This window comes from Silene latifolia, chromosome 7 (assembly GCF_048544455.1).
Source record: "Silene latifolia isolate original U9 population chromosome 7, ASM4854445v1, whole genome shotgun sequence".
NCBI classification, from domain to species: domain Eukaryota; kingdom Viridiplantae; phylum Streptophyta; class Magnoliopsida; order Caryophyllales; family Caryophyllaceae; genus Silene; species Silene latifolia.
Genome location: NC_133532.1, coordinates 118,091,247 through 118,212,861, shown reverse-complemented (window position 1 = coordinate 118,212,861; position 121,615 = coordinate 118,091,247). Strand labels below are relative to the sequence as shown.

Sequence of the window (121,615 nt, the reverse complement as noted above, 5' to 3'; positions counted from 1 at the left end):
CATATTGCGATCCCTCATTTGTAACAACCCTAGAAAGCTATGACAAGTTGCTCAGTAGAAATCCGAATTTCTTAATTGGGGAGGAGTTCATGGAAAGGGTGATGATCAATCGTCAGAAATTTATTGATCTTGCAGGCGCTAGGTTGGGTTTTTTACCTGGTTGTGACACTTACCCAGTCGTTCCTAGGCCAAGAAGGCCTCTTACAAGGAAAATGACATCTAAATTGTCTACTGGCCGTATCCAACTTACTTCGAAGCGGAATTGTCGTACTTGACATTCAAGCTATTCTTGATTATTATGAGATTGATGATCGCGACGTAGAAGGTGAATGGAGGAACTATTGGGAGATGGAGAGGGATTATATCATTAGAACTGGCGTAATTCCAAGTCACCTATGGTGCTTTCTTGTGTAAAATGTGTAATTGAATCAAATATTATTCAAGAATTGTTATGGTTACTAGCGTTTGTTTTAGTTAATTTAAATTCAATTTATCGTACTTGAACAATTTAGATTAAATATATCTTACATACATGTAACGGGATAATTTACGTAAGATAAAAAATCGATAATTCCTATTTACGTAAAATAAAAAAATCGATAATTTCTATTTACATAAAATAAAAAAATCGATTAAAGAATTTTAAAGGACACAATTTCATTGTATTGGAATATTGAAGGACAAAATGTCATTTCCTAAACATATTTATTTAAAAAATTCTCCCAACTCCTTCAACAAAATTTATTAATTTTAATTTATTAAGTAAAATAAAATCCGTGGCAGTTGAAAGGCCACATGTTGTTTCATTATCTCATCTATAAATACACTTTCACTAAATGCAAACCCTAGTTTCTCAACCAACAATTTACCATTCTTCATTTCTGTTTTCCTCTTCTCCTTCTCTTAAAACCCTAAGCTCAACAACCCTAAATCTTTAAACACCAAACTTCTTCTTTCATATAATGGATAAGAACATTCGCCTAACATTGATACACATGGAGAGGAACAAATACTATATCCGCCGCTTAGACGATTTAGAGACGAAGATCCACGACTACCTTGATAAGATTCGGGAGATGGGTATTAGCCATGACGTCTTGTCGGAGATGGAGCAGATGAGGTTGCATGCAGATTATGAATCTGCTATACAAGACCTCCAAAAAATAAAGGAGAATAGGAGCATTCTCATGGAAGAGAATGACTCCCTTGAAAAAGTTATTGCTAAATTTTTTTCAAATTAATTTAGTATGTATGTATGTATGTTTGGATGTTGTACCCAAATCCACAATTTTTCCTCCTATTTGGGTATTCATCTCGGTTTGTTAGTTTTTTAATTTGTAAAATATTTAAATTATTATATAAAATGTGGACTTCTAGTATTTTCCATTGATGTACTTTATTCAATTCCATCTCTTTTACTTGTTTAGTTGAACAGTTAAAATTGATTTGACAAAACACAACACAAAAAGAATAATGAACTGAACAATTGGGAGATTTGACATAATACCAACCAAAAAGAGTAATAAAAAATGAACAATTCAAATTTGATTTGACATAACACAACTTGAAATGACTATTGTAACTTGAAATGACTATTGTTGTTGCGTGTGTAAGAAAATCCGGCATGCATAAAGTCTTCAATTTCGAGAAACGATTTGACTTCCAAATCAAATCAAGTCACAACTTTTAATAAAAAAAAAAAAAAAAAAAAGGATTTTAAAACCCTAACTACTACCTTTTCCCATTATAAAAGGCAAAACACATTCATCTCAAAATTATCTTTCAAAGACACAAACCCTAATCTTTTTTTATCCATACTCCTCCATTATCAATCAAGGTATTTGTTCTTTTATCTTCAATTATTGTTTGGGTTTTTTGTTTTTGTCAGAATTGATTTTATTGAATAAATCCCAAACCCAAATCGATTTTTTTAACTATCTATTTAACTGATTGTGCGGTTGTTGCTTCTTAATTTAATTTAATTGTTTCAGATGGATAGACAGTTTGTTGCTTTCTTATTTCAATACACAATGGATCGCAAAACGTTCTCACGGGCTGCGAGAGATTGACGTTCATTGGAAACCCTAATCACTGTGAGAGCGTCTCATGTACGAGACATGGCCATAACAAGAGGGATGCATGACGTACAAGCAAATATGGATAATATGATAAGCATATTAAGGGCAAATCGCGAACCAAATAATAGAAATTAGCAAAATTGAAAGGGAGATTGTTCAACTTGAATCTCTTGGATTTTAATTAATTTTAGTTAATATTTCGTATTTTGTAAGGATTATTGTAAGTATGGTTTGTATTATATTTTATGAATCTATGAAGATCCTTTTTATTTACCCAGATGCAAGTGTCTTTAGTTGCAAAATTAACAATGAAATTTATACAAAAAAAAAAAAAAAAAAAAAGAGAGAATTAAACGACAAAATGTAAACGAAAATAGATTATTATTAACATAAACTTTAAAAAAAAAAGTACAATATTAAGCCTAGTCCTTATTAATCAAGGACTTTAAAATGTTAATATCATCCTCTAATTCTTTCCTAAGTTTGCAACATTTTTCATGTGTACCCAACACGGATTTGACGAAATCATCCGCTTCCTTCTCCATTTCCTTCATGCCTTTTGCATAACAATCGCTGCGAATTTTAATCGCCCCGACCACCATCTTCATCACTCTGAACTCCTGTTCATGGAGCATGGCAACCTGTTCTTCTAAACCAGTTACAGATTCAATAGCAATATTGTGAAGTCCTTCCATTTGAAATTTCTGAGGTTTTAGAGAGAAGATAAAGAGAGATAAAGTGAATGAGTAAGGAAAGGTTAGGTAGAAATGGATACTTCTTTTAACTCACCCGTATTTATAACAAGGATGGTGACCTTTGGTTCATGAATTAAATTAAATAAATTAAATTAGATTAAATTAAGTGGTTCATGAATAAATTCAATTAAACTATGAATAATACGCCCCGATTGGAAACCCTAATCACTGGAGCGTCTCATGTACGAGACGGATCCTTTGGTTTGTATTATATTTTATAAAACTATGAAGATCCTTTTTCATTACCCACATGCATGTCTCTTCAGTTGCAAAATTAACAATCAAATTTATACTAAAAAAACAAATAGTAGAGAATTAAACGACAAAATGTAAGAACGAAAATAGATTATTATTATTAAGATAAACTTAAAAAAAGTACAATATTAAGCCTAATCCTTATTAAGTAAGGATCGTAAAATCTTAATGTCATCTTCAAATTCTTCCCTAAGTTTGCAACATTTTTCATAAGTACCCAACACGGATTTGATGAAACCATCCGTTTCCTTCTCCATTTCCTTTATGCCATTTGCATAACAATCGTTGCGAATTTTAATCGCCCCGACCACCATCTTCATCGCCCTCAACTCCTGTTCACGGAGACAGGAAACTTGTTCTTCCAAAAAACTCATAGATCCAATCATAAGATCGTTAAGGCCTGCAATTTCGACTGCCATTTCAAAAAATCTGAGTTTTTAGAGAGAAAATAAAGAGAGATAAAGTGAATGAGTAAGAAAAGGTTAGGGAGAAAGGTGATTCTTCTTTTAACTCCCCTCGTATTTATAACAAGGATGGTGACCTTTGGTGAACCATAACATGAATAAATTAAATTAAATTAAACTAAATAAAATTAAATTAATAAAATGTGGTGGTTCATTAATAAATGCAATGAAAATTAAAGAAACACATCGGAATACTAAAAGACAAAATTTTCTAAGATTATAATTACAATATTAAGGAAAATAAAGATTACAATATTAAGGAAAACTAAATTAATAAAAACTAAAACTAAAACTAAATTAAAGGTTACAATATTAAGGAAAAAAAATAAAACTAATTTCTAAGATAAAGAAGGCAAAATAGCCTCTAAGGCTCCGATCTCCCTCTCCAAGTCCTTCCTGAAATCGTATGTCCTCTGATAGTCACGTAAGAAGGATTGTATGAGGGACTCGAGTGATTTGTCGAAATCTTTGATACCTCTTTCATGCCAACGGTTGCGGCGTTCCATAAGGGATTTCATCCTCGAAACATGCTCCAACTCCGTCACACAGAGCTCATCCACCAAAGCTTGTTTACCTCTAATTGATCTATTAACAACATCAACGGCCGCGTTTTCCATCTTGACGTATACAAATATAAGGATTAAATTAGAATTAAGAATATTAAAGGTATTATTGAGAGAAGAGAGAGAGAAGTTGAACAAATAGAGAAAGAGATGAAAATAAGTACTATTGAGAGAAGTTAGAGAGAGATTTTGATTATGTTTTAGTTGATATGATAACAAAAAAAAAATGCTTATAAAGGTTGTAATATTTACCAATCCGTGGCTTTATTTGTGATTGGTCACTTATAGGATCAACGGCCACGATTTAATGTGGAATATCATCAAATATTTTAATTACAACTGAACGGTCACGATTAACTATTAAGTACCATCACTTTTTAAGTTGTTTTAACACTAGATTGTCCTTTTCCCGCCAAAATATTCGTACAATCCTATTGATCATACGTTGCAACGATTAGTCGATAGCAACGTACGATCTCATCTTAAGTCTTGGAAACTTGTTAAAATTAGTCCTACACCGTTGATCGGAATAATTAACTAATTATAGCAACATACGATTGATAACAACTTAACTTAGGTCTTACGTCCCGAGACATAGGTATCTACACCCGTATTGATCGTACATTGCTATGATTAGTGAATAGCAACATACGATTGATAACAACTTAACTTAGGTCTTACGTCCCGAGACATAGGTATCTACAACCGTATTGATCGTACATTGCTATGATTAGTCAATAGCAACGTACGATCTATAACATTTTAAACATAGGCATCTAAACCCGTATTGATCGTACATTGATATAATTAGTCAATAGCAATGTACGATGTATAACATCTTAAACCACAAGACATAGGTATCTAAACTCGTATTGATTGTATATTGCTATGATTAGTCAATAGCAACGTTCGATCGATAACATCTTCAACCATAATACATAGGACCATAATACATTGGGATCTAAACTCGTATTGATCGTATATTGCTATGATTACTCAATAGCAATGCACGATCGATAACATCTTAAACCATAAGACATAGGTATCTTAATCAATTATCCCGTTCTAATCATATATAAACTCATATTGATCAAACGTTAAGTCTTAACCTTAGGTCTTAAATTTACATCTTAACCTTACGTATTACACATACATCGTACATATGGCTAAAAACCCTAAAACCACAAATAAACCCTATAAACCCTATACACCCAAAACTCCTAAAAAACCTAGAAACCCTAAACCCCAAATAAACCCTAAACCCTAAACCCCAAATAAACCCTAAACCCCAAATAAACCCTAAAATTTTATTTTAACCAAACCATGATGGACTAAAATTTGGATGATCATCAACGCGACAAGCTATGTAGAACATTTGTATTATATTTCTATTTTAATATTTTAACTTAATAAACAAAATAAATTAAGTAACAAGAAAACCATTCATTTTTTAACATTGTTTTTTAAACACAACAAAAATAAAAACTTATATTTTAATATAAATTTAACTGTTGTTTTTTATTTCATAACAAATAAAAACTTATATTTTAATATCAATTTAACGATTGTTTTAATATTTTAATATTTTAAAACTTGTTTTTTATATTCATTTATTATATTAATATGTTACTTTATCAATGTAATCGTATATTTATATTATGTTTTCAATAATAAAATTTATATTTTAATATTTTAACTTAATAAAACTAACATTTAAAAATATGTTTCGGCATTAATATGTTACTTTAGTCTACGAATTACATAAAATATTTACTTTCAATTATTTAAAAACATGTAAATAAATTAAGATATATATTATTTACTATTATTTTTAATAATATAATTGGTCATTAATAATTTTAATCTACTTGCCTTTTCGAAATCTAGAAAATAAATTAAGATGCATAGGGAAGACAAACGTTAATAATTCAATTTTATGGAGAATAGTAAGAGTTACACTATTTTTTTTTTTAATTCCATTTTATCGAGTATGATAACAAATCGCCCTTTTTGGTTTATATTTTTTAATTTTAATTTATAAGGACAATTAAATTAAAAGAAAGGTAATATGAAAAGAAAATTACTTTCATTAATATTAAAAACGACGTACAAAGGGAAAAAAAAAAAAAACAACAAAATTTTTAAAAACTAAACCTAATGACTACAACCAACACAAGAATCAAATCTAAGTTTCTTAGAATTGAGCCTTCTTGGACGAGTCCTCCCGAACCTCTTCTTGGACATCTTTGAAGGGAGGATGTCGGGGGTTTTTGTGCATGGCGAGTTCCCCATAGCTTTTCCGGAGTTCTTCGGCTTAGGAGGGGTTGCTATAACATCAATCACCTCCACTACTTCGTCCTCCTCTACCTCCTCCACCCTAACAATGGAGGAATCAACTTTAGGGGTAGCTAACATCTCTATCCCATCGTCAATTTTCTTCCAATACATTTTGTCGAGTTCAAATTTACCCCAATTAAGCATATTAAATTCCTCCTCAAATAAATCGACAAGGAAAGTATTTCCATGGTAACCTGGACTAGCTCTCGTTAAAGCATTTTGGACATTTGTAGGACCAACTTGTTTGATTATTTCTCTCATGAACAATCTCGTGCACACAATGTCTCTTGCATGGGCTTTCCTCTCTTCCGACATTTTTGTTATTTCACTTTAGGATAGTTAAATTAATTTAGTAGGGAAGATGTAGTTTGGATGAATTAAAATTTGGAGGGAATGACTATATTTATAATACAATATTTCCCTCCAAAAAAAAAACAATCAATGCATGGTTTACCGCCAAATGCAAGTTAGGTGGGGAAAACCCTAACGACCTTTCATCTTCTTAATCATTACAAAATAAAAATAACAACGTATAGATTATCAGCAAATAATTCGTGTAGCACAGTTGGTAAGATACATCATTTTCTAACCAGACGTCTAAGGTTCGAACCTTGTTGCGGTATGTTTTTTATTAACAAGTTTTTTCTGTGTACTTTATGTAAAAAAAAAAGTATTTAAATAAAAATAGTTGTACCATAAATAATTATGTCAAACAAATTTATATTATTAACATTTTTTTAAGAATTTTTTATTAAATAATTATGTCCAATAGTTTTTTTTAAAGAAAATTAAAAAATAATTTTTTTTTTTTTTTTATTTAACTCACTAATTTCATACTTAATATTTTGAAAATAAACAAAGAAAATTTAATGTAAAAACAGTGCCTTATAAAATGCAAAAACAATTTATCAATAATAATAATAAAAAAATAAAACCTTGAAATACAGAACGCAAATATATTCAATAATAAATTAAAACGAAAAATACATATAAAAAATAATCAGCGAAAATAATTATACAAAATATATTGTATAAATATAACGTATTAATATCGTATATGCAAAACGTACAAATATAACGTATTAATTAATGTATCCGCCTCAGTATAAATATACGGTATACAAATGCATACATAAATATTGAAATACACAAAAATATTAATAATATAAATAACAGTTAAATATAAATTAGGAGAGAAGTTTTATTTAATTAATAAAATATATGGCAAAACCGAGGACATTAATTAGGGAGGGTAATTAATGAAGGAATCAAGGGATTAATTAGATAAAATCAGATTCTTTGAGTTGGACAAGTGGCGCGTTTTCATTGGTGGTGTATGAGAGCCCTCATACACCTGGTGTAACTCTACCCTTTTCGAATGTTCATCTAGTTTGGTAATTCTTGAAAACTGGTAACAGTAAGAGCATGTTTGGCCTCAATTCTCAAAAATGATTTTTTGTTTTTCAAGCTTAATTTTTCAGAAGTGTTTTTCAAAAGCAGAAACAACAAATAGTTGCTTCTATTTCTATGGGCAAAAATATGGATTTTTAGTTTTTGAAAAATTTTGTTTAACTTTTAGAAAACTATGTGTTTGGCCAAAAAGTGTTTTTGAGTCCAAAAACACTTTTACAAACTAGGCCAAACACACACTAAATAAGGTAAAAAGATACGACCAAGTGAAGTGGTTTTTGACTGCATTAACAACAGATATCTACTTTTTCGTAAACGTGATCACATTTGTATACATATTATCAAAATTTAATCACAAATTTTAATATATGATGCTGTCACACAGTGAGACGGTCCATTTTTGTGGCGATAAATTGAATACATGAGTCACACATACGTTATATACCAAAGTTGGCTGGTGTGAGTGGTAAAAGCTCTCTGTTAATGTGTAATCCCCTAATTAGGGTGATTAGCTTAGATTGATATATATACTCAATAATTACATTATCGTATCCATAACTAACATATACGTAACCTAAATACAAGGCAAATTACAAGGCTAAAGATACGGTATAAAATATTTACATATTTACCCTAATACGACATATTTACACTAATACGCCCCCGCGGTTGGAGTGGGAGGCGGCTGATGAGTAGTATTTTAGTCGTTTTTTACCCCGCGTTTATACCTTATTCCGACTTGATTTTGTGTGCTTAATTGTCTAATAAGCTCATTTATTTACTAATTTATAATAATTATTAGTCGTATTAGTTTATAATTAATAATTAATTGTATTTATGTATAATATTAGTATAATTATTAGTATATTAATTTAATGTGCAGGCAAGACGGAAAAGTGAGGCGGAAGAGCAAGACGGGATTATGAGAAGAAATGGCGGAGGTGAAAATAAGCCAAATCATGGAAAAATAAACTAAGTAAAGGAGCAGCTGCTAATTTCAGACGGTTTTTGCTGAGCTTTTACTACCACCTCCGGCCACCATGGCAGCCACCACTCACCACCAATGACCACCCTCCACTTCCAACATCGCATTCCACCCACCTATGACCACCGTATGCCACCACACCAGCCGCCACGTCACCACCTTTCCCCCTAGCCACAAACATATAATTACAACCATTTTATGCGACCATCTTTCAACCACCACCAAAGCCACCTCCAGCCACCTTGGCAGCCACCCATCACCACCACTAACATCCTCCCACTTCCAACTTCACAACCCAACCTCCCATGGCCGCCACAACCACCCAAAACAGCTACCATGAACTCTCCTTCCACCCCCGTCCGTAAACAATACAAACAACAATCATAAATCAAACCATCTTTTACACCACTTTCAACCACTTCGAACCACCATAGTTGAAGCCCAATCGAGCCACCATGGCTCGAGCAGCGACAACTCAGACCACCATGGTCACCTCATTCGAGCATCCAAGCGAGCCTCATCAGTCCTATACGGATTGACTGGTTAATTGTTTTAACTTTTGAAAAGGAGAAAAGAAGTTATGAAATGACAATTAGTGCCCTTGTTTTCATTGCTTTTATTTAGTTTAAGTGGGGTTAGTTTGGTCTTTCCATACTTAGAATTGTGGGGTTATAAAACCCATTTTGTCGCAGGAAACAAAGAAGGGAGACACAATTTTAGACGCAGGCAGGGAGGAAATTAGACGGCAGTAGTTAGAAAATTAGTAGGTCTCAAAATAAAACCTCCTCTTATTTAGACCTGGCAAAATCAACCCGACCCGATTGACCCGACCCGAAAAGGATGACCCGAGACCCGAAATCGACCCGAATTGCTGAACCCGAATGACACCCGAAGCCCGAAGTGACCCGACCCGACCCGAAAATGACCCGAGCTTTCATGGACCCGTAACAGACCCGACCCGAAATGACCAATCCGAAACCACTCAACTTGAAAATGACCCGACAAAATATAACTTTAATTGACTCTAATAGACTTGAAATGTCTCTCTTCTCTTAATCTTTGACCCGAAAATGGCCTGACCCGAATTAACCCGACCCGCTTGACCCGAAACACACCCGACCAACAAACCCGAAATAGACCCGTAACCCGAAATGAACTGACCTGATCCGAACTAACCCGAAATTTTGAGAAACCCGAAATGACCCGACCCAAACTGACCCGACCCGAACCCGACCCGGTTGACCCGTTTGCCAGGTCTACTCTTATTTCTCCTCCTTATTAGTTTAATTAGATATTAATTTAGTTCATCAATTCGGTTCAAGATTTAATCTTTTTGTATTCAAGTTATAGATCTATCCCATTTATGCAATCTCCTTTCATATGGTACAATTTTCTCATCTCTTTTTTATTGTTCTTATCATTTTCATTTCATTATTTATGTTAGTCTTACTTGTTAATTCAATCCAAGTTTGTTACTTTATTAGTTTAATTATGTTTATTACATATTTATTATTAGTGGGTAGCTTAATTATTGTGTCCTTAATTATGTTAGAGTAGAATAATTAGTTAGGGGGAAGGGATTAGTGTATTAAATTAGGATTTCATTTAATGGGTAGTCATTATTATCTTTAATCGTTAAGTCATTTGTGTTAATTTGTCACTTAATTGGTACTTTAATGTGTTGTGTAGCCCTAATGACGATTAGTGTTATTTGACCTTGTTATCGAGTCGATGTGGGAGACCCGGGACTTGATTAGGCGCATTTAGGATGAGACCGTTTCTTATTATTGTCACGAGAGTGAGTAATAGGGTGGTTGGGTACTTAGTGACTCGAGAGAGTATTAAAACCTCATTTTAACACTTATACTTTGTCGATTAATGAATCTTTAAACCCCATTGAGAATTCAATTAGATACATGAACCCCTTTAATCCCCCTAACTCCCTTAACTAGTCATTTTATATCTACTTTCATTGTTTACTTGTTAGTTATTCATTCATTTCTTGTTTTAGATACTTTTAGAACATTTTCAACATCAATCTCATCGACCGACTAAACTAAAACTAAACAATAGACTTGTAGCCTAACCCCACCATCCTTGTGGTTCGACCTCGACTTACCAAACTTTACTAGTTAGGTATCGAGTTTTATAAATTTGTTTTTGATAAGGGTGTGACGACTTTATCCTACTATCAGCGGCCGAACGCTCAAGCTGGAACGAAAGCGATTAAATAAAAATCGAGGAAGTCCTTTTGTAAATATATCGGCATATTGATATGCGGCAGGAACATGTAGAACACGAACAAAACCAACATGAACTTTCTCACGCACAAAATGAATGTCTAACTCAATATGTTTAGTGCGTTGATGTTGAACGGGGTTGCCAGCCAGATAAACAGCGGAAATATTATCACAGTAAACCAGTGTAGCACGCAGGATAGGAACATGAAGTTCAAATAATAAATTTCGGAGCCAACTGGTTTCAGCAACGGCATTAGCAACACCACGATATTCGGCCTCAGCACTAGACCGGGAGATGGTCGGTTGTCGTTTAGAAGACCAGGACACAAGGTTATCTCCCAGAAAAACACAGTAGCCCGACGTCGATCGACGTAAATCAGGACACCCACCCTAATCAGCATCGGAATAGGCGGTAATAGCAATCGACTTGGACTTAGAAATAGTAAGACCATAAGCAAGTGTACCTTTAACATAGCGGAGCAGACGTTTGAGGAAATGAAGATGCGGCTCACGCGGGGCATGCATAAATAGACAAACTTGCTGGACAGCATAAGCAATATCAGGTCGGGTGATGGTCAACATCGGAGGGCCCCAAACAAATCATGCGGTAAAGAGAGGGATCAGAGATAAGTGGACCTGCAGTGGCACTTAGTTTGGACCCAACATCAACAGGAGTAGTGGTAGGGTTGCAAGAGGACATAGAGGCACGACTGAGAATACTTTCAGCATATTTCTGCTGAGATAAGAATAAACCTGTGCCAGCCCTAGTAACAGTGATGCCCAAAAAATGATTAAGAGCGCCCAAATCTGTCATAGCAAATTCCTGTGACAAAGAAGTTATAATACGTTGCAAAAGGACGGAACTAGATACAGTGAGAATGATATCATCCACGTATAATAAAATATAAGCCGTGTCAGTACCGGAATGATAGATGAATAAAGATGTGTCGCACACACTGCTATGAAAACCCTGTGACAAAAAAAATGTTGCAAAACGTTGAAACCAAGCACGAGGGGCTTGCTTAAGGCCGTATAAAGACTTACGCAAGCGGCATACATGAGACGGGGTAGACTTGTCAACAAAACCAGGGGGTTGATGCATATAAACAGTCTCAGCCAAATCACCATGAAGAAAAGCGTTCTTAACATCGAGCTGGTGGATTGGCCAGGAGCGAGAGATGGCAAGGCTAAGAATAGTACGGATCGTTGTGGGCTTAACAACAGGGCTAAACGTTTCGTCACAATCAACACCAACCTGTTGTGATTTACCGTTGACCACAAGACGAGCCTTATACCGCTGTAATGAACCATCACTATTAAATTTATGACGATATAACTATAAACATCGAATGACATTAACATCATTTGGCCGAGGGACTAAATCCCAGGTGTGATTTTCCTTAAGTGCACGAAACTCGTCCTGGATAGCAATAGTCCAGTTTGGGTCTCGGAGAGCCTCGTGGGGTGACTTTGGGAGGGCTGGTTGGAGGGCTGTCGTGGGTGGGGGAGTGAGGAGGAGTCTGGGGTTCAGGTGTGGGCTGGTTAAGTGCGGTTGAGGGTGTGGTGAAGGCGTCAAATAGGAGGGGGTTGATGGGAGTCCCAAGAAACGCGTATGAGTCTGGTTTTTCGTGAGAAGTCTCCGCAAACGGGAAATAAGATTCATCGAAGGTGACATGACGAGAGATGTATAGTTTACCAGTGGACAAATCAAGACACCTATACCCACGATGTTGAGGCGGGTAGCCTAGAAAGACACATTTAATGGAGCGAGTAGCTAATTTGTGAGGTCGTTGGGCCGATAAATTTGGATAACAAGCGCAGCCAAAAACACGTAAGTGATCATAGGAGGGGTCTTTATTGAAGAGAGCGGAAGTGAAGAGTTTTTGTGGGAAGAATATTATTGAGGTGGACAGCAGCGTGAAGGGCATCAACCCAATAAGAGGGGGGGGGGGCGTGGTAGAGGAGATCTAAAACAATTTTATTGAGACGACGGATCATGCGCTCGGCCTTACCGTTTTGTGGGGAAGTTTGAGGACAAGAAAACCGAAATACCAGGCCCTTTTGGTTGGCAAATGAGTTGAAAGAATTATTGTCAAATTCACGACCTAAATCGCATTGAAAAGTTTTAGTGGGACAATTGAATTGTGTGTGTATGTAGGACATAAATTGAAGGAATTTTTGATATACCTCAGATTTAGCAGTTAAAGGGTAAACCCAAACAAATTGCGTAAAATTATCAATAAGAACGAGATAATACTTGTGACTACTTTTACTCAAAACAGGACTAGTCCATAAATCGGCATGTATACTATCAAACGGAGCTAAAGTAGCAGAAGTAGAATCATGAAAAGGCAAGCGTTTGTGTTTACTAATTTGGCACGAATGACACAGATTATCGTGCGACCCTTTATTATAACTTATGAAAGACTGACTCCGAAGAAACTGAAGAATGTTTGGTCCTGGATGACCAAGACGACTATGCCAAACATCACTGGAAAAGTGAGAAGGCTGTGACCAGGGGCAGTTGATGATGACGAAGACTCAGAAGACACGGGGTAAAGCTTGCCATTACTATCGCTCCTCAGGATCGTAGTCCCATTCTGAAGGTCCTTCACAGAAAAATCAAACGTGTCAAACTCAACTGAGACATTATTATCTTTTGTAAACTGACGGACATAAATGAGGTTCTTTATAATATGAGGAGTGTAAAGGACATTGGTAAGATATAAAGTGCGGTCTTTGGCAGGTAAGGTTGTGGTTCCCGAGCCTCGTACTGGAATACTATTACCATTGCCAACTAAAATAGAACGAATATTACTTGCACTAGAAGGAGAAATCAGCGTACCTGCATCAGATGTGAGGTGAGACGATGCACCAGTGTCCATAAACCACGGACCATTAACTGGTTGTTGTAATCCCAAAGCCTGGAAGGCTTGCCTAAGGTCGGTTGGTTTCGGTTTCAGCAATGTGGGCTTGGCCATAAGAGCCACGGCCAGCAGAACTGTTAGAACGCGGGGCACCCCATAGCTGCCATGGTTGAACCCACCCCGGATATGTGGGATAGGGACATGGAGGTGGAGTCCACGGGTACGGCCAGGGGCCAGGAGACGGCCAAGAGGGAGCAGAAACAGAGGAGGTATTGTCGGGTGCAGAGGAGTCAGTGCGCGGCTTATTGTTGTTGCTGCCACGATTATCACGACGGCGATTGTTATTATTATTATTATGGAAATTAGGATTATAGTTATTACCTCGATAATTAGACGAGCGAGGTGGTTGTTGAGGCGGCTTGGATTTTTCACTCCATCCCGACGAATTAGAGGAAGGAGGATTAGAGACAACCAACGCTTCTGAAGATTCATCCCGAGGAGTTTGACGGTGCAATTCCACTTCAAGCATACTCCGAGTCGTCTCAAAATTTGGCAGCGTCTGATTAATATAGGATGCGACGGTGTCGTATGACGATGGAAGACCACGAACAAGCTGTAACACGAGACGCTGATCGTTTACAGTAGCACCGACGTCCTTTAATTGACCAGCGAGATCCCGCAAACGCTGGCAATAGGCATCCAGGGATGGCATATTGACGAGTTTAAGGTTGTTAAAACTCATTCTCTAAGGCGGCAGCTCGTGCCCCTTTATTGCTAAGGAAAATATTCTGAACTCGCAGCCATGCCTCATACGCCGTGGACTCGTCTTCAAGGACCCGGGAAGAAGGTCATCGCTCAGTGTCCCGTAAATCCATTGAAGGACATGAGCATCGATCTTACACCATTCGTCATAGTTGTCGGCATCAGGAGCAGGTGGCTTGGTACCGTCAATATGAGCAAGAACTTTGTAACCCTTGGCGTGAAGCGTAAATAGGCGAACCCATGACGCCTATGTGACCTTTGTCGTTCCGTCGAGAACACGTATTTTGTGTTGTATGTTGGAGACGGTGAAAACGGGGTGGAGGGGAGGCTTTTGTGTTGGCGGTGGTTCAGGTTTGTCGCCCATCGAAATGGGGTGATCGGACTGTGGGGATAGCAGTCAGTGAGGATGAGAGCCGAGGCAAGGAGGCGGAACAAACTAGGGTTTCTATCGTAACCTAGCTGATACCATGTTAATGTGTAATCCCCTAATTAGGGTGATTAGCTTAGATTGATATATATACTCAATAATTACAATATCGTATCCATAACTAACATATACGTAACCTAAATACAAGGCAAATTACAAGGCTAAAGATACGGTATAAGATATTTACATATTTACACTAATACTCTCATCTCTTAAACAAGTGGTCAAGGTTCGACTCTGGACTCTTGCGAATGAAAAAGCCAATTCAACCTATTAAATTGTCTTCATTATCGGAGGAGATTTTCTCAACTGTCGGTAGGGGATACTCGTGATCAACAAAAAAAAAACGCGCTATATAAACTTGCGAAAATACGGAATACCCTATATGGCTATATCCAACTTTGTAACCTTCTTAACGGCCCCTGGTTCAAAACCCAGTTGAGGTTTTCTTCACTAATTTACCTTATTACCATGCTGAAAAGAGAGTATATCTGTTGTTAATTACTGCTATATATATGTTAACAAAGTCGGTACATCAGCTAGTAGCGACTTGGTTCGCTTTTTTACGTTAATTTGACAAATAGTTAATTAAAACGCATTAGAAAAAAGTTTCTGAATACTTCTATCTGGAGTACATTTAATCAGGTTTTAGTACTAGAGACGATGATAAGAAACACTAACTGAACAGAATAACAAAATAAGGACCTGGTACAGCTACTGGAAGCACAACTAGGTTTCAGCAATGATGGCGGCTATCTGATGAATGAAAGCCTCGTCAATTTCAAAATTATTAGGATATTCAAAATCAGGATTAGTTGCGGTTGGATAGTTATAGTCCTCAGTCGAATCACATGGACACCGTAAATCCTTGATCTGTTATGATAATCTCTTCCCTAAATCTCCCGCAAGATCCAAACGGAAGCAAGCACGCAGGTCAAGGGATTGAAGATGACAACAACTATCAAGGATTGCCGTTAGACCAGTATTTGTCATGTTATTGCCAATCAGCTGTAGGTGGCACAATTGAGGCATGCTTGCTGCAATTGCCAATGTGTGACGATCCGCACACTTGAACCCTTAGATTTATTTATGCTTATGTAATTTCATTTCTCTTGTACATTTGTAGTAAGTATTTTCTTAGTAGTTTTAGAATAGGTTTCCATAAATAGGTATATCGCTATTCTGAACTAAACTTGTAAAATCAATGTTTCCTGCTACCAGGATGTAAATATCAAATTTCCCTCTTTAGGGAGTACTAGTGAATGAAAATCTACTTCCTACCTTGTGCCTTCGTATTGCTTGTTGTTGCTTTGTTGTGAACGACTTTTTGCCTTCACTTTACTAACAAGCCGTGTTTGTGGGATCGACACTAGGATCCCGACTCAAACCCCGAGACCCGAGTATCGTGCTAGTGGGCGATCCCTCACTAGTACGAAGACCCTTGTCGCTTGCATCTTGCCTTGAGACGGGCAAGGGTGCGCGCACGGTCCCAAAAAGTAGCGGACCGTGACATTTGGTATCGAGCCCGGTCTTGGACGGGCGTCTGCAAGCCGCATTTGTTTATCGAGATCGAGAAAATGGGCGAAACAATCGAGGACCGAGTGGATGCCTTAGAGGACGCAATCGACGTCAAGCTTCCCAAACTCGAGGACATCGTGATGCGGATGGCCGCGAGCCTCGAGGAGTTGCAGAAGACGGTTTGTGACCTTGAGACGAAGGTAGACGGGATGGACATTCGCATCCAAGCGATCAGTGGTGCGATCCCCGACGATCGGGAGGAAGAGATCAATCATCTGCACCGAAAGGTCGAGATGTTAGAGAACACTTGTGCCACGCTCGTGAAAGCGGTGGGCAATGACGGGAAATCTATGGGGAGCCATAAGGTGAAGGCACCCCCACCTCGTGCCTACGATGGGGCGAGGGATTCGAAAGCGGTGGATAACTTTATCTTCGATATGGAGCAGTACTTCCGAGTAAGTGGGCTCGACGAAGACGCGGAAGTTGTCACGGCAAGCATGTATCTAGCCGACGATGCCAAGATGTGGTGGAGGGCTAGGTACAAGGAAATTGATGCGGGCACGATTACGGTGACATCGTGGGCCGACTTCAAGAGGATCTTGAAGGATCACTTCTACTCCGAGAACACGGAGTTTGTTGCTCGGAAGAAGTTGAAGGAAATCAAGCACACCAAATCAATCCGGGAATATGTGAGGGAATTCTCAGCGTGCATGCTCGAGATTAGCGAAATGTCCGAGACGGATAGGACATTCGAGTTCATTGACGGGTTGAAGAGGTGGGCACAACAAGAGGTCATGAGGCAGAATCCCAAAACTCTGTCTTCGGCCATATCGGCTGCGGAGCGCCTACTCGACTTTCATGGAGAGCGAGAGGCACCAAGAGTGGTGGCACCAACGGGGAATACTCAAAAGCGTCACAGAGTGGGTACAATGGACAAAGGCCACAAAACAGCGCCATTTCATTGGGAACATCGGTTCCGCCACAAGGAAGTCAAGCCCAATCGGCGAGCACTACGAACTCGCCCTCAAGCTCGTCTTCGAAGGGGGGAAACTCTACTGCTTCCACAACGAAGAGACCGTTCGCGTGTTTTGTGTGCAAGGGTCCTCACAAGATGGACGATTGTCCGAACCAAGCGGAGTTCAATGCCATGTTCAAGAAGATGCCGAAAGGGGCTCAAGAACGTCTTGATGGGGCGTTGGCCGACTATCACCAAGAGTGTAACGAAGACTCGAGTGATGGTGAAGACCAACCACGGATGGGCTCACTTCAGAGGATCAGCGCGATGGGGAAGTACGAAGCTTCCTCCGCCAAGAAATCCGACGGGCTCATGTACGTGGACATGATGGTGAATGGGAAGCACGCACGAGCTTTGATCGACTCGGTGCCTCCCACAACTTTGTTACGAAAGAAGAAGCGATCGGTTGGGGCTTGTTTTGCGGGATGCTAACAAATTTTGCCTGCCGTCAATGGGAAAATGAGACGCGTCCAAGGAGTGGCTAAGAAGGTCGCGGTCCAAGTGGGTGAGTGGGCAGGGGAGCTCGACTTCACCACCGTTCCGCTGAATGACTTCAAGTTAGTACTCGGGATGCAGTTCTTTCAGAAAGCATTGGTGGTATTGAAACCGAGTGACGGATCGATGCTACTAATGGGGTCTATCGTAGTGAAGACGGTAGACAGCGACGAAGACAAGGGGCAGCATCGAATTTCGGCTATGAGGGTGATACCGACGCCGAAACAAGGGATGCAACCTTGGAGAATGCCTAAAGGTTCGGTGGAGCCGAGGGCGAACAAGACCCAGGCTAACTACAATGCTAAGTGGCCTGGGGGACGAAAGAAGAGTCTACCCTCTCACCGAGGAGTAGACAATGAGGGCCGAGATGCCCAAAGAAGTAGGCCTCGTACCATCAGGGGGCCGCGTCGATGTGCTGAATCGACGTCCTGGTTTGCGGGTCAGTCGACCCAAGAGATAAGGCCTCGTACCATCAGGGGGCCGCGTCGATGTGTTGAATCGACGTCTGGTTTGCATGGTCGATCGACCCAAGAGAGAAGGCCTCGTACCATCAGGGGGCCGCGCCGAAATGCCGATTCGGCGTCCCGGAGATCTCACATTCCCTTGAATGCGCAGTCTGAAGTGACGAGAGACAAGACGAAGGTCCGTTGGGGCCAGATTGAAGGAATCTCGAGAGAGGACTTTCTGCCAGCGCAAAGTGGACTTTCCCGAGAGACAAGGAGCACGTGGTGGACGTGGAGAACATGATGTTCGGCAGCTTCTATGTCAAGGAACTCCAACCTATCCTTGAAGGGACGAAGAGGCCAGTCATTGTGTGGGACGAAGCGCACATTCAAGCCGAGTTGTACAAGCCAATCCCCAACACCGCATGGACAAAATGAGCTCACCGAGGATGACTCACCAAGCACCGTTCAAGATTTTTGTGTTGCCGAGGGCGGCAACAGATTAGGTGGGGGAGAGTGTGACGATCCGCACACTTGAACCCTTAGATTTATTTATGCTTATGTAATTTCATTTCCCTTGTACATTTGTAGTAAGTATTTTCTTAGTAGTTTTAGAATAGGTTTCCATAAATAGGTATATCGCTATTCTGAACTAAACTTGTAAAATCAATGTTTCCTGCTACCAGGATGTAAATATCAAATTTCCCTCTTTAGGGAGTACTAGTGAATGAAAATCTACTTCCTACCTTGTGCCTTCGTATTGCTTGTTGTTGCTTTGTTGTGAACGACTTTTTTCCTTCACTTTACTAACAAGCCGTGTTTGTGGGATCGACACTAGGATCCTGACTCACACCCCGAGACCCGAGTATCGTGCTAGTGGGCGATCCCTCACTAGTACGAAGACCCTTGTCGCTTGCATCTTGCCTTGAGACGGGCAAGGGTGCGCGCCACGGTCCGGCAAAAGTAGCGGACCGTGACACAATGCCACCTCATCATTTTCCAAAAACAGACTTTTGGAACCTAGATTGTTGAATCGGAATGTAGTGAGGGAGGGACAAGACTTAATGATAGAAATAGCTTCTCTGTTTTCAAAGTCGCAGAGAGTAAGTTCAAGTTCTTCCAGGGAAGATAGCTTTTCAAGTGCTTCTACCAATGCCTTTTCAGATATACCGTCACATTTTGCAAGCCGGAGGCGTTTTAGTTGGCTCAACCTGCAGCAAGAATAGAGTTATAGTTAAGTGCATCTAAATAAATATTTTTTCCGTCTCATTTATTTGTTTACCTTTTTATTCTTTGTCAAGATGTATTTTAATCAAAGGTAAACTACTGATTGTGACGGAGGGCGTATAAGACTACAAGGTAATTTCACTAATTTATTATTATCCCAACAGCACAAGTGCAAAAAAAAAATGATACGAGGTATTGGAGATCAGATGCACACAGCCTTACCCTGTGTAAGGCGAAGTTAAATGCAGGGGCGGAACTGGGCCTAGGCTACTCGGGCTGTAGCCGGAGATGACTTTTTCGATAGAAGAAAAATATATATATAGCTGTGTATATATTTTATCTGTATAGCACTTTGGTCCAGTGGCTGGCAACTTAGCTATCACTCCCAAGATCGCGGTTCAATTCTTGCTGGAGATTTTTTTTGGCTCCCCATTCTACATTCACCCACTTTTTGTCAGATGGTGCTACTTGGGAATTGGGGTTCATTATTTATGGGGCTCATTGCCAAGTGTTTTTATTTTCTCGCCAAATGTTTTTATTTTTTGAACCACTTGTCACTACCTACCAGTCATTCAGTCCTGATTTAGAAGTGGGAGAGTTTTTTATTCTTTACCTTCATTCAAATTTCATAAATCTTTCAAGATAGGGTAGGGTTTTTTGTCAAAAACTATCTTATATTTAGGTGTATTTGTAAAAATATTACCTTATATTATTTTTTTTGTTTTCAACTAACTTTATTTTCTTTATTTTTGGTCAATAACTACCTACGCTAAGAATCTAGACATATTTGGTCTATTTTCCGGCTTTAACATATCTTACATGACTCTTTTATATTTTAATCTTACTAAGGCTCGATTTTGGGAAGTCATAAAGTACTTACGCTAAACTTTAGTAGATGTTTGTAGTTATTATTGAAATGTGAAATTTATTAATTTAGCTTATTTAAAGTTAAATTTTGGTTTGGACGCAGTTGATCATTGTTGTTTGATGTTAAGAAAATCATGTGAGATAGGTTAATGTCACTAAATCGACCAAATCTCGTCATATTTTCAGCGTAGGTAGTTTTTGACCAAAAAATGAGAAAACAAAGGTAGTTTAAAACAAGAAAAATAATATAAGGTAGTTTTTTTAAAAATACCCCTAAATATAAGGTAGTTTTTGACAAAAAAACTCTTCAAGATATTAGAATACAAATATTCTCATTTAACATGATAATATCCGTTTTAAATTTAAGACAGGTTAAATATCATAACACTTGTGTATAAGACGGGTTAAATATCAAAACTCTTGTTTACCATGTTTTGGTTATAATATTAAAAACAAGTGATACATATACATTATAATCGTATTAGTTTATCAACCTGTTGATTGTATTTCGAATCTCAAAATGAAAAAAAAATATTTTAATATAGCCTAGGTATAATAAATTCCTGGTTCCGCCCCTGTTTAAATGACTTTAACACGCATGCAGATACTAAGCAAAAATAATTCAGAGAAGAAAAAGAAACAACATACTGAGATGCAACATGGGAGAAAAGCCCATCAGATCCAAAACCTTCGATACTGAGATCAATTAAACCACCAGCACTACGATCGACAACATTGACCATCATCCTCTTGTACTGATGCATCCTTTCTGGTTCGTCGAGGGTCTGAATATGGATAGTGCGCCACAAAGCGGGTTTCTTGCAGAAATTGTGCCACAATTTGCAAACAAACTGAGCATACTCAAGGATATCAAATGGCCCTACTTTCATCAGAATCACCAGCATCAAGTCGCACGGTAATTTTAACCAATTTCCGACTTCTTCAAACGGTGAATCAGGATTCTCCATGGGTGTTATTTCATTATTATTGCTTAAATTTGAGGACATAATTTGTTTTAGTAGACTAGTAGTATGAAAATTTGATGACAGTCTCCTTATTTATAGGAACAATTTGTATATCTGCATTCCAAACAACTATTGTTTGCTTTGGAAATGCATGCAGTAAACTACTGCACCAAAAAATATTGGGACAGATCGTCAAATGGGAAAGTTTTGATTCCTCCGCTTTTCATGCATAAAGAAAGGAAGCTAAAAGTATTTTATATTGGATAATTCGGTGGAACGAAATAGCTTAGTGTCACTACGATACAAAAGATAAGTATTTGAAGTTTACAAATTCTTAGGAGAAACAGTCTTTCATTAATGTTACTGAGAGGCAGACCCGTCTAAGTCTAGACGCTCTATGTGCAATGACACTGGGCCTCAAAATTTTGGGGGCCCAATTCGTTTGCTTGTTTAGAAACATATACTCCCTCCAATTCGCTATAATGTTCCCTATTTCCCAAAACGGATTATTCAGGTAATGTTTCCCTTTCCTTTTTTGGTAACTTTTTCTCTTATTTTATTCATTTATTTATCTCTCCAATAATCAAACCCCACACAACTCTTTTACTCCTATTTTATTACTTTTCTTAATGTTTTGGCCTCACAACTCCTTATTTAACTCCTATTAATTCATCTCTCTCTCCTAACACCAACCCCACCTTTGTCCTTTATTATTTTATAATCATCTTTCTTAAGTATTGTGTCATATTGATATGGGAACATTATGATGAATTGGAGGGAGTAATTGTTAATACAATTGTTAACATAATATCAACTCCTACTTTGAGCATTTTTGTTTTTTTAAAGTCGTAGGGCCCACATTCTACTAATATATGTAATCACTTTTTTTAGTGTAGTTTTCTTAGATACATCATTTATTTTTTCAATAATTCATAGGGAGGGGCTTTAATTGTATTCTATTTTTTTTCCTTTCTTATTATCTTTGGTAAAATTTGTGGCTCCAAATTAGTTTAGCACAAATTCTTAAGAGAGACGGTCTCTTAAAAGACTTACTGTTATTTTAGTATGTAAACTTCATTTCAATATTTTTAGTTGACTTTTACAATTTGAGACTACTACCCTTAAATCCCTATTACATTTGTACTATCTTTATATGATCTCGACAATAAATAAACTATTGATTTCTAAAAAAATATGCAGAACTAAAATAAAAACAATTTTTGATATTTATTTATATGAAACAGATATTTGTGTCTATGGTAAGAATAATATTTATTGTATACTATATTAAAATTTGTGGGTAAATGTCGATTGTCTTTAACTAAAGTTACAATAATACGGGCCTCATATTAAACTTTTGAACCGGGCCACCGAAATCTCGAGGACGGCCCTGCTGAGAGGTCTCTCTCATGAGATTTGAAGTTTGGCACATTGTTCAGAGTACATTCATCTTAGATACGAGTACTGGGTTAACTTCAAAAAAACAGTGTTACTCACATATTCTGATACAAAAGAAAAGGATTTGAGGTACGACATATTCTTCACCGACCACCGTAAATGGGAGGTTCGGGAAAAAAAATAGACAGAATAATAAAATGAGATCGGAGATGCGTGGGAGCTTTTTATATCAACAATTAACATACAAATAATTAGTCTGATTCTTTGTGAACAGTTCTGAAATGCGAACACACACTGTAAAAATTCTGAAATACGACGATAAAACACTGATCAATCAGTATGCAGAACAATAACCAACAATTTGAATCAATAACAAATGAAACATCAAAATAATAAGTTCGGAGACCGTTAAGCAACCTGCTACACGACATTCTCTCACTCTTCACACGCCCAGTTCAGGGCCGTCTTGGGGTTTTGGGGGCCCTTGTGCGAACTCTAAATATGAGGCCCTATATAACATTTTAAGAAACAAAATCTTAAAAAAATAGGCAAAAAAAGTCCATAAATGTTGACACTATCATTCATTGAACCTTTAATGTACTCCATTTATTTATTCTTTCCTTTAGTTTGATTTCTGGCCTAAAAAATTGGGGGCCCTGTGCAGCCGCACGGGCTCAAAGACGGCCCTGGCCCAGTTACCGAACTTTCCCTTCATCACGGAACAAAACACTAAATAAAAAATACAGTCAGTAACACAGCAAAGTAAAGTACGATAACTTCACCCAAAGGTTGTTTCCGGAAACTCAGACTATTAATCAAAACAGCCAAATTCATATTCACCATCAGACATATAGGCCATGTTGTCAAATTCATATTCATAATCCTCACCATCAGAGTCATCCTTGATTTGTTCTAATAGTCTCTTCCCTAAAATTGCCCACCAATCGATGTGGGATCATCATCTGACATATCGGTCATGTAGTCAGGGTCATATCGATAAACCTCGTCATCAGAGTCACTAATCTCAGATGTAATGACCGGATAGTTATAGTCATCGGTGGAGTCATATGGACGCCTAACGTCCTTAATTTGTTCTAATAATCTTTTCCCTAAATTTCCGACCAGTTTGACGTGTAAACATGCACGCAGGTCAAGAGATTGAAGATGTGGACACCCTTCAAGGACAGCCGTTAGACCATCATCTGTCAAGCTATTTCCAATAAGCTGAAGGTGGCGTAGTTTAGGCATGCTTCCTACAATTGCCACTGCCTCAGAATCACACGCGCTATCACGACTTTTTGAACATACATTGTTCAATTTAAACACTGTCAGGGAAGGACAAGCTTTAATAATTGGAACTGCTTTTTCATGTGGAAAGAAGCAACGAGTAAGTTCAAGTTCCTCCAAAGAAGATAGGCTTTCAAGTAATCCTATTAAAGCCTCTTCAGATATGTCATAACATTCTGCAAGCCGAAGGCGTTTAAGTTGAGTCGATCTGCAGTAGGAATGAAGTTAATTTTATCAAGCTCATTGATCTAGATTCAAGTTCAGAAGGAAAAAAAAAGGAATCAGCGGTCTCACCCAGGGAAAGCCAACAATCAGTAACAACGATTAAACAACCCAAGTCGGGTCATTTCGAGCTTGAAAATTCGGTCAGATCGCGCAAGGTCGGATATTTCAAGATTGGACCATTTTCGGTGTGTTGTTATCAAGACTTTGGATCAAGTCAAATTTGGATGGAGGTCAGGTATGGGTTGGATTATTTGAACTGGTTATTCAGGTCGGGTCGGCAAGTCATATACTCATATTAGCTTATAGCTGTTCATGGGTCATCCCGCCCATTAGGCCCGTCCGTTCAGCCCGCTTATTACGTGGGCTTGGACAAGTATTTTTTACTCGAAAAATTAAGAGGGCGGGCCAAGCACAGCCCACCAAGTTAAATGGGCAGTTATGGATAACAAGAAAATCTCTTGGGCCGGCCTATTAGGTCCGTTTACTATTTAAATCCTTTACTTTTCCTCTTAACATTCTCAAAGAAAACTCTATCAATTTTATATGGATATGGAACACTAAAATAATACGTAAATTATAAAGGTTAAAATATAACGAAAATATTTATATATCGGGTACCCTTATATATTTTAATTAATAAAACATCTCCATTGAAGTTTCGTGTTATGGCCCATTAGCCCATGGGCTGCCCGACTTTTGACTAAAGGGCGGGCAAGGGCAATGATAATTGACCCATATTTAAGGCCCGGCCCGTCCACTAAGATCTTAAAGGGCAACTTTTTCCTTCACAGCCCGGCTCATGTCCGGCCCAAGCTCGCATTTGAACAGCTCTATAATTAGAGCAATCCAATTTATACAAGATTTCAAGCCCCGAACCGCAGACGTTGCCGAATTTGACCAATTTTCAATACAGGAAAATAAGTCCGAATATAACCACAAACAGTCCGTCTCATTATAGACGATTACTATCCGTCTAACCGTCTATAATGAGACGGACGGTTTGGTTCACAAATTCTCATTATAGACGGACACTATCCGTCTACACAAATTCTTATTTCAGACGGGCTGTTTTCCCGTCTGAAATAAGACCGATAAAATGTTGCCATTTTTTAAGAAAATGTAACCATTTAATCCCAAAATGTTATGACTAGAGGTGTCATTTTTTACCCTGAAAATGATGTCGAAAAATAATAGTAACATGTTATCAGAAAATAACAACATTTTATTGTAAAATGATGACATGTTACCCGTCTTATTTCAGACGAGAAACAGCCATCTGAAGAAAAACGGACTGATCCGTCTATAATGAGAATTTGTGAGCCAAACATAATGAAATGTCGTAGCAGCAGACACTGAATTTTGGTACCAGTTATTCTATAATTTGTAAACTAAAACAGGCAATTACTAACTCAAACAAAACCATTTAAGAACAAACCCTCCGTCCCAAATCATTTGTTTACCTTTTATATTCTCTGAGACGGAGGGAGTAAGAAACAACATACCGATTCGCAAGGTGGGAAACAAACAAATCAGTAGCAAAACCCACGATATTGAGATCAATTAAACCACCAGCGCTGCGATCAACGGCATCGTTCATCATCTCGAGCAGCTCGTCATCCCAACGCGGTTCGTCGAAGGTGTTGATATGGATAGTCTGCCACATGTAGGGTTCTTTGCACAAATTGTGCCACAGTTTGCACACAAATTGAACCCTCTTATAAATTTCCAAAGGCGTTAATTTCATAAGAATCATCAGAGTTACTTCGCGCGGTAATTCTAACCAATTTCTGTAATTTTCCGCGGGTGAATTGGAAATCGCCATGGATTTAAGAACTTGAATTACTTCATTAGGGTTTTGAGTTGTCGACAGTCTATTTCTTTGTATGTAATTCCCAAACACAAATTCTCATTACAGACCATTAGACGGGGATATCCATCTATAGGTGTATACGGCTAAATATTTCTTACTTCAGTTCAGTTCAGTTTTATTAAGTTCAGTTCAATCCAGTTAAGGTCCATTAAATTCAGTTCGGTTCAATTCAATTCAGACAATTTTAATCCAAAAGAACGGAGCTTAATAAATGTCCTTTTAACTTAATTGATAGATATTTTTTTTTGGTACATATGAGGGGCACAGCCCCGATAATTAACTAGTTGCTACTACACGGGGGGTAGCGACCCCAAAAATGTCTTCTCGAAGTAGAGGACGCAGCTCATTAGTAGGAACTTCCAAGTGTGTCGGGATGGTACTCGAATTGACTCCCATATTCGCTAGATAGTCAGCAACTCGATTAGCTTCCCTGTAAGTGTGTTCTAGCTTCACCACCCATCCCGGTTCGTGTATAAGATCCTTGCAACTCTTAACAATGTACTTTAAGCTGTTGCTAACTAGCTGTTCTTCAAGGACGAGCTTAATGCATGGATTATTGTCCATGTGAATCAGAACCTTTCTTAGACCCAAAACTCTAGCTCGTCTCAGGCCGGTGAGGAGAGCCAAGAGCTCCGCTTTCATAGACGTACAGAAGCCGCATGAAAAATAGTAAGCTGTGACAAAGTTACCTGTCTCGTCTCTAAAGATTCCACCTCCACCAGCTGGCCCTGGATTACCCTTCGATGCGCCGTCCGTGTTGAGTAACATCCACTCGTGGGGTGGAGGATTCCAACGGACGAAAATTTCAGTATTGGAACTTCGTGACTCCGGTATAAATATGTCATATCTATCCAAAGCTTTCTTCGTGACTTCAAATTGTTGGTAGAGGAATGTTCTCGGGTTTAAAGGATTCTCGCTACTCCGACCAAAAACAATATTATTCCTCCATTTCCAGAGCCACCAACATGTTAGGGCGAAGTACATAGGCCAATCGTGCACTGAGGTAAAGACTTCATTACTTGCATTTGTTGTCAGCCAATCAACGAAAGGTGTATCATAGAACGAACTGCAATTAACATCGATCCCTACCTCGTCCCAAATTTGTTTTGACACCGGACATGACCTCAGCATATGCTCGGTTGTTTCCTCCTCTTCTCCGCATCTAGGACACAACGGGTCATCACCCATGTTCCTTATGACGCGATTTACATTGACCATTAGACGACCATGGGCCGCGAGCCAAAGGAACATACGGACTCTCTGCTGGACTGGAAGACGCCAAATTGTGCGCCATATCATTGGATCATTTTCATCCGTGATAGGCTCTTCCCGTAGGTAACCTAAAGCCGATTTAAGAGAGAATTTACCTGAAGACGATCCTTGCCAATACAGTGTATCATAAGCCTCGGTGTCATTTGTAAGCGATATGGACGCTATTTTTTGAAGTAAGCTTTGTGGTAAAAAGTTCGAGAAAAGGTCCCATTTCCAACCTGATTCCTCGCACCACATATCACTCACTGTGGCGCCAAGTATATCATCTGGAATAGTAGAGTTCGTGTGATCGCTCAAACAATCCCCATCAACCCACGCATGATCCCAAAAGAGAGTCCTCCTTCCGTTACCAACAGCCGTAGCAGCCCCTCTGACAATGGTGCGTGATTGAGAGACTATCCCCGCCCAAACATTCGACATATTATTCCTAGGCTGGAATATATCGATATCACATCGTCTGTCGCAATACTTAGCTCTCAAGACCCTCGACCAAAGACTTGTTGGTTCAGTTAACACCCGTCATCCGAGCTTAGTAAGGAAGGCTGCGTTGGCCTGGCGAGCAGATGTAATACCCAATCCACCTTTCGACTTCGGTTTCTGCACGTTTTCCCATGAAATGAGGTGGATAGATTTTTTATTTTCATCACCACCCCATAGAAATCGTCTTGATTTTCGGTCAATGGAATCGCAAATAGACCTAGGAATTTTTGCCGATTGCATACTGTAATTAGCTAAGGTGCTCAAAGTCGATTGGACAAGTGTGGTTCTTCCCGCTAAAGATAGTCTCTTCGAGGACCAACCCGTAAGCCTCTTATTAACTTTTTTCTTCGAGGTGAGCAAAAGTGTGCTTAGTTACCCGTCCATTAATCGTTGGCATATCTAGATAAGTACCCAGGTCTTCCGTTTCATCAAAACCGAGAGCACTGCATACCTTGGACCTCACGGCTGTCTCTGTATTAGAGGAAAAGAATACCCGTGATTTCGCTTCACTGACTTTTTCCCCCGATGCATTGCAAAAAATTTCAAGAACGTAACGCATCACGATGGCTTGTTCCTCCGTAGCTTCCCCAAAAAGGACCATGTCATCCGCGAAGAATAAGTTAGTTATACACGGCCCATATCGACAAAGAGCGACGGGATTCCAATTTTTGTTTCGACAATCAATCAGTCACCATAGCATATTTCTCCCATTCGCCATCAGAGAGGGCTTTGGACAATCGTGCAGATATCAAACCCATTGCGGAGAGAGTCCCGCATAGTTTGATCCCTCTACGCTTGCACCCCGACCTGCAACCAAATTATCATCAGAGTTACAATATTTTGTTAACATTAGAATAAGGTACTTTCTATTTTCCAATTGGTCTACAAACATATGATTTTTGTATCAGTTGCCGCAAAATCTATCAAAGTAGTCATTTTTTTAACAGGTCCTACATTAATCACTAGAGTAAGCATCTCACCACATCCCAAATCCAAACAGCTGACTAAACCCTAAAAAATCACCACACCAATCAATTAGCCGCGTCTTATAGTTTGCAAGAGGTACAATCAGAATGGGGCATTCATTAATCAGAGCAAAAACCCATCTAAAAAATGGTCGATTCGTTGTACTGACCTAACAAATAACAACCCTTACTTATAATCTCATAAATCATTCAATTAAATTATTGCGAGTAAAAATGGTGTTTAATTAAACATAACTAACATAGATTGTAGGATCAGTATTATGTTATTTTTAAACATGATTCAAGTGAAACTCAATATAAACGATTAAAAAGGGAAAAAAAAGACATACATCAATACAATGGTGGCTTTAACTCGTCGCTGTCGGAGTAAAAATGGTGGTGCAGTGCGAGAATGAGGGTAGAGCGCATCAACGTAACAACTTATGTAGGGCGCGAGATATAAGGTGGTATCAATGGTGATTGAGGGTGGTGATGGGTAGGTTGAATGAAAGGAGGAGGTTGAGACTTGGGAGTGCCAAGTTATGAAAGAAAATGGACGGTCATGTGAAAAGGAGAAGTTAGGGTTATCTATTGATGAGAACACTATTACATCGGTTATATGCTAAAATCGATGTTAATGATATTTTCTTTACATCGTTTTCTTTAGATAATCGATGTAAATAAGAAACTGCACACATTTGACATCGGTTTTTGTATGAACCGATGTTATTTATGAGCAATTACATCGGTTTAGCTAAAAATGATGTTATTGGGGCGATGTCAATAGGACTAATTGTACTAGTGTTCTTGGTCTATGGCTTGTTGTAATTTCTCGAGGCACATAACGAAAAGGTATGAGGAAAGGGGGTCTCCCTGCCGAACCCCTCGGGAGGGGCTAAATTGCTCTGTAGATTCTTCGTTCCATAAAATTCGCATTCTAGCTGTAGTGACACACTCCATCACAACGTCAATAAGTAAGCCCGGAAAACCCATGTCTTGCATTGTATCCCGGATAAAGCTGGATCCATCTTAGTCTATCGTAAGCTTTTTCGAGGTCCATCTTAATCGCCATTATCCCTCTTTGACCTTTTTTTCTTCCGCATTGAGTGAATAGCTTCCTGGAAAATGACAATGTTATCCGTAATTTGCCTACCCGGGACAAAGCCACTTTGTGTTTCAGAAATAAGCCGCGGCAGGACCCGTTTGATCCTATTGGCTAGAATCTTGCTAATGATTTTGTACGCTACATTACACAAGCTAATGGGACGGAATTGTGTTATAAACTCGGGAGTATCAACTTTTGGAATAAGGACTAGGTGGGTATCATTTAAACCTTCCGGCATCCCCTTTCCTTCGAGAGCTTTAATTACCATATCACAAAGAGATGATTCCACTAAATGCCAGTTCTTTTGATAAAAAAGCGCTTGAAATCCGTCAGGTCCCGGGGCTTTAAGCGCTCCCATATTGAAAATCGCCCTTTCTATTTCGGCTTTAAAGAAAGGTCTCGTCAGCCAATTCCAGTCGCTATTATTAAATTCTTGGAAAATGTCCCAGGGAAGGAAATCATTAGCTCCAGGACAAGGAACATCAGTGTATAAACTCTTAAAATAATCTATCGCTATTCTCTTGACGGCTTCTGGATCCTCAGCCCAGTTTCCATCAGCCTGTTTTAATGATGTTATTTTGTTTCTCCAACGCCTAACGAGAGTACTAACATGAAAGAAAGCGGTATTTCGATCCCCGTCTTTGATAAAATCGAGTCTTGACTACTTCTGGTACCAAAACAACTCTTCTCGGGCTAAAACTTCGTCCATTTCTTTTCTTAGTTTTGCTTCTAATTTAATTAAATTACTTCTCCTTGCTTGTGAAAGAACCCGCTGACAGCCTTCTATGCGCCATTAATATCTTCTTCTGCTTAAAAATATCCCCGAAAACTTCAGAATTCCAAGACTGAAGTTTACGTGATAATTGCTCTAGTCGGGATGGGAAATTCCCATTATCGGGCCAATTATCCTCGACAAAATCCGTAAATTTTTCATGGGTCAACCAGCATGCTTGAAAACGGAAGGGTCTATTGACTGTATTGAGCGGTGCGAACCCATTCGGTGAGATGAATAAAGGGCAATGATCTGATTGTATAACGGGAACATGACGTACCATGGTTTCTTCAAATAATTCACCCCATTCAGCGTTGCAGAGTGCCCTGTCTATTCTTGCACTCTGCCTTGTCTCGGCTGAATTGCCTCTTGCCCAAGTATGAGTTGGACCGGTAAAAGCTAATTCGATGAGGTCGCAATTTTCGATCCAATTATTAAAATTCTCGCACCTTCGAGCCATATTATAATCTCCACCGTGTCTTTCAGCTAATGATCGGGTTTCATTGAAATCGCCCGCCAATAACCAAGGTCTATTGTTCTGTCTCGCAAACGACTCCAGTTCCAGCCAGAGAGCTCGACGATTATGGGGGTCCGGGCTAGCATACACCGCTGAAAAGAACCAAGGAAGTTCTCCGTTCCGGGAAATTTCCACTGTAATATATTGTTGGTGCTCTACTACTGGGTTAACTGAAACGACATTTTTCTTCCAGTACAGCCATATTCCCCCGCTAAAGCCAATTGCGTTAACTCGGGAGTGACCGTCATACCCAAGGATTGTCGCTAATTTAATTGCATGATCGCCTCCCATATGGGTTTCGACTAAGGCTAGGACCGTAGGTTTATAAATCCTTACTACTTCCTTAATCGCACTAATTTTATTCTTACTTCCCGTACCTTGAACGTTCCAAACCATATACGTAATATGGGGAAGGTTGGGAGTTAAATTCGGGATTCTTGTACTCATTAAAATGGGTAGAGAATCTAAAGATGATAGATAGGCTCTACTTACGAGTTGTAGAACGTTGTCAATACTCCATGGTATCGACATCTCCATTGTTAGAATCGAAGGATTGTCCTTCGCTAGCTTGATCGTGAGGTCCATCATCGGGCTCTCTGCAATCATGATTCCCAAGAACGGAGCTGCCATCTCCGGCCAAGTCGCAATGCTCACGGTCTGAGTTGGTGGGATTACCACCATCTGGGGGTTTTGTGGGAGGCAGCGAGGTTGTGGTAGGGGACGGTCCAGATACGAGAGATATGGGTGCGGATTCGAGAGGTTGATTAATCGTTCGATCATTGTGATTTGTGGCTTGGTTGTTTGACAGTGTTAGGTTAATTGTTGGAATAGAGGTCGAAGGGGTGTTTGAGGTTTTAGGAATATTGGTTATGTCTTTCAAGATTATGGGATTATTTTTATTAATTGGATGGATTTTGGCGTTGACTGGGGTTGATTTGGAATATTTGGATTTGGAAGTTGATTGGGAGAGGAGCTTATCAGTGCGTCTATTTAGGCTTGAGATCCTTTGCTGAATCTTGGAAATTTGATTGGTATTATTTTGAGCAAAAATAGGAGTAGAAATAATCAGTTTATTAGAATTGGAAATATTTGCTTGATTCTCGATATTTTCCGTATCGTTTGTATTATTTGACAGAATATCAAATCTTGACCCTGCTGACTTGGAGGATTGACCGAAATTAAAGACTGATTGACCCTTAGGCGTTGCGGATTGTTTGCCTGGCGGTACTACTGGCTTTTTCCGTGGTGGTTTCCTCACCATCATCCACTCCCCGAAATCTGATTGCTCCTCAGGACGGAGCCCTGCTTCCAATCCCAATCCGTTAGGATTATTGAGAGGGATGACTCCCTGTTGATTATTAGGTTCTGCATCCATACTCGTCTCTTTGGGAGCATTTTTTGGACAAGCTTCTGCCGAGTGGCCTAGTCTCCCGCAATTGAAGCAAATCATCTTCAACCCTTCGTATTGAATGCAATAGACTTTCCCATTGAGACGGAACTTTGATAGCAAGGGTTGTGAAATGTCCACTTCGATACTCATTCTCGTAAATTGACCGCGTTCTGCGTTGGCTACCTAATACACGTGATTATCTAGATATTGGTGCATTAATGTTTATATTAGACGGTCTCACAATAAAAGTATCGATAGCCTGATATATGCTATGATGCACGATTCAAGATGAAAACTACTTGGGCGTAATTTGGACTTTATAGAAGATATTCTCCTGACCCCTATAACCCCAAAACTTAGGAGAGACATCTCTCATTAATGATTGTTAGAGAGTTTTTCATAAGAGATACTGTATGAATATATAATCAACAACAATATTAGAGTCTCCCAAATTGATTTTGGATTGGCTGACATGAATCATCCTTTAAAACCGTCCAAGGGTGAACGCACATCTCAAAATGCGAAAGTAAGGTTGAACGCACACCTCAAAATGCGAAAAGCATATAAAAGAAATATTGAAAAAAAAAATGAGTGAAACATAATACAAAAGTCAGGTTAACTTATACTCCCTTCATACAACTTTTATCACCCCACTTCAATATAATACCCCTCACATAAATTAAAGAAATGGGGTGATAATTGTTGAATGGAGAGAGTATGTTTTAAAATCGAAGTTCGGATTTCGTTTATAAAAACTTAGAATTTAAATCGGAAATAAAGATTAAAACGATTTTGAAAACCGAACTAAAACTTAAAGTTCCCGGAAACCTTACAAGTAAACCAATGAATATATAATACAAAAAAAAAAAAAAAACAAGTATTCGTATTTGTATGATATACGATGATTACAGAGTAAACACAACGAAAAAAACAGATTGTTGACATTGATTAATCGAAGATACATCGGTTGAAGATGAAATAACATTGAAATACAATATACGGAGTAGTATACAACATAAATTCACACAATTTTCACAAGATAGTATATATAAAGTTTGTGACATCGAACAACCGTACCGAGCGATCTTTAAAGTCGTTTAAATTACATCTCAACCGAAGAAGAAGTAGTTTTGGTTGCGTTTTGATGAAGTCGAATATTGGAAACAAGTGTAAGAAGAAGTAGAATTGCGAGACCAATGAAAGAAGCAAGAAGAGCGCCAGCACCATGATTACAAAAACTCTCAAATTTGTCACAAACTTTGTTCCATGCTGAATGTGAGTTTCCGTGCTTTGCTAAATCTGCCATGAATGCTGCTGAACTTGTTCCAGCTGCTAGTATTGCTAGATTTATCTATATTTTCCAAAGATTTCAAGTTAATTAAACACGCGTTAGTTTAATTTAATCATTAGTAAAGTCAGGATTAACGGTTAGGGAGCAAAAAAGTTAAAACGGGTGCAAACGAGTAATTCTAGAAAAGTTCGAAATTTAACTAACAATTTTGAGGTTTTGAATTTCCAGGTGCTAGCTCCACCACTGAATTTAACGGATTAAATATATTACTAAAAAAGTTCGGAAATTTAACTAAAGTTTTTGAAGTTTTTAGTTAAAGTTCTACCTGCTTATCTAAACTAATCTCTTGTACAACGTAAATTTTTAAGATGTTTTCATTATATTTTTAAAATAAGAATATAGACGTTTTCGTTATATTTTTAAAATAAGAATATAGCGTAACCTGAATATAAGGATAAAATAGAGAATAATAATACTAATGTAAAAGAGTCGAGCAAGAATTTTACTATGTCGAAAATGGAGATAATCGTGAATCCAACGCCTTTACGATCAAGCTTTGTTCCAAAGACATACAATGCCAATGCCAAAATATTATGCAAACTAGCCAACCCATTAGCCACAACGAAGAAGCTGCAACAATTATTATAAATTTACAAATTAGTCAAATATGGAGTAAGTACAATTTAGGGTCGGACCCAAACTGTCTCGATATTGGACCGACTTTATATAATTATCCCGATTAAAAAATTTAAGTATCACTTACATGTTAGCGGGGTTGTGTTGAAACTTGGCGGTAAGGGTGGCTTTGATATCAGTAGTGCCAATAGTTGCAACCACAATGGTTTTGGTCTCTTTGTTAAGTGCCATGACAATAGTTGCTGAAATTGTTGCAAATAAACACAATAATCTCATTAAAGCAACTAATCTCTCTTTGTTTCCCTTAACTTTCGATGTTGTTAAGGCATTGTAATTAAGACCCGTCTTCTCGACATCTTGATCATTAGCCATAATGCGTACTGCGGAAATTAACACCTGTATTTTTTTAAGATTTGATTATTGTGAAAACTTAGGGAATGATGATTTTATCCTAAGTTTGCACTTGTTTTATAGTTCATTTTAGAGTATTGCTTGTTGGAATAAATAATGTTAATTAAGTATGGACTTGAGTGGCAAACTTGTGAAAAAAGTTTCTTAGGTGGTAGAACTATAATTCTAACATCCTTAATCTAATCCTACACTTTTGGCAGTAGGTAAGACTTCTTAGTAACATTCTATTATGGATAAGAAATTTGTATGTCTGCATGGAAATATTGTATGGATAATAAATTAATAAACTGTGTAGACAATATATAACGGATAGTGATAGGGCGTCATCGGGTGACGCTCAAATTGGGTGTCACCCTCTCACAACACACAAATTCTTGTTTCAGACGGACATTTTTGGTCTTATTTGTCAGACGGATAAAATGTTGCCATTTTTTAAGAAAATGTAACTAATTAATTCACAAAATGTTATGACTAGAGGTGTCATTTTTTACCCTGAGAATGATGTGAACAATAATGGTAACATGTTATCAGAAAATAACAACATTTTATTGTAAAATGATGACATGTTACCCGTCTTATTTCAGACCAAAAGCAATGGTCTTAAGAAAAACGGACTGCTCACAACAATCTACCTAGTATAAAAGCCAAGTTTTTTCTTGGCTTTTGATTGGCGGCTAAGTTTTAAGAATAATTAACATATGAGCCCCACCATGTCTTCTATGCCAATTAATTACTCTCTCTCCTCAACTCAATTCCTATTCTAATTAATCATATTTCAAATGTTTAATCTTAACAATGATGAGTGGTTAATTAAGAACATCTAAAATCTAAAAATTATAATATTTACAAAATTATATCTAAAGAATAACTAATCAATGAATTTAAAAATTTATATTTATAATCTTAACTATTTATTTTTTGTTTGATAATATAACATAATAAATACAAATCAACACTTATTCTTTAGATCTATATTTGAGAAAACATAAAATAAAATAATCGGAAAAAGTTTAAATTTTTTGGTTGATAAAATCATAGAAAATATAAAAAATAAAATCATATTCCTTGCAAAAAAAAAATCAAAATTTAAATCTTCAAGCCATAAAATCAAATAAGTTTAAAACAACATGTAAAGAATCATTCATAATAAATCACAATTGTTATCATATGGTTATCACTTATCACAAATTGTTACGCAAGAATTACAATTATTTTAATAACTCGATATTTTAAATTTATAATTACTCCCTCAAACTCCACAAATTATTTTTATTTTTATTTTTTGTGAAAAGTATTTTAATCACTGAATACTTACCCGTCTTAAATGATGATTTGTGTAAGACGATAGCTATTACTATTTACGAGATGATTTTACCCTGTGGAACGGTTTTAATGTCTAGAAATACAAATTGTTTATCAGCATTCGATGAATAATTTTTATAAAAATGGACCGTCTCACAGTATAAAACCACCTTATTCTAAAATTTGTGGGCATGTTTGTTATTTAGTAAAAAAAAAAACAGCTTAGCTAATATAGACTAGATAACAAATGAATAATATATAAATATGGGTTTTTCTAATGTGTGGGCATGTTTGTTATTTTCATAACATATTCTCACTAATTATGGTAAAATAAAGTTTATAATTACATTTATCATGAGAATATGTTGTGAATCTTTCCATATTTGATTTATTAATGTGTGCCTTTAGGGCACACGTTAGAAAAAACTTATAAATATAGATGACAAGTGATCGGGACGAAATGAGTAGTAGTTTCATAAATCATACTCATATTATAGTCATATGAGCTTTTATAACAGTGAGAATGTCGGCCTAATTTAGGATTGTTCATTCTCATACTATTGAGATAAGGAAAATGAAAGGGCGTCACCGGGTGACACTCAATTTGGGCGCCACCCTCTCACATGGGTGAGTGGGGACCCCTTCACTTAAGAATGCATGTGAGAGGGAGACACTCAATTTGGGCGCCACCTCCGATGAGATAATATGTTTTTACAGTCCGTCTTGCTTAAGACCACCACTATCCGTCTTAAGCTTAAGACGGATAGTGGCGGTCTGAAACAAGAATTTGTGATGTTTTTATGTATTGCACTGAAATTTGAACATTTAATTATTATTATTACGACCCGTGCAATTTCTGCAGGGGTTTAACACTAGTTCTTTATTGAAGGGGTCCCACTCACTCTATGTGAGAAGGTGGCGTCCAAATTGAATTTCACCCGGTAACGCCCTTTCATTTTCCATATATAACATGTGCACAAATGCGGAAATGCAGAGTGTGGCCATCAAATTTTAGCAACGTATTTGACTTGTAAATTTTTTTTTTTTTTTTTTTTTTTGTAAATCTATAAAATACTGTTAAAAGGCATCCTAAAAAATGTCAACTAGACAAAGCCACATAGGATGTGTAAAAGTCACATAGACATTCACATTGTCACCTTGGTTAAGATTGACACACGCCTACCTAACCATTCTCCACGCAGACATATATACTATATAGTTAAAAGGCTACTTATACCATTTAATTTTTATTCCACATGTCATTTTTAGATTGGTTAATATTAATTAATTTTAATTTATATTACTTACTTGATTAATGACAATTGACAACATAACATTAACTTATAAAATTAACATTTTAATTGAATGTTTTGTAATAAAACATGTTAATGAATTGATTAAAGTTTTTCATAGTTTTTTTTAAATTTATTTTCATATGATGAAATATTGGTTGAAAATGTTGTATATTTTTTCTAAAAAGTTAAACTTAACTTTCCTGAAATTGTACCACTTTAAATTTATATGTACATCTATTTATTTAAGATCGTTATACAAACCCTTTTAATTAAAAATAAAATAATTGTGAAGTTTAATAATATTCTTAAAAGTAAAGGTATGACATTTTATTTCAACCATATTAAAGATCAATAATAATAATAGTAATTTTCATTAATATTTTTTCCTATTTGTTTTACCTCTTGAACTCCTCACTAATGAATTATCTTATTTAATAATACTCATAACTTAAAAATAAATGAAAAGGCAAATTAAAAGATGGGAATCAATAGTTTATAATGGCTATTAAACCTACAATAGTTTTCATTCACTAATCCTCCATTTAATAATTATTACTCATGACCTTCCAAATTACAAACAATATTTCATGGTTGAATTAAAAAATTCCAAAAAACAAAAAGATGTAACTTACAAAAATTCACATCAAAATTTCTTAATTTACAATTAAAATTCCCATTTTACAATAAAAAAATGTTAGTGAATCGATTAACATTTTTCGTAGTAATATAGCTCATAAAAATTATACATTTATTTATTTATTTAAAATTATACAAACTTGAAAAGAAAAACAAATGAGTAGCTTAATAATATTCTTAAACGTAAAATTATGAAATTTTATATTCAACCATTATTTAAGTTCAACCCACGATAGTTTTCACGTAAGTCCAATGATTTTCTTAAAGGCATCGTCGAATTTTCTCACAAGTCTCTTCTAATTCCCTACACTAGCCTAACTGTTACTCCATTTAACTCTCATACTAATTTTGCAATAATTTCTACCATCATAAAGATTATATAAAGCAACCCATTATATACAACTCTTTGAATGCTTTTGTTTTTTTTCTTAATTAATATTTATGCCATTTAAAGTTTGTGAACACTAATTTTAGTGTACATCATTTAACTTCCAAATTAGCATTATTTAGCCTCTCCTATTTAAGATCGTCTCATTTGTTTTCCTCCAAAACAATCATTTGGGAGTGGTAAAAATTTGCAATATTTTCTTTAACTTGAATTTGGAATGACGAATTACTAATTTGTGTATTTTTTTTTGTTGTACTTTTGTTTTGTAGGCGGTACGAAAGGAAGACCTTGTGGTGAAGTCGTATGGTTAGCGGCTAACTCTTGATGCCATGCACACTCCACATGTAAATTCACTTTTTATACAACTAACAACTTCAATATTTCAATTTGGTTTTAAAGTTTTCTAATTTGTACATAATCAAATTCTAAAATTTATAAATTTTTATTAGATGATGATCAAAATTAAAGAATAGGAATATGTATCAATGATGAAATAAATTCCGATTTCATTTGATATTCCCGGGATAAATGAATCTAATCTTTATTACTCTTATTCCCAAATGTGAGAATCCTACGTTTGTCAAAAAAATGTGAGAATCCTGAGTTGGTGGAAGATTATCGACCTATTAATCTTTGCAATGTTATTATGAAAATTATTACTAAGTGCATTGCTAATAGACTCGCAAGGGTGATGCACTATCTTGTAGGAGACTATAAAAATGCCTTTGTGCCTGGTCGGAATATTAGTGATAATATTCTTCTTGCACATGAAACTATCCATAACATTAACACCCATAAAAAGGTCGACATGGTAGATTTGCGTTTAAGGCCGACATGAGCAAAGCTTATGAAAAGGTCATATGGAAGTTTCTTTCTGGTACACTAAGGTGTTTGGGTTTTCCTGAGTCTCTGGTTAGGCTCATTTTGAATTGTGTGTTGACGGTCTCGTATGAAGTTCTTTTTAATGGAGCCCCACTGCAACAATTCCGACCCAAGTGCGGCCTACGGCAAGGGGACCCCTTATCGTCTTATCTTTTTGTTCTTTGCATGGAAGGTTTGTCGCGAAATATTTCTGTTGCCACTCGTAATAACAAGCTACATGGTATCTTAAGTCAGTCCTCTCCACCTCTCTCACATCTTTTCTTTGCCGATGATTCCATCTTTTTCTTGATGGACAAAAAGTATGCCTTCAGTCAACTAGACTATATGCTCAAAGGTTTTTGTAAGGCTCCCGGTCAAATGATTAATTATAGCAAGTCAGGTATTTTTTTTTTAGTCCTAATAATTCTATTCGTCGTGCATCTAACGGGCTCAAAATTCTAAATATCCGGAATAGTAAGGGAATTGGTAGTACTTGGGTATTTCGACTGATTTCGAAAGCTCGAAGAAGGATATTTTTTCAGTGTTTGTTGACGGTGTTAAAAAACGAATATCTTCTGGGAATGAGATTTTTTTTTCACCAGTTGGGCGTCTTACGCTGATCTCCTCAGTCATGTCCACCATTTCTAATTACTTTCTATCGGTGTTCAAAATAGTGGTAAGTGTGGTAAGGAGAATTAATTCCCTTTTATCACATTTCTGGTGGGTAGGATTGAGATCGTCTAAGACTGTGCACTGGTGTAATTTTAATTTCCTATGTTTGGCTAAAAGTCGAGGTGGTCTTGGGATTAGGAATGTCTCTTGTTTTAATCAGGCGCTACTCGCTAAGCAAGCTTGAAAGTTGGTTAGTAACAAGGAATCACTCTTCGGGAAGATCTTCCATCCGGGATAAAATTCTTCCCCCTTCAATTGGGCCGGAGAATATGACCACCAAGAAAATTCAAACCTTTCATGGGGATGTAGAAGCGTGGCTCTGGTACTCAAACTCATTCTTCCAAACTGTGCCTGAAAAGTGGGTTACTATTCTGACCTCAGCATCTGGAACACATGTTGGGTGAATGGGGAGACACCTATTATGAATACTAATCATACTCCATCGCAAGTCTCGTCTGCTATGAATCTCAAGGTTAAGGATTTAATCCTAGATTCATGGGAGTGAGACTCGGATCTTATCTATGATTTGTTTGGTGATGAATGGAAATCTAAAATCCTAGCCCTCCCACTGTGTATTTCACAACCTAATGATGATAAAATTTATTTGAAGCATTCGACATCTGGAGTTTATGTGACACCCTCATTCATTGCGGAAAAGTAAACACATAATTCTAGATAAAAACTGCATGGATATGTTTGTAATAGTTTCATTTGGGTGAAAACCTGTAATTTTTAAAACCGAAAACGAAACCTGTTATAAAAATATCCAAATGGGAAGGTGTCAAACATGCAAGGTCTAAAGTAAATCTCATAAATAAAACATCGCTAAAGTCGCGAAACAAAGTTATACAACCCAAATATGAAAAAGGGAGACATATGTCCCTAAAAAGTATATGACATAAATGTTTAAGGGTCATAATAAAATAAAGCCAATCTAGGTCCCAAGGTTACTTTGCTCGCTAGCTCGTCCATGTACCCCATATATGCATCACCTACCTGTCAATCGCATTTTATACAAATACGAAAGCCACAAATCGGTGGGGAGTAACTCCGAGTTCTCTCAGCCACGAAATGTCATAATTAATATAACATGTAAACATAAGAATATGAATATGAATAACACATAGCCTTAGCATATAGATGCTAGACAATCGTGCTTATCATGTGAACAACAATAAAACAACACATAGTCCTAGCATGTGAATACTAGACCGACTCATACTACACTATCATGTGAATCACATAACATCCAGGAATCCAAACTCTATCAACCATAGCCGGCTTGCATCTCACCTTCTATGATTCATAGAATCATCAAATAAGAAAGGACAATATATCTAGAGACATGCATAAGTTCTTAGGACAGTCAATAGTCACTCTGTAACTCGAGTCTATACCACGAGGTAAGGTAAACACCCTAGTCCTAAACCTGCGCAGACCTAGCGATATGCGGAAACTACTGCATCCAAGACCCATGATAACACCACATGAGTACCCCTAAGGAGTCCACCAAAGGGTTGGCTAGTACTTAAGCTCAATGTTGTCAGGATCGGGATTCTACTTTGAATCGTTTGGGTTCCGTGAGATCGGATCGTGGGATCGGATCGTAGGATCGTACGATTCTACGATTCTCGCTAGTTTAGGCATGATTGATGGAAGGGATCTCACAAATATGTAAATTAACTATAAAATAACATAAATGAAGTATTAATTATATAATTATAAAAGCCACTATAGTGTTTTTGAACAAAAGAATTGATAATTCAACCGCTAATGTCACCATTGCTAGTTTACGGCAACTAAGGACCAAAATGTTGAAAAAATAGTGAAACGGACAATTATAGTCTCAGACAACATACTAATATCAACACTAGTTATCAAAACTTATTGTTGAAAAAATAGTGACAAGGACAATTGGAGTCTCGGACTACATACTAATTTAATACTAGTCATCAAAACTTATTTAGGGTTCACGGGTGATGAGTAACGAGTAATGATAACAAATTGTTGAATGTTAAATTGGAGTTAAGGTTTGTGGGTATTTGAGAAAAGAAATAGAATTAGGAAGTTAGGTTTACCAGTTTAGTTGGGGCTTATTTTTACGTCTTTTTTACTTAATTTTTCTTATTTTTGTTAGTCAAACGGGTTAACATAACTAAGTGGCTACATAAGTCGATGAAAAAAAGGGAATTAAGAGTGTAATAGGCCTTAAAAAGTTGTAAGAATATGTGGCCCATTGGCCCATTACATGAAAAAGCAATTATTATAGGCAAAATATAGAATCGTACGATTCTACAACGATTCTACGATTCTACGATTCTGACCGATTCTGACCGATTCTACAGCGATTCTACCCCATAACGATCCTATGAGCGATTTGGATCGTTTATCTATTTTTGGATCGTAGAATCGTACGATTCTACGATCCGGATCGCGATTTTAACAACATTGCTTAAGCTGACCACATACTTCTACGAGTACGTCAGGAGGTCATGCCCTAACTTGGATATAAACCCACCAAGCTAAGACACAAAGGCTATTAAGCTGTGAACATACACTCGTCAAAGACTATAATGGCCTATCTATGACGATTGTCTAAGATATCAACACCACACAAGACAAGTAGGACACGCACTTAACCATAAGAGGGGCAAAGAGTCCAAACTTGCACACAAAAATGATCATACACACCCTAGCATATAAAAGGCTACGCAAGAGCATATTCAGCTGACAATCCAACAATATCTCCAATATCAATAATAATCCAAATTCCAGCTAACCAACAGTACCATAATCCATGAGAACAAGCTAAAATGGCAAAGAGGCAACAAGACTCAAGCATAAGGCATCCAAAACATCCAACAACCAACATGTGAAATGATAATTACAAATATCAAGGCATAACATAAAACATCCAACAACCACCAATCTCACCTCAAAGACAAACCCTCGACCCGAGTCCCGCGACGGGTCATCGGTCAAATCGAGGCTGACAGGTTTAAACCTAGTTTGACCAAACTCGTTCGGTCAATCTGGCCCAGCTCAGAGTCTTGGCCTACTTTGCCCCAAATCACAAAATTCATCACAATATCATTCTCATGCCATTTCCAATTTCTATCATGTGAAAGACTATCAACATAAGAAAATATATTCCAACTTACAAAATAACTAATTCCACAAAATTCTCGCATAATAAAATAGCATAAATAACCGTCTCACACAAGGGTAAACTTTTCTATAAATTTTAATCGATAAAACGACGCCATTTACTCATACGGACTCCGAATTGAGTGATTCAATTGGCTAAACCACCTAATTTTTCGACGCCGTTCAATCTGTCATATTTTTGGAAACATTAGAAACCGTCTCGGTCTGGTACTGACGCGTTCCAGCCAAAACACGGACTTGTCACAACACATAATTCCTCATCCAAATTTGTTCCAAACAATAATATACAAATGGGTAACATAGGTTGATTTAGTTTTTGAAAATGAGGGTTAGAGATAGAAAGAGAAAGTGAGAGAAAATCAGAAAAAACACGAAAAGTGAGGAAAATAGGAAACCTAGGGATCTAAAAACACAAAAATAATGATGGTCGCCGCCATAAATACTAGATCTTCTTCGTCTTCTACCCAAAACACACAGAAAAATCTTCAAAAAAATGGCAATAAATTTGATCTCTTGTCTCGTTCTAGTCTGGAGGAATTTCCAGCTCTAACCAGGAGTAAGCAAGGACCTTCCACTACTGATATTCGCAAGGAGAAAGGTATTCATGAAGTGGTGGGTGTTCCAGCGCTAAATTTGGAAACTTTAGTTGAGGATGAACCCCTTTCTGATGACAATATTCCCGCTGTGCCTGTTCCTGAAGCACCTGTTATGGAGGCTCCGCTTGCGGGTCTACTGCAGTTCACTGCGGAAGAGGTTAAGGTGGAGATGGATTATTGGAAGAATTCGGTCTACTGTTTCATTTTAGGAGCGAATCCACCTTGGGAAATTGTTGAAGGTTTTATTAGACGACTTTGGGTTAACCATCAGGTAGATAAACTATCTTTTCTTCCTAGTGGTGTATTCTTAGTTCGTTTTAAGAGCAAAGCTGCTAGAGATGTTGTTCTCAAATAGGGGCATTTCCTGTTTGATAACAAACCTCTCATAGTTAAGCCCTGGACTCCTGAAGTTGAGTTAGTTAAACATGAGGTTAAATCTGTTCCAGAGTGGGTTAGATTACACAAGCTACCTTTGAAATTCTGGGGTAAAGGGATTGGAAAGATTTCAGGATTGATTGGGGAGTTTATTAAGTGTGATTTAGCCACAGAGGACAAAACTCGACTAGGGTTTGCAAGGGTTATGATTGAAATACAGATAGGATCTCCCCTCCCTGATAAGGTCAAATTTCTTGATGAACAAGGAAACCTGATTATTATTGATGTTGAATTTGAATGGAAGTCGTTGGTGTGTGCTGCCTGTAAGGGCTTAGGCCATGGTACTGCAGATTGTAGGAAGGCTAAGAAGCAAGCACCAGTGGCTCCTGCTAAGGGCAAGACATGGGCTAAAATTTGGAGGCCTAAACAAGCTGCTAAACCTGTTGTTACAGGGGAAGCTAGTAGCTCAACTGTCTTTGTTGAGCCTGTTACTAAGCAGCGTGTTGAGATTCAGTTGAAGACACCTGTTATTTGGAGCAAGGCTGGTACATACAGTTCTGGACCTACTCCAATCAGGCCTATTATTAGATTGAGCAGACAAGATTTGGCTGATGGAGGCTACATTGTGCATAGGTTTGGTCAACATACCTTTTTGGATTCTCTAAATGGTTCTACAACACCCAAGGTAGGAATTGGGGTAAGTGGTAGTGTTCCTCACCAGGTGGTGGGGAATGTATAACTTTGGGTTTTGGAACATTAGGGGCCTTAATAATCCTACAAAGCAAAGACATGTTAAATGGTTTATGCATATGAATAATGTGGGATTGTTTGGGCTCCTTGAGACAAAGATCAAAGCTTTGTCTCTAAATAGTTTAAATGGTATTCTTGTTGATGGGTGGAGCATTACTACTAATAATAGATGGCATAAGGGTGGTAGGATATGGGTCATTTGGAATCCTACTGTCTATCAGGTAGATTTCTTTGATTATTCAGCTCAATGTATCAACATGAGAGTTACTGAAATTAGCACTAAAAAGGGGTTTTTTTTGTCAATGGTGTATGCTTTTAATGATTTGGTTGAGAGAAGGCCTCTGTGGAAATAACTGGTGAAGTTTGCTGGTAATATCAATGGGCCTTGGGTAGTTTGTGGTGATTTTAACAGTGTATTGTCTCATTCTGAAAGGCTGGGTGGTGATAGTTTGGATGCTGAGATTGATGATTTCCAGCAGTGTTTGGATAGATGTGCTCTAGTGGATGGACCTGCTATTGGTTCTTACTTCACTTGGAACAACAAGCAGGACCATGCTACTAGAGTTTATAGTAGATTGGACAGGGTGCTTATTAATGCTGAATGGAGTGTGGAGATGAATGACATGTATGCTAATTTCCTTCCAGAGGGTACATTTGATCATACTCCTTGTCTAATCCAGAGTGCCAGGCATCAAAGGACTCACAGGAAACCTTTCAAGTACTACACAATGTGGGGCAAGTCACCACATTTCATTCCACATCTTGTGAATTGGTGGAAGGATTCTACTGGAGGGACCAAGATGTTCAAACTGGTATCAAAATTAAAACATCTGAAGTTTCATTTAAGGAAATTTAATAAGGATCATTTTGATGATATTGAGAATTGCACTATTAGAGCTTTAAAGAATCTTGAATATATCCAAACCAGGATAGCCGATGATCCTAGAGATGTTTACTGGCTAGTTAAAGAAAAGCAAGCACATGAGGAGGTTAAAGAATTGCAACAAGCATGTGCTCTTTTTCTTAGTCAAAAAGCTAAGATTGCATGGACTAAGGATGGAGATTGTAACACCAAATATTTCCATGGCATCATTAAAACCAGGTTTATGAGGAATCAGATTATTACTATTAAGGATAGGCATGGTAGGACTCACTCTGATCCCAAAGGAGTGCAGGAGTCCTTCTTAGACTTTTACAAGTATGTTTTGGGTACTGAGGTGAGTACTGATCCTGTAAACCACCAGATAATCAAAAGAGGGAGGGTCTGCAGTGAGTCCCATTGGGAGCAGCTTCTATCCCCTGTCACTCCTCAGGAGATTAAGACTGCAATTTTTTCTATACCTGATCATAAGGCCCCAGGCCCTGATGGCTATACTAGTTCCTTCTTCAAAGACTCTTGGTCAGTTATAGGGGATGAGGTGTGTGCAGCTATAATGGATGTCTTTGCCTCTGGGAAACTCTTTAAACAAATTAATGCTACTACCTTAACCTTGATTCCCAAATGCAAAATGCCTACTTCTGTCATTCAATTCAGACCTATAGCCTGTTGCAATGTATTATACAAGTGCATTTCTAAGCTTATGTGCAATAGGTTAGCTAAGGTTCTTCCTGAGTTGATTAGCCTGAATCAGGGAGGGTTCATCAAAGGCAGGAGCATTATAGAAAACATCATGATTTGTCAGGATTTGGTTAAACTTTATAATAGACAAGCCTTCTCTTCAAGATGTATGTTTAAAATGGATCTAATGAAGGCTTATGACTCTGTCAGCTTTACTGCCTTCCATTTTCCTGAACAGTTCAAAAATCTAGTGATGGAGTGTGTCACAAGTGCTGCTTTCAGTCTAGCTATTAATGGAGAAACGTTTGGTTTTTTTCATGGCAAAAGGGGATTAATACAGGGAGATCCCATTTCCCCTCTTATTTTTACCCTATGCATGGAATACTTAAGCAGAATTTTGGCTTGTGCTACTGAAAAGATGCAGTTCAATTATCACCCTCTTTGCAAACAAATGAAGCTTACTCATCTGATGTTTGCGGATGATTTGTTGATGTTTTGTAGAGGTAATGCTCACTCCATGGTGCTGTTGTTAAGGGCTTTTTCTGCTTTCTCTAATGCCTCTGGATTGAAGATGAATCCTCAGAAATCTTGTGCATATTTTAGTGGGGTGCAGAGTGGCCTGAAGCATGATATTTTGTCCATATCAGGGTTCTTAGAGGGTACTTTGCCTTTTAAGTACCTTGGTGTTCCTATTACAGCTGGTAGATTGAAAATCAAAGATTGTGCAAGTTTGATTGATAAAATTGTGAATAGAGTGAGGAGTCTTGGTGCTAAGAAATTATCCTTTGCTGGTAGACTTACTCTGGTAAGTTCTGTTTTATCAACTATGCATACGTATTGGGCTTCTATGTTTGTGCTGCCACAAGGAGTAATCAAAAGAGTGGATGCTATATGTAGAAATTTCTTATGGGAAGGTGGTGCTGATTATAATAAGGCACCTTTGCTTGCTTGGCAGAAGGTCTGTTCTCCTAAGAAGGAGGGAGGATTGGGACTGAAATGGAGTTTAACTTGGAATATTGCTACTGTTGGCAAGCTTGCCTGGTATGTTGCAACTAGACCTGATAAGCTGTGGGTTCAGTGGGTCCACCATGTGTATATGAAGGCTAGTCCTTGGCTTGAATACACTCCTTCTACTGCTGTCAGCTGGCACTGGAAGAAGGTATGTCAGGTGAGGGACATTATTAAGCAAGATTATCTGACTGATGGGATTGAGGATATCTATACTGTTAAGGGTTGCTACAATTGGTTAAGGGACAGGAATGATGAAGTCACTTGGTATAAGTCTGTCTGGTGTACTCTAGCTGCTCCTAAACATGCGTTCATTGCTTGGTTAGTTTCACAACAGGCATTGAGGATGAAGGACAGGCTGTATGTTTATAATGTTGTAGCTGACAATCTTTGCTGCTTGTGTGCTATGGCTATTGAGAGCCATACTCATGTGTTCCAGGATTGCCCCTACACTTTGCAGGTGATGAATTTGGTTACTACTTCGTTAGGAGCTTCTTTTAGCTCTGGAAACGTGCTTCAACAGATTAAGAGGAGGAGATGGAGTAGCCTGAGAAAGAATGTAACCACTGCTGCTATAATTGCAGTATGGTACTATGTGTGGATGCAAAGGAATGAGGCCTGGATTCATCATAGACTGAGTTGTCCGTCCATGGTGGCTAGGCAGATTGCTACTTCTCTTCTTAATAGATTTCATACATGTTGTAACAAGCCTATTCTTCCTAAGGATAGTCTTTGGTTAAGTAAGGTGCATTTGATGTAAACATTAGCACAAAAATGGATTGACATTTGTATGTATTGTTGATTATCAATGAAAACGCTGACATTTTAGCAAAAAAAAAATGGGTAACATAAATTAAACACAAGCATACTCATCTTACTCCATTCATTCATTTATCAACAAGATCGTCTCAAACAACAACAAACAACAACAAACAATAAATACAACTACTAATGTGACATTAATTCGTCGAGTAACTCGGAATAGTTACCTTAAGCTAGCAAAGAGACAAGTAATAACTTGAGAAAGCTTCTAAAACCCAAAATTACTCTTCATCTTCAACAACATATGAGTCACCTAACTCATCTTCAAATTCTTCACCTATAAGAACAACAAAAACACAATTATTAAGCTTAAATTCGAAACCCTAAAAAAAAGTGTCTTAAACAAAATTTGGGGGAAATGAAAATAAAGCTTACTAGTAGATGAAGGATGAAAAGAGGATTCCAAATATATAATTTTTATGCAAATTGGTGGAGGAATGAAGGATTTATGAAGGATTTAGGGATTGTAAGGAGGATTTTTTTTTAGATGAATTTGGTGTTTGGTGAAAGGAAGAGAGAGAATGAGAATTGAGGAAATGAAAGATGAAGAGGAGACCCATGGAGGATGGAGGGTGCATGGTTTGGGGTAAGGTGTTTGCGTGAGTTTCAATTGTTTACGTTTTGGTTCGTTTCGACGGAAATTAGAAATATTCGTCGAACGCGATTTCCGAGAATATTAAAGTTCTTAAACACGATTTTACTAAAAGATTAAGTACTCATATGCCCAATATCCAAACTCGTTTACCCAACGACCGTAAGAAATGGGAAAATCCCAATTTTACGACTTTTATCCGAAATTTATTTTATTAAAGGAAAAGGTTTAAATATAGTTTAAATCACTTTTAAACATTTCTAAACTATCAAAAATAATTACATTTCTTCAAAATAAAATAAGATTATATTTTATCAAATAAAGTTTATTCCAAATAAATTAATATAAAATTAAAATAGATTAAAATATTACTTTTAAAATATAATAAAGGTCTTCAAATTTACGGGGTGTTACAGTTTACTCGGTAAAAGTTGGTTATAAGATTGCACTTGAAAATCATTTGAATAAGACATGTAGAGAAAAGGTTTTAGATAAAACTAGTAGGGTATGTGATGCTTTCTGTAGGAAGAAGTTATTGAAAGCCTCACACGTAGAAAGTTTTGATCTGGAGAATTATTACTAATTCTATCTCAAATGGAACGATGTTTCTCAAAAGAGCCATCAATGTAGACCCCTACTGTCGCTTCTGTTATGGTAATGACTGCGTGGAGACAGTGAAACATCTGTTCCGCGATTGCGCTGTTGTCACACGGAATGGGGCAGCTTCTAGTCTTAGAATACGAACTGGTAACGATAGTTATGTGGATATCGGAGATTGGATAGTTAATTGGATTAACTATCTTTAGGGGGTTGATAACGGGGATCGGGTGATTATTCGCTTCCTCGCCATCATTTGGAGCATTTGGTGCAATAAAAACAACCTTGTCTTTAGAGACTGCAAATTCTCTCTGGATGCTTTTTTCAATCTGCAATCACGGACAGCTGCCTATGCGATTAATGCGACTGAGTCTTCTCGTAGGAGGCCAAGACTTGATTATTGTGGTGTACATCTACCGTTTAATGAGGTACGTGAGAAACTTAAGGAATGCATCCTCATTTATCTGATCGGCACGGGCCATGGATGTAATACAATTAGGGTGAAAGTGGAAGCTAGTTGGATGAACTCATTAAGATCAGCTGCGGGTTGGTGGCGTATGACTCGGATGACACTGTTATTTAAGAAGGTGGTAAAGGGTTCTGGTCTGAATCAGCGTTACAGGCGGAAGCAAAAGGTAGTGAATCACTTCTTTGGGCTATGACTAATGGCTTTCCTCATTTGGACGTGTTTTTTGACTGCCTATAGATCTTATCCTAGATCACAAGAGTGAAGAAGGGACCCCACTTGACTCAAAGAATTCTTCTAGACATCGAAGCTTTGCTTTTCTTTTTGGATTAATTGATAACAATACTCTGAACTATTGTTGTACTGCTCAAAATACACTAGACTATGTTTTAACTACTAATATAACTAACAATTAGACAACTTCGCTTTGAATTGAATTGGTCTATTTAAAACCTGATGTAGCAGGTTATTGTACATGGGGCCCACTTTTAACCCCTTAAATCCTTCATCTTTCCCCTCTTCTATCCTAATTCACTGTAAAAAAAATTCAAAGCTTTTGTGTTTCTCCACCTATCTCCTCCATTGGCAACGGTAAGAAAACTCTCCCCTTCTATTCTAATTCGCTCAAATGAAATGGCCATCTTCCTCTCCATCAAATTCTACGGGTGCGAAAACTCCAAATGTCATTTTCTGCAACCATAACTTGGTTGTTCTTTTGAAGACGGCGAACAAGGACTAAATGTCGGAAAGAAGTTTTATGAGTGTCGATTATGGCCTATAAGTTAATTATTTCATCTATTTTGTTGTCATAACTTGGGTGTTGGTTTAGTGATTTTTTTTTGTTCATTTATTTTGTTGAAGCAGAAGACTTGTGGTTTTTTCCACTTGGAGGAGGAAATGCATCTGGAAATTGAAGATGAAATCAAAATTTATGAGGCAAAATTGCAGAAACTGAAAAAGAAGAATGAAAAATTGAAATTAGAGGTGATGAAGTTGAAGATTGAAGTAGATAAACATTCTAACTGGGAGAAAATAGTAATGTTTAGATTAATAGCTTCTTGGATTATATTTGCGTTTAGTTGGATGTTTAGGTGAAGAACGTGTAATATATTTAAGCGAGAATAAATGTATGAAAACAATCTCCTGAAGTAAAGCAATTCTATTTCTTGGCAAAAAAAAAAAAAAACTTGTCTGATTACACCGGTAACATTCATTGCATTAACCCAAATAGGTGTTTTTTTCATTACATTCCTCCTAATACTTAAGAAAACCATGTCCTAAAACATGGTAATATTACAATATAGATTGTTCTTATCAATTACATAACCACGTCTATCAATCCTTTTTCTTCATTTCTTCTAATGGTTGACTGATTGTTGAGTACTAATTCCATCCAGAATCCTCCTTGGTACAGTACTGCTGCCCGCAACCTGTCAACGAAACCAATAAAAATAGCTGATTATCTATAAACAACTCATTCGCAGATTGTAACTAATGAAAATAGTTAATTATCCACTTACATTTGTATAAGCATTTTCTGATTCATTAAAAAGAACTCCATGTCCTTTTAGAGCCTGCAATGACAAAATAATAAGCTTTCAATTCACATATATATTCACAGATTCTATTCAAATACAAGTACTTATCATATTCAAATACAAGTACTTACCCTTCTTCCCCCACCTCTTCCTGTTCTTCCTCCACCCTTAGCATCGGTTCTTCCTCCTACAGTGGCAGCATCTCTTACAATCCTTATTGTTCTTCCTCCCCTACCAATTCTTGTTGGTTGTGTTGTTGCTCTATGGTGATCTTCAGAGACTGGTTGTGGTGTCTTATTGACATATGGCCCAAAAGATTCCATAGGTATTCCCATTGGCTTCTTTGGAGGAGGTGGTACTTGCTTATTTTTGTTAGGGTACTTTCTTTTGTTATGATATTTGGACTTGCAAACAGAGCAAGTCATCTCTATACCATGTTTGGTTAACTTGCCTGGTTTTTTATGGTCCTCAAATGGGTCACTAATTGACACATGTAAGACCTTAGATATGCTTCTCTTTTATACATGTCATGCACATAATCCTCTGCCTCACATGATATATCAAAGATAGCTGCCACACCATGAAAACATGGGATACCAATGAGATCCTATTTTCTACATGTACAAGTCCTTGCCTCTATGTAAACAGTGAAGGCTTCTATACCATATGTTACCTGGAAGAGGGTTGTACAAGATAAAGGATTAGGATAGAAGAGGAGAAAAATGAAGGATTTAAGGGGTTAACAGTGGGCCCTATGTACAATAACCTGCTACATCAGGTTTTAAATACATTAATTCTATTCAAAACGAAGTTGTCTAATTGTTAAGTATATTGATAGTTAAAACATAGTCTAGTGTATTTTGAGCAGTACAGTAATAGTTCAGAGTACTGTGGAGACCCTTGCGGCCATAAACCATGGATGACGTCCATGTCTCCTATATCATGAGTAGATAGTAAGGGTTTGAGTTCTTGTACAGCTCAACGAACAAGTACTTTTCTTACTTTACACTCATACGTCCGGCTCCAAAACCCCAACAATCGGCCCTGCAAACCCTGCGCTCGACTCTGAAAACCTTGCGCCCGACCACCTGAATCGTAACTCCAAAGCGATCGGCCCTCAGAATCGTAACTCCAAGAGATCGGACTGAATCGTAACTCCAGCGATCGGACTGAATCGTAACTCCAAAGCGATCGGCCAGAATCAGAACTCCAGCGATCGGCCCCCGCAACCACAACAAACGGATTTTCGATCCCTACGCTCTGCCCTGCAATCTCAACAAGAAAGCCTCGTAAGAAAAAAGAATATTCATTGCAAGTACTTGTCTGACTCTACACCCATGCGTCCAGATCTACAACATCAATAATCGGGCCTACAAACCCTAAGCCCAACCCTACAACTCCAACAATCGGCTCTGCAACTCCAACAACCGGCCCTTCAACCCTAACAACCGGCTTTTCCTCCCTACGCTCGGCCCTGCAATCTCAACAAAGAGGCCCCGTAAGAAAAAAGAATTTTCATTGTTTGTATATATATTGTCGAAGTAACTTTATGTTATGTATGTATATTGCCACATTATTATACATTTAACACAATTTACTAAAGTTTGCCACGATTATTAGAATTTTATCATAACCATTGTTATGTTTATTTATGTTTTGCCACGACTATGGTTATTGACTTATTTTTGTTGTTGTAGTCGTTATTTTTAGGGTTTTTTATAACTATTACCTTTGTACTACACCGTTTTAAGAACTACTACTGAAATAATTTTCATTTAAAAATTACTGCCTGTTTGATTTTTTTTTTTTAAACACGCCAACAATCTCATATAGACCCAATAAAATACAATCTTAGCCATTATTTTTTGAACTTCCATCTTTTAAATTGTAAATTTTATCACTTAACCACTACCAACACTATTGTTTGCCAATTATTTTGGGGCAAAATCACTTTAACCTAGCTCCATCTAATTCACCTATCTAATATAATCAATATAAAAAGTTACTTAAACTAAATTAACTGGTTTAAGTGATAAAATTTACAATTTAAGATGGAAATTGAGCTTAAGACATGCTTTACAGTTATCCTTTTCCGTGTTAGTTGCAGTCGTAGTCATTCCGTCATTAATAGCTCTTTTTTCGTGCTTCAAAATTCAAAAATAAAAAATTCGAAAGTTATTTAGTTAAAATTTTTGAACTTTTCTGGAGATGATTATACACATTATTTATACGCTTCCGCTAAAAATTTACAACCCTAACTACAAATCCTTGTTCCGTTTTATCATGCACCCTTCATTATCGAATAAACCAAACATATGAGCATAGATTCGTTGCTAATATAAAATACCACCACAATTACCACATTAAATGAAAAAGAGTACGGAGTATATTATACGTATACTCCCTCTTTCCTAATCAACAATTTATGTTTACGTTATTTCGTGGAGAGGAAATAAATCAAACGTAAACTATTGAATGGGTTGGAAGTATCCCCTTATACTACTAAGAGAATAAAAATTCTCTTAATTTTTCCTCCAAAAAGCATCTATTTAAATAAGAAAATAAGTAAAATTTTCTTTCATTATTTTTTTATGTTTTTAATGAATACATTCTTATAATTAAACTGTAATATTTTAATTAAGTTCATAATTATGATTTTTCATTAAAATAAAATAAAACTGGTATTAATTATTAAACTATACACTATAAGTTGCTAAATTTTTCAGTAATACAATAATTTTTACGGTAGATAATAACTTGACACATACTTACTATTAGCTTTGTGATAAAAACAAATTCATTAAAAACAATTCACGGCTTAACTTAATTCTCTTTGATTAATTTTTCATTTTTATTTTGTTTCATATATCAAAATATAATGGAGTGAAATATTAAATATTAATGAGGTGCAAATTTATAAAAAATAAATATAATACACTAAAAAAAAACTCAAAATACCGCACATCATTGGGCGGGATCTATAGTAGTTATTAATTATCGGGTAAACAAAAGTTGTTAGTTTATTTGGTAGCTCTAGTAGGAAATACCTGTTAAGCTCTGTTTGTTAAAACTAGCTGAAAAAGTAACTAAAATCTGAAAAGGTAACTGAAAATTGAAAAGCTAACAAAAAACTGAAAAGGTAGCTGATAAGGTAACTAAAAAATACGAGCTAATAAAGTAACTGATTATATGAAAAATGTTTGGCAAACTAGCTGAAAATGAAGCTGATTTTTGGTAAATGACTAATGAATAAAGAATAGATATAGTAATTAGAGTTGTTGATTTTTTAGGAGAGAGAAATTAATAAAAAATTAATGAAACTTACCAAAAAAAAAGGGAAGAGGCAAGATAATCAAACTTATGTGAAAAAAGAAAAAAAAAAGATAATAGAAAACTGGAGGGGGTATTTGTTTTTATAGATTGTAGGGATAAAAACTGGAAAATAACTTATTTCAAATACCTAAAATCTCAAATGCTACTCTGATAGCTTATTTAACCAGATAATATACTTGCCAAACACTTTCAAAAAAAATCAAGTAGCTGAAATATTGGTCAAATAAGCTACCTGAACTGTCTTGTCAAACAGAGCCTTAAGCCTTCAACACAAATTCTTATTTGTGACGGAAAGTTTGTAACGGGTTAAATTAAATATACATTGATAGATAAACTCAATAAAGACAAATCATTACTACTTAGAGTCCTAGACACTAAGATTTTTGTCTTATTTACTCATGTGGGTAAAATTTGACCTGGCATAAGGGAGATTGTAATACTCCACTGAACCGAAAACGTTATTCGGGTGGGGTACCTCCTTGAATAGGTCCATTGATAGATTTAAAATCTGACTAGTGCTTAAAGGGATTATAAGTACTACTCATATCAACAAAGTACACTTTCTTTTCTGGTTATCCATGCAAACGAACTCCACAGTTAAGCGCGTTTGCCTGAGAGTAGTCTTATGATGGGTGACCCCTGGGAAGGTTTCCGGGATGTGCATGATTGAGGATAAATTGCGCTGGAAAGGATCCGTGTTGATCTGTGGGCCATGTACACAGCCTAACGAGCTACCGTGTATAATCGCTCCCGACCCAAGATTTGGGCCGGGGTGTTACAGCGACTTATTGAACCTTCAATATGTTGCGGATACATTTTAGAAAAATCAATTTGTCGGACATTGTAATTCAGTTTTTGGGATTTCTCACTTGTACCCCTTAACTTTTTCGTTTTCTCAAGTACCCCTCGTTTTTCACAAAAAAAAAAAAAATAAAAAAAAAAATAAAATAACAGTAACTCTGTGGTACAAGTTCAGGAAGCGGTAATTTTTTTCAAACCAATTATCTCGTAAAGGCCCTGAATTTGAAAAAAAAAAAATCACCGCTTTCTGAACTCCTAGCCGATAGTTATGGTTGGTCAAAATTTTTTTAAGGAAAAATTACAATTTACCACCTCTTATTTTCCGTATTTTACAATTTACCACCACGTATTTTGTTTATTAAAACTAACCACCTACATTTTAGTGTATACATCCCATCTCCCACCGTATTTCATTCCCGATCATTGTTTTACTTAATTCCCGACTCACTGAGTAAGTAAACTATCATATGCCCAAAGTACCCTTCGTATACACTCGTAACGACCCAACCCCACGAAATAAGTAAACCATAAACACCTCACCGGTCACCACATCTCCAACCACCAATCATCAGCCATCACATATTTCCTCCCATCCCTCAAACCACCTCGACAGCTCGACCACCCTAACACAGCCGATCACCCACAAGCACCGTACACACCCATCACGAATCACCCTGCCCTCACCAATAAATCTGGCCATTGGAAATCACCCTTACCTCGCCGCCACCACCCACCACCTCATACTTCACTACTAAATACTAATCACACAATGACAAAGGAAATCAGGCCGCCACCACCAAAACTGCCGGAAATAACCACCTCATCAATTGAAAACCCTAAATATGTAAAACTTATGAATTAAAATTGGTGGGATCCATTCCCAATAAGAAGCAATAATCTTACGCACTCAAAATAATATACCAATCCCAGCCCAAAAACAATTTTCAACGATACCGCCACGAAGATTGGGGCCCACGTTTGGGTGACATAGTGCCGGAGGTGATGACGCGATTAACCCGTAGATTATTAAGAGGAATAAGAGGATTGAGATGGGAAACTTGGTGAATAATGCAATCAAGTAACATTTGTTTTCTCTCTGATGCTCCCATGGTGCTGATTTTGTACTGTTAAGTTGCAATCGATCATGTTGTATGTTCATTTGATGGAAATTTGGGATTTAGGGTTTGTGATTTAGGGATGTGATGTTTGATTTGGGAGTGAATTTGCCAAGGGGATTTTTTTTTTTGTTTATATGGGGTTTTGACAGTTGCAATCTTGGTTGATATGTTGCTTTAGGTGGTGGTCAACGGTGTTGGGAGGGAGGGTAGTGGTTGTTTATTGGTTGAGATGGAGTTGGGGTGGTTGTTGCTTTGTAAGCTTGGAGTGTAAGGGAGGTTATTAGGACATAACAAGAGCCTTATGGTCATTTCATTGTTTATTCACTTAACGAGTCGGGAATTAAGTAAAACTATTATCGGGATTGAAATACGGTGGGAGATCGGATATATACAAGGGAATGTAGGTGGTTAGTTGTAATAAACAAAATACGTGGTGGAAAATTGTAAAATAGTGAGAATACTAGGTGGTAAATTGTAATTTTCACTTTTTTTAATGAATAAACTTTGGCTAACCATAATTTCCGACTAGGACGTCAGTGATTATTTTAAACTGAAAGCTCGTAAAAACTATTAATTTGAAAAAAAAGTATCGTATTCTGAACTTGTAGTCGAGAGTTATTTATAACCATCTTCGAAATTAAATATTTTGTTTAGTTGGTTAAAGACGATGAAGTACCTCAAGTGCAATAGGTGGAAACCATTAAACAATTGACAACATTTAAATGAAATCATCATAATACTAAGAGAATAGAAATTCTCAAATATTTTTTCTCTTTAAAAGAAATCTCGCTAAATATGGAAATATGTCTTTCTTTCATTATTTTTTTTATATAATATTTTAAATATTATATAATTTTTTTTAAACTCTGAATTGTAATCATTTAATTAAAGTAAAACAAAACTGATATAAATCTTAAAATTCTAAATTCCTAAATCTTTTATTAGTCTTATTATTATATCGGATTTTCTAATATGTGCCCTAAGGGCACATGTTAATAAGTTAATTGGAGAAAGTTTGTTGAGAATATTTCCCTTATTATATATAAGAGAATGACTTAACATATAACTACCTGTATATAAAATCTATAAAAATATTATTAAGTTCACAACAAAAAAAAATCAAGAAAATTATTTGATAAAATGTATAAATGGAATCATTAATCATTAATCTAAAACAATACAATACACATTTCATGATTTCACTCAATTCTCTTGATTAATTTTCAAGTTCATTTTTTTTCTCATCTCCCTGAACTAAAAGAATAAGTCTTACTCTAAGTTTTCCCGCTCAACTATTTTAATAAGGATTTGGGCTCTATTTATTGTTAATTTATCATTATTTTAAAAGTTGAGTCTTACATCTGATTTATATGATTTTAATATTATATCATGTATTAGTCTACATATGAAACATGATTGCACATTTGCACTACAACAAATCGCTAGTCCGTAATTAATAACATTTCGTATAGGTCGTTTTGTAATAATATATTTAATGTAAATTTTATAAATATGAAAATTCATATATTCTCCGCTAAATGTTTTACGTAATTTTAATTGACATTGTTTATGAAGATATTCACAAAGAGTTTTAGCTTCTAATATTACATACAAAATTACAAACTTAACAATAAATATATTCTCCTACTTTAACTTAATATCTCTTATCCATGGTGCATAAATGTTTAAATTCACTTTAAATTTATATTTTTATTTGCTAAGCTCTCTAAAATCCCGATCTAAAAAAATCTTGCATTTATGCACGAGATTTACACTAGTTGTCTATTATACTCTCCATCTCGACCGTTTCTAATTTCTATACATATGACTTATTTTTAAATCAAATGTATGAAATTGATTGGAATTAAGAGAGTCGTTATTTTTTAACTTGGCAATTGGGTTTAAGATTTTATTTTTTTACTCAAAAAAGGACAAATAGTATTTAAAAACAACTCATAATGTTAAAGTCAATGTAATACTATCTCCATTTCTTTATATATGACATTTTGCATTAATGAGGTAAACCTTTGACTTTAATATTTACAAAAATATATTTGTTCAAAAAATATAAAAATGGTACCATTATATTCCTAGAAAAACTCTTTCATATGAGTATACATATCATAATATTTATTCTTATATTTTAAGAGATATTGAAGAAAAAAGAGAGTGTCTCAGAATGTAAGAAAGTCATATGTAAAAAAAACAGAGGAAGTACAAAATAAGATTGTGAAAGAAAAATGTTGCCTAGCTGATCAAGAGTCAGTAGTTATGGACCTTACTATAGTGTTTGGAGTGGTTGCAAATTATTTACAGAAAACAACTTTGATGAACTACCATAACTTAGGTACACATCGGTCTGAAATCGGAATCGATGATTTTACCATATCCTAGAGTAAAACCGTTGTACAATAAAATAAATTATCTGCCAACCGTTCACAAATCTAGCAGCTTATGGCCAGCTATGCAATGGAACAGCCATGTGTCGTGTGCCACTCTCGCTCCACTTGAACTCGCGAGAGCTTCTGCATCAGATCGCCTGCGCTCTAGTGTCAAATGCTTTCTGCTGGGTTGGCACTTGTCAGCAAGCTCAGCATAAATAATAAGAGTTGATGTCACTGAAGAACAGGATGCAGATATCTCAGTGTCTTCTGCAATGGGCTTCCGGTGAAGTATAGTTCCTCCAGCAGTAGTAGCAAGATCTTGTAAATACCTCATATATGAAGGCTCAAAATCGCCTGTTAAATAGAACTTGAACCCGGAAAAGAGCTTTGGTTCCTGTAAAATTATTGTACACAGGAAACAGTTAGTTAACGTAGCGAAGAACGTCAAGAAATATAAAACAATGAACTAAGCTAAGGGAAGACATTAGGACAGTTTTCAGTTAACCAGTAACCAGAAAACTAGACATTACTGAACTAGCTGAGTTTGATGTTCAGTTTTCGAGTAACAGGAGTAACATAGCATAAGCTGGATTCATTCAAATAGATTTTCTTTCAAATTAACTTTAAAAACAGTGGAACCACAGTTACGAGTTATGACAAATAAAGTTGGCTTCATAAGTTTGTTTGTAAGATAGACAACCAGTTCAAGAAAAGATCACAGAAAGCAATGTTAAATGAGTGGTTAAAAGTTTTAACCAAGTCAGATGACTCGAGAATAAAGGAATGTAATCGCAAAATGACCCCAGTGTCTCCAAATGACATAACACACAAGGTTCAGAAGACTCCAGAGTCCAGAAGATGAAGAAATGAAACAAAGATTAACTCATCATATTAAGAGGCTCGGCTCCATAAAAATCTATGTGTCCGTCAAAGTTAAACTTTAGCCTTACTCAATGAGTCACTGTTGTATATAAGAACATCTCAATTTGCCAGGTACGAAAAAGATGATGTTTGTACCTTGTTTAGAAGCCTTAATCTTCCTAGATAAGGACCATTCTGTATGCCATAGATGTCACAGGTGATTTCATAGGGAGTCTCTTCGACTAGTTTTGAAGCCTTCATGCAAGCCTGAACCCCTGCAAATGCAACAAATATTGGCATTAGTTATGTATAGAAATTTATCAGACTTGGTTTAGGCACATTAATAGTGCAGATAAATTTAGGTATATAGGAACATTTACTGACATTTGATGCTCAAAATCCATTTCCCTTCAAGGATTCCTTTTAGAACTTTGAAGGTTCTTTTACATGCTCCATTTTCGATTGTCGATGCAATAACGTGGGTCACAGTTGGATTCCAATTAGCTGATAAAGCAACTCCAGATGATTTGGCGAGCTCGGAAACAGCTTCCTGCACATCCAGATCTTATTAGTTATTAGGGTGAAAATTTCAATTTATGCAAGTGTTGATGCTTGAATAAAGTTTAGCAAACGGTTTCTATTCCACCTTTTCCTCAGTCGACAGAGCCGAACCACAGAGAACTAGTTTCTCGGATGACCGACCACAGCTCCATCTACTATTTGAACATTTGACAGAAATTTGTGGCTGTTCATGGAGAAGTTTACTGCAAATAGACAAAGTTATTATATTTCACTGTAAATTTTACTGAAATCATCCAAATTCCAACCTGCAAATTTTCAGCAGAATACCATACCCATTAACATTGTATTTTCCACTTTTAACTTGAGGCACTTGAGATATGGACATTTCACAGGGCAACTTTGATGAGACGTGAAGAGAGCATAATATGACAAAATGTTCCTGTTGAGGAGTGACAAACACAAACAGTGAGTGTTGGAGCAAATTCGTAGCAAATATTCTTAAGCAAAACTGTAACCGAGTATCAAATATTCCACTTACGGTATCCCATCGACATTCTCGAAGCTTTTTGGCACAAGGGACATGGAAACTTTTGCGGCAACTCTTTTCATAGCAGCCCAGAGCAGCTCCTTTCATACCACACAAAGAGCACTTAATTCTGCGGCTTCTTGCCAATTCCTCTTCAAGGTTGACAGCAATATCACCTTCAAAATAAACATTTGGAGCCCTGTATAGCCAAATGGTAAAAAAGAGAGATAACATAATCAGAATATCAGATTACAAATCTCCTCGTCACAGAATCAAATTTTACCTTAGATTCGCTTACGTAATGAGACCAATGATCTTAAACTAGCAAGAGTTGCACAAATCAATTTGAGGACAGATAATAAGATTTTAAAAAAGTCTATAAGAACCATTAAGTTCTACTATTCCATACTGCACGTCAGGGGGATTTTGGGTATTGACGACCAATACAGAAGAGGTAGACAATGCAAATTAAACCTATTATTATTGTACCACTAGCCAAATTACTTTCAGCTACCTATGATAAACGTATTTGAGGATAGAACAGTGTCACCCATGTAACCACGTTGGTCTTACTCTAACGCACAGCTTTATGCTTCTGAATTCTGACATTTTCAAAATAAGCTAATGCTAAAAACCAGAACTATTTGGTCAATAGTGTTTATAGGCAAAACCTTAATATAGTCACTACTCAAAAGCTAACAAGTGGTGCTTATAAAACTAAGCCACTAATCAGGAAGAACGTAAAATGGAAACAACAAAACATACCACTCAGTGCAATTTTTGTGTGAATGAATAACAGTCTCTCCACTATGAGATGCTGGAACTCGCTTGCCTTGAACATAATGAAGCATCTCACCAGAAGCCTGAAGAAATTACTTTGTCATTCAAGTGCTTCATGGCATGTTAAAGTATCCAGCACGTAAAATGTATATTAGGGAGGTAACTACACTACAGCTTAAGACAGTACCTTCGTTTCTTCAGTTTTAAGACAGAAAGCACACTGTGTGGAACTGGCATTACATTTTCGCAAAGTTGGCATGTCTGTATCAAGATGACCCTTTCCAGTCTTCATGAGAACGCTTTTGGTCGCATCAGCCATTTTTTCTTGTAAATTATTTTTGGTACCAGTTGTTTCTTCAATCTTAGATTTAACCTGTTCAATGGATCTTTTCGTTTTCAGACTTGACCTCTCACTAAAACTGCTTGGTTCTCCGACAGACTTTTCATGCAATGAATTGGACTTGGAAGTTGACACTCCACTCCTTTTATCTTGAGAAGCAATTACTTCACCATTAATATCAGCCTTGGATAGTTTTTGCTTCTGCCTACTTGTTTTAACCAGGTCGCTTTGATGACTTTTCTTGATTCTCTTGGAATTACCTCTTGCAATATCGAAAGTGTTCAGCTCACTAGGGCCTCTTTCACCTTCTAAGAAGGCATACAAATTGGAGACATCCACCCCATCAGCATTATCTGACAGCAATATGTCTGGTGATTGAAATGATCTTGATTTTGAAACACCTACTGCCTTTGAACTGCCATGAGCAGAATTATTTTTAGATTTCTGACCTTGCTCAGTGTCACCATTGGTTGAATTAGAACCACCATCTGTCTTTGAATGTTTGTCCACGTTTATCTTTTGACGCTTATTTTGGTTTCTTTTGCTTCCTTTAGTTCCTCTTTTCTGAGGATTTTTAGATTCATTTTGGCTATGATCGATGCTTCCATGCCAAGAGTTAGGTTTGAATTTATCGCTCTTTTCATGGGGACTAATGTTGTCCAACTGCTTTGCAGTGACTTCTTGGTCTATATCAGCAGCAGTTGAGGGTAATTCAAGTCCATTTTCTAACATTCCATCACATGCGTCCTGGTCCTCAACCTGCACCCAGTATTACCAAATCAAATCAAGTCAAAAATGAGTAAAGAATAAAATAAATAAAGGTTCACAGGGTGCTGGACACAATGATTATTGCAAATTTGAAATCATCAGCCATGTAGCAAGAGTGCATGACAATTCAGTCGACATTTACCTGCATCTTTGATGGACTTAGGCAAAGTTCAGGAGAACATGGTCTTTGTGTCCATTCAAACATCTCACTGTCAAAAAGCTCAACATTAACACATTTTCTGATCGGTGCCTGCAAAAAAGAATATATCATCTAGATACTCTATAGTATAGCAAAGACATATGCTAAAAACTGAACATCAATCTGTGGCAAGATGAAGCGAAATTATGGACAACTGGGAGTCATTTGACATGCTGAAAAAACTAAAAGACAACAGGGAAACAACTGTTGCAAATTTGATCCTTCTGGCAGTTTGAGACACTATGCAAAAAACACCCATTAGAATAGTGAAGTTGACAGCACCAGTTAAGGAAGAGCAGTGAGTCTTGCAAATGACGGTCTCATAGATGCTATGAGACCAACCTAAATACTCATATAATCCTCTTTTCAGTAATAGGATGAATGGGTTGGTCTAACAAGTAAGAGCATCTCACATAAGCTTCTGTGAACGAATACTTACTTTTGGTGATATCTTGGCGGGTAGATCATCGTCTGAATCCTTAATATCACTAAAAGAAGGAATATTTGCAGGGGTGCATGTCAACTGATACTCGTCAGTATGCTGGCTCGACTTTTCTGCATCATCATCACGCAACCAAAAAAAAGGTGCAAGGCCAGCGCTTTCGTTTCCAATTGAAAGTGGCTGCTCACTGGGTGGCCTCACAATTTTGTTTACAACTTTTTTGCTTCTCTGATTTTTCTCAAGTTCTTCTTTTGCTTGTCTAAGTGGAGTGTCAGTGCTTGGAGACTCTGGCACCTGAATCCTTTTATTCATGGAGAATGAAGATTTTCCACGACTGCGAGCTGAATTCTTTGCTTTTGATTTAGACCTTTTGGAAGTTTCTCCCTTTTGATGATGACTTTTCGTCAATGGGACTTCTTCATCAGTACTCCCCTTGATTGGATTTAGGTCACCATCAGTCTTTCTTAGAGCATCTGCCAAAGAAATACACACTTTGCATTAATCCATCAGCAAATACATGCATACACACTTTGTGTAGAATAGTCAGGGTTATCTTCTTGATAAAAAGAAAATGTTAGACTAGATGCCTCATCAATTATAGATATTTCAAACAGAAATTTCTTTTAACTGACCCTAAATCATTTTGTGCACCACTCATCATGGTTCTGTTACATGGACATTTTGACTGTAGAAGTACATTAGAGAATTCAATTATTTCACTGAAACAATATACTCCCTCCATCCCAGTCATCTGTTTACCTATTCCATTTTTGGGTGTCTAATTCATTTGTTTACTTTTCGATTTTGGCAATGCTTTTGAGGGGTAATTTGATCACCCACCCTTATTTTACTTGTCATCCAATAACACTAGCTATAAATGGTCTCCTCCTTCCTTGGTCTTTGAGCCAAAAGTAAAGTTAAACAAATGGCCAGGAAGGAGGGAGTACATCACAGATTCACAGAATAAAAATACACTTAACCTGCAAAGTACAGTAAATAACAAGACTCATCAAGATGTCCGCTAAAATAATACAAGTTCCAAACGGAACACAATGCCAGAGATGTAAAATGTCAATGGTGTTCCTACACTCTTTCAAATTAAATCAAATTTTGTATACATACTCCTTTACCAAATCCGCTGAATGATTTATAGGTATTGCCTTATGACAGCTACAAAAATCCATAAGACTCAATCTAACAACACAAGCAAATTGATCATGGGATACTGATAATCAATATCTTGATATGATACATCTTGTACATCAATAGTGAGATTTTTGTATGACTTGACTCAGAGAAAGAAATTTGAGAACAGGCGTTTCTTATAGCAAAAGACAGGGTACATCCAACATCCCCACACTCCATCATAACGTTCGCAAAAACAAAAAAACTTCGAGGCATTGTGTTGTTAGATGGAGCAACCAAAAGCAAGACTGTAAAACAAGATTAAAATAAAATGTCTAGAGACTTCTCAGTCTTGAAAATGTAAGGGTGAGCTTGTTCGGCCGTAATCCCAATTACAATGTGATGGGAGCTCTACTAGTAGAGACAAACACAAACAAGACGTGATAGGAGATTATTGATTTGGTTGGAGTTATTGGAGATACCCCGCGTTAAAATATAACATGCATTGCCCGCTTAATCTTGTATTAATACAATTAGACTAACTTCCTTGTGAACCCAACCTCCCCTCCATTTATTGTGTCGAAAACATGAGTAGTTAATGTGATAACTCAACTTTAAATATGCTCTTCCCTACTGAATACACTTTGCACACTATTCCCATTATTATGAATTTTTTGCAGAAATTCAATATTACCTAGTTTGCTTGTGGATTCATCTTGCGCAGGTAGGGGAATTCCTGAAGCAACTTCCATGCTTTTGTATATGTTCACTAGGTTGTCCATGTGTGGTGCAGGCCGAACTTCTGCAGAACAGCAAGTTTTTTATCAATAAAAGCAGCAACACTAATAGGATATTATACAACACACACATCAATTAAAACTGTTTAGTATTAAGCCGGCTGTTCCACATGTCGAAATTAATATCAATGAATTCATAGATTTCTCAAACAGATGAGCTCACATACTTTATGGTTTTCCTAAAATCCCTACTCTCCCCATCCTATGCTTGAAAGGACCAGAGACATAGCAACAGATGCAAGTCGATACAACCAGAATAAAAAAAAAAAGAAAAAAGAAAAGAAAAGAAAAGAAAGTTTGTTCAGTTTCAGCACCAGTTCTAAACAGCTGAAGCCTAGCACGTATATTTCAACAGCTCCACTAACCTTTCATCCCAGGAAGAAATGATTCTGCAACTTTATTTTGCATCTATTGTCCTTATTTTGCAGCCCAAATTAGGGAATCAATTTTAACCAGTGAGATCAATTATCAGAATATCCGACCACCAATCAAATGGCAGAAAAGCTGCCCTATCCCATCAATACATTCATAACAATTTGGTACCAAGAGCTTGAAACATGTCAAACTGAGCTGTGATCTCTAAGACTCTTTTCCTATCAAGTCAGTGGCATTGCCTTATTTTATTCATAGCTACATACTATTAACAATTACCATCAAGAAAGGCCATTTCTTTCACATCGCTCACTCCAAATACGTCAGTAACATCTTTACACTTCCAACGTAGAAACAAGAAAAGATCCACAGAATATGACTAAACTTGAACTTCCAACAATATTAAGCACCTTGAACACCGCAGACATTCATGAATGGGTTAATGTGTCAAATTGTTTCACTTTCACATGGCTACACCAGCAAGGCAGCAATCATCACCATTGGTATCTATCATTGCCAAGTATCGACATTTGAACAGGTAACAGCAATAATACCATAGTGCCTCATAGGTTCACAGGAAGGGGTCGGACGTTCATACTTTTATGCATGACTTTAATACCCCAAATTCTACTACCTTCAATTCTTTGGAATTACCCAACATTTTAAGATTTGTAAGGTGTATTTTAATCACATGCTGCAATTCCTAAGAATCGGAGGTTGTACAGTAGCAATCATCACCTAGGTATAGTGTATAAGTGTATTCAAGATATTTTACCTAAATTCAGTTAAAATGAAGCTCAATTGAAACCCATGAATCTATCTATCATCACCTAGTGTATAGGAGCCGTGCATCGCAAATTTGAATGATAAACAATTATTACTCCAAACCTAAGCATACATTACTAACAACAAATCTACAATAATCAAACCAATTATTAAAATTAGGGCAAAATATAACAGTAAATCAATTAAAGAAGTGTAAGCATACCTCGGCGTTGAAATGGCACTTTGCAAACCGGACAATTTGATCCAGATTTCATAGATTTATAAATACACGAACTGAAATTGATTACAACCAATATCAATCAATCGAATCAACACTGAACAAAATAATCAACAAATAAAACACAGAAAAAAAAACACAAATTGAAAGAGAGGGAAATTAGGGTTTACTTGCAGAAAACATGGTTACAAGTTAGTGATACAGCAGATTCCAGCAAACTTAAGCTGCAAAACAAAAGACGGAACCGAAGAAAACCAGGACTTCAAATTAGGGTGCGAAAATTTCCAGAGAAATTACTGTTATTGTTACTTCCTCCGTCCTAAACAAACGATCAGGACAGAGGGAGGGAGTGTAAGGTAAACTAGAAAAAAGAATCAGAACTAAAGGCGTCGCTGGTGGCAGCCTTAGTTCCGTCTCAATCATTTGTTTACATTTTATATTCTTTGTAAGGGGCGTTTTAATTGAAGGTAAGCAAATGATTGGGACGGATGGAGTAACGAAATGAGGGAAGGAGGAGGATACTTACCAGATGGGGCAGTTGAGTTCTCGGCATAATTTCTCGAGATAAGAAATATTCGCCATAATAATTAAGGTGTGTTGAGGAAGAAATGTTGGAAGATGTTGTGGAAGTGTGAGAGGTGGTAGTGAGGAAGTAATTGGGATAAATGAAGAAGACTAGGAGGAAGATTGTCGAGGAAGTTGGTGGGAAACTTGAAATTATTTTGAAAATAAAAATAAAATTTTGCGCCCCGCCAAACGTTTTGTCTTACTGGTCAAAATCCAAAGGGGTTGGCCATAATAGCCCATAGGGATGAGAGGATGATCCAATTCCGCAAGCCCGCTAACTTGGCCTGATCCAGTCTAACTCATTCCCGGGTTTTCAATTTTCCCCCACTTACTAGATCCGAAAAATTCTACTTCTACAACCTAAAGCTCGGGAGTCGGGACTAGAACTGGCAAAATTGACTCGGCAGAACCCAAAGCCGACCTAACTCGACGACTACTGACTCGATCCCAAACTCGACTCGGCGCAATATTGACTCGATAAATTGATGATCTGACTATTATAAAGTATGATCTAAATGGAAGCGAGTTAGGTTATTCTTGATAAAGCTGAGTTAATAACAAAGTAACTAAATCAATTTATTAACAAAGACTTAATTTATTGGTAAGTAACGTGATAAATTAGCAAGACTTGATAATGACAAGACTTGACCCGGCACATTAATTGACCTGAAATGACACGGCCTGTTAATGACCTAACCTGACTTGACTAGAAAGGGTATGCTACCTGATATGACCAAAACCTGATACAATTTTACCTAACTCAAGCCCGACCTAACTAACCCAATTGCCACGTCTAAAGACTCTAATTTGTATAAATGGGCTAAATGTAGGCCCCAAGTACACCCCAAAGTTTGGTCAGGTTTTACAAGAGTCACAGTCACCTCCTTTAGCATTTGACATGCTCTTTTACTCCCTCCTAAATTCTCATTGAATACATGCATTATCTGTCACAAACTGAGGGCGGTCGAATAGTACCATTTGACAATGGAATGGTGACATTTGTACTCTATTATGGTCAAAAAAATGTGAGCACTTAAGCATTGCTAAACTCTTCATCGATTTGCACATTCCTTGTAGAAGTTAAACTAGATCCTGGGTCCATAAAGCTGCATTGTCGCAACCTTGGGTGATAAGTAGACGTTATGGGGCGGTTAGTGATACCCTGGGCCAAGCTTTCCCTGCTGTTTTGTTGATTGTCAATTAATGAGAAATGTCTCTTGTATGCTAATTTCAAAAACAAAAAATGAACAAGTATTCACATCATCAAAAATTTGATTTGTTCCAACTAAGTGACTGCAAGTAGTTCAATGCAATAAGAACCCTGTGACTCCGCGAGCTTGCTGGGCGTGGCTTTCACAAAACAAAGTGATTGAAATCTTGGCCTTCAACTCTTCAAATATCTGTAATTTCATTAACATTTACCAGTAATCTTTACAAGAGCAAGAACCGTCTTTAAAATGATGAAAACGACTACGATCCCTGACTACTATCTCACGATCAAAAATCTTGGATATTAGTTTTATCGCGACATGGCAATCAGGGCAAACTCTCAAGTTCTTTATAACTGTAATTGGGGTTCTTGGCAATGTATTGATGAGCATAAAAGCGATAGCAATTTTCTCGCTGTGATAACTCAAAGCGGTCTCCTTCTCTTCCTCTTGTATGTCAGCAAGCACATTTTTCGTGTGAGGCACATAGCCTTCTAATCTCAGCAACTTTGTGATTTCACTTAGCATTTCATAGATTTCTTTGTCTTGTGGATGTGATCGATCTCCCATTACAAACTCGTGTACACGATTTCTAAGCTCAACTTGGCTAAATCCCGGTGGCTTTTTAACACCGTCCTTCACCATAGTAGCCCTCAATTGGTGAACATCTTTCCATCGATTCTCAGATGCATAAAGATTTGAAAGGAGCACATAATCTCCACTATGCTTAGGATCTAATTCCAACAGTTTATCCCTTGAAACTTCGGCCAGAGCTAAATCCCCGTGTATTGCGCATGCACCCAATAACGTCCTCCATATAATAGCATTCGGCTTCAACGACATATTTTGAATGAATTCATATGCTTGCCTTACCTTCCCCGCTCTGCATAGCAAATCTACCATACAACCATAGTGCTCAATCTTAGGCACAATTCCATATCTCTCCGTCATCTCATTGAAATAATCGAATCCCTCATCGACCATCCCACAATGACTACAAGCATACAAGACCCCGACTAAGGTAATCTCAGTTGGCATGAATCCTTCCTTCTCCATCTTCTTAAAAACCTCAAGCGCTTCATTTCCGCGCCCATTTACAGCCAACCCAACAACCAAAGAATTCCACGACACCACACTTCTCTCCCTCATACCATCAAAAATCCTCTCCGCATCTCTAACCCTCCCACATTTCGCGTAAAAATCTAATAACGCATTCATCGCATGCAAATTCTCCGTCAAACCAACCTTAAACATATAATCATGTACCCTACTACCTAACGCCAACGCCCCAAGCTCAGCACAAGCACACAACAACGTCACAATCGTAAAACCATCAGGCTTCACACCCTCATCACCCATATCCCTATAAAACCTGAGAACATCATCAAATCTCCCATTAAGAGCAAACCCATTAATCACAGAGTTCCAAGTCACGAGATTTCTCACACGCATTTCCTCAAACACCTTATGTGCACTCTCAGGTTTCGCGCAAACTGCGTAAAAATGAACCAACCCATTTTGCACAAACACTAATGAATCATACCCATTTTTCACAACATCACAATGCACCATTTCACCCAATACAACATCCAATAACTTAGAAATTCCCTTCAAAAGAAAAGGGTAAGTATGTGTATCAACCTCAATATTTTTTACCTTCATTTCACTATATAAACTAATAGCTGGTCTAGGGTTTTCACTTGATGCATACCCTTTAATCATAGTATTCCATGCAAAAATGTTGGGGGCGTGGACTTGATCAAATACCTTCTGGGCATAGAGCATAGTTTTCGACAGCGAAACCGCGAAAAATATAAGGTGTTTGGTGAAATGTGGGTGGTTTAATGGTACACCATGTTTGATGGAAAAAGCATGGATTTGTTTGAGTTTGTAGGTTGAAGATGCAGATGATTGTAAAAGTGCAATGCATTGTTTAAGAATCAAGGGTTTTTGTGTGTTTTCTGTTAGGGTTTTAGTGCAGAAAAATGAGGGGGAAAAGGGTTTAAGAAATTTTGGTTTGAATTGCTTAAGCATAAGCATTACTTTGTCATGTTGGAATGATGTGCATAAGCATAATAATACTAATATATGGAGTTTGATGTTGTTTTGGGGTTTGGATTTGAAGATCAAACAATTTATACGAGTCCGAGTTGAGACGGGGGAGAATCGGGTTAGAGTTTCATTATCGTTTTATGTTTACATAATGTAAAAAAAAAAACTTATATGAGACGGTTTTACATGTGAAGACAGCAGATTACCCGTAGTTCTATAGTTGAATAAAAATACAAAATTATACTCTTTTGGTCTCAAGTATTTTTCTACCCCTAGTCAAAGTACTCCTCGTAAAGCATATAAAGTTATAAACGGTAAACAATTAATCGGGATGGAGGAACTAGTTAGAAATCATCTCAGGTAAGACGAGTGCCATTATATAGAGAATGAACTCATTTAAGTAGAACATCAAAGTAGTTGCATTATGAATTCAATTTGTATATACATAAATCAATTTTTTTTAATTTTATTGATCTTTTCTACCAAATCATAGTGGTTGCAGGATGATACAAATTCAGTAGTGTTGCACAAAAGAAAAAGAGCAAAAACCCTGTTCATGGGTTTCAGTCTTCACTCTTTCTTCACCATCAAATCAAACACAATAAAATACAGATATAGCTAATCTTGGCCGAGGGAGCGAATGAACTCGGAAAAATAATGGTTAATCCAAGAGGTTCCAATAGTGACTTGTGGTGGTGGTGGTGGTGGGAGAAGGATCAAAAGTCTCCCATTTTGCAGTAACTACCACAGGCTTCAGACTAGCATTCGATATTTTCAGCATGTCAAGTGTTTCCACACATTTCTGCACTCTTTTACCCTGAAATTTAAGTAGATAAAGCCGATTAAGTTTTGGTGTGTCGTAAAAGAAAGAAAAGAGATAGGGAGACGGGGAGTGAAGTTACCTGCAAATTGTTTAGAGCTGAAACCTCAATTCCTGCAGAAATAATGCTATCTAGTTTAACTGCTTGTCTCATCAGCAGTTCAATCAATGTTGATATCCGAACCTCTGCCACCTTAACTCCGTTCCCTACTGATTTCTCGATGCCAGAAACCTGAACACACAAGTACATTATAACAGGTTCGTGTCTAGTCTTTTTCAGTCTTACATAAGGCTGAAGTAAGATTTCCTACTATCAAAACTAGTTCAGCTGGTATAATCAATGAGCGGTAATAACCATTTACCAGTGTTCGAAACCTTCTAGCATTGGAACTGCCGTAGACAAAGGTTTACCAGATCAGCCAAGGAATCGACTTCAGAGGCAACTTCAGCAATGGCACGTTGAGCGCGTTGAAGTTTATCGTTCTTATGCATCTCTAACAATCTCTTCTCTCTACTGCAAGGATCTTCCGTAAGGATAAGTTTTGATCTATCTTTTACACCACAAATGTCCAAGAATTGTTTATCTTCTTTCTCTTTTCCTTTGTATGTTATTCTCTGCTCCCAGTAATGCAATCCACTTTGTACTGTTAACAGCTTCTTAAGCTCCCCTGTGATTCACCAAACTCTAATTTTCATAACAGCATACTCGTATCATAAAACATTAAAACCATCTAAAAACAAATTGTAATCGAACAATAATTAACTCATAAGGAGTACTCCGTACAAACACAAAAATCTATGTCTAGGAATAAGACTTTAAGAGCATACATACCAAAAGTTGCCTGAGAGCTAATAGAGATCTCATACCGAGCCGAACCGTAAGCAACCCGAACCCGAATACATTTGACCGAGACGACAGCCACATCGTCAGTCCTTTTCTGGACTAACATACCACCCGGTCTTTTCTCCCATTCACCCTCCTTCTCCTTCTCCTTCTCCTTCTCCATAGACGACAATTTCAACGTCGTTTTGGAGTTGCTATTAGTTGATGTACTAAGCATGGCTACTCCAACAACACTCATATTCTTCACCACATTCCTAACCATTTTCTCTTAATTATGTTTTTATTATGTTTTTTAAATAGTGTGAAATTTTTACAAAGGGAAAATTATTGAGCTTCTTCTACCGACACACAAGAATATATAGTTAGACTTGGTCTTTGTTTTTTGGTCAAGGGAAAAAGAGCACACATATGACACACAAAAATTATTAATAATGGATTTCTGAATTAAATATTTGATCTATACTCGAATAATCCTTCATAATTGAAGAATTTTAAGGGGGTTGAAGTAAGTTACGGATTTAACAACAGAGGGAAAGGAGAGAAAATTAGGTTTGATGTTTTTTTGGTTAAGGGTAAAGAAATGGAAAGTTTGGTGCAAAAAGTACTGTAATGAGTAAAATATGTACTGCGAAGATGAATTATTCTCATTGAAATAACCCTTTTATTTATTTATATATGAGTTTAATAAATTAACGGAAATGGATATAACTGTAAAAATAGCGCGGGTAGTCAGAGAAATAGTGAATGTAATAATATTAACATGAAATATTGTGAAAATAATAATATTAACCGCGGTACTAGTAAAAGTGTCTCATAATTTGTTGATAAATTTTAACATTTTAGTATAAGTGGTAAACTTAAGTTAAAGTTTAAGGTAGTTTTATTAAAAAAATTAAAATTTAAAGATGAATAAAGGTAGTCCGACCAGATCCGGATATCCTACCCAGGTTAAACTATACAGTAGGATAGGAGTATGTGAATTTTTATAACTTTAGGTAACTTAATATTGAAAGGGTTTTTCTATCCTATGCCCACTAGGCATAGGATAATAAACCAAAAAAAAGAAAGTATTAAATGATATTTTCATGGGAAATTGTAATATCTCATCACTTTTAGTTTTCTTCACAAAAAATACATTTAATACTTTCCTATTTTAGCTTCTTATCCTATGCCCAATAAAAACCAATATTGAAATCCATTAGTTTTGGGATTATAAATACTTCTCTCCCTCTCTTTAAAACCATCAATGAATTTTTTTAAAGGTTGTGATATTTATTTAGTTTGTTTTCCTGTTGAGTCATCCGGAAACAGCTTCATTTTTTGTGTTACCTCCGATCCCCCTCACCTCGCTATTTGTGGGAGCTTATTTGTTTTAACTTTGGGGGGTTTTGGAGATTCAGTTTTTTTACCTAACCAAAAGGTCATTAATTTTCCTTTGAAATATTTTGGGGTTTTCTTCAAATACACCAAAAAAATTAAAATTAAAACTTTGAATTGTTTATTTGTTGATTTAGATTTATAATTGTTTTAGGGAGAAAGATGATATTCGTTGAACCAGAGGAATTTAACGACTTTCTTACTATGATGGGGAAAGACTACTTCTTTCCCAATATCCCACTCCTCCTACCAGACGAAGACAATGATGCTGAGCGGGAAGAATATTTTCCATCAAAATTAAATGGCATCTCAAGATACCGAATTGTAGTACAGTATCCTGATGTAATCCACAACAATGTTACCAATTTCGATTATAGTAATTTTGATGTGGTTTCCTTTCTGTCAACTGATAAAAGGGATTACCTGATTCGTAATGACAAGGATTATAATGGTAATGGTAATTACAATCAAGTTAAAGTTGCGAGCCTTAGTGATAAGAAATGGATTATGGTTTGTTGTTTTGCCTGCCCTCTTTTCTCTATTAGCTCTTATTCATTGGAGTTGCGAGCTGTTTCAAGTGTCTGTTCTGAACTGTATGAATGCTATGGTGATTCTTTCGAGATGGTATTAGTTTTCAAGATGACTGAGGGTTTTTTATATGACGAGTCAGCTTTCAGGCACCAATTGTCGGGTTTTCATTCGTCCTGTCTTGCAGTTCCCTTTTTTGACTCAGTGTCTTCAGACTGTATATGTCGTTCCCTCGGATTTTCTGGTACAGGGAAAGGCATCTTTTGTTGTGTGGATGAAAGGAAGGTTATCTGGCATAAAGATTTAGGTTATTTTAACACATATGGAGTCGATGCCTTTCCCTTTACTGATGAAGCTAACCGAATAGTTTTTGAAAAAGAAAGAAAAATATCCTGGAACGATGTATCCCTTGAGAACCTATTATGTCACCCATCCTTTCTTTATAAGAATCCGCGGAGTTCTGGTGGGATAATTGAGGTTACGACTATTGACCTACTTAAAGAGAAGCTCGTTGGAGTGTACTTATGCATGAATGGGGATTTCATACCTGAGCTTCATGAGATATATGAGTGTTGTAAAGCCGCTAACAAGGTATTTGAGATTGTGGTAGTGTATATGCCTTTCATGAAAAAAACCTGTAATCCGCAGCTGTTCCAGGCGTTCATTAATCACGCTCTTGAAACACGGAAGATATCATGGTGGGTCTTGCCCTTTGAAAGCTGGGTAAGTCGGAGACTCTCACGACTCATACCGATCCTTGAAGATGAGTTGATCATTGTTGGAAAAGGATTTGTAGATCCCTATTGTGCATATGTTGTACAAAAATTTGGAATGCCTGCGTATCCCTTCTCGAGGAAGCTCATGTTCAAGAAGGAGATAGAAAGGATAAGCAAAGTCGGTTTAGCTTCTTTGTTGGTTTACGAGGATATTGACTATGTTCTCCGGAAGGATAATTCCAAGGTACCTGTGGCCTCGCTTGTAGGCAAGAATATTTTCATTTTTGTCGACTTTGATTCAGGGCATATTGATAAAAACGTGGGCAGTCCATTTTTCTGTTATTATTCGGATATCAAGGGAACGCTTTTGAGTTATTATCCGGAAATGAAGGCAAGAGATCCCGAGTTAGAAGTTATTTATGTTGGCTCTTATGCAACATTGGTTTGTACTAGTTCTGAAATACCATGGTTGGTATGCCCTTACGACAGTAATCACTTTGGTATTTTCGCCAAGAAAATATTTGTCGAGGGTATAAGGGTTAGCACCCTTGTTGCAATTAAGAAAGATGGGATGGTCGGTTCCATACAAGCTCACAAGCATCTATCTTCACACGGCAGCCAGGCTTTCCCATTCAACGGTAGTCAATTAAGGATAGAGGTGATGCGTGAATTCGAACTTAGATATCCTCGGTTAGAATTTGGTTATATGTAGTTCGATACTTCAATGTAGTATGCTGCTATATAATTATATGAACGCAAATCTGTGCTACATCAGGTAAGTTTATCTATGTATAATTCTACATTTCTACTACCCTAGTTTTCACGTCCTTCTTTTCTTTTCTTTTTCTTTTCTCTGTTGAAACTTGTTTTAAGTGTTGCAGACCCGCTGACACAACCGAAGGCCAGAACCCAATGAGTATGGGTACGGGTCGTGCCGTCGTGGTTGTCTACAGTTGTTATGGTGGCTTTGGGCTGCTTGTTGAAGTTGTCATGATTGTAGCATGTTGGCTATTGTTGTTGTGGACTTGAGCTTGCGACATTTTGTTTATGTTGTCGCAGACCCTAAGAGTATGTTTGGATTTAAAATTCAAAATTTCTCCGCAATAGGTAAGATTTAAGTGTCTTGGTCTGACCTGACTTGGCTAGACGGCTATTGTTGTAGTCGGCTAGTCCCTCCCCTTCCCTTCTCTCCCTTTCCCTTCTCTCCTTTCCCATCCCCTCCATTTTCCTTCACTTTTGCTATCCAAACACACCCTTTAACTGTTGTCGTCGTGTTGCCGACCAGGATGTGAACTACCTGGTTGGGCTGACCATTATAGGGTTGGTGGACTGCTGTGGATTTGGGCTTAAGATGCTGCTGGTATATTAGACATATTTACGCGTGGTTCCAAAACCACAACTGGGTTGGGTCCGCTTTACTTTTGGACTTCGCTTCTAAGGGAAGGGAAGGGAAGGGGAAATGGGGTGTGGCATTGTGGGTGTTTGGATAAAAATATACAATTTCCTCCAAATCTTGCTTATTCTGTAGAGATTTTAATTTGTCTTGGAGGAGGGAAAATGAATCCCTCCAAATTTCCGGCCCTTTATTTTCTTTAACCCTCATTTGCTATCCAAACAAGGGATTTTAAATCTCCTACTCTTCCTCCCTTACTTTTTTCTCCAAATCTTTTAATCCAAATACACCATTAAAGGAAAAGATATAAGACATACGTAGTACTTAGTAATGTAGGTTTGTGAATGTCTCAATATTTTAAAAAGTTCCTAAATGCAAGGTAAAAAGAGTCGGATGTATATATAAACCGAATTTCATAGCCAAGTAACGAATTTCTATCCATGTATACATTGCAGATGTCAATTAATTTAATGGCGCATTATATGATTTCTTATACAATAAATAAACATAATCAATTTAATGTTGCGTTATATGATTTCTTCGTAATTTAAAAAAAAAAAAAAATTTAGTACTACATTTAGTTGAAAACCAATAAATTTACCATACATTATTTGAGATTATTTTAAGTAAAAACTGTGTCACGTGTGTGATCCAGTCCTTGATCAATTATGTCTAATAATCATCACAATAATGTTTTGGATTTACTAGCTCATCTTAGTTGTTTTGGATAATTGGTTGGTATTATTTTTTTTGGCTTGACTATCTAGATGACTAGATCATTGAGTCAATCAACTGATTGTTGATGAGGTTATGATTGTGTAATACGTCGTAGTTTTTAAGGCTGTACTCGATTGAGTATAGCTTACTTGATCGAATGAGGGACCGAGTGATATCTGGGAAGTTTCTGAAACAGGGTCACTCGTTCGAATGACGGTTCAACCGACCGAGTGGAGCTTCACCTCGACCGAGTAGACCGAACACTCGATCGAGTGCTTTGTCGTTTTCCATTGTTTTACATGAAAAAAGCTATTGAGTACTTCCCACCAGTCAATTGTTATTTATTGCTATTTTAGGTGTATCACTCATTTGTTATCTATTTACTCGGTAAGTTTTATAAAAGTGGGTGGACAATATTAGGCAAGTGGCATAGGATGAAAAAGCTCTTTGGTTTATCATTATTTTTCTTTCTTTTTTGTCATTTTTTTGTTCTTTGTGCAAAAATAAATAAATTACAAATGACCGAAATAAAAGGAGTAGTTTTTATTTTTGTAAAAATGAACATGTACAATTTTCTACGCGGGCCAGTTAAACTACACTGATTGAAGCCCGAATACCTTTTGAGAGTATTGCCTTCATACTTATGGGCCAGCTTACCACTCTTCCAATTTTACTGCATTTACCCAAATTCACAAAGCCAGATGGTTTCAAAACAATTTATCGTCATGGTTTATATGTTGTTCATGATCATTTTAAATATATAGTAAGTGTTGAGTAAATCTCCTGTAAATTTTTAATGCGGTTTTACGATCAAATATTATAAAACCATATGAAAAAGATATTGATGTCCTTATCATGAAAAAATGGTGGTTAGTGAAAGTTATATCAATGAGATATAGGTAAATTAACACTTGGTTTTACAATAACGTTTCAAGTTTGTGTACATCGGATTTATAGAAGAATTGTGTTTACATCTTAACTATTCATAGGCTTTTAGTACACTTTTATTTAATCTCAATAATTTATTGTGAGATCGTTTTATTAGATGTCTGATTTTGAATTTATATGTCCCTTATAAAATAAAGTAAATGTAAACTATTTACTAAGATGAAGGGAGTAACAATTAAGACTTAAAAGTAATCAAGCCTATCTACATTAGACATTGTGGGTGTAAGGCCATGTTCTTTTCGACTGAAAGGAGCTGAATTGACTTATTGGAGCTGAGTTGAAGTGAACTTAATTGAATGGAACTTAGCTAAATTGAAGTAAGAGTTAGGGGGTGTTTGGTAAACGGCGGATTGGAAAATTTTCAGCATCATGTTTGACTCACCAATCTACTATTTTAAGTGTTTGGTAAATGACATATTGAAAGAGTAGAGTGAAGCTCAATCTACTGTTTTCCAATATGCTGCTCTACCCAGCATATTTACATTACTAGATTGTGAAATATTAATCCGTCAACAATCTACACATAGATACAACAATCTATTAATCAAAATTTGCTAATTACCAAACACTTTTACTAAATCTGCTAATTGAAATATACTAGTCAAATCTGTTAATCCAATCTGTCATTTATAATCTGCTTGACCAATCTACTTCTGCTAATATCAATCTACTGATTACCAAACAGGGCTTTAATTTGTGAAGAGATTAGTTGAATTGAACTAAATGAAACTGCACTGAATAGCGTTGAGTAGAAATGAAACGAGTTGAAACTAAGCCAGAAAGAACATGGCTTTAATCTACATCGGTTACCAAGTTCTCATCAATCAATAACTACAATAGTAAAATTGGCCTCTAAATTAGTACTCCCTCTATCTCCAGTGAATAATTTACATTTGCTTTATTTTGTGAGAAAAATAAAATAAGTGTAAATTATTGACTATCACGGAGGAAGATAGTACATGTAATATCATCATATTTTCCGATAATTATTCCTCCTCTAAATCATCTCAAAAGGCAAAATAAATTGCACGTATGTGGAAATTGTAAAGAATTAGTATAACTGTATAATTGATGATTGATAATAGTTAAACTGAGAATGGTACAATATATAGCGAAGTATACGTGAACATTCACATAATAACAACCTAAAAACAATTTACCTAAAATACAATAATAATTGCTTGATTTTAGGAGAGATATATGGGATAGAATTATAGAATAATTCTTCCCTTAATTGTAGTGTTACTTGGTTATGAGATATTCTCATATAGACACGTGAAATACATGATAATGCTTCTGCTTACTCGCGTCAAACAAAGAAAATGTAAAGTATGCATCTTAAGGTACCCTGACAAAATAAAGCAAATATTCCTTAAACTAAACATAGAAGTCCATTACATTGACCAACTTACTTAATAACAAAAGTAAAACACCGATAAATTTTAAGTTTAAGACGGATAATGCAGTTAACACAAATTTGTACGAACTTAAATTAACATGTTGCCTATTTGTAGAAGTAGATTGTTATGGTTCGCATAAAACAGTGATTGGTTTTACTTGATGAGTTTTTGTATCCATTTGATCTAAAACATGCTCAACAAGACCACCCATACAAATAATAAGATATATAAAGCCAAATGCTAAACTAAGGATTCCTATTGAAGAAGCCAAACCATCATACATTGCATCCACATAAGCTTCGGCTGCTACCTTGTATCCATAGTATACTGACCATCCACTTATCAACATTGACACCGTCGTGACTAGAATGCGTACAACAACGAGTATAATGCGTACTATAATCGGACGACCATGACTCTTGGTTGTATCATCCTTTCCTGTTCACATTTACGTATGTATATATATATAATTACATATAAAGTAAACGTAAACAATTGACTAAGACAGAGAGAATATGAGTATTATCGGTTTTTATTATACCTTGATCATCAGTTGTAGAAGTTTTGACGTCATGTTGTTGAAACCAAGCCACAGCCAGGTAGTGCTCTACTATTATGAATTCCCCAATTGAGATATAGAATAAACCTAAGAAATTATGAGACATCGTAAACAGAAAACCTCTAGTAATAATATCAGTAGTATGCCTTGTTTCTATTCGAGCAATTCCAAACAGGAATGTCCACAAAACAATGACCTCCCCAACATCGATAAACGTAATGAACGTACTTATTATCCAAGAATTACCTCTTGAATTCACCCTTTCATTCTCCATTTTACTTATTTATTTATTAATTAAGGTGGTTAGGAGTAATATATAGTTGGTGATTATAGGATACTAATAATAAGGAGAAAATATCGACATATTCTTTGTGTTTTAATTAGTCAAATGAGGAAAGCTAGGTTGTTTGAGAATTGAGACTACAAAGAGTCCAAAGAAAATCTACTACTATTTACAAGAGCTATAAAAGATGTACGTAGTACTTCCACTACTTAGTAATGTAGTTTTGTAAATGTCTCAATATTTTAAATGGTTTCTAAATGCGGGTAAAAAGATTGGATGTATATATACACTGAATTTCATAGCCAAGTAACAAATTTCTATCCCTGTATGCAGATGCCAATTAATTTAATGGTGCGTTATATGATTTCTTATACAATAAATAAACATAATCAATTTAATGTTGCGTTATATGATTTCTTTGTAATTTTTTTAAAAAATTGAATAATTTAGTAATACATTTAGATGGAAACCAATTTACAGTACATTATTTGAGATTATTTTAAATAAAAACTGTGTCACGTGTGTGATCCAGTACTTGTGTCTTATAATCATCACAATAACGTTTTGGATTTACTAGCTCATCTTAGTTGTTTTGGATAATTGGTTGGTATTTTTTTTTTTTTTGGCTTGACTAGCTAGATCATTGAGTCCATCAACTGATTGTTGATGAGGTTATGATTCTGTAATACCTCGTAGTTTTTAAGACCGTATTCGACCGAGTGTAGCTCACTCGATCGAATGAGGGATCAAAGTCCTGGTTTTTTTAGACTTAAAGTCACATAATTTAAGTTTACTTTATATTTTATAAGTTTAGTTAGGTTCAGTTCAGATCCTATAAGTTCAGTTCAGTTCAAATCTTATAATTTCAGTTCGATTTAGATTCTATAGGTTCAGTTCAGTTCAGATCCTACAAGTTCAGTTCAGATCCTATCATTTTAGTTCAGTTCAGATCTTATAAGTTCAGTTTAGTTTAGATCTTATAAGTTCAGTTCAGATCATATACATCACTTAATTTAAGTCCAGTTCAGATCCTATAAGTTCAGTTTACTTCAGTTCAGATCCTATAAGTTCAATTCAGTTCAGATCAGTTTCAGTAAAAAAGAACAGGACACGACTGATATCTGGAAAGTTTCTGAAACAGGGTCACTTGGTCGAGAAGAGCTTCACTTGACCGAGTGCCCTATCGTTTTCCATTGTTTTGCATGAAAAAGGCTAGTGAGTACTTCCCTCTCCGATTAATTGTTATCTTTTACTGTTTTGGGCGTATCACTCATTTGTTATATGTTCGCTTCGTAAGTTTTGTAAAAGTGGGTGGACAAGTGCATTAGGGAAGTGGCATATGATGAAAAAGCTCTTTGGTTTATCATTTATTTCTTTTTTGTTATTTTTTTTGTATTTGTGCCAAAACGAATATATTACGAATGACTAGAATGAAGGGAGTAGTTTTTATTTTTGTAAAAATGAACTTGGACAGTTTTCTACGTGGGCCATTAAAACTACACTCATTGAAGCCCGAATACCAATTGAGAGTATTGCCTTCATACTTATGGGCCAGCTTACTACTCTTCCAATTTTTATTGCATTTACACAAATTCACAAAGGCAGAAGGTTTCAAAACAATTTATTGTGAGACAATTTTCTTACGGTATTGCTCTTTCACATATGAATTTTACTCATTTATGTAGATATCCAGTATCTGTTGAGACTCCAACAAACACCCGATGATTATCGGACTACAACATCCTTAGGAATCGAAGCGTTTGATCGACAGTTTGTGTACAACTATACGTCGGAAAACTTAAAACGATTTCGAAAATAAAACATTTCAAAACTTTTCAAAAGTACCTGGAGTGTTTAATGCATGACGACGGGGTCACAATGACACTAATTAGAGTCAAAACCGACACCTGACCAAAAACCGACTCAAAATTCAAATCCCGACTCCAACAACGAGTCAAACCGAGTCAAACACAAAAAAACAAACCTTTCAAATGCTTCCATGTTAAGATTTCCCGGAATCCTAAATGGTCAAGTACAAACCAAGTTCTTCCAAATCCTAGGATAGAACAAATCATGATTGTACTTGTGTGATAGCGACAAGACAATCGAAGACGTGCGAGATGGCTCGTGCCTCTTTGAGCCGCCCATGCGGCCACGTCGCTCAAAACACACACAACCACCCATTTCTCTATAAATACCCCTCAAATTCCACCATTTGAGAGTTATGCGAGTGTCCGCCCCCTCTTTTCTCCCTTCAAATTCTAGACTCGACTTCTCAAGTCACCAACCGACACGTGTTTACGACCTATCGATCGCAAACACAAGCCTTACACATTTTTTAGTACCGTCATCGTGCATTAAATCACTTGACCGACCATCTCGACCACTACACCATCACTAAACTTAAAAAAACACTCTTTTACTTTGCTAAAACGGTATTCAAACCGAGTTTTTCGGCCAAACAAGTTGATACACTTTCGTCGGTTTCTCGTCTTAAGCCTAGCATGTAAGTATGAGGGTGTAAAAATCTTCTCCTATCATGTTTTCATTTGTTTCATGACAATAACATGCTAAATTATGCATAACTTAAGTAGCACATAGGCTCGCGCCTAAAGCACCCCTCACCATTAAATCCAAACCGTGTTTGGTCTCTTCATCTCCTTCATTTTTATTTCATATTTTTAATCGGTTTTTACCATTTCAAGTATTTTCAAACCATTTTTCTCATGACAAGTTTTTAACCATAAAACATTAATCATCCTTGGTTCCTAATACCATGACGGTTTAATCCGTGTCCCGGTGATAATATTTGGTTAATTACATTATAAAAAGGTATTTTAAAACCTTTTATTTCATTTCTTTACATTTTGAAGGGTATTTTAAAGCCTTTCTCATTTCTTTACATTTTTCCAAAACAAATGTATTAGTCACCAACACAAAGTCATCCTTGGTTCTACATACCATGTCGGATTTTAACCCGAGTACGGTGATGAACGTTGACTAATTACAAACAAATGAACTTAAAACAATTAGTTCATAATCATTTTCAAAACTATTCATGTCAAGTTTGCAAAATCTAACCCGACATCGAATATTGTCAAAACAATGGCGATTATTCAAGTTTCGTTCGTCAAATCAACACAAAAGCGGCCTAAACGGTCTTTTCAAATCGAGACGGGTTTAAACACCCATTTTTCAATGCATTTTACAAACCTTTTTTAATGGGCAGAAGACGTCTTTCATCGTCTGTTGACCCGCGCCTAAACAGGCCACTTACTTTTCTATTTTCAAACTAGGGGTGACCCCTTTGCATCGCCAACAGGCTCGCGCCTCTTCTGGCTGCCTGATGCAGGATCTGTTTCCCTTCCAGCATTTGTCCAGGACGATCCCGACTTCGGTTAACCCGAATACATGACGGATCAGATGACGAATCTACCCATTTTACCTTACATTTGCAAAATGCCTTATTGAGACAAATGGATCACGTTATGTACCATAAACCTAATTCGGTAAATGGATGTTTAATTTCCGTCTTGCATGCAATCAACGTTAAATCCAACTCTACATCTTATACTTGATACTTGGATTAAAAAAACTGACATAGAAAGCTTACATGTTAGGTTCAAACTAGTGGATGCGTATTCATACATTTACCCGTTTTATCAATTTATGCATTTAACCAACCAAGATCGATCAGTAGAGGCCGATACCTCGGGCGGGATTGGGTGTCCGATTAAAGGGCTTCCCAATACGTACCTTCACCTCTTACTCAGAAACTTTGAATAGTGAACGACCTTATCCGGGGCGTACGAGAGTCATTCTAGAGATAGGATGCTAAAGAGAGACGATTCCTTATCTTTAGTACCTATGTCAAACACCGCTTTTTGCCTTGATTGACCTAGGTGTAAAGTGGATTCGAACGGGTTCCAAGCATCCCACAAATTCTTGGTGGCGACTCCGAACATCTCTTGCATCGTTTTGAGACCCTTGCCGAGACGAAACCGACCGATCTAAAACGATCCGGTCGAAAGCATTTTTACGCCACCGAGCGTGGCTTTCAAAAAGACCGCTGACGTGTCCACATATCGGTTGGGCATACGCAGATGGGCCATGTCCACAGACCTGTATTGCCGTATGTGGAGGAGACTATAAAAAAAGTGTATGTGACCTGTATGTAAACAATAAAGAAATAAAGTAAATAACGAGTGACACTGTATGTGACCTCCCAAAGACTCCACCTAAGCCCAAACCGACGACATTTTTCAGTAGAGCTCATATGGTAGAATGTCATAGGTAGCGCCTATTTCAGATTTTAATTTGTGACATGCTACTTCGCGTCAAGATGATAAGTATCTCTGTCAACTGTCCAAAAGTAAATGTTACCTTTTAATTGATTGGAGGGAGTATCTGTTGGGTTCATATACCCTTATTAGACTCTTCTAATGGTGATCTAAATAGCTTGTTGATTTAGAACTAGTGGATCTAGTTGCATGCATAACAAAATAAAAGAGATAAAGAAGAAAACAATGTTCCTTACATTGTTAAATGGTTCGAAATGGGCACAAGTAAGGTCTCCTACATTCACTTGTTCTTGAGCTTAATATGTTAGGATGATTTCCAAAATCTTCAAGTTCCAAGTGTAGGAACATTCCAATCGGTTGCACCCAAGACATTCCCATAACACTAATTCATATACTAACTAGGTATTATGAATTAGTAACCTTAAATTTGTATCTAATATTATTTTCATTACTACTATAGTATTTTTAGAGGTTTTATTAGATCTAGAACAAAAATTATACATAAAACAAATTTATGAGAGAAGATAAGAGAGAGAGCATAAGAGTTTTTCTACAATTGAAAAATGAGAACCAATCTCATAAAATGGGGAAAGGGAGTGCCGGTTTAGGCCTTTGAGAAAAGCAAGCCTACTCTTGCTTTTTGTCTTATCAAAACAATAGGCTACTAGGCTAGTGTTTAGGTGTGTAAGAGTGATGATTATGTTTGAATGCAGCAGGGTGGTGAGAGTTGTCAACTGCGGATTCAACTTCAGATGCTTTGAACTCTTCTTTCTTCAGGTCATGAGCCTGACGAGTTCTTCCAATTTTTCCACCTCGCTTCTATCCCATAAAAATAATCAACTTCACAAAGCCCTAACACACTACCCATAAAACCGGTCCACCCTTCATAAAATGGACTCCATTTTATCTTTGTAATTTGTCATTTGTAATATGTTGTGACATGCGACATGTAACATGTCATTAGGCATAATAATGCATATTTAACAAATTAAATATCATTATATATTAAATAAAATTACATTTAACAAATTAACAAGTAATTCACAATTACATGTATATAAAATAGGTCACATTAAGTCTAGTTAATATAATCTACAATATTTTGTAATTATAACTAACTAATTACTCTTATCTCAAATGTTTCATCTCCCTTTAACTAAAAGAATAAGAAACTCTAGAATTTTTCCCGCTCAAATTTTTAGTAAGGAATTGGACCTCCTATATTTGGCTATATTATTCTATTGAAATATTCTATACAAATTGGGCCTAACAAGTGAACACATAATTTTTAGTAGAAATATCTTTCAAGACTAATGTGTGAAATAAGATTGCAATATACCAAATTATGTAGCATAACAAATCTTTCACCTTAAATAAAATATACCAAATAATATTCTTATGAGATTTAGTTGTTGCCACATTTTTAACTCATCCCCGCGGAAACCGCGAAAGTGGTAATTAAGCCCCTTAACTTTGTTCAATTGTGAAATTATGCCCCATTAGTTTTATTTGGAGTAATCAAACTCCTTAAGTCTCACCAAAAGTGAAATTCAACCCCATTTTTCAAAATTTCACAAGAATTTTAATTAAAAATATTTTATGTTAGTATTAAATAATTTTTTATATACAAAAAATTACTAATTGCAACTTTGCGAATTTATACATAATTTATTAATCATTGACGAACACTTTTACATACATATTTAGTAAATTGTTTATAATTTATATAGTATTCATACATATATAATAAATTGTCTATATACTATAAAATTAAAAAAAAAAACAATTCTCAATATTTAATATAAATATAAAAGTTCTAAAAGTTCTAAAATAAAATATTTCATTTTTGATAAACTGTATTAAAAGTGATTTTAATATAAGAATTTGGTGAAAATTAAGAAAATGGGGTTGAATTTCACCTTTGGTAAAACTTAAGGGGTTTGATTACTCCAAATAAAATTTATGGGGCCTAATTTCACAATTGAACAAAGTTAAGGGGCCTAATTACCACTTTTGCGCCACTAAACTAAAAGAATAAGAGTTGCTCACAATTTTTCCGCTCAATTGATTGATAAATATGATGGGGCCACATTAAAATTATGAATTTTAATTTATTGACTATAGATGGCATCCACATAATAAAATATTACAATCAAATCAAATGCCCACTAAAAATAGGCTTAACACTGTCATTATTCACGCTTAATATGCCGTAGTATACTAATTTGTTCTTTTTTAAGTTGATGGTTGGAGTTGATAAAGTTTCAATTTTATTTGTTTTTTTTTCTAAAATAAATTGTCCTTTTTTTTTTAAAGTTAACTAATCTTTATTAATATGGGTTGTTCTTAATAAAGGATAAAGAGTAAGAATCAATAATTCTAATTTTCCTATTAAAAATAAAAGAAAAAAGAATATAGGGGTAAATAGTATTTTTAATTGTTTGTAAATCATCCTCCTAGATGTGTCGTATACTCTTTATATATGTTTTCGTTATAAGGTCAATATGCACTTTATAATAACAGAGTACTGACCCTATATTAGGTTATGTTATTCCATAATAGTCAGCTATCATTATTTTTAATAATAAAAATTAAATTCTTTTATATAATTTTATTAATATTATAATCAGTATATTACAACATAACTACAAGTCTACAACTCATTTATGTAAAACAATTTAATTTTTACAAGCTCAATTAATTTAAACCTCACAAGTGCCGTGCTTTAACACGGGATCTCAACTAGTGAACATTAACCAATTTTAGTAATATAACATATTATTTACTAAAATAAATCTTATTTAATCCTTTTACAATAAGATATGAAATTCTCACTTATAAATAAATTTGTTCAATTTAAGGATTTAATTAATCCGTATCATTGTATCAATCTACGGTTAATTAACTTTACAGTTTGGGAATCGTCCTATAGGTGTGACCTTAAAGGATCAACTGATCACCACCGTCAAACGACACTAATGTCAAACTCTAGTTAGCCAATCATTACCGATTAATGTTGATCAGTTAACTATATAACTGAATCATGCCTTACATATTCTTATTATGAGATTTAATTATGATGTTTAATCATGTGATCGCACTATTGTTGAGGACACTTACTCCAACAATCTCCCACATGTCTGAGACAAGTATGCGTCACCAATTCTCTTGTTCTACTACATCATCTCCCACTCAATGCAAGGTGTCTTGCAGGTCGTACTTGCATTTGATCATATCTTGAGTGGTTTCCTCGATCTGGGGAGTAACTGTTTGACCGGAATTATCTACCGTAGATACCTTCCGAGTGTGGCCACGCATTTCCAGTTCACTACTGTAACGCCCCGTAAATTTCGGACCGTTAATATGTTTCGAAAATAATTAATTAATCAAGTAAAATTTGACAATAATGTATTTAAAGTAAAAATAATTCAAAGAAATATAATTTTATTATATTTTGAAGAAAAGTATTTATTTTGATAATTTTGAAATGTTTAAAAATAGTTTAAACCGCGTAAAATCTTTTATTTCGAAATAAGGGCGTATCGGGGGGAAAATGACAATTCGTTTGAACGTTGGGTAAACGAATTTGGAAATGGGTCGTATGAATACTCAATTTTATTGTAATCTCGTGTTTAAAGACTTTGGACTTGACGGAATTTGCATTTGACTTACGGATTTAATTATTATCGAAACGAGTCAAAACCGACTCGAAAAATCCCGACTCAAACCCGAATCCCGTCCTTTCTTTTCCTCTTACACGGCTCCCCTCCCCCCTTTACCCTTCTTTTCTGATTTTTGTTCATATCATCATCATCAACATCTCACAAAGACCAAAAAACACCATTTTATCATTTCAAGCTCAAAATCGACGTAATTTCTTCGTTACTAGTCCGTTTTTCGCATAATTTACCTTTCCGGAATCCCCTCGACGCGATATACAACTTGGTACCATTTAATTTCAGTTTTATTGAAGTTGTTTTAAGACGATTTTTGGGTATAATTTCGGTTTTGGTGACTTTTGTTGTGTTTTTGTTGTTTTTAATAGGTGAAGATTAAGATGATGATGGGTAGCTACTGTTTTAGGGTTTTCTCAAGGGTTATTTTGCCTTTTTCTAGCTTAAGGTAACATATTTCGAGTTACTCGACGAAAGATCGTCACATGTGTGTTGTTTTTGTATGTTTTATGATTTTTGTTTATGTAGTGATTTTCACATGTTTAAAATGGTTGCATGCATGTCAATTGTTAGATTAAATTATCATAATAGTATGGAAATGATATGGAAACGATTAGATAATGCTTAAAACGGGTTAAAATGAAGAAAAACGGTAAAAAAAGAGGAGGTTAGGGTGGCGGCAGCCGGCCGGCAGGCCCGTGGCAGGCCCACGGCTGGCCCGGGTCGGTCCGTTGCTTGTTTCGCGGTTTTCCATGCTTTGTCCGTCATTTTAGGTTCATCAAGGATATAATTAGAATGAGTATACATGGTTAAACTTGTTAAGGGAATCATAAAAGTTGCTAAAAGTTATGCTAATGGTAGAAAAATTATGTTATATTGACAATTATCACATGTTAGGATAATTTACAAAATGAAATGGTAATTAATAGGCTCAAAATGAATTTTATAGTGATAATTGTAATGTTTTGTTGATTGTGCCGAAAACTGAGCCTTAGTCCCTTTGACTGATGCGATGTCAGTTAATTGAGTGATTGGTCACCGCACTTGACCCGCACTGTCGCAGGGCTGGGGTTGCGGGTAAAAATTCGGTTGAATGATTTAGATAATCGGCCTTTTTCTTGTTTTAGGCCATTTATCAAGCTTTTGTTCACATGTATAGCTTATTGAATTTAATAGTGACTTGTATTGTAGAAATGGCCCTAGTTTCCCCTGAAGCCTTTAATATGGTTACTATTGTTAGAATTAGAAATTAGTATTGAATACTTATTGAGGATTCTGTTGGGATTGTATGCTGTAAATAGACATTATAAGCCTTTCACATGATAGAATGCTAGAATTTATATTGATAAGTAGGACTTTTTGCCCTCTTAAGGTTAAGTGGGTGTCTTACTTGACTTGTGTGGTGAGTCATGTGTGGTGTGGGCTAAAATATTCAAGCTGGGACTAGCTGAGACTAGGTCCTAGGTGAGTATTTCGGCCTCCATCATAGATAGGTCTTTATAGTCTTTGACGAGTATATGTTCACTGCTTGATAGCCTTTGTGTTCCTGGCTAGTGGATGTTTATCCAAGTTGGGGCATGACCTCAGGTACTTATTTTGATAGTATGGGGTCGAAGCAAGTACTAGCCAACCCTTCGGTGGTGTCCTTAGGGTACTCACTTCACTTTGTTTTAAAAAAAAGTTGTGGGTCTTGGGTGCGGTGGTGTGTATCCGCATGTCTAGGTCTGCGCAGATTTTAGGCTAGGGTTGTGTTGTCTCTTGGCCATGTTTTCTTAATAGTAACCGCTGAGCCAAGATACCGGTTCGATTACCTTCCCTACCTCGTGGTATAGACTCGAGTTACAAAGTGACTATTGACCGTACTAAGAACTTATGCCTGTCTTTGATATATTGCCCTTTCTTGTATGGTGATTTTATGAACTCGTAATAGGTGAGATGTAAGCGATTACGATTAATAAAGTTTGGATTACTATTTGTTATCTGATTCACATGATAGTTTAGTTTGGTCAGTTTAGGGGTCATTTGCTAGAATACATGATAAGTAAATGGTTTATCAAATTGTTTACATGTTACATTAATTTTGACGATTCGTGGCTGGGAGGACTCGAAGTTACTCCCCACTGAATTGTGGCTTTCGTGTTTGTATAAAATGCGATTGACAGGTTGTTGTTGCTTTGTTTGGGGTCACAGACGGCTAGTGAGCAAGGAACCTTGGACCTAGTTTTGGCTATTCTATTAGTAAACCTTTTATACTTTTGGGTTGTATATAATTTGAAGGGACATATGTCTCCCTTTCTATTTTTGGTTTGTATCCTTATATTTCCGCGTCTTATGTTATGTATGTAAATTAGTTTATCAGTTGTTGCAGGGTTTTTGACACTCTTCTTGAGTTGGAATTGGTTGTGAATGGTTTAGTTAGAAAATTTTTGAAATTGCAGGTTTTTGGACTAGTTGAACCATTTACAAACATATCCTACCAGTTTTTCTGTAGAATTTACGTTTTTTTTTAAGGCTAGAATTGTGGTGTGTCACAGTTGGTATCAGAGCCTATTGCTCTCGACGCACGTTTGTGCACCCCACTTAGAATCACTTGACCTTTAAAAAAAAAATAAACTTGAGAGATGGGTAGGATGGGTAGAGTTAGGATTTTATGTGGTAGTCTGTTTGTGATTGCTAATTGTTAGGTACTAATTGATTTTCTCTTTTGTAAGATGGCACTCCAATAGAGGTAGATAATGCAATTTTACCTTAGTTTTTCAATCTCGTTGTTTATTCGTCTTTCAAATTCCTCTTCTCTCGCCTTGGTAACTACCTTTCAATTCTTTCTCCCGATTCATCTTAGGTTCGTTTTCTTCTTATAATAAAGTCCATGTGGACACCTTCCTTTTATTCCGCAGGATAGTTCGCCCTTGTTCAAAGAGAACCCGATTTTGAGAGAATGTAACTTTGGAGGGCGTGAATGAGTTGAGAAATTGATTGGTTAAGGTTTGAGTGGTATAGGAGAATATAACTTGGGATCCTTTGGTTAGACTTGTTAGTTGTGCATGATATGAGAGCCTAGTGGGTTGAGAAACACCTTGGGATTTATGTCTATTGAGAGCTTGTTTGTTATAGATGATTGAGCATGGGTACTACCTTAGTACATAAGATGGAATGAACCTGAGCTACTTCATTTGAGAGTCTTAATGTTTCATGTGGAAAATTTAAGGAATGATAGTTAGCCCTAATCCTTGTAGGCTTTGAAAGGAATACAATAGGACATTGACGTTGCTTAATGGATTGGTATCGTACTTTGGAAGTAGTTAGTTTGTTAAACCTTTTAAGTTGATCAAATCTAGTATAGAGTAGCTCTTGTTGACCTTTCGAAATTTGAGGACACGTGGTTGACCTTATCAATCATATCTGGATTTGGAAATTTTGGTGGAATGTTGTTCGATGTAGTTCGTGAGTTCAAAGATGCGATTCTAATTTATGGTATCGGAGATTAGAAGTATTAAGTGGTGAGATGAGGGAGTAGACAAGCTATGGTACTTGGGAATGACATAGTAAGTGAAGTTCAATGACGAGAATTGTAAAGGAGATACTTTGTGACATGGGTGGTAACAAATGAAATTGTGTGGTGAATTGATTTTGGCTCTTAGAACCAATTGAGTTGAGGAAAACCTACCATTGTGGAGTCCTTGTTAGTCTTATAATTGGGTAGACTTTTGGGGCTTGGTTGAGCACCTTAGTGATGTAACCTTATCATATCGATCATAAGTTTTGATGAGTGTTTGGTAAGCGGTAACCCTTTCATTGTGCCGCTTCTATTCTCCTTTCCTTCTCTTTAACGTTCGTTGAACCTTGTTTTTATGCCAAAGTTTACGTACCTTCTTCTTGCCCGAGATACCTTCTTAACTTGAATACCTCTTATTTTTGTCAACCGTTATCTTTACAGTTCGACTCCTTATTTCCTAACATGCCATTTGTCCTTGCTTATCCTTCCTTAACGCCTTTTTATAATACTATTTCTTTTGAGAAATGTTGACCTTGGTTGGGAAATCATGACCTTTGACGGGGTTATTTGGGTTTGACCCTTTCCTGGTTTTGGGAGGATTTGATGTTGAAAAGACTTAGGTAGTGTGATGGGACATACTTGATGGTTCTTATACCTATAGATCCTTGATAGAGTGAGTACTTTGTATTGGTGGACTTTGTGTGTCAAGTGTGAGTTGCAATGGTTACTAAGGTTATGGAACATGGCATTGTTGTTTATGTTTAGGGTACTAGTGTTTAGTACTTATCTTAAAATGGATGAAACTGAATGGTGGATTTGAGGATGTAAGATTGACTAAGTAAGTCGAGTTGTGATTGGCTTCCATAATCACTTTGGACATGAGAGTTTGATAATGTGTATGACCATATGAGAAAAGCTAATGGTGGGATTATTAGTTGGCTCTTGAGAATTCTTGAGTTGAGAGAGACTTAGTATTGAGAATTGAGGTCGCATTGAGTACTTGTGATGATGAGACGATGTTGGAGCTGAGTGTAGTTCTGCTTTTGAGAATCCTTAATAAGTAAAAGGATAGAGAAACTTGAGATCCTATGATTTTTCATAATTTGGGGTTGGTATGTTACTACCTTGATTTGAAATGAGAACCTTGTGGAATGTTTGAGGAACCTTCTTTTGGAGTTTATAGCTTGGTATTGGGATTCTTGATTGAAGGATTACTTTTTGAGGAAATCATAGTTGACACTAGTTGGATACGAATATAGCTTTGTTGGAAGCCTTGACCTTGGACTTGTGGAGGTTGTTTCTGGATGTTTGAGGATTTGGAACGATGAGATCCCACTTATAGTGAATTATCTTGTTCCAGGGAATATGATAGGAGGAGGTAACATAAGCGATTGAGGAAACCCTTGGGAGTGATGTGGTTATGAGTTTGGTTGTTAGGAAGTTTTCGGAGCCGTTTTGAGTGATGTTGTTATTTGAGATAAGAGTGTCTGGTGTTTCCTTGGTGTCTAATCTCCTTTCTTCCTTGATCAAGAGCGTTACCGCTCATATCTCTCTTCCTTACATCATCATACTCCTCTCGTAAGTTTGATGTTGGTAATCTATGAAACTCTATCTTTGACATCCTTGTAATTTTGACTTCAATTTTTACACCATGAAATTCATTATAGCTCTTTTTGATTAGTTAAATTTGAATCATCTTAATATACTTTGTTTTATATGCTATCTAAGTTATTTTCCGTGTTGTACAACTTCTAAATTTTCAAGCCACCAGTTTCAGTTCATTCATAAAAGTTTAAGTCACTTCTGCAAACCTAACCTATTTTTAAAGATTTGAAAATGAAATTTTGATTTATTTCCAAAAGGTATTCCTTTTTCTTACCTTTTTTCCGAGTTACTAAGCCTTGTATAATCATAATTAGTAAAGATAGTATTCTTACTATAGAATTTTAAACTAAAAGTTTGAAAATGCTTTTATGATTTTCAATGGTTTTAACATTAGTGAATGTTAAATCTCGTTGTTGGAGACGTCCCAATAATGGGTTTTCTCATTTATTGGTGTAAAAATATTTTTATATCTTGATATGAATATGGATGTTCTTGTCTGATCAACAAGAGTATCACCGTTTCATTGAAAAGATACCTATATTTTCTTATAACTATAATTTCTCCTTCTAAGTTTCGAGGGCGAAACTTTTTAAATAGGAGGGTGATTGTAACGCCCCGTAAATTTCGGACCGTTAATATGTTTCGAAAATAATTAATTAATCAAGTAAAATTTGACAATAATGTATTTAAAGTAAAAATAATTCAAAGAAAAATAATTTTATTATATTTTGAAGAAAAGTATTTATTTTGATAATTTTGAAATGTTTAAAAATAGTTTAAACCGCGTAAAATCTTTTATTTCGAAATAAGGGCGTATCGGGGGGAAAATGACAATTCGTTTGAACGTTGGGTAAACGAATTTGGAAATGGGTCGTATGAATACTCAATTTTATTGTAATCTCGTGTTTAAAGACTTTGGACTTGACGGAATTTGCATTTGACTTACGGATTTAATTATTATCGAAACGAGTCAAAACCGACTCGAAAAATCCCGACTCAAACCCGAATCCCGACCTTTCTTTTCCTCTTACACGGCTCCCCTCCCCCCCCTTTACCTTTCTTTTCTGATTTTTGTTCATATCATCATCATCAACATCTCACAAAGACCAAAAAACACCATTTTATCATTTCAAGCTCAAAATCGACGTAATTTCTTCGTTACTAGTCCGTTTTTCGCATAATTTACCTTTCCGGAATCCCCTCGACGCGATCTACAACTTAGTACAATTTAATTTCAGTTTTATTGAAGTTGTTTTAAGACGATTTTTGGGTATAATTTCGGTTTTGGTGACTTTTGTTGTGTTTTTGTTGTTTTTAATAGGTGAAGATTAAGATGATGATGGGTAGCTACTGTTTTAGGGTTTTCTCAAGGGTTATTTTGCCTTTTTCTAGCTTAAGGTAACATATTTCGAGTTACTCGACGAAAGATCGTCACATGTGTGTTGTTTTTGTATGTTTTATGATTTTTGTTTATGTAGTGATTTTCACATGTTTAAAATGGTTGCATGCATGTCAATTGTTAGATTAAATTATCATAATAGTATGGAAATGATATGGAAACGATTAGATAATGCTTAAAACGGGTTAAAATGAAGAAAAACGGTAAAAAAAGAGGAGGTTAGGGTGGCGGCAGCCGGCCGGCAGGCCCGTGGCAGGCCCACGGTTGGCCCGGGTCGGTCCGTTGCTTGTTTCGCGGTTTTCCATGCTTTGTCCGTCATTTTAGGTTCATCAAGGATATAATTAGAATGAGTATACATGGTTAAACTTGTTAAGGGAATCATAAAAGTAGCTAAAAGTTATGCTAATGGTAGAAAAATTATGTTATATTGACAATTATCACATGTTAGGATAATTTACAAAATGAAATGGTAATTAATAGGCTCAAAATGAATTTTATAGTGATAATTGTAATGTTTTGTTGATTGTGCCGAAAACTGAGCCTTAGTCCCTTTGACTGATGCGATGTCAGTTAATTGAGTGATTGGTCAGCCGCAATTTGACCCGTACCTGTCGCAGGACTGGGGTTGTGGGTTTAAATTCGGTTGAATGATTTAGATAATCGGCCTTTTTTCTTGTTTTAGGCCATGTACACCAAACATCAGACCAAAGAAAATTTGGCTCCCCAAACTTAAACTTTTTTCATCCGTCCCAAATGATTGGTAGGATATTGTCTTAAATAAAAAAACCATAACCACAACCCAAAATCCCAAGGCAAAAAGTGCCCAAATTGTAGCCGAATAAGTTGAAGCTTTCACATTATCATCTCCCCTAAGATAGGCAATGAACTTATTAACTAGTGTTGACACTTGGTTAGTTGCTATTTAATTTGTAGAAGTAGTGAAAATTAGTATTATATTTAAAAGGAAGAAATTATGGTTACTATAAATGAAGTAAATAAGATGATGATAATAATAAATATATTTTGGATAATTTAAGTGTGTGATACGTTTGTGTAAAAATTGTGTGGAAAAGATGATTACAAGACTCTTACATTTATACTAAAGCATCATGAGCTATGTTAAAATGCAAGAAGAGACAAAATAGTAGGTGAGTTGCTCCACCTATGGTTAACCTATATGTACAAATTTGTAATATTCATCCTTATCGTGACAGTTGTCACTTTCATCATATGTAATATTTTTACATTACCATGGATCAACAACTGACTTTTATTTTATGGGATGAACTTGTGTGTCTTTAGATAAATCTCTTAAAATAGAGGATTTGTTTTATCTAGGAAACGATTTCAAATACTAGCACATATAGTGATAATAAGGATAACTTTTTATATTTCTAGGAAATTTGTCATGTCATTTAATATCTATTTGACCCGTCTTAAAGTTTAAGTTGATACTTCCGTCTTAAACAGAAATTTGTGTACATATATTATTTTGGTTTTGTAGTAGTGTCTTACTGGTTGTTTTGTGATAATATATTGAAAAAAATGAGGACGATTTATATATAGAGAACAGAATAAGAGTGTTGTACGTGAAAAATGGTGTACTCCATATAATATAGTGTATAGTTGTTTACGGTTAAAGTTATGCACAACGGACATAAGCAAAGAAATGAAAAATGTCCAAAGCTTGGGTAAAACCGTAAAACATAAACATGTTTCAATTTTAACTAATTTTACATCATATATTGGAGTATTGGACAAGTAACAAATTTATGTGTATTTGAATTTTGAGCTATTATGGAAAATGTAAAGTGCTTGAGAATAGGTTAAGTATGCCAAGTTCTATTTCTAGCTGAGCGCATATATGATAAAGTAGCAGCACCCCCCTTACTTTCTCTCTCTTCCGATTTCTATCATTCTCTTGAAACCAAAACAATTTTAATTAAGAGTAAGTATTATGCCCATGTGCTCCTCTTTCCTTCTAGAATTTGAGAGAGAGGGGAAGTCATTTAATAGTCTAAAAAATCTTGGAGAATAAGATTGAGATTTCTTTCTCTTTTCTCTAACCTTTTCCTGGAAAATGGAAAGCACATTTTTTACTTTTTTTTTTCTAGCTATTTCTTCTTGTCTTCTCTTAGAACAGATTTTCAGTCAATTTTCCGGTTTTATTTTTTACCTTCTTTAAGATTTGATTGTTTGTACTCTCCAATTTTAGGATCGGAGGGTTAATTACAATCATATATCTTTAGCTTGAAGGTTTAAAATAAACAGTAATGTAAACAGAATACATTCATGAGCTTTATCTCATGAATTGATTTCAGTAAAATTCTATTAGAAATTATGTTGGGACTATTTGGTTGGTTGTTTTCTCCAATTTCATCGTTGATTTGAAATGGAGATTGTATTTTAAAAACCCCTTTATTGATGTTTAGAGAAATGTTTTGAATTTTTTATAGTTGCATCATATTGAGAATTGAGATCTTCCTTTGTTTATATTCTTTCCTGCATTTTTTTTTCCATCTTTGTTGTGTTGTGTTGTATTTCCTATGGGATAGCAAAGTTTTAAGAGACTTTTTTTGAGAGTTTTTATTTGTTCTATTTGTTTCCCTTATTTTTATGATTTGGCTAATTTGAAAGTTGTTGACTTTTCGATTACCTCTCATCCGCGAGGATGTTATAGGTCGATTTCAATTGACCTAGTTTCCTTTACTTATAAAAAGAAAGTTCTATTTCTAGCTAACATCAATTTATACCTAGAACAAGTAAATTTACTATTTGAATTTTGATGGGAAAATATTGGAGGCAAAGTGTTAACCAAGGGGAAGTTTGATTCCTTCATTTTTCCTTTATTACTAGGACAATTACTTATAATGATTCAACTTTTGTTTTATCCTAATAATTAGTTTGGAATTGGATTTGAAATTGAATTCAAATTTTTGATTTCTACAATTGAAATCATGAAAATAAAATCAATTTCGCGTTTCTAAGCACTATCTAATCCAATTTACAATGTTCATGTTTTAACTAGTTTGAGTTTAGTCTAAGATTACGAGTGGTGTACTTTAATTATTAATCAAAAGTCTTAAGTATATACTCCGTATAATGATTAAGGTTTAATTAAATATGGTCAGTATAATTGATTAACGATTTTAAATAATTAGAATATGGGGAAGAAGAGAATTAAATAAGTATTATCCCAATCGTGGTATTGTCTGATAAAATTTTTCATGTTTTTAGGCTTATAACATTGTGATATGTAAAAGAGTACATCCCTTTTGTTCACTTTTAGTTCTACCTCTTTTCTTTATTTTATCTTATGGGTCTGAATTTCTCAAGCCAGCCACAAATTAATGTATGGGTCTAAGTAGTAATGTAGCGAGCTAGGAAGCTAAGAAAAGAAATGGGAAATATTCAGAGCTTAGGAAGAATAGAAGCATGTTAATTTCTGTTTCTAGCTAACTTTACATTATACATTAACAATAGAATATTAAATAAGTAATAAATTTATAATGTATTTGAATTCAAACTATTAGGGAAAATATTAAGAGCTTGGAAGTAGGTTATGCATGCCAAGTTATATTTGTAGCTAACTTTAAATTATACATGAAACAAGTAAATAGTGTACTAATTATATTTCGATTAAAAATATTGAGGGCAAAGTGTTAACCAAAAGGAAGTTCGGTTCTTTCATTTTTCCTTTATTATTATTTGATTATTTATAAATGCCAAAATTTCTGTTTGGCCCTAATAATTAGGATAGACTTTGGGTTTTATTTGGTTGAGTTAGGTTAAGAGGAATTATCGAGCGTATATTATTTTACTCCCTCCGTCCAGGTTATTTCTTTACCTTTGATTTTGGCACAAAGGCCAACGGGGGGGGGGGGATCATTTGGGATGTTGTTGAATGACAAGTGGAAAATAAATTATGTGTATGGTCAATTTAACCTTAAAAATAGTTCATATATAGAAAGGTAAACGAATGATGAAACATTCATAAATGGAATAGATAAACAAGTGACCGGACGAAGGGTTCTCCATGATAAAAACTCACAATATAATAAAATATTTACATTCGTCGTGTAAAAATCTTTTGTAACTAAGGTTTCTGAAAGAGAAAAAAGTGAATATAAAATTATGGAAGGAGAAAAACCCCGAGTTAAAGTGATGATTTTGAAAACAGTACAAATCAAGTTAGGAAAATCAATATATAAAGAATTGATGGAGTAATGCCTAAAAACATAAAAAATTAACCTTACGGCTTTACCTCAAAAATATTACTAGCCCAAGTAGAGGTCAAAAGTATTCCAAAAATAGTGTGGGTCGAAAAAATATTACATGCATGCTTAATTGAGTTGGATCTATCTGTTTAGTGTTCCGATAGTAATTTATGACAATTGGGTTGATGTAATTATTGTACCTGAAATTTAATAAACAAATTCAAAATAATTGGTTTTCAATAATTGAGATTGATTAAATTATTACTCCGTAGTTTAGATAACTTAGGTTAAGAGTTGAGAAATTATAATTTAATTACGATGGAGCATAAATAAGCTGATGAATTCTCATAATCAAATTTACAATATTCAAGTTTTAAATCAAGATGGAGGAATTATATAGTAAATAAACTGATGAATTCTCATAATCCAATTTATAATATTCAAGTTTTAACTAGTTTGGATTTACAGTATTCAAGTTTTTACAAGTTTGGATTAATTAGTTTAAGATCATGAGTGGTTTATTTTAATTATTAATCTAAAGTCTTGAGTATAGTTAAGGTTTAATTAACCATGATATGTATAATTGATTAGCCAGCCATTTTAAACAAGAGTAAGTCTACTTTGTGATGGATAATATTCGTTACAAGCTTGTGCCGGGTCAAATATCACTCAAATGAATAGATAAGATAAAAGTTAAAGTGTCTAAGGAGATAAATACTTTATCTTTATCTACTCATGTAAGTTTTATTGACCCGTCACAAGCTTATGACGAGTATTGTCCGACACACATGAAAATTTGTGTTCAAACAATTAGAATTTGGAGAATAAGCGAATTAAATAAGTATGGATAGGAAGTATAATACTCTGTACTATATGGTTGAACTGTTGTCGCAATCTCGGCATTATCTGATAAATTTGTTCATATTTTTAGGGCTTCTAGCACTGTGGTGTGAAAAGAGTGTACCACAAGTTACTTATAATTGTAATACTATGGTTTTATGAGTCTTTGGGTACTCTATCGAGTGGGGCTTACTCTATCGAGTAAGTATGTTTTTACGCAAAACAGTAGACTGCCTGTAGGGTACTCGATCGAGTAGGCTTGGCACTCGATCGAGTAAGTGACTTACTCGATCGAGTAAGTCGGTTTTCGGGTGAATTGCGACGGGTTTGTTAATAATGCGGATTAATATGTATGCTTTCGTCATCCTTTCATAAAACACTTTTACAAAACCTAAATCATAATCAAGGAGAAGTTTCAAGTTACGTTGCCTAATTCCTTTGCATTGTTAGCAAATCCCGGAGCTAGAAGTGTCGGTTTTCATCGTTCTTTATACCGTTGTGATCCTTGCGTCGTGGGTAAGTTCTACATATGATTTTCTTATCGTTTTGTTGAGTTTGGTTAAACCCTAGTTTGGGGATTTGGGGGTTTTTGTGATTACGTGGTTGTGGTAGTGATAATATGTATTTATGTATGTATAGGAGGAGGGTTCGTTGAGGAGAGATTTTGAGACAGCTGCTTGATCGTCCGATTTCGTGTTGCTTTCCAGGTAGGGTTTCCCTACTCAGTATTAGTTACATGGTTGTTGTGATTAAAGATTGATTTGTATTGTTAAGTTATCAGACGGTTGTTGTTTTCGTACTGTTGATTGGTTTATAACTGTTTGTGATCTTCTGGGCGTGTCCCTGGCTGAGTGGAGTCACTTGCGGGAGTGACTTCACGCCCTTGGTTCGCCCTCTGTGGAACTCGCCACAGGAGGGGATGTGCACATTAAGGAAACTTGGGTTTATCGCTCAGTGGTTGATGAGCGGGGATTTGGTGGGTACGGCTGCGATCCCCCACTGGCGGTGTGGAGTACTTGTTGCGATGGGTACTCTAGCAGAACTACACACTTTAGTGTGTAGTCAAGTGTGTGGAGATTGGTTATGGAGTCTGGAGAATTGTTGTGATTGATTGAGCTGTTTGGCATTTGTTTCAGTGTGGCTTTATGTTGTGTAATTAGTACTGACCCCATTTTAATGTTTTAAAAACTGTGGTGATCCATTCGGGGATGTTGAGCAGTTATTGAGCAGGTATGATATGACGCGTATGAGATTGCTGGGATGAGTCATCACGTGGCAGTTGGAAGTCTTCCGCTGTGTCAGACGATGTTTTATAGTTTTGACAGTTTTATCAGTAGACCGTTTGAGAACCTTGTATTTTCAGTTTAACAGTTTTGGTTTTGAACATGTAATCACTTTAAACTATATTGATCTTTAAATTATGTTTCTTCATTGTCATTTGATTATCATTGCCTCGGGTAACCGAGATGGTGACATTCTCATACCTTAGGTGGTCCTGGTAAGGCACTTGGAGTATGGGGGTGTCACAATAATACTCCGTTTTCACAACCTCTTTTATTTTATCGGTCTGAATTGCTCAAGCCAACCACAAATTACTTATATAAGATCATGCTACAGTCTGATTACTTAAAAGTAATCACTACTTTATTATAACAAAATATCCATTTTATATTAAATAGTAATTACGTTTACTATTAACGACAATTTTTTAAAGTGGCCCGTTTTAAATATAAAATATTCTTTTTTTATGTCTGTCGGTCGCACTACATGTATATATAGATATTTCAATCATTCCTTTATTATGCCCTATTTTTGAAGTGTGGTACAAATGCATTTTTTCTAGTAAGTCTCTCTCTTAAGACGGGTCTGTCATATAATTGATGCACAATAGTTAAAGCATAATCAACACCGGTTTGGGAATTATATGTATAACCTAAAGTTTTGTAATAAAAATCAAACATGTCTTTTAAACCACTTGCTTTAACACATGGACTAAATATCAAATCAACACAATAATAGTGGAAAATGTAATAAAATATTCTAACCATTTTTCCTTCATTTTTGAAACAACCGGTATTAAGCATGGTACGATTTCACATTGTTTCATAGCATCAACAATTGAGCAACATTGCAAAATAACACAATGAATATTAGGGTTATAAACTTGTGAAAAAACAGTTGTAGCATCTTTAAAAGCTTTTAACAATTCACATACATATTGGGAAAGTACCTACATAGATTCATCAATTAAGTTGACATCGTCTTTATTACCCTCATGTTCATTATACAAAGGTGTGATAACATCTTTATATCTAATAGCATCATTAAGAATTTTATAAGTTGAACTCCGTCTTGGTGGTGTTTCTAATGACCGTTTTTTAGACCTTAACCCCAAATTTTCACAGAATCAACATATTCACGTCTAAAATTCATGCCATTTTAAAATCCATTTAATTGCACTTCTAATTGGGTCTAACAAAGGAAATAACAATTTAATACCTTCTTGGGCGGACAAGTTAACAATGTGAGCACAGCATCTAATATGGACAAGTTCTCCTTTTAACAACAAATTGATTTGTGATTTCACAAATTCAATGGATTTTGTGTTGGATGAAGCATTATCAAAAGAAATAGACATAATTTTATTGCATAAATTAAACTCGATAATTGTGTTTTTAATACGAGTGAATATATTTTTACCGGTGTGTCTTTCTTCCATTAAGTCAAAAGCAATTATACGTTTTTTTAATGTTTTTCTCGACACTTTATAATAAAGAGATTGTAAAGACAATTTAATAAATTCTTCTAATTCAACACTATAAAACCATAAGTAAAAGGTTTCTCGGTCATGTAAACATATTTAACCATGTTATCAACCATAGTGTTTCGATTATAAAAGAATGGTTTACTACTGAGCATCGAAGATGCATAACCACTAATTGTTGGTTGTTTTTCCTTTCCTCCATCAGATTTGTGATTAGTGGCATTTAGCTCATGCTTATCCAAGTGACGGGTCAAGGTACCCGTTCCCGTTCCCTTCTTCCATTGATAAGGGATGACTTTATTCCCCATCAATAGACAAACTTTATAAGAGCATATAAAGTGCTTTCTTGGCCTTGTACTTGACCTTCACGAGCCACTTTCTCAAAATACTCTTAAACCCAAGATACATCGCCTTGCCTTCCGCCTTTTTTCTTGGTAGTAGTTGAACCCGAACCAACAAAAGTTTGCGATTCTTCGGTATTTGGAAAGCCACCAACTAATAAAGATAATAAACAAAACTAATTAGTAATATAATCAAGTCAACTAATAATTACAATATAAAGAAATTGAGATTAGAGAATTAGAGAGAAAATATAATTACTTTAATTATATTTTTAATTAATAATATAACTAAAGTAATTAATAATAACATGAAATGATAAAAAATAATTAATAATTACTAGTATAAATTATTTACCATCACCCAACATTCTTTCCATCTCCTCTTTACCGATTTCTTAGGGGATATCAATATTGATATTTTTAGACATTATAATAGAATTAGTGAGAATTAGAAAGATTAAGATAAATTAAGATAGAATTAGAACTTTAGATTATAATTTATAACTTCACAACTTGGCTCGTCCTGTTGACAGAGATACTTATCATCTTCCTGCGGTACACTCTCATCAAGAGTGTCTTGTTGCTCCACCTGTTTATCAACACTACTACTACTACTATCTGACAAAAGAAAAGACTTCACAGTAGGGTTAACCATAGAATTTTCATCAAAGACAACATTTCTACTCAAAATAACTCTACCTTCAGATGGAGACCAGATGCGATATCCCTTGACACCATCACCATAGCCCATGAATAATCCCCTTTTAGCTCGTGGCTCAAGTTTACCCTTACTAACATGATAATAAGGAGTAATACCAAAAGCTCTTAAAATAGAATAGTCAGCAGACTTACCAGACCACATCTCAAATGGAGTTTTGAGATTCAGGCTCGTGTGAGGTCTCCGATTTATCAGATAACATGTTATACTAACTGCTTCTACCCAGAATCTTCTTGTTAGTCCAGCATTAGAGAGCATGCACCTTGCCCACTCCATAAGTGTCTGGTTCATTCGCTCTGGCACGCCATTGTGCTGAGGTGTATCTCTGACTGTACGATGTCTAGCAATCCCCGTCATTCTTGCAGAACTCATCGAACTCAGAACAACAGAACTCTAGGCCGTTATCAATTCACAGCTGTGAGATCCCGTAAAAAATCTCAATTTTAAAATTAATAATAGTATGGAGTCGCTAGTAGGTTTTATAAAAAAACGTACAAAAACAAGTTTAACGGAAGAGCCCCTTTTTTATCCCTGGTATGGGGGCTGATCCGTCACTCCGGTCTGAACCAAAGATTGCGGATTCGGGAGTAAAGGTACGGTCAGGGAAGGTGTTAGGCACCCGGACCGCCCATCAAACTGACGACCTCTACTATTTATTTTTAATATTGTATATTTGACGAAATTAACAATAAAAAAAAGGTTATAAAACAATTATACAAGACTATACGAATTATTTAGGTGGGTGGACTAGCTAAGTTATTAGTTTATTTACAAATAATACAAACAAACAAATTAGATTATGACAATAGCAAAATAAGGAGTAAAATATGACACCCTCGGGCCTACGTGGATACGGCGTTTCGACAATTAGCTTACTTGAACTAACTTTTGGGCGTCTTTATGCTCAAAATAGGATCAATGTATGGAACAGTATTTTGGATGGTAGGTAGTACTTGAATTAACTTTAGGGCGTCTTTATGCTCAAAATAAGGATGTAAAGGGGAGTATTTATACTAGTTAAGACGAAATATTTGACAAGATGTAAAATATTTACGAGATAGAGTTGTTTTGGGGAATTTCTATTCTTCTCACGTCGTCCATGTCTTGAATTTTAGTGCAAACACTACTCTTATCTCAAACGTCTTTGAGTCGTACGTACTCACTGCTAATTTCTTTTTTTTCTTGCATTATCTTCTTGTCTCAGGTAATAATAACCAGAAGTTTTGCAATTTTCATCTACTAATCGGGTACTTTCTTATTGAGCTCCAATTCTTTTGCATCTAATTCTTATCTCTTGAGTTTGTTGCTGGCAAATTAAGATTCCCATATGGAGTACATGCGTTGATTGCGCAACTTACTTATCACGTTGTTGGGCAACTACGTGTATTTTACCCGAATTTGGACTTTAATTTCTTTTGGGCTGAAGTCATTTAAACTAACTCGATGCCATACATTAATAAGGTGGGTTGCCTTATTTATTTATTAGGTCCGATTAAATATCATCTTGAGCACGTTCTATAAAAATGTGTAACTCCCTATCATTATTTACGGTTTTTTGCCATTAATATGTCAACTGACAAATTATTATGAAGGTAGAATTATTAGAATTGAATAAATGAGCTATGAATGTAGTAAGTGGTCGAAGTGGACTGGGTGATAAAATGGTTGTTTTTAGGACGATTCTGAGCGTAAATAATCTTATATCAAATTCAAGTAAGTTTCATTCTGAAATAAATAAGGGCCTCATCATCGGGTGTTCAAAAGGCTAGCAGACATTTTGAGGTATCTACAGCAGCCTCTTGACCTTCTTCCTAGTTTGATTCTCCATTAATGTCTTCCACTGCTTAAAGTGAGTGAAGGCTTCGTTTTTGTGCTTCATCAAATAAATCCAAGTCTTCCTTGAATAATTATCAATAATTGAAACAAAATACCTGTGACCTTCCAAAGACTCCACCTTAGAAGGACCCCTAAGTATCAATAATCATCAATAATTGTCAGTCCTCCATTCATTCAATTACTCTTACTTAAGACTTCACTATCCGTCTTATTAATAAGACGGGTCATTTTGATATCACATTGTATAATATGGGTCATGTAGCTGAAAATGGGTTGGGGAGTTTAATTAGTAAAAAAAATAGCCTAACACTAGTACACGGCAGTAGGTATGCAGCTTGACAAGCCTATACAATGACAATTTTTCAAAAATTAAATTTTGTACTACACACACCTTACTCCAACCATCTCACATCTCACATTTTCATATCTTTCTCCCTCTCTCTTTCAATACTGATTCTCCCTTTTCAATTCCTGAAAAAATCTACTGGAAAAAAAAAATTAAAAATCTCAAAAAAAAAAAAATTCAAATCTTTAATCCTTTTCTATTACAAACTTTTCGTTGTTTCTCATTCCAAACGTCATTTATTCGAATCAGATCCTGAAAACAAGATTAATGTTTGCCCAAAAATCTAGACCAAAAACTTCATCTTCATCTTCAAGTTACCCCTCCATCTTCATCTTCATCTTCATCTACAAGAATTAGTTGTAAGTAAATCACAAATGAAGAGAAAGCCCTAAAATCATATTTTAATGATCATTGTTTGTATAAATTTTATAAAAAATTTATTTTAATTATTATAGGATTTGGTGTCTTAAATTTGATTGAAACTGAAAGAAATTGGTTCTTTTTATGGGTTTTGTTTCTTATTTTTGAATAAACTTCAAAAATATTGATTTTGTTAGGAAATTAGTAGTATTGTGTTATCAATTTGGAAGTTGATGTTACCAATTAGGTTGTATACAAAACCCAATATTAACGATTGAATGATTATTATAATATGTGACCATTTTCGTTTGTTATGTTAACAGTTCTGCTAATGCTAGCAGTTGTATTTGATTTTAAATTAGGAATAGGTTGTATTTGATTGTTGATAGATCTGTGTTATGACTTTTGGGGAATATGTAGCCAGTTATATATGTTGTATATGAACAATTTTGGGTGAGTATATTGATACGTAACATGTTCTACTTAAATGGTATCAGGTTGAACTGAAGTGGTGATATGTTAAATTATACGGAAAATTCACGTGGTACCCTCGAACTTTGCCATTTTACATGTGGTACCCAACTTTTTAAGTTTGTGTACATAATATCCTTCATGTTTAATTTTCATGCACAACATACTCTTTTGTCGCTATAAAAAAAAACTCAATTACGCATAACTCCTAGACTGGAATTCAGAATAGGCCAATTTTTTTTCCTAAAATGAATATCTCGTCATAATCTACGATTTGAGGAAAAAAATTGTCGACTGACATTTTATAGGGTTTTTTTTTAACGAAAATCTCAAATCAATAATATCTTCGATCTTAAATTTCCAAATAACCATTTTCGTTTTATCAATTTATAGATCTTGAAAAGGTAATCAATCTGGGGAAAAAAATTAGTGAATTCCGATTTCTGATCTATGATTTATGCTCATTTGAAAACTTTAAGAACGATAAAAAAGGCACGTTGTGTTTGAAAATCAAATCTCAAGGATATCATGTGCACAAACTTAAAAAGTTGGATACCACGTGCAAAATGGCAAAGTTCAAGGGTACCACGTGAATTTTCTGTAAATTATAATATTGAATTAACGTGGTGAGATGTTAAAATGAAATGGTGACATCTGATACTGAAATGCTAACATAATATGCATTCGTGTATTAATGTGCTAAGATGATATCCTCAATTAGTAACATGTTGAACTGAAATGGATACATATTAAATAAATATTGTCCTCAATTGGTAATATATTGATCTAACAATGATGACATTTTAATCTGCAATGATAACATGTTGAACAAAACTCTACTTGTCACCATTTTGGAGAAAGTTGTTACCATTTTCTCATGTTCTAATCATCGGTTAATATTAATTATTGATCGTCATTTCGACTTAAAAATAAAACTGGTAACATGGCAAACAAAAGTGATAACATAATTCACATCCGGTTACATTGTTCATACGAAATGGTAATATGTTACTAATTACGTTGATAAAGAGAATGACATAAGACCATATATGATAACATGTTTATCATGATATACAACCAAGTATTAACTAAATTGGTTACATAGTTCTAACAAAATAGTAACATATTTATCAGGATACACAACCAAGTATTACTTCTTGGTCATTAATGATTGTTCATTAATGCAAGACAAAAAAAAATGGGTAACATTGTCATCAAATATTGGTACCATTTTAGAAATAATATGAACCCGCTATATCATCCAAAAATTGATAACATTTGTTCAATAAGGTGGTAAAATATTATACTTACATTTTTTTTACTGATTATGACAAAATTCCCAACAAACATTGTCACATATTAGTTGATTATGACAACATACCCAGCAAAGGGTAACAATTTACACTTTCCTAACTTCATGAGCAATGTCAACACGCATATCAACAATCTCATCATATATCGTCCAAAATATGGTAACATTGTTCAAAAAGATGGTAACATATTACATTTTCACCCCTTATATTAGCTTTGTAGAAGCATCGTGTCGTGATAACATTCTTCTCATGTCTATTAAAATCAACACTTTTCCTCGCTTCTTCCAATTACCATGCTCATCTTCACACGAACTATCATGTTGCACAAAAATAACGAAAAAGAATGGAAATTTGTTTTTGTGAGAACCCATCTAAAAAGGAGAAATAGTCTACAAATATTTTTATGTGAAAACCCAAAAATTTTAATTCCACAATAAAGCTGCAAAACAAAAAAAAAATTTTGTTTTTAAGATTTCCTCAAAAAAGGATTTTGTTAAGATAAGGTAGAATTCAATTCCAAAATAAACCCTAAAATACTCATAAAAAAACATCAATTCATCAAAATAAATCTTTTTATGCAAAATATGTCTTCTAACAAAAACAAAAACATTAACTAAAAACCTTAATTTACCAAAAATCCTAAATTTTAAACATTAAAATTTACAAATCAAAGAAATGGTAAGAAATTTAGAGAAAAACAAGAGAACTCATGTTACCTTGTAAACTTCAAACACAACAACTTGGTTGAAAGTCACTAACTTATGCAAAGATTGAAGATGATGAATATTAAGACCATTAATTTAAATAATTGTTAAGATAAGGTAGAACATGTATGTTTGTAGGTAATAAGCCGAGGAAATTGTGCATTGTAGTTAAAAGTGACTTGAATTGTAGGCACTCATGATTTGTGAAGCATTAAATTTAAGTGTGTACTTGGACTATTAAAATAATAGGAAAGGCAGTTATGCATTAAATGCATGTTAGTACAATTATTTTACAGCCGCGGGTCATTTTGTTGTAATACGGGTCAAGTTGATCCGTCTTAACATTTCAGACGGATAATGCGGTCTGAACTCTAAAATAAGAATTTGTGGCTTTGTGCCATTCATTACATTTTATTTTACATTGCCTCTCTTAGGGCTCAGTTTGCTACAAGCCCTCTAAGTATTTATGTGTAATCTGTTGCTGGCACATACGGTGTCGGTGTGAGTGAGTCGTCTCACATAGGTTTGGTGTCGAAATTCGTAGCCTCTGAAATCTCTGACTCTCAGATCGGCAGGAATCGCTTGAACAACCATCTCACCTTCTTCTTCAATCTAAGTATACAATAAATACAGTAAGGAGATGAAATCGGGTAATTCATGAATTTGAACATTTAAAAATCGAAACTTTTTTTTGTAGACGATAAAAATAATTTTGTGAAATTTTTAAAAATCGACACTTTTTTGCAACTTTGGTGGCAAAAGGTTTAAACTTTGAAAAGGGAAATAGATAGCATGCAATAAAGTGAAATGGTGTGTTAATTGATGTAAAGATTGCAACATTTTTTTACTACAATAAAAATAAATTTCTGAAATTTGTAAAAATTGAATTTTTTTTGCAAGATTGTTGATAAAAAGGTTGAAACTTTTGAAAGAGAAGATAAATAAGCTGAAATCTTAGTGTAATTGAGTAAAGATTGGAACTTTGTTTAGTGACAATAAAAGTAAATTTGTAAAAATTGAAACTTTAAATGAGAAAATTGAAAATAAATATACCATGCAATGAGCTAAGAGAAATAAAGTAACAATACAATTAAAAGTAAAACAACAAAGAAATACGTAAAATAATACCGTAATTAGATGGTCAATGCCGGATTAAGGAGAAAAAGGATTGTACATTAGATGTACTACATCATACTTAATGACTTTTTGAATTTTTGTGTATTTTTTTGGGTACTATAGAGTTTATGAATTACATTTTAATTTTATGATGTCAAAAATGATTTTTTTTTTGTTTATATGTAATTTTTTTGAGTTATTATGTAACTTTTTGATATTAAAGTTTAAGTAAATAAACTCAAAAACTTTATAATAAAACTCAAAAATTTTAGATTAAAACTCAAAAACTATACCATCTGATGTACTACATCAGATGTATAATCCACTTACTGCGGATTAAGAGGAGAGAAAGTAAAATTGAGAAAGTAGAGTTTGATCTAATAAGAGAGGTAAAGAAAAGAGGTTAATTAAGAGGAGAGAAATAGTGGGAGATTTATAATGTATAAAAAATTTGGAAGGAAAATTAAAAAGGGAGCAAAAAAAGTAGACAGAAATCCGTTGGGATTAAGGCAAACAAATTTTCCTTGACAACATTTGCTATGAGGATTGGTAGGGCGACACCCGGTGTTACCGAATTTCGGTAACACCCAAATAAAAAAAAAATTTAAAAAGTAGTATTTATTTTATACATACAGACATACAGTGTCGTTGTGAGTGAGTCGTTTCACATAGATTTGGTGTCGAAGTTCGTAGCCTCTAAAATCTCTGACTCTCATATCGGCAGGAATCGGTTGAGCAGCCATCTCACCTTTTTCTTCAACCTAAGTATACAATAAATACAGTAAGGAGATAAAATCGGGGTAATTCATGAATTTGACCAATTAAAAATCAAAACTTTTTTTTTTTTGCAAACGATAAAAATAATTTTGTGAAATTTTTAAAAATTGACACTTTTTGCAACTTTGGTGGGAAAAGGTTTAAACTTTGAAAAGGAAAATAAATAGCATGCAATAAATTGAAATCGTGTGTTAATTGATGTAAAGATTGCAATTTTTTTACTACAATAAAAATAAATTTCTGAAATTTGTAAAAATTGATTTTTTTTTTTTTTTTTTGCAAGATTGGTGATAAAAAGGTTCAAACTTTCGAAAGAAAAGATAAATAAGCTGAAATCTTAGTGTAATTGAGTAAAGATTGAAACTTTTTTTAGTGACAATAAAAGAAAATTTGTAAAAATTGAAACTTTAAATGAGAAACTTGAAAATAAATATACCATGCAATGAGCTAAGAGAAATACAGTAACAATACAAGTAAAAGTAAAAACAATAAAGAAATACGTAAAATAATACTGTAATAATGGTGTATGGATACTATAACAATACAAGTAAAACAATAAAGAAATAAAGTAAATAATTTTGTTAGAAAGTGTATATGACCTGTATGTAAACAATAAAGAAATTTTTCAGCATGTGACCTGTATGGCTGTATGTGGAGGAGACAATAAAAAAAAGTGTAGACCTGTATATAATAAACAATAAAAAAATAAAGTAAATAGCGAATGACATTGTATGTGACCTCCCGAAGAATTCACCAAAGCCCAAACCGACGACATTTTTCAGCAGAACTATGTTAAAATGCAAGAAAAGACAAAATAGTAGGTGAGTTGCTCCACCTATGGTTAACCTATATGTACAAATTTGTAATATTCATCCTTATCGTGACAGTTGTCACTTTCATCATATGTAATATTTTTACATTACCATGGATCAACAACTGACTTTTATTTTATGGGATGAACTTGTGTGTCTTTAGATAAATCTCTTAAAATAGAGGATTTGTTTTATCTAGGAAACGATTTCAAATACTAGCACATATAGTGATAATAAGGATAACTTTTTATATTTCTAGGAAATTTGTCATGTCATTTAATATCTATTTGACCCGTCTACAACTTTAGACGGATAGTATCCGTCTAAAATGAGATTTTGTGATTAACAAAAATGGTTTGGAACTAGGGAGTACACCCCTTTGCCCATTGGATGTTAAGTCATGTGATGATGAATGGATCATAGTTCCATTTAAGAATACTTCCAAGTTTTCTTTATTCCTTCCTAAAATGAAATCAGACCTACTTCCGTGTCCCATTTCATCTTTGAATAAAATTACCAAGGCTGACACTAAACTAGTGCAAGAATACGCACATTTTATTTAACATAAACTAGACGCGATAATTCTACATTCACCTTTCTATATATTCTTTTTAAAGGGCGAGAACTACTTGTGCTACAGGTTGTGGGGGACGACGAACATGACCTCTACGGGTCAAGCGGGAATGCAACTCCAAAAAAAAGGAAAAGACAAACGCCTCCTAAACAAACCATACTACTTTTAACTTTGAGTTTTGGAAATAAAAAGTGAATATCGTGGCACTCACACCAACACTACATGTCTACATTGGACTATTTGTAGATCCCATTGGGGTAAATTGTCATATGGGTACAAAAAAATTCTAAAGTAAAGGCAAAGTAGTTATGAGAGAACTTTTCTCGGTCGTACTGAATCAGATAAAAGGTATTCCGATGCGATGCCCGGAACTAGCATAGCGATAATACGTAAATTATGTCATTTAAAATATAGGAAGGGAGGTTTTGATAGTAAACAAAGGATGAACATGAATACGTGAATCAACAAACAAATGGATAAGTGAACTAAAAAAAGTACACCAAACATCAGACCAACAAAAATTTGGCTTCTCAAACTTAAACTTTTTTCATCCGTCTCAAATGATTGGTAGGATATGGTCTTAAATAAAAAAACTATACCCACAACCCAAAATCACAAGGCAAAAAGTGCCCAAATTGTAGCCGAATAAGTTGAAGCTTTCACATTATAATCTCCCCTAAGATAGGCAATGAACTTATTAACTAGTGTTGACAATTGGTTAGTTGCTATTTAATTTGTAGATAGTAGTGAAAATTAGTATTATATTTAAAAGGAAGAAATTATGGTTACTATAAAATGAAGTAAATAAGATGATAATAATAATAAATATATTTTGGATAATTTAAGTGTGTGATGCGTTTGTGTAAAAATTGTGTGGTTACAAGACCCTTACATTTATACTAAAACATCATGAGCTATGTTAAAATGCAAGAAGAGACAAAATAGTAGGTAAGTTGCTCCACCTATGGTTAACCTATATGTACAAATTTATAATATTCATCGTTATCGTGACATTTGTCATTTTCATTATATCTAATATTTTTACATTACCATGGACCAACAACGGATTTTATTTTATGGGATGAACTTGTGTGTCTTTAGATAAATCTCTTAAAATAGAGAATTTGTTTTCTGTATGAAACGATTTCAAATACTAGCATATATAATGATAAGAAGGATAACTTTTTTTATATTTCTATGTAATTTGTCATGTCATTTAATATCTTTTTGACCCGTCTACAACTTTAGACGGATAGTATCCGTCTAAAATGAGATTTTGTGATTAGCAAAAATGGTTTGGAACTAGGGAGTACACCCCTTTGTTCATTTGATGTTAAGTCAGGTGATAATGAATGGACCATAGTCCCATTTAAGGATACCTCCAAGTTTCCTTTATTTCTTCCTAAAACGAAATCAGACCTATTTCCGTGTCGGGACAAAAACTTTGAATAAAATTACCAAGGCCGACACTAAACTAGTGTGCAAGAATACGCACATTTTATTTAACATAAACTAGACTCGATAATTCTACATTCACCTTTCTATTTATTCTTTTTAAGGGGCGAGAGCTACTTGTGCTACGGGTTGTGGGGGACGATGAACTGGACCTCTACGGGTCAAGCGGGAATGCAACTCCAAAAAAAGGAAAAGACAAACGCCTCCTAAACAACACCATACTACTTTTAACTTTGAGTTTCGGAAATAAAAAGTGAATATCGTGGCACTCACACCATCACTACATTGGACTATTTGTAGATCCCATTTGGCAAAATTGTCATATGGGTACAAATAAAACTCTAAAGTAAAAGCAAAGTAGTAATGAGAGAACTTTGTCCGTCGTACTGAAATCAACTAAAAGGTATTCCGATACGATGACCGGAATTAGCATAGCGATAATACGTAAATTATGGCCTTTAGAATATAAGAAGGGAGGTTTTGAGAGTAAAGAAATGATGAATATGAATACGTGAATCAAACAAACAAATGGATAAGTGAACTAAAAAAAGTACACCAAACATCAGACCAAAGAAAATTTGGCTCCCCAAACTTAAACTTTTTTCATCCGTCCCAAATGATTGGTAGGATATTGTCTTAAATAAAAAAACCATACCCACAACCCAAAATTACAAGGCAAAAAGTGCCCAAATTGTAGCCGAATAAGTTGAAGCTTTCACATTATCATCTCCCCTAAGATAGGCAATGAACTTATTAACTAGTGTTGACACTTGGTTAGTTGCTATTTAATTTGTAGAAGTAGTGAAAATTATTATCCCCTATATACTAAATGAATAGGAAAAGTTTCACATTTTTCCGCCTAAAAACACCTTTCCTATTTTGATATAATCCCCTATAGACTAAAAGAATAACACATCTGTGTTATTCCCGCTCATGTTTCCCGCTCAACTTCCCCCCGTACGAAATATTCTCTTCTAATATATTGTAGTCAATCAATAACAATAATAATAATAATAATAACAACAACAACAACAACAACAACAACAACAACAACAACAACAACAACAACAACAACAATAATAATAATAATAATGTCAATTATTATACCCCATATGAAATATTCTCTTCTATAATATTGTACACAATAATATAGCCGTCAAATAATTGTTGTCAATCTTCGATCTATTTTAGGTAGTAATAAATATATACACGGAAAATCATAGAAAATCAAGAACAATAAAATGGCAGTTGTATATACACTATAAAATATTTTATATAGACTATATAATTTTATATACACTATACAAAATTTTATATAGATTATATAATATCATCAATACACATTACTCAAATTATTATATACACAAATTATATACACAATACACAATATTCTACCGAGATTATTATTCCCCAATTTATATACAAAATACACAATATAGTACTAAGATTATCTCCCAATTTGCAAATAACATTGTACTGAGATTATCTCCCAATGTTATTAAATATTAATGTCATAAATTAGTTGCATGTAATAATAATTTACAATTATAGTTTTATTAATACTTCAAAACAATATAATACTTCGTATAACTTTAAATTCACAATCAATATATTTAAATAATAGTAATACAACACTTTTCTAGAAACACCCCTACTAAATTACCGTGTTGTAGCACGGGTTCTATACTAGTTAACTTTTATTTACTTTTCTATTTTGATATAATTTCCTATCTACAAAGATTTGTCGTATAGAGGATTTGTTTCTTGGTGTTTGTGATAAAAAATTCGTTCACTATGTAAGACAAGTCATAGCTAAAATATATGTTATTAAAAAAAATCTCCCCTCCATTTTTAGTCTTCCCATTTATTTTCTATTGATCTCCAAGACAATATTTTGACCGCTCTTTTCGACACACATATATAACGTTTTTTTGCTTGAAAATGATATTTTGTGAAAGAAAGAGATTTTGATGAATGGGAAGATATAAAAAAAATCGGAGTATAAAATAATATCACTTATTTCGCGAGAAAATTTTTTTTTTCATTAAAATACACATTTCATCTCACTACATAAATCTCTTGATTAATTTTATTGTTTTAATTCATTTTCTCAAATCAAATAAAATAATGAGAAACATTACAAAACTAATGAATTGTCAATTTATAATCTATAAATAATATACAAAAAACTAAAACTCTATAAATACCGTTTATGTAATGCACGGGGTCTACACTAGTTACATATAATGTAAATAAATTACATGCATAATTTTTAAAAACTAGATAGTACGATAAATTTTTTTAAAAAAAATATTTTTTGTTATTTCTTCTTAAACCATTGCATGTGAACACGTATTTGTAACAAGTTTAAACATTAATTATGTAGATCGCTGATTTAGACCAACTAGATAAGTACAATAGAAATGCAAAAAAAAAAAATACATCCAAAAACATTAATACCGGCCCAAATACATTCCCGTGCAATTTTGCACGGGTTTAAAACTAGTTATATTTAAAAGGAAGAAATTATGGTTACTATAAAATGAAGCAAATAAGATGATGATAATAATAAATATATTTTGGATAATTTAAGTGTGTGATACGTTTGTGTAAAAATTGTGTGGAAAAGATGATTACAAGACCCTTACATATATACTAAAGCATCATGAGCTATGTTAAAATGCAAGAAGAGACAAAATAGTAGGTGAGTTGCTCACCTATGGTTAACCTATATGTACAAATTTGTAATATTCATCCTTATCGTGACAGTTGTCATTTTCATCATATGTAATATTTTTACATTACCATGGATCAACAACTGACTTTTATTTTATGGGATGAACTTGTGTGTCTTTAGATAAATCTCTTAAAATAGAGGATTTGTTTTATCTATGAAACGATTTCAAATAGTAGCACATATAGTGATAATAAGGATAACTTTTTATATTTCTAGGAAATTTGTCATGTCATTTAATATCTATTTGACCCGTCTTAAAGTTTAAGTTGATACTTCCGTCTAAAACAGAAATATGTGTACATATATTATTTTGGTTTTGTAGTAGTGTCTTACTGGTTGTTTTGTGATAATATATTGAAAAAAATGAGGACGATTTATATATAGAGAACAGAATAAGAGTGTTGTACGTGAAAAATGGTGTACTCCATATAATATAGTGTATAGTTGTATACGGTTAAAGTTATGCACAACGGACATAAGCAAAGAAATGAAAAATGTCCAAAGCTTGGGTAAAACCGTAAAATATAAACATGTTTCAATTTTAACTAATTTTACATCAAATATTGGAGTATTGGACAAGTAACAAATTTATGTGTATTTGAATTTTGAGCTATTATGGAAAATGTAAAGTGCTTGGGAATAGGTTAAGTATGTCAAGTTCTATTTCTAGCTGAGCGCCTATATGATAAAGTAGCAGCACCCCCCTTACTTTCTCTCTCTTCCGATTTCTATCATTCTCTTGAAACCAATTTTTTTTTATTTAAGAGTAAGTGTTATGTCCATGTGCTCCTCTTTCTTTCTAGAATTTGAGAGAGAGAGGACGCCATTTAATAGTCTAAAAAATCTTGGAGAATAAGATTGAGATTTCTTTCTCTCTTCTCTAACCTTTTCCTGGAAAATGGAAAGCACATTTTACTTTTTTTTTGTCTAGCTATTTCTTCTTGTCTTCTCTTAGAACAGCTTTTCAGTCAATTTTCCGGTTTTATTTTTTACCTTCTTTAAGATTTGATTGTTTGTACTCTCCAATTTTAGGATCGGACGGTTAATTACAATTATATACGAGTATCTTTAGTTTGAAGGTTTAAAATAAACAGGAATGTAAACAGAATACCTTCATGAGCTTTATCTCATGAATTGATTTCAGTAAAATTCTATTAGAAATTATGTTGGGACTATTTGGTTTTTTGGTTATTTTCTCCAATTTCATTGTTGATTTGAAATGGAGATTGTATTTTTAAAACCCCTTTATTGATGTTTAGAGAAATGTTTTGAATTTTTTATAGTTGCATCATATTGAGAATTGAGATCTTCCTTTGTTTATATTCTTTCCTGCATTTTTTTCCATCTTTGTTGTGTTGTGTTGTGTTTCCTATGGGATTGCAAAGTTTTAAGAGACTTTCTTTGAGAGTTTTTATTTGTTCTATTTGTTTCTCTTATTTTTATTATTTGGCTAATTTGAAAGTTGTTGACTTTTCGATTACCACTCATCCGCGAGGATGTTATAGGTCGATTTCGATTGACCTAGTTTCCTTTACTTATAAAAAGAAAGTTTTATTTCTAGCTAACATCAATTTATACCTAAAACAAGTAAATTTACTATTTGAATTTTGATGGGAAAATACTGGAGGCAAAGTGTTAACCAAAGGAAAGTTTGATCCTTCATTTTTCCTTTATTAATAGAATAAGACCAAAATCAAGCTCTAAGGAGCCGTTGCAGATATTTGTGAATCATTCCCAAATGATTCATTTCCCTTATTTAGCTTATACAGACACACAATCCACTACTTATTTTACTCAACCTTACTTTGTATATATAAAAGAAAGATGGCAAAGCTGTAGACACAATATTGAGTGAATAATAATATCATAAAAGTTATACAATTATCAAATTTATTATGGTATCAGGTTAGGTTTTACTAATCTGCCTCTTTCTTCCTCTTTGATACAAAATTGATCTTCGACGCCATGGCAGGCGAACTTGTTCCAAATACAAATGCCAACGTTCCTAATCAAACTTATTCTGTCATCCAAGTCGAGAATCCGGGTACAAATATTACTCAGATTCTCTTCAATGGATCAAATTATTATGAATGGTCACGATCTTTCCTCTTGGATATTATGGCCAAAGGAAAAGACGGTTACATTGACGGGTCCGTTCCGAAACCCACCGAAACTGCCGCCACTTTTAAGCAATGGCGCTCCACCAATGCTCTCGTAACAGCCTGGATCTTTAATTCTATTGAATCTACGCTTCGCAATCAAATAACGTCTCGTCCTGAGGCTAAACTACTCTGGCAGGACGTAATGACCCACGGATATATCAACTCCAGGCGGACTTTGTTGCTTGCCATCAAGGCCCCACCAAATCACTGATGTCATACTACGGTCGTATGATAAAGCTCTGGGACGATATCATGAATCTTGATCCCCTTCCACAATGCTCGTGTGATCCCTCTGGTTGCGATTGGGTCACTCTCATGGATGCCAGGCGCGAGAAACAGCGGACGAGGGATTTCCTGATTGGCCTCGACACCAAATTCGACAATATTAGGTCACAAATTCTCGGTATCAATCCTTTACCCAATCTTAATTTAATTTATAATCGTCTTTTACAAGACGAAAGTCATCGATCTATGTCTCTGCTTTCCATTACTCAAACCCCTGATGTAATGGCACACACTGCTCGTGCTCCACATGAGGCCCCTTGCTCTTCCGGTGGGGGTCGTGATTCTCGCAGTAACAAAAGCTCGAATGAGTCGACTAGACCATACTGTATTGCTTGCAAACGCCCCGGTCATCTTTACAAAGTCTGTTACCGTGTCACGGGTAATTTCCCCGAATGGTGGAGAGATCGACCCCGTGATCGTATTTATCTTGATGATTCCGACCCAAATAATATCATTATCACCTATGAAGGGCGCAATAAAGCCCCAATTGACCGCTCTAAACAGAGCCATTCCCACGCTCCACCTCGAGCACATATGGCTACCGGACCTGTTCTTGCAGGACAAGCTTCCTCATCCACCGCTGCACCCACCTTGGACAAAGTCGATCTTAATTCCCTGACTCACACACAACTTACGGCACTGTCCAAGATGTTACAGGCGCATCAAGCTAGCTCCGCTCAACCCACTCATGGTAATGTCTCTAAACCTTCTTTATCTTGTTGGATAATCGACACAGGAGCCTCGCGTCATATGTCTGGTTCACTGTCCAATTTTTCTAATGTTCGAACTATTCGGCCATTGTCCGTTGGATTACCTAATGGTGATCTTACCTATGCCACTCGATGCGGCGATGTTGTGTTGTCAACACGCCTTATTTTAAAAGACGTCTTATATGCTGAAAATTTGACTTGTCACCTTATATCCGTCTCAAGTTTATTGTTAGATACGTCACTCACGATACAATTTTCGCACCAACTTTGTTTAATATAGGACCGTTCCTCGAAGATGCTGATTGGTGCGGGTGAGCAACGTGAGGGACTATATTACCTGACGGGTGTGTGTGGTGACACGGTGCAAGCTCATGCTGTAGGTTCCCTCAATTCCTCCGAGCTTTGGCATAGAAGGTTGGGTCACCCATCCTCACATGTGCTTCATTTTTTACCTTTTATCAACAAACATTCTAGTAATAATTTTAATTCTCGAACCTGTGAGATTTGCTTACGCGCCAAACAAACGCGCGAACAATTTTCTTTAAGTTTAAATAACGCCACATCTATTTTTGATCTTATTCATTGTGACTTATGGGGACAATATTCTCCAAATGGGTCGTGTGGTTCCCAATATTTTCTTACCATTGTTGACGATTTTTCTCGGTCTACACGGGTTTACTTTTTACGCCATAAAAGCGATACGCAACAAACTCTATTAATTTTTTTTGCAATGGTAGAACGCCAATTTAATAAGAAAATCAAAGTGTTGCGTAGCGACAATGGGCGTGAATTTACATCTTTAATTCCTTTCTTTAACACTCATGGTATTTTATTTCAAACTTCTAATGTTGGGACTCCCCAACAAAACGGACGGGTAGAACGGAAACATCGTCATATTTTAAATGTCGCCCGTGCCCTTTTATTTCAAACTAGTTTACCAATATTATTTTGGGGCGAGTGTGTGATGAGTGCGGTTCATCTCATAAATCGCACTCCCACTCCTCTCCTTCAAGGAAAAACCCCTTACGAAATGCTCTTTAACAAACCTCCTCCTATGAAAAATATTCGTGTTTTTGGGTGTCTTAGTTACGCTAAAACTTTAAATCGTAACAAAGACAAATTTGCCTCTCGTAGTCAAAAATGCGTTTTTATCGGGTACCCCTTTGGTAAGAAAGGATGGCGTCTCTATAACTTAGACACCGGATCTTACTTTGAATCCCGCGATGTTATTTTTCTCGAAAATGAATTTCCCTATGAAAATTTGGGTCTTCACTAAAATGACGCTACCTCAACCTCGTTCTTACGGGACACCCTTACTCCTATTGATGAGGTTGTGCTCATTCACCCAAACACCCCTGTGGACTCGGCCCATACAAAAGACCAAAACTCAACACAAAATTCTGGTCACAATGAGGCCCAATCCCCTCCACAAACAGACCAACAACCCCACAATAACAATATGGGCCAAGCTTCTCTTTCTTCCCAAAACACAAAACAAAACAATAAGGGCCCTGCTATAAGTGAAGCCCAAACAAAGGAGGCCAACAAGCAGTCCTATGCCGAGCCCAATGGTGACCCCACACCATCACAAACCGAGTTGGGCCGTGGTCACCGTTTAAAGAAACCGAACTCTAATTTAAAAGATTTTGTTCGGCCACCCGTCCGCCCATCAACTCACTTGCTATCCGCATCGTCATCATCATCAGGTACCAAATTTCCGATTTCTCATTATATTAGCTACGGTAAATTTTCTCCTCATCATCAAGTTTTTTTGTCGGCCATAACCAACAATTACGAGCCTAGTTCTTTTAAAGAAGCAGTGCAGGTACCCGAATGGAAAGAAGCCATGCAACTTGAACTCGATGCACTCGAAAGAAATAGCACTTGGACCGTAGACCTTCTC

At 35.6% G+C, this 121,615-nt stretch overlaps 8 protein-coding genes and 2 long non-coding RNA genes across 10 annotated transcripts; 3 read left to right on the top strand and 7 right to left on the bottom strand.

Moving 5' to 3' along the window:
* Positions 1-19,461: 19,461 nt before the first annotated feature.
* On the bottom strand, positions 19,462-21,866 carry LOC141590594 (F-box protein SKIP19-like). Its single transcript, XM_074411170.1, has 2 exons — positions 21,357-21,866; positions 19,462-19,825 (listed from the first exon to the last, which is right to left on the bottom strand). Exons 1-2 carry the CDS (start codon positions 21,713-21,715, stop codon positions 19,462-19,464), a joined length of 723 nt encoding a protein of 240 aa, XP_074267271.1. The 5' UTR covers positions 21,716-21,866.
* Positions 21,867-23,837: 1,971 nt separating this feature from the next.
* Positions 23,838-26,485, bottom strand: LOC141591298 (putative F-box/LRR-repeat protein 23). The gene is made up of 2 exons (XM_074411624.1): positions 26,086-26,485; positions 23,838-24,566 (listed from the first exon to the last, which is right to left on the bottom strand). The coding sequence occupies exons 1-2, from the start codon at positions 26,403-26,405 to the stop codon at positions 23,999-24,001; spliced, it is 888 nt and encodes a 295-aa protein (XP_074267725.1). The 5' UTR covers positions 26,406-26,485; the 3' UTR covers positions 23,838-23,998.
* Positions 26,486-33,929: 7,444 nt separating this feature from the next.
* On the bottom strand, positions 33,930-35,322 carry LOC141591297 (CASP-like protein 1B2). Its single transcript, XM_074411623.1, has 3 exons — positions 35,009-35,322; positions 34,752-34,875; positions 33,930-34,305 (listed from the first exon to the last, which is right to left on the bottom strand). Exons 1-3 carry the CDS (start codon positions 35,251-35,253, stop codon positions 34,057-34,059), a joined length of 618 nt encoding a protein of 205 aa, XP_074267724.1. The 5' UTR covers positions 35,254-35,322; the 3' UTR covers positions 33,930-34,056.
* An 8,715-nt stretch (positions 35,323-44,037) lies between these two features.
* LOC141590593 (uncharacterized) lies at positions 44,038-51,473 on the top strand. Its single transcript, XM_074411168.1, has 5 exons — positions 44,038-44,481; positions 44,566-45,282; positions 45,698-48,646; positions 50,122-50,547; positions 51,243-51,473. Exons 1-5 carry the CDS (start codon positions 44,038-44,040, stop codon positions 51,471-51,473), a joined length of 4,767 nt encoding a protein of 1,588 aa, XP_074267269.1.
* Positions 51,474-59,395: 7,922 nt separating this feature from the next.
* On the bottom strand, positions 59,396-67,958 carry LOC141592724 (protein BREAST CANCER SUSCEPTIBILITY 1 homolog). The gene is made up of 14 exons (XM_074413506.1): positions 67,814-67,958; positions 67,458-67,511; positions 67,273-67,343; positions 65,810-65,917; positions 63,988-64,463; positions 63,492-63,599; positions 62,429-63,340; positions 62,227-62,324; positions 61,474-61,660; positions 61,268-61,374; positions 61,060-61,177; positions 60,798-60,963; positions 60,570-60,688; positions 59,396-59,946 (listed from the first exon to the last, which is right to left on the bottom strand). The coding sequence occupies exons 1-14, from the start codon at positions 67,867-67,869 to the stop codon at positions 59,605-59,607; spliced, it is 2,922 nt and encodes a 973-aa protein (XP_074269607.1). The 5' UTR covers positions 67,870-67,958; the 3' UTR covers positions 59,396-59,604.
* Positions 67,959-69,076: 1,118 nt separating this feature from the next.
* Positions 69,077-71,238, bottom strand: LOC141591296 (pentatricopeptide repeat-containing protein At4g21065). The gene has a single exon (XM_074411622.1). It carries the CDS (start codon positions 71,100-71,102, stop codon positions 69,273-69,275), a length of 1,830 nt encoding a protein of 609 aa, XP_074267723.1. The 5' UTR covers positions 71,103-71,238; the 3' UTR covers positions 69,077-69,272.
* Positions 71,239-71,515: 277 nt separating this feature from the next.
* Positions 71,516-73,099, bottom strand: LOC141591295 (BAG family molecular chaperone regulator 3-like). Its single transcript, XM_074411620.1, has 4 exons — positions 72,767-73,099; positions 72,346-72,602; positions 72,017-72,166; positions 71,516-71,931 (listed from the first exon to the last, which is right to left on the bottom strand). The coding sequence occupies exons 1-4, from the start codon at positions 73,038-73,040 to the stop codon at positions 71,776-71,778; spliced, it is 837 nt and encodes a 278-aa protein (XP_074267721.1). The 5' UTR covers positions 73,041-73,099; the 3' UTR covers positions 71,516-71,775.
* Positions 73,100-74,317: 1,218 nt separating this feature from the next.
* LOC141590592 (putative nucleoredoxin 1) lies at positions 74,318-76,111 on the top strand. The gene has a single exon (XM_074411167.1). It carries the CDS (start codon positions 74,318-74,320, stop codon positions 76,109-76,111), a length of 1,794 nt encoding a protein of 597 aa, XP_074267268.1.
* A 3,772-nt stretch (positions 76,112-79,883) lies between these two features.
* On the bottom strand, positions 79,884-80,714 carry LOC141591294 (uncharacterized). Its single transcript, XR_012520794.1, has 2 exons — positions 80,399-80,714; positions 79,884-80,295 (listed from the first exon to the last, which is right to left on the bottom strand). It is a non-coding gene; the product is annotated as an uncharacterized LOC141591294 (long non-coding RNA).
* A 14,150-nt stretch (positions 80,715-94,864) lies between these two features.
* LOC141591293 (uncharacterized) lies at positions 94,865-101,610 on the top strand. The gene is made up of 4 exons (XR_012520793.1): positions 94,865-94,996; positions 95,097-95,173; positions 100,871-100,938; positions 101,451-101,610. It is a non-coding gene; the product is annotated as an uncharacterized LOC141591293 (long non-coding RNA).
* The last annotated feature ends 20,005 nt before the right edge of the window (positions 101,611-121,615 follow it).

Excerpts from the sequence above, each read along its gene's own strand:
- LOC141592724 (XM_074413506.1), bottom strand. The coding sequence starts at position 67,869 with ATGGCGAATATTTCTTATCTCGAGAAATTATGCCGAGAACTCAACTGC. Across the intron at positions 67,512-67,813 it reads GAACTCAACTGCCCCATCTG|CTTAAGTTTGCTGGAATCTG; the intron begins GTAAGTATCCTC and ends TTTGTTTTGCAG. Across the intron at positions 60,689-60,797 it reads ATGGATTTTGAGCATCAAAT|GGGTTCAGGCTTGCATGAAG; the intron begins GTCAGTAAATGT and ends TTGCATTTGCAG.
- LOC141590594 (XM_074411170.1), bottom strand. The coding sequence starts at position 21,715 with ATGTCCTCAAATTTAAGCAATAATAATGAAATAACACCCATGGAGAAT. Across the intron at positions 19,826-21,356 it reads TTCTCCCATGTTGCATCTCA|GTTGAGCCAACTAAAACGCC; the intron begins GTATGTTGTTTC and ends TTCTTGCTGCAG.
- LOC141591297 (XM_074411623.1), bottom strand. The coding sequence starts at position 35,253 with ATGGCTAATGATCAAGATGTCGAGAAGACGGGTCTTAATTACAATGCC. Across the intron at positions 34,876-35,008 it reads CAACACAACCCCGCTAACAT|CTTCTTCGTTGTGGCTAATG; the intron begins GTAAGTGATACT and ends TAATTGTTGCAG. Across the intron at positions 34,306-34,751 it reads TTATCTCCATTTTCGACATA|ATAAATCTAGCAATACTAGC; the intron begins GTAAAATTCTTG and ends TGGAAAATATAG.
- LOC141590593 (XM_074411168.1), top strand. The coding sequence starts at position 44,038 with ATGGTCGCCGCCATAAATACTAGATCTTCTTCGTCTTCTACCCAAAAC. Across the intron at positions 48,647-50,121 it reads ATAGTCTTTGGTTAAGTAAG|GGGGTTGATAACGGGGATCG; the intron begins GTGCATTTGATG and ends AACTATCTTTAG. Across the intron at positions 50,548-51,242 it reads GTTACAGGCGGAAGCAAAAG|AAGACTTGTGGTTTTTTCCA; the intron begins GTAGTGAATCAC and ends TTGTTGAAGCAG.
- LOC141591295 (XM_074411620.1), bottom strand. The coding sequence starts at position 73,040 with ATGGTTAGGAATGTGGTGAAGAATATGAGTGTTGTTGGAGTAGCCATG. Across the intron at positions 72,603-72,766 it reads TAGCTCTCAGGCAACTTTTG|GGGAGCTTAAGAAGCTGTTA; the intron begins GTATGTATGCTC and ends GGTGAATCACAG. Across the intron at positions 71,932-72,016 it reads CAGCTCTAAACAATTTGCAG|GGTAAAAGAGTGCAGAAATG; the intron begins GTAACTTCACTC and ends CTTAAATTTCAG.
- LOC141591298 (XM_074411624.1), bottom strand. The coding sequence starts at position 26,405 with ATGGCGATTTCCAATTCACCCGCGGAAAATTACAGAAATTGGTTAGAA. Across the intron at positions 24,567-26,085 it reads GTTTCCCACCTTGCGAATCG|ATCGACTCAACTTAAACGCC; the intron begins GTATGTTGTTTC and ends TTCCTACTGCAG.
- LOC141590592 (XM_074411167.1), top strand. The coding sequence starts at position 74,318 with ATGATATTCGTTGAACCAGAGGAATTTAACGACTTTCTTACTATGATG.
- LOC141591296 (XM_074411622.1), bottom strand. The coding sequence starts at position 71,102 with ATGCTTATGCTTAAGCAATTCAAACCAAAATTTCTTAAACCCTTTTCC.